The following is a 144,179-nucleotide window of genomic DNA, read 5'->3' on the forward strand; positions in this document are numbered from 1 at the left end:
GATTCAGCAATTCTACATCTCGATGTTCTAATACACCAGAGAGAAATACAGGTCTATGTTTATGATAATCATTTATAATACTGAAAAATTTGAGGGGCCATCTCAAATGTCCAAAACCGGTGAGGGATTAGATAAATTACATGACAGGTACTACTACAAAGTCACACAGTTGCTTGTGTATGTCATATCATCAAAATCTTTTTAGTAATATTTAGGAGCTCATGTTTAATGAAAAATGAAAGATAGCATATGATACTCTACTGACAAAATGGTTTGAATCTTAAAAATATAAACACAAGAAAAAAATAGTAAATGGTGTATAAGAATGTTAATGAGGTTGTCGAACTATAAATTTACAATGCACTCATTGTACCGTTTTGGTGCTTTCTTTACTTTCTATAATGTTTATTTTCTATAACTATTGCTTTCAGAAATCATATAAAATGTTATTAAATATTTAGGGGGCATTGAGATACTTTTTTTCTGTAGTCCAAGCTGTCCTGGAAGTTTTAATCCTCCTACTTAAACCTCTCAAGTTCAAGGGTTACAGACATAAACTACCATGCCCCATATTACTAAACATTATTATTATTGAAAATGTGAATGAGCCTAAGAGAAAAATGTGGCTTATAAATAGCCTTTTAACAAGGATGTTGCTAGCAAGATAAATAGAAAGCCCACAGAATGAGAGAAGATCTTTACTAGTTATGAATCAATGACCTCATATCTAAAATGTACTTAAAGCTCAAAAAATTAACCCTCCCAAAACAAATCCTCAAAGAACAACCCAATTAATAAGTGGGCTAAAGACTTGAAGAGAGGGACTGGGAAGGTGGCTCAGTGGTAGAGTGCTTGCCTTGCATGCATGAGGCCCTGGGTTCGATTCCTCAGCATCACATAAGCAGAAAAAGTTGGAAGTGGTACTGTGGCTCTAGTGGTAGAGCGCTAGCCTTGAGCTAAAGAGCCGAGGGATAGCACCCAGGCCCAGAGTTCAGGCCCCACGATAGAAACAAACAAACAAAAAAAAAACCTTAGAGTTCTCTGAAGAAGAAATAAGATTGTCCCATAGACACATGAAGAGATGTTCAACGTCTCTGACCATAAAAGAAATGGAAATCAAGACAACATTGAGATTCTACCTCACACCAGTTAGAATGTTCATTATCAAGAAAACTAACAAAAACACATGCTGTCAGGAATGTGGCCAAAAGGGAAGGCAGCTACACTATTGGTGGGAATATAAACATGTTCAACCACTCCTGAAAGCAGTATGGTGGTATCCAAACGATCCCAAACCAGACTACACTGCCAGCACAACAATATCCACTGCAGTATTGTTTACCATAGCTAATAATGGAATTAATCTAGATGCCCCTCAGTGGCTAAATGGATCAAGAAAATGTGGAATATATACACAATGGAATTCTGTGCTTCCATCAGAAAGAATGACATTGCCTCATTCATAAGGAAATGGAAAGACCTGGAAAAATTATATTAAGCCAAGTAAGCCAGACCCAAAGAAACGTAAGTTGCATGTTTTCCCCCATTTGTAATAATTAGAATTTAGAATGTGCCTATAAATCTACATGTATACCCAATGGATAGTAAAAAACAAAAAATTACACTTAGACATGATAAGTTAAATAAGACTCTATACATTCACACAGTGAGGCCAAAGGAGGATATTCTTAGGAGAGCATCAAAATGGCTTAGTCGCTACGTGCATATGATCCTATAAAATGAGGCTTATTGAAATGAACTACAAGAAATTGAAACAAGAGGGTTTATTTTTTGGTTTTGTTTTTTTGTTTTTTTTGGGGTCCAGTCGTGGGGCCTGAACTCTGGGCCTGGGCGCTGTCCCTCAGCTCTTCAGCTCAAGGCTAGCACTCTATCACTTGAGCCACAGCGCCACTTCCAGCTTTTTTTTTCTGCTTATGTGGTGCTGAGGAATCGAACCCAGGGCCTCATGCATGCAAGGCAAGCGCTCTACCACTGAGCCACCTTCCCAACCCCAACATGAGTTTTTTTTATTGTACTGTTTTCCATTCTTTTTTTTGCTTTTCTGTTTTTTCTCTTTTGTTGCTGCTTTTGATTTCTGAACCCTTTGTCTCATATATAAGTTTATTTAACTTGGGGAGGGGAAAGGGAAGCACAGAAATGGTGACAAGGGTGAATGAATTCCATAGTAATACTCACTAGACAGTATGTTAAAAATGAACTATACAAATTGGGTGGAGGAGGGAGGTTGGAGGGAAAAATTGGGAGCAAATGAGGGAGGGGTTGATACTGTTCAAAAAGAAATGTACTTGATGGGAAGGAATGGGAAGGGGAAACAAAGGAGGAGGCAACAATGCTTGATAAGAAATGTACTCATTATCTTGCCCATGTAATTGTAACCTCTCTATATGGTATTTTCACACACACAAAAAAAAAAACAGGAAAAAAAAGAAATGTACTTGAGGCTGGGAATGTGGCTTAGTGGTAGTGTGCTTGCCTAGCATGAATAAAATCCTGGGTTCAATTCCTCAGTACCACATAAACAGAAAAAGCTGGAAATGGCTTTGTGGCTCAAGTGGTAAAGTGTTAGCTATCCTTGAACACAGAACAGAGCCCAGGCCCTGAGTTCAAGCCCCAGAACCAGCCAAAAAAAAAAAAAAAAGAAATATACTCATTACAGAATTTAGACACCCTTACATAGGGCCTAATTTTCACCGAGACACAGCAGATAGCCAAAGGGGAGGAACAGACTTATAAGCTGATCTAGATCACTTGTAGTTAAATCTTTGCCCTGCAGCAATAAAATCAGATTTGTTAAACTTTTGCATAAATGCTATAGGCTTACAAGACATTGAGATTAGCCAAAGATTTTGAAACTACTTAAATAGCTGGTGTGAATTAGAAAGGATTTTTTTTTAATTTGTGGGTTCACCATCGAAGACTTTTCTATAAATGTCTTCTCATAAGAAAGGTTATCCTTGGGGTCTAATATAGAAGTAAGATATTATTAAATGAGACTTTGCTTCTCTTTTAAGTAGAATTATGTGACAGTGGAGATGAACAATAGGGTTACATTTATTTATCCATATTCATATTCCCCCCCAGAAAGGTGGATATTCTGGATTTTTGTCTAATTTTCCACTATTTGAAACAATATTATCTACCTCATAGGCTTACTGTGAGGGTTATATATACTAATACATATAATGTGTTTAGTGAAGTACTCAATAAATTGTGGCTTTTATTACTCAAACATATTGGTAAATATTTTTTCTTTGAGTAACAATAATCTGGCTTATAGTAGGTGTTATAAGGTCCAACTGAAGCAGTTTTATTGTTGTATTTGAATTTGAAGAAAGATTACCTTGAACACATTTCTAATGCCGTAACAGAGTTGAATATTTAGATATAATTATGAGGTTTGTCCATTGTATAGAAGGTATAAGCAACGTGAATATTTAGAAGATGGAAGGAAATAGGGACTAACTTGGAGTTCAGACAGTGATTTAGTGAATGAAGTGGTTATAGATACCTCCACCCCCACCCCAACAAGGACTTAAGTCCTTAGCTTTAACAAAAGTCACTCACAAGTAGGAGAACATGATTGGAGCTTCCTTTTTTCTTATGTGGAAAATGAGGAGGTTGAAGCTGATAATTGTGGAGGCAGAATTTCATAATTGTGCCAGATTTTTTCATTGTTGTGACAAAATACCCAACATCACCAACTAAAGGAGAAAGGACTTTGGTTTGTGGTTTCAGGAAATTTAGTCTACAGTTCATACTCCATGTTTTCTGGACTATGGTGAAGCAGAACACCATGCCAGAGAACACGTGGTGTCACAAAGCAGCTCATCATATTGGGGATAGGAAGGAGAAATAGAGCAAGGGACTGGAGGGCCCCAGGTGTAACTTTCAAAGAGACACTCTCAGTCATCTACTTCACTTAGGCTCTACTTCCAAAAGATTCCAGAACCTTCTAAAGTACCCCCCCCCCATACCTATACTAAGCATTCAAACACGTAAGACTTTGGGAGCTGTTTTATGTTAAAATAATTAAAGTAATTAATTACTAGCTTCTACACACTTGTCATAAATCAGGCATTTTATAAGTAGAATTTCATTTTGTCCTCTCTCAAATGAATATGAGTATGTTATCATTATCACCAATTTCCAGATGAAGAGGCTGAGTCTCAGAAAGAAGTTATATAACCCGGTCCAGGATAGCTAGCTAAAGTTCAAAACCCAGATGGTTTCCCTCCTAAGATTGTGCCTCTCAGTGGCCTCCGTTTAGAAGAGTCAATGATTCTGAGTAAGAAAGATTTAGCAACTTTGTGTTATTTTATTGGTCTTTTAAGAACTGGGATGTGTTGGGAACCTTCTTGTATGAGAAAGGAGGAGGATAAGAAAGAGGATGTGCGTGAATTATAAAGTTGATGACCTGCTATTTTGTAACATACCCTTGTTAGAACCACTAAGAGATCAGGCAAACATGTACCAAAGGGATTTGTTGAAAATCACAGCACATTTCACTCTTTGCTGGCCTTATGGAAAATAGGATTTTGTTTCTTTTTGGGGAATGTTGCTAAAGCAATTTTCAAGGATAACTGCCAAGGACTTTATTTAGAGGGAATAGGAGTTAGCTTTAAAAAGGACAACAAATAAGTTTCATGAGAGAAACTGAAATCATGTTCTGCTAAAACCGTGTTGGAATTTTTATTGAGACTGCACTGATTTTTTTTTAATTTAATTTAATTTTATTTGTGACTGCACTGATTTTATAGGTTAATTTTGGAAGATCTGACCTGTTGTAACACTGAATTTTCCCTTTTAGGAACATTAGATACCTTTTCACTTTTTACGGGATTTCAATTAATTGGAAAAATGAATAAAATGTATGGGAATGAAAATAAGTGCTACTTATAAAGATGAATCTATTAAAAATAACCCCTAGGTCTTTCTTTTTATCATTTTCATATTATTCTTATTTGGTGCAGGGGAGTGAACACAGTCCACACATGCTAGGCACAATGCTCTACCACTGAGCTATACCTCCAGCCCTGGTTTGACCTTTCTTTGTTTTAAGGAGTGACTTAGGTTATTATTTAGTTCACAGTGAGATATTCTACCTAGGTTTCTAATTTCATTAGTTGTTTTAGACACACCACTAAGGAAAATATTTGCCTTGCTTATTAGGTCTGCAAAAAATAGTTTCCTAATGGTGAAATCTAACATAGCTTGTCCATGTAAATATTATTGTAAAGTCCTGCTGTTGTAGTTGGACCACAGTAGGAAATTATTATTCTACTAACCCATGGAGTAAGTTTAAAATGCAAAGGCTTGTTCCACAGTCAATGAAGAACAGTTGTTCTCTGTCTTTCCATAAATAACTCATGCCAGGAGCAGCCTGGCTATCTGTTACAGCTTCTGGTTACACACCAACAAAACAGGCAAGGTTTAAATAGCCTTGCCTGCTAACAGAGTGGTCTTGTTAAACTTTATTTAGCTTTGAAAAGCTTAATGTTCATGCTTTCAGTGTTTTCATGTGGTATTTCGAATCTGCAAATTGCATTTTATGTTTTCCATTTCTCCATATGTGTTGTGTTTCTAACTGGATTGGTAGTTCTGGGCAGTACTACTGAGTGAACCTGACATAGTAGCCAGCACACTGGTGTAGTAGGAAATTCAGGTTTTGTTCCTAGTTGATTGTGTAGTTGGACAAATCTTGACACTTGCATGTCTTTGTTCATATTTCAAACAGGTATAGCAATCTCCCATCTTGCTAAGTCGTAAGAAATGGTGCATGTGTTCTTTCTAAAATGTCAAACAGCTGCTTGAGGAATGTTTTGCTCCTGGGTAGTAATTCTTAGAGGGTTTCAGATGGCAGGAAATCAAAGAAGGCTTGTTTTGACCTCCAAAAAAGTAAAAAAAAAAAAAGTCCTGAGGAGCTAGAAACAGTATTAGATACATTTAGTCCCTTTTTTTGGAGATGTGACTTTTGTTTCTTCCTCATATTGAGTGTGGCTAAATGTTGAGGAAAAAATGAGGTATTCTAGATGATAATGATGGCCAGAACTGTGGCCATTGATAGTTTTAATGATAAAGATCCCAAAAATACCTTTGAAAAATATACTTATATCAAGGGTATATGCACATGCAAATAAGAACTATATGTGTGTGTGTATACATGTAAACAAAACCTGATAGCTTCAGCCTCTAGTGACTTGTTTCTTTTATGCTTTGCACAATTGGTGGAACTTCAGCAAGGTGAGGACTCCTAGGTTCTTAAGAATTTCCTAATTAGAAATGTGTAGGCAGAGATCTATGATAAAGGAAACTGGCATAAGTACTCTTTAATTATGTTCCTTTTTCATTTCAGTCTGACTGATTTGTGTGTTACCATGGGTCTGTATTGTTGCTTTGTTCTTGTTAGGGTGGTACTGGGGCTTGGACTCAGCGTCTCAAACTTGCAGGACTTGCTTGCTCTCAGCTATTGCTTTACATTTTGAGTCACACCTGTAGCCCAGCTTTTTGACAGTTATTTTGTACCCAGAGTTTCATGGACTTCAATGTCTGTGCTGGCTTAGTCCTCCAGATCTCAGCCTCCTGAATAGGAATTTGTATTATATGACGTATGGGCACCTTGCATCCCTTTAATTCCTCAAGCGGGCACTAAGTTCAGTTTCTTTGGTGTTAATCCTATTATAGATGGCAGTTCTCTGTACAAGGTAGTTGCCTAGTCGATTATATAGCTGACACGTGGTTACCTATTTCTGATGTTACAACAAGATCTCATAAAAAAGAAGATGAGAAGCTTGTCTTTGAAGTTCTAAACTTTCTAGGTCAATCTTCAGAAAGGAAACTTTCATGAATGCCTTAGCAATATTTATAGGCACATTATACATGAGTGGGGCTGTTAGAAATTAAATGAGTGGTATGGCTTCAGAGTAGTAACATGATTAAGTTGCAGCTTTGTGCTCTAGCAATCAAGTATAGTTACCTAAGATGATTATTAAAAATGCAGACTTCTTAGTGTTACTCAGTCCTGGATCCAAGAATATGGTAACATGGCATTGGAGGCTTCCACCTGCAATCCTAGTTATTCAGGAGGTTGAGATGCAAGGGGTAATGGTTGAAAGAGAGGTTGGACAGAAACTTTGCGAACCTTTATTTGCAAAAATTTCCTAAATATGCCAAAAAGAGTTGGCCTAGAGGTGATAGATTACCAGTGATTAAGCAAGCACAGGAAGTGGGGCTTACTTGGGTTCAAACTCTAGTAGCTTCAATAAAATTTTGGAGGTTATAGATCTAGGTAGCTGTATTTGAACAAGTACTCCAGATGAGTCTGATGTACATTAAAGTAAGAACTGCTGTAGGTTGTAATTTGAGGTAGTGCGGAATATATACATATATCTGGTAATTTCGTGAGAAAAAGAAAAACAGCAAGTGATGACAAATGCCGGTTACCAGCAGGAAGTGGAAGCCAGCCCACCATAATGCATCTGGTAACTGGCAGAATACCTGACATTTATTTTTTGGGTGATACATTCTTGGCAGTTTGTCACTATGGATTTGCAATTACAGTCTGTCCCTTTTGAAGTCCCGAGACCGTTCAGTGGAATTTTATTTTCAGCAGTAATTTTTCAAAGCTCTTGGGAGAACCATTTGGAGGAGTGGCTTTTCAGTAGCCATCAGAACAGTAATGTGCTTCAGTACTAAGTTGACTTGTCTGCTTATCACTTCTTGTCTGATTTTGCCAATACCCCTAGTGGAAACCGTACGTCTTTGAGGTATTTGAGGAGCTAGTGGGAGCAAGAATCAAGGAGGTGAGCAAACAAGATAAAGGGATGGGGAGGTATTAGTCAAGCTACTAGGAGCTGGTCAAAGAGTGTTAAGATCTGTCTCTAAAGGAAGAGCAATTAATTCTAAAGATGAGTATCTTTAAAGGCAGCTGGAAGATGACCTCAGGGGAACTTTCATTCCGGGTGGAGTCCAGAAAAGCAGGTGCGGGCGTGACTCTGTGTACCTCAACGCAGTTAGACATCAGGCTCTCCCGAGGCACACTCCTCTGCCTTGCCAGCCAGCCAGGCGGCAGTGGAAACCAGGAGGGAGCCGTTAGACGCCTCCGCGCGCCGGCTGGGCCCTTTCCCTCTCCCACTACCCTCCTTGCCGCAGCTGGAAGCCTGTTGGGCTCCGCCTTTCAGCTGACGTCCTGGGCGAGCGGAGGGCGGGCGCGTGGGTGGGCCGAGTCGTCCGCTGCCTGCGATTCGGCCGGCTCAGCCACACCACTGCGCGCCCCCGCTCCGCCCGCCCCTCCGGGCGCGTCTTTTCCGGGCTCGCGCCACACCCCGCCTCCGCTGGCTGTCCGGGTGCGCGCGCACTGCTTGGGCTGCGGCTTTTTCTCTGGCCTCCGCGGCGCGCCCCTCCTCGCCCCAGCACTAGCGGGCAAGCGGTTCTTCTCCGTGAGGTTTACGAGAGCCAGGTGCCGGCCGGCTGCGAAAACGCGGTAAGTAACCCCAGGGAAGGATGTTGTGGCCCCGTTACCCCAGTTCTCTGGGCATCCGAGACCCCAGTTGCTACGGGGTTAGTATCCCTCACCTGATCTGGGGGGAGGTAAGGTGAACATTTCCACTAATCGGAATCGGCTGCTTTCTTCTTGCGCCTGGCATGTGGCCTTGCGTGCCGCCCCACGATCAGAAAAATTCCCGCCGTCACGATCGATATCTACGTTGGCGGGGGGGGGGGGGGGAAATCCCCTCGAACGTGGCTAGATTTTTCCTACCGACCACTGCACTCCGAGGGCCAGAAGGTATCATCGGGAGTGCTCCTCCTTTGCAAAGCACATGTAGGGCTGGTAGACCTCCAAACGACCTTTAGGGCGCCCCTAGACCTCAGCTCCATTTTGTGCCCTCCCACTCGTCCTATAACTGAGAGTTATCAAGGGGTCTCTATGGGTGTACAAATATCTGCCCCCTCGAATTTGAGGGATGCTCTAGCTTCCAGTATCCTCTTAGTATCTGTGCCTCTAGGAATGTTCGAAAACAGCTGGGTTCAAACGGAAACATACACTCCGTGTTCTGTCTGCATCCCTGCTGTCGGTGGTTGCTGTATATTTAGTATTGGCTTATTCACTTCCTCTTCCTCTCATTTCAGTGTCTGAAACAACTGTGGCTAAATGTCTATAGATGCACAAAACCTTAGGAGAATATGATTCATTGACTAATCCCATCAAGGGGTTACATATTTGAAATAAGACGTCATTTCTCCTTTTTTTTACTCCAGCATCCCCTCCCTCGAAGGCATTTCTTCACCCACTTGAAATTACTTTGCTCCATCCACTCTTTTCACCTTAAAAAACAAAGGAGTCAATCCTGTTTTGAGAAACAAAGGTGAGTTGCAAAATCGGTAAAAGCCCATTGAACCGAATCTCATTAAAAAAAAAGAGCACTTGGTTTTATTAGTAAATGTTTTAATCAACTGCTCTGTTTCTTCTGCAAAAATAATTTCACCTGTTAATACACTTGGACTTCAGCATACATAATTAAGGTCCCTTCTATGTTCTGATTTTTTAGACTTCTAAATTCGTGCTACTGCATAACACACACTAACATTTATACCTGTTAGAAACTTGTAAAGGAATGAATACGCCATACCTAATATATAACTGTAAATGGTTAGGAACGTTTAAAAAATTGAACGTATTTCATTCATTCTGTTTGAATTATTCAGTTCTCCCCTTCCTTTGTCACTTATTTTTGTGCCAGACTGTCAGGATGTGATGGTTAACATGACACCTTCCACTCTGTGAATTTATATCGTACAAAGGTTGTGAGGTTGAGAAAACACAGATGTAATTGTGTTCAAAACAGCAACAGTCAAATAGGGGGGTCTAAACATAAGCCTAAAGAAATTAAGATTCCATAAGAGATGACTTTATTATGGCCTCTACACTTTAAAAAATTTACTTTTGGGTTGGGAATGTGGCTTAATGGTAGAGTGCTTGCCTAACATGCATGAGGCCCTGGGTTCGATTCTTTAGTACCACATAATCAGAAAAAGCTGGAGGTGGGATTGTAGCTCAAATGGTAGAGAACTAGCCTTGAGAAAAGCTCAGGGACAGTACCCAGGCCCTGAGTTCAAGCGTCAAACTGGCAAAAAAAAAATTAAAATTTACTTTTGTTTTCCACCTTGACTTTCAATTATTGAGCCCTGAGAAGAAGTTAATTTTTTTCTACTCCTGCCCCGACTGATCTTATACGCTTTATTTTCTCCTGTTTTTGACTTTGAATTTTGAGATAGTTATAGATTGTTAAACAACCCTAAGAAATGATACTGATTATCTGATTTCACCTAGTGGTGACATCATGCATGATTACTGTGTAACATCACAACCAAGAAATTGAAATAGATAAATCTACTCACTGTATTTGGATTTTGTGTTTTTAAAATGCATTTACTTGTAGGCAATGTTGATGTATGTATAGATTTGTATGATCACCACAGACAAATCATAAAACAGTTCTCTCATTACAAGCATCCCTTATGTTACCCTTTATTATTAATCTTTCTCCCTTTTTCCCTGACCCTACAGCATCACTGATTTGTTTTCCATGTTATCTCATCATTTCAATAATGTTATATAAATATTATCATGCAGTAGTCACTTTTCAAGATTAGCTTTATTTTTCACTTGGCGTAATTCCTTGGGGATTGGTGCCAGGGTTGTATCTTTTATCAGTAATCTGTTCTTTTTCATTGCTGAGTAGTGTTTCATGGTGTGGGTATATTTTAAACCATTCACTTCTCAAATGACATCTGCTATTTCCAGGCTTTTATTATTTCTGGCTTATTATAAAGAAAGCCCCTGTAAGCAATTATGTACATGATTTGTATGCACATAAATTTACATTTTAAATATAATTACTGGGTTATATGGTACTTGCATGTATATTTCTTCTTTATTTTTTGTTGGTCGTGGGGCTTGAATTCTGGCACTGAAGAACCTGAATTTTTCAGCTCAAGGTGAACACTCTAACACTTGAGCCACAGTGCCACTTCCCATTTTCTGGTGGTTTATTGGAGATAAGAGTCTCACAGACTTTCCTGTCTTGGCTGGCTTTGAATTGGGATCCTCAGATCTCAGCCTCTTGAGTAGCTAGGATTACAGGTGTGAGCCACCATTGCCGGGCTGTGTGTGTGTGTGTGTGTGTGTGTGTGTGTGTGTGTGTGTGTGTGTGTGTGTGTGTGTGTGTGTGTGTGTGTGTGTGTGTGTGTGTGTGTGTGTGTGTGTGTGTGTGTGTGTCTGTGTGTGTGTGTCTGTGTGTGTGTGTGTGTGTGTGTGTCTGTCTGTCTGTCGTAGGGCTTGAACTTTGGGCCTGGGCGCTGTCCCTCAGCTCTTCAGTTCAAGGCTAGTGCTTTACCACTTGAGTCACAGTGCCACTTCCAGTTTTTTCTGCTTATGTGGTGCTGAGGAATGGAACTCAGGGCCTCATGCATGCGAGGCAAGCACTCTTACCACTGAGCCACCTTCCCAGCCCCATGCATGTATATTTCTGTGAGGCTCTCCCATATAATTTTCTGCAGTAGCTGAACCATTTTATATTCGTATCCATAGTGTGCAAATGTTCCTCATCCTCATTAATGTATATGTATATATATATATATAAATTTTATATAGTAGTATATAGATATAGATAGAACAGTACTTGAATGTAGGGTCTCATGCTCTTAACAACATAGCTTGCTTACTTATGGCTTATGCCCTACTACTTCATCCACATATCCAATCCCATTTTTTCTGGTTAATTGGAGATAGCTCTTAGAATATTCTGCTTGACCTGGCTTTGAACCATGAGCCTCCAATATCAGCCTCATAAGTACCTAGGATTACAGACATGAGCCACCAATACCTGGCAGTATTTTCTGTAGTAGCTATTTTGATAGGTGAGAACTGATATCTACTTGTATATTCATTTGCAAATTTCCGAGTGGCTAAAGGTATTGCCATATCTATATGCTTTTTGAAGAAATACCTTTTCATACCAGATGCCAGTGGCTCACACATGTAATCCTAGCTACTCAGGAGGCTGAGAATGAGGATTATAGTTCAAAGCCATCCTGGGCAGAAAAGTCTGTGAGACTCTTATCTCCAATAAACCATCAGAAAACTGGAAGTGGCACTGTGGCTCAAGTTGTAGAGGGCTCGCCTTGAACTTATAGAGCTCAGGGACATTGCCCAGGCCCAGAGTTCAAGCCCTACGACTGACCAAAAAAAAATACCTTTTCCTATCTTTTATCTGTTTTCTAGTTAAGTTTTTAAAAACTGGTTAGTTTTGAGAGTTCTTCATGTATCTTAAATACTAACACTTTGTCAGATATATGGTTTGAAAATACATTCTTTCACTTCTTTTTTTTTTTTTTTTTTTTTTTTTTGTCGGTCGTGGGGCTTGAACTCTGGGCCTGAGCGCTGTCCCTCAGCTCTTCAGCTCAAGGCAAGCGCTCTACCACTTGAGCTACAGCGCCACTTCCGGTTTTCTGGTGGTTTATTGGAGATAGGAGTCTCACGGTCTCTCCTGCCCGGGCTGGTTTTGAACCGTGATCCTCAGATCTCAGCCTCCTTGAGTAGCTAGGATTACAGGCGTGAGCCACCAGCGCCCGGCTTTTCTTTCACTTCTTTAGTTTTCCTTTCTAACTTGTTCACAGGAAGTTTTACAGAATAGAATGCTTTGGGGCTAGGAATGTGATTTAGTGGTAGAGTGCTTGCCTAGCATGCCAGAAACCCTGGGTTTGATTCCTCAGTACCACATAAACAGAAAAGGCCAAAAGTGGCGCTGTAGCTCAAGTGATAGAATGGTAGCCTTAAGCAAAAAGAAGCTCAGGACCAGTGCCCAGGCCCTGAGTTCAAGCCCAGGGCTGGGAAATAAATCATCTCCAGAATAGAATGTTTTAATTGAATATTTTCCAGGTAATTATGTTTTCCTTTTATGGACCATGCTTTTGGTGCCATAGTTTTGTTATTTCATTTTTTTTTGTCAATCATGAGGCCTGAACTCTGGGCCTGGGCTCTGTCCCTCAGCTCTTCAGTTCAAGGCTAGCACTCTACCACTTGAACCACAGCGCCACTCCCGGCTTTCTCTGTGTATGTGGTGCAGAGGAATTGAACTCAGGGCCTTATGCATGCAAGGCAAGCACTCTACCACTGAGCCACCTTCCCAGCCCTCTTTCATTTCTTTCTGATCTGTAGACTACCCATGGTTTGTCTGCAAGAAATGTGAGCATTTTCTCTTTTTACAGTCCCTGAGTTTAAATATGCTCTTTAACAAGAGGCCTTAAACTTACCATGTAATAAATTCTCATCATATTAAAATGGCTACCAACCATTTTCCTTTACAAATATACTGTCTATATTACCAGGATGTCAACTATAACATAAAATTCTGTATTTTAAAATTAAATAGGCACATGATATGCAGAAGAGGTTGTAGTTTTCGCATTCTAAATTAAACATTTTGGCAGAACTGGACAGTATTCCCTCAAATAACAAATTTGTGTTCCCATTAATCATATTTTGAAAGTCTGCTTCTGTATTTTCAATAGTGGTTATGAATCTTGACCATGAATTTAGTAGACTTTTCCTATGTACTTTATCAAAATACTGAGTAAATTATTTCACTGTCTACACTGTACCTTTTCCTTCTATAGTAGCTACTTTGCATTCATTTTTTTTCTTTTTTTGTCGTTTGTGGGGCCTGAATGTGGCCTGGGCTCTGTCCCTCAGCTCTTCAGCTCAAGGCTAGCGCTCTACTACTTGAGCCACAGTGCCACTTCTGGCTTTTTCTGCTTATGTAGTGCTGAGGAATCAAACCCAGGGCCTCATGCATGCAAGGCAAGCACTCTACCACTGAACCACCTTCCCAGCCCTTTAGCATTCTTTTTTAATTGCTTTTTTCCCCTGTCTTGTGGCTTGAACTCTGGGTCTGGGCGCTATCCCTGAAATCCTTTTGCTCAAGGCTAGCAATCTAACACTTAAGCCACAGCACCACTTCTCACTTTATCTGTTATTAGAGATAAGAGTCTCACGTATTTTCTTGCTCCAGTTGTCTTTGAACCACAATCCTCTGATTTTACTGTTCTGAGTAACAAGGATCACAGGCCTGAACAACTAGTACCTCACTGATTTTAACTGTTCTTAAAATAATATGTTAGCTTGAAGTGATGTTCATAATATTATATTATATTTTATTTTTATTTTTATTTTTATTTTTATTTTTTTGGGTCCAGTCATGGGGCCTGAACTCTGGGCCTGGGTGCTGTCCCTCAGCTCTTCAGCTCAAGACTAGTGCTCTACCACTTGAGCCACAGCGCCACTTCTGGCTTTTTTTCTTTTTGCTTATGTGGTACTGAGGAATCGAACCCAGGGCCTCATGCATGCAAGGCAAGCACTCTACCACTGAGCCACCTTCCCAGCCCCATAATATTATATTTTAAAAAATGTGTGTGCTTATGTTATGAAAAGAAGATAAAAGATAAGTGATTTTGATAATTTGTTTTTTCAGGGTTGTACTGTCATTATCATGTCCATTTGTGTGTATTTGATCAAATAAGTATGCAGCTAGGGAAGTGCATTTTTACTTGATAAAGATCAAACTTGGGGGGCCAGAAAAATACTCCTGTGGTTAAATCCTGTGTACCACCTGTTTTTGTAAATAAACTTCTATTGGAACATAGCCACATCCATTTATTTATGTATTGTCTGGTTATATTCACAATACAATCTTAGTGCCTGCTAAGCCAATTTATGCTCTAGAGGTTTATAGAAATATATGATTATCACAGAGATAAGATTATCTTAGAAATGATCTTTTTTTCTATGTTCTAAAGGAAATTTAACAGACTTTATGTTGACCTTTTCTATCTTGGTTTCATTTCTATGGGTATTGTGGTTCTGAAAATTGCCTTCATTTGCTTGGCTAAGCCTAGCAGCCACATGAAAGCATACTTTGGGAGTTGGGAAGGAAGATTTTTTTTGTTATTTGGAAGTGTAGGCTATTTCATTGTGGATGTAAAATACATTGTGGCAATTAGTAAGATTCAGATAGGGGCCTATGCAGTCAAGATGCATTCTTGGAGTTCTTATTGTGAGCCAGAGTAATAATGAGTAATCCAGGCAAGGAAATCCTTTTGCAACTGAAACTACATGATGATTTTTAAATTCATAGTAGTAATGAGGTTGTTAAATTAAACTTAGACTGATGTTTATTATTTTGTTTATATAGCTTCCTTTTGTAAGTGAAATTGACATTTCAGTTTTTTAGTTTTTTAATTTTTTTTGGTTGGTTGTGGGGCTTGAACATTGCGTGGGCGCTGTCCCTCATCTCTTCAGCTCAAGTCTAGTGTTCTAACACTTCCGGTTTTCTGAGTGGTTTATTGGAGATAAGAGTCTCATGGACTTTCTTGCCTGGGCTGGCTTTGAATGGTGATCCTCAGATCTCAGCCTCCTGAGTAGCTAGGATTACAAGCGTGAGCCACCTATGGCTGGCTATAAACTTTTTTTTTTGGTCGGTTGTGGGGCTTGAACTCTGGGCCAGGGTGCTGTCCTTTAGCTCTTCGGCTCAAGGTGATTGCTCTACCACTTGAGCCACAGGGTCACTTCCTTCAGTTCTTTTAGATAACCTTAGTGTGATGTTGAAAAAGGAAATAGAGTTAGGACAGTTGGCCATACATTTGGAAGGAAATGGATCCTCTTTTCCCAGCCTATACAGAAATAAACTAAGGATATATTTTAAAAGTATGAGTATTTATTTAAAAACCTGGGATGCATAAGACACTATAACAAAGTTAAAAGGATGAGTATTTATTTTAAAACCTGGGATGCATAAGACACTATAACAAAGTTAAAAGGACAAGTGGTAGAATGGAAGAAATAGGGGCTATAAAAGTTGTAAAACTGTAATTAATTTCCATTTGACCCACCATTTTAGATGATGATCTATTTCCTTTCTGAAATACATTGAGCATCAGATATTTGTTCTTAGTAGGCTGGTGTCCAGTATTCCAATCTGCTTTTGTACTCACCAGTACAGCAGTAGTTTTTTACTACTGCATTTGATATTGGTTGATTGTACATGTATTTTGTTTTGGTGTGTGGAAATGAAACCCAGACATTTGTCCATACTGGGCAAGCATTCTACCACTGAGCTACATTCCCAACTCATGATGTTGTTTAATAGTCTGATAAAATATGATTGGGGAGAATTGGAATCCTTATGGAAAACTTTCAGATGAAATGGTAAGATGTCAGGGAATTGATTTACATTATATGAGGGCGTGGAGGTAGGAAATGAGTACATGTTAAAGCATATATGGATAATTTTTTAAAGCTGAGTGAAGTTTAGGTTCATTATAATGAAAGAAATTGTGTTGAAAAGAATTAGATAGGGATAAGACAACTGTAAAAGATTTGTATAAAATAGATATAAAAATCTAAAAATGTTTTGTACTTACATTGCTTTGCAAGTGTTTTCAGTTTTGTGAAGTTTTACACTAAGAATGCAATCAATAGACCTGGAGTTATGGAAATCTTAGCCTCTATGTAGAAAATTTCATAAATGAGTGTACCTTTCAAACTCATAGAATGAAATTTTGTCTTGTACAATTAAATTTTTTTTCACCCAAAATGACTTTTTACATGAGTAGCTAACTGTTTCAAATCATATTAAACTTCTGGTATGTAATAGGGCATTACGTCCTACAGATAGGTAATAGGTGCCCATTAGGAAAAGTAGTGTAGGCATTTTCAAGAAAAGGAAAAAAAATAACTAAAAAAGAGAAGATGCGGGGCTGGGAAGGTGGCTCAGTGGTAGAGCACTTACTTGCCTTGCATGCCTGAGGCCCTGGGTTCGATTCCTCAGTACCACATAAGCAAAAAGAAGAAAGCCAGAAGTGGTACTGTGGCTCAAGTGGTAGAGCGCTAGCTTTGAGCTGAAGAGCTGAGGGACAGTGCCCAGGCCCAGAGTTCAGGCCCCACGACTGGACCCAAAAAAAAAAAAAAAAAGAGAAGATGCTTAAGTTTGCTTGATTAGAGAAATGCAAATGTATGTTTCTTCAAATGCATTGGCAAAAATTAAATATAATACTTTTAGCAAATTTATACTATGTAAGGAGTCCCTCAATCATGCCATTTAAAAATGTACATATATTTAGAGCCAGAATTTTATTAGAAAACCCTTGTAGGGGACAAGCTGCCTGTGCACATAAAACTATGTAAAGTTTCACTGCAGTGAAATAATTTACAACACTGAAAACTTGGCAGCATTCTATATATCCATCCTTAGGGGAATGATCTAAATAATAGGTTGTACTCATAATATCATTGGGCAATTAAAAAGAGAAGACAAAAAAACTCTGGAGGTAGACAGACCTATTTGAAGTACTTAGTATAGGAGTTTCAGAGTTGGTAAGTGGCATATGAAGGGAATTGTAGATGGTGATTCTACTTAACTGAAAGTAAACAAATTTTATCATATATATAGATAATAAAATATTTCTGATTGATAACACACCTGCATATTTACTTCCAGAGGAAAGATAGTGTTATAGGAATACTTTTACTTCTTACCTTACACAATTTTATCATGTTTCCAGAAATTTATAATTGCTATTTAGTTAGTAGTTATGAAGATTCATAACAAACTTTTGCATACTGGAAGATAGGTATAATACACTTAGATTATTATATAATTACATTCATATAATTGTAATGGCTTGTGCTGAGTGAGCACTGGTTTTAACTTTTAATCAGAATGTCAAAATAGTATTTGTATTTTCTAAATTTCAACATTGAGAATTATAAAGAAGAATAAAGATACCATAATCCTATTCCCATACAGATCCATTGTTAATTTTCTGGTACATATACATATGTTTACATTTGCACATTTGTCTGTATGCATGTGGGCACGTTCATGAGCGGGTACAAACATGTTTAGCATCTTTCTACAAAAATGAGTTCTTAAAGCTATGTATATATGACCATATAAGATAATGTTAAGTGAAATGAACCCCAAGATAGGGACACAGGTAACCACCTTTCTTTCTTGCTATTGTTTTTAAAGTATTTATAATGTACAATGTGATTTTTTGTTTCTTTTTTTTTTTAGGCTGCCTTTATTTTATTTTATTTTTTTGATTTTTTTTGTTTCTTTGGTATGTTCTCTACCCCCTCTCCCCCCTCCCCCTGTTTTCACTGTATTTGATTCTGGTGCCCTGCATCTTGTGTATACATTTTTCTGGCTTGGGGAGGGGAAGAGAAATTATAAAATTCTGAAATAAGGATACAGGTTGACCCATTGTAACAATGAGATATACAAGACACTATGTTGAAAACGAACTTTACAACTTCAGAGTGGGAGTGAGGGAGGAGGATTTCCGGAGGTAGGGAAGGAAGGGATGGTAGGGGACAAAGGAGGAGGTAAAAATGCTTGGTAGGAAATATATTCATTGCCTTATTCATGTAACTGTAACCCCTCTGTATAGTATTTTTACAATAAAAAACATAAAAAATGAGTTCTTACTATATGTATTGGTTTGTAACTTGCTTTCTTTACCTTGATATTATACTGCAAGCATTTTTCACAATTGATGGCTCTGAATAAGAGAAAACATCCAGCATTTTTCTAGGGATAACTATCATCTTGGGGAAGAAGCTCTGGTCACCAAAAGTAAATCACCAAGAAAGTTTGTAGTTCCCAGTGTTGAATCAGTTCAGTTCTGTTTGAATTTAACTAAACATGTTACACTTCATAGTTGGGTTATATTCGGAGAAACATGTTCATTTTGTCATTGGGTGAGCATTACAAGTTGTATTTTTGCAAATCTACCTTATAGCCTACAACACATCTAGTAGACATAGTGTATGATGGCATGTTGTATGACTGGCAGCCCTAGGTTTATTAACACCATATTACCACAAACATGAGTAATGGGTTATGCCACAGTGTTATTAGATGATAAGAATTTATGAGCCTCATTGTAATTGTGTGGGACCATTCATACAGGCAGTGAGTTGTTATGGAAATGTCAGCTTTCAGTACTTCACAGTATTTAAGTTGTAGTTACTAGTGATGATGTATAAGTGCAATACGTTGAAATGCCATTGGGAAGCTTTGTTGTGTGATTTTTTTTTATTGGTTGTGGGGCTTGAACTCTGGGCTTGAGCGCTGTTCTTCAGCTCTTCAGCTCTTCAGCTCAAGGCGAGCACTCTACCCCTTGAGCCACAGTGCCACTTCCGGGTCTCTAGTGGTTTATTGGAGATAAGAGTCTCATGGACTTTCCTGCCCGGGCTGGCTTTGAACCATGATCCTCAGATCTCAGCCTCTTGAGTAGCTAGGATTACAGGTGTCAACCACCAACACCTGGCTTGTTGTGTAAATTTTTTTGTGTAATTCTGGGATTTGAATGCAGGACTGTACACTAGACAGGCACTTTATCATTTAAAATGCCCCCAGGCATAATGAAGTTTTAAAAACTAAACTTGAGTGATTATTTATTTTTATCCAAAGGAAAATCAACTTCTGTTTCTAATGTTTGGCTAAAGGTATGTAGTGCGGAACTCTTCATTTTACATCTTAGACATGTAAAGAAAATCTAAGCAACAGTAGCAACATGAATCTTTGTCTATGATATCCTTGTTTATATCATGCAAATTTGAATATTAGGAGAACAATGATGGAACGACAAGATTTGGGAAATAGTTTTGTATGCTGCTTTTATTATTTAGAGGTATTTATTAAATCCACCAAAGGGTCATTATATGGGTTTATATGCAGATTTAGAGGTTGAAAGTATGTTGTTTTGGTTGTCATTGTTGTTTTGGAGAAGGAATCTAAGTATATAGGCCAGAGAGCTTCAAGCTGGCCTTGAATTCACTTTCTTCCTGCTTCAGGCTTCCAAGTACTGTGGTAATAGGCATACAACCCCATGCCTAGCTGAAATACAATGCTTTTTTAATGCAGCCTTAAACAAAATTATTTTCCACAAATCCAATAAGACATTTTTTTTTGGAGGTCATGGGGCTTGAACTCTGGGCCTGGATGCTGTCCCTGAGCTCTTCTGCTCAAAAGTGCTCTACCATTTGAGCCACAGTGCCACTTCCAATTTTCTTGTGGTTAATTGGAGATAAGATTCTCAGGGACTTTCCTGCCCTGGCTGGCTTTGAACAGTGATCCTCAGATCTCAGCCTCCTGAGTAGCTAGGATTACAGGTGTGAGCCACTGGTGCTTGGCCAATAAGACATTTTATAAGATAAGATTCAACTTGAAGATAGTGGTGTTAATGTGAAGACTCTGCACAACTAGTCATTTTTGTTATGGTGACTGTAACAGTTCTTATTTTTCCAGATTGTCTTCATCCTGACCTTTTGGAAATTGGTTTCATAGTGGGAAGATTTTCCTCTAAGAGGCGCTGTCAACTGAACAGACATTACAGGGGAATCAGAATAGAAATTCTCTGTTTCTCAATTAATGAGGAGGGCATGTGAAAGTAGACCATTAGAGAGGTGCTGAAAATGTTAATGATGGATTCTTGTGGTTATTATCAGGCTAATGCAGTGGAGTGGCCTGGTGAAATAATCTGCTTTCTCTTAGTTATTTTGTTTGTTACCTGTACAATGTGTACTTTATCTATTTTAATATAATTTTAATTTTTAAAAATTAGTAGTAAGGATTTGAAGGGCCACTGAGGGTACCTGAGTGATGTGTCATAAAATAAAATCCTAGAGAAATGGACAGAACTTCTAAAAAGATGGTGATGGTTCATTGTGCTCAGAATAGGGTAGTCATGTTTCTTTTTTTTTTTTTTTTTGGGTCCGGTCATGGGACCTGAACTCTGGGCCTGGGCGCTGTCCCTCAGCTCTTCAGCTCAAGGCTAGTGCTCTACCACTTGAGCCACAGCGCCATTTCCAGCTTTTTTCTTTTTGCTTATGTGGTGCTGAGGAATCGAACCCAGGGCCTCATGCATGCAAGGCAAGCGCTCTACCACTGAGCCACCTTCCCAGCCCAATAGTCATGTTTCTTAAATGAACTAAAAAGCTGGGAAGTTCCCTGAGACAGGAAACAGGAACTTCATGAATGAACTTAAAACTTAATCATGGCTTTGAGAAAAGAGAGCTCACACTAATATTGGATGGGTTGAAGCAAAATGAAACATGCCATGATCCACATGATCACAAAGATACTAAGTTGAGAAGCAGCGTGAAAGCATAGTCGAAAAATTCTAACTTTACAGAAGGATAGAACTGGGCAGAAGTAGTTATAACAATTGTCACATGAATAATGTTTCTGACAAGTAGAACAGAAGAGGGAAAAGCAGGCTAAGGATAATAACATCCCATCAACTGGAACCACGGAAACTTTCTATATTTGGTCAAAAGTCAGTTTCAGAGTTAGTCTAAGATGATTTAAAGCCTTTGGAATATTTGAGGTGCAGAAAGCATCAGATACCAAAACAAGACCAAAAAGCATTTAAGAAGGCATTGGGGTTCCCTCTGTGTGCAGACAATTCCTTGACACTGGTAGATTAGAATTTCTGTGAAGTAAATCGTTTCCAAAAGGCAGAAACTAAAAAAGATAGTGCTCAGATGTACTTTTGGTGAATTATTTAACCCTTAATTGAGAAGCAATGTAGTATTTATTTCCCCTAATAGAAATGTCAGTATGAGCATATTCATGCAAATTTTTACATGTGACATATTTATAAGCAGAATAACCTAAGGAGTTTGCTTTTGTGTTATTCGATTCAAAGTTCCCCCAGAATTATTTGTACTGCTTGATTTAGCTTCTGGTTTTAGCGTCAACTCGAAAGGCAAGCATTTTAATGTGAAAACAGGTTTTTTGCTTGTATACATATATTTATGTTAATTTTTAACATCCCCTTGATAACTAGAGATTAAAATATTTGAAGGAAAAGAGCTTTCCTTAGGAAATAGCCCACAAAGAGGCCAGCAGTTCCCTCTTATCTGCTGTAGTTTCACTTTCCACAGTTTCAGTTACCCATAGTCAACCACAATCTGAAAATATTAAATGGAAAATTCCAGAAGTGAACAACTTGTGAATTAAAAATAACCTTTATTACAGTTCATTGTTATATGGTTCTGTTTTGTTATTGTTATTAATCTACTGTGCCTAATTTAAAATTAAACTTATCATTGGTATGTTTGTTTAGAAACAAATAGCTCATAAGGAGTTTAGTATGACCCACAGTTTCAGGCATGTGAGGAACACTTGGAACATAACTGCCAGGGATAAAAGGGTGGATACTGGGCTTAATGACAGGTGTTATCCCTGAAAGTACAGGGCTGTTTTAGAAGAAACAACTGCAAAATAAAAAACCTTCATGGTGATTTCTCCAGCTTCTCTTTGTCTTAGTTTTCCCAACATCAGTTTAATAGCTCAGCTTTGCCTTTGCATTTTTTGTTACTGTTTTTGGTCATGCGGTTTGAACTCTCAGGGCCTGGGCACTGTCCCTGGTCTTTGTGCTCAAGGCTAGTACTCTATCACTTTGAGCCACAGCACAACTTCTGGATTTCTGGTGGTTAATTGGAGATAGGAATCTTATGGACTTTACTGCCTAGGCTGGCTTGGAACTACCGTCCTTAGATCTCTGCCTCCTGATTAGTTGGGGTTACAGGCATGAGTCACTGGTGCCCAGCTATCTTTGCATTTCTTTTGGGACTTGTTTGGCTAGAATTGAACGGAGCACACAATAATCACTATGATTAAAAAGACACTTTTACTAGCCCTTCCAGTTGCCCTAGGTCCTAGCTCATGAAGGGTATAAAGAGATAAGTGCTCCACAAAAGATGGTGGCTCTCACATTTGGAAGGAAAACATTCTGTGGTGGGATAACTCTCCAATCCCTGTCCTATCTCTATGACACTTTGCATTTGTGCTGTTGTTGCTTGGTTACATGAAATATGTCTGTGGAGTGATTAGTCTGTGATAGAAGTAACAGTAAAATAGGAGATTTTTTTCTAAATACAAGCTTCAGATAGCTGGTAATTTTCTAAAAATTTTATACTAGATCTTATCTATTTGTTAGCCACATAGGGATAAAGTATTTGTTTATATCTTATTTCCAGTTGTCATCTACCAGGGAAGACTGGTTGCTGCTTGTGTGTCCCACCTTTGACTTAAGGGTCATCTTGCTCAGGGCACTGCCAGCAGGTAAGAAGTAGATATGCTGTTCCTAAAGATGTGGACAGTGTGAATTTATGATCTGTAGCCAGAGTGTACCTTGAATTTTGAAAAATTTAACAGCCCCTTGAAAACTGAAGATTAAAAACCAAAATGTTTGAAGGAATCTGGAGTGGAGTTTATACTTATGGGATATTTTATTTAAAAAGTAAGTTGAAATTGATGTTCCTTAATCTAAGTGGTGTATTAAGAAGCTCTGCTGTGTTCAGTTTGATGAACAGTGACTCCAGGAAAAGTCTGCAAAATTAACTTAATACTTGGTCCTTCTTTCTAAAGGGTAAGATTAGTTTTTAAACGTGATATTTTTTCATTTTATTTTATTGTAAAGATGCTGTACAGAGGGATTCCAGTTGCATGAGTAATTAGATGGTATTTTATTTATTTATTTATTTTGTTGGTTGTGGGGTTGAACTCTCGGCTTGGGCACTGTCTGTGCTCTTCAGCTCAAGGCAAGCACTCTACCACTTGAGCCACAGTGCCACTTCTGGTTTTCTAGTGGTTTATTGGAGATAAGAGTCTCACGGACTTTCCTGCCTGAGCTGGCTTGGAACTGCGATCCTCAGATCTCAGCCTCCTCAGTAGCTAGGATTACAGACATGAGCCACCAGCTCCCAGCTACATGGTGTTTTAATAAGATAAAATGAGTAGCTAAGTTTGGTTGCAAGAATTGTTTTCAACATAGTCAATTTCTATCATTTTATTTGGTTGGCCTTTTTATGTCATAACATTTATTTCATTATCATGGATATGTGGTATATATACATCTATCCATACATATATGTATATATGTGTGTGTATGCATATGTATATGTATCTATATGTGTGTATATATGGGCATACATATATATATATATACACACACACACACACCTTTATATACATACATACATGGAGAGAGAGAAAGAGAGAGAAAATGCATTGGGAGAAGTGACTTAAGAATTTAAGACTGGGCTGGGAAGGTGGCTCAGTAGTAGAATGCTTGCCTAGCATGCATGAATCCCTGGATTTGATTCCTCAGTACCATATAAACAGAAAAAGCCAGAAGTGGTGCTGTGGCTCAAGTGGTAGCGTGCTAGCCTTGAGCAAAAGAATCTCAGGGACAGTGCCTAGGCCCTGAGTTCAAGCCCCAGGACTGGCCCCCTCCCAAAAAAAAATTTAAGACAAAATTGTTCTTAGACTTGTGGGCCTTGATAAAATCCCCCACTTCCACCCCCTCCCCATTTTGGGGTCAGCCTTCTGAGTAATGGGATTATCCTCTTTAAAGAAAATCAGTGATTCAAATTATAACTCAGTGATAGTTAACCTGATTGGGTTGCATTGAGCTAACTTGTGGAATGATCCTCTAAATTTTCGGAGTTTGGTCCTTTCCCAGGTCTACACTCATGTCTTGCTATTGTTAGAACACTTTTTTCGGTCCCCCCGACCTTACCAGTACCGCTCCCACTGATCCTGAAGGACCAGGATTTTTCCACCAAGATGTAAGCCTCAGTGTGGTTCTTTCTCTACCTTCAGGCACAATGGCCCTCGAAACTATGCAATGAGGGTGTTGAACCCATACATTGATAATATCTTCCCTTATTCTTAAAAAAGAATGTGGCCTGCAAGATGCTCTACTATAACCGGTAGAACTTAAAGGTGGAGGTATGATCAGAGAGAACATTGCACAACTATCTCCTGTGTTGACCTTAACTTTGGTTTAGAAGAAGAGTAAGCAGCTCATTATTCCATACACTTCAAAAACAGTCTTTTTGTTTTTTTGGTCAGTTGTGGGGCTTGAGCTCTGTGCCTAGGCACTGGCCCTCAGCTCTTCATCTCAAGGCAGGGGCTCTACCACTTGAGCCACAGTGCCACTTCTAGTTTTCTGGTGGTTTATTGGAGATAAGAGTCTCACGGACTTTCCTGTCCTGGCTGGCTTTCTCCTGAGATCCTCAGATCTCAGCCTCTTGAGTATCTAGGATTACAGGCATGAGCCACTGGTGCCCAGCTCAAACTATCTTTTTATCTGTCACTAGAATTGACATTGGTTTCCAATGTGGTAAGAAGGATTGAATTACTGTCTAGTTTATCAAGATGTTATATTTTTGAAATTAAATAATCACAGCAGTATCTGCAAAGGAATGTCTTAAAGGCAATTTGCATTGCAGATGTAGCACAAGCTAAATTCATTAGGGATTTATTGTCAGTATCTAGTAAGAGGAAATATCAATACTTGAAATTGCAGCAGGGTTCTTGGCTGACCTTTGTATAGTGATTCATAATTCCCCTTCTTCAAACAGTATTTCATTGACAAGGGAAAAAGACTTCGGCTGTGTTTGAGAATTTTTAGTACTCTTAACAGTTCTTATTTATTAAAAAAAAAACCCTGTTCTTATTTTATTTTATTCTGCTGTGTTGGAGACTAAGCAGAGAGGCTTGAGCTTGCTAGGTAAATGCTTTACCACTGAGCTATATCCCAGAGCTATGTTCTTCCTGCTGCATATAAAGGCCTCTGCAGAAGTGCTTATTTTAAATACTTAAGTAATGAAACCTCCATTAGGTGTGTTCCACAGTGGAATTAACTTATTCCAAATTTTACATTTACTGCAATAATTTAACCAGACAGCTGGCTAGTCAAATTGATCAAGACCTTTTAGGTTTATGTATTTTTGTGCCTGTACTAGGGCATGAACTCAGGGCCTGAGTACTGTCCCTTGGCATTTTTACTCAAGGCTGGTATTCTACCACTTGAGACACAAACTCCACTTTTGGCTTTTCGGTGGTTAATCGGAGACAAGAGTCTCATGGACAATTCCTGCCCAGCCAGGCTGGCTTAAAAATTGCAATCCTGAGATCTCAGCCTCTTAAATTGCAAGGATTATGGGTGTGAGCCACTGGTGCCCAGCAAGACCTCCAGTTTTGTTTGTGCTTTCTGACACTTTATCTTAATCTTTTCCTCTGTATGCTTTTTTGTGACCAAATATTTGAAGGAAAAATAATATTTGAAGGAAAAATGAATTTAAGTTTAAAATAACAATCTAGATTATTCAGTTTTGTTACCTAAGCAGTAACAGGTATAACTGCATAATTGCAGAGGGTTTCTAGTGTTCACTTGTAAAAGGTCTATAATCAGCTAGTATTATTAATGTGTGAAAATTCTATAATCGTTATTTGGTTGCACTATTATTATATGGTTGTGAATTTCCTCATAGATGACCTTCCTTTTCTATTCTGCTTATGTATCTAGCTCTCTGTTCTAGGCTACTTTCCACTTAAAATACTATCTTTTAAACAGTAGTCTCCATAAGAGTAGAACAGAGTCCATGCTAGTTGAATCGTGAAAAAAGTATGCATGTATACCTGTAACTACTTGGTATGAGAAACTAGATTAAAAATAAACATTATGAAGGAAAAGGGTCATCATTGGCTATCTTTAGCTTCCGGTTTCTTCTCTCTTGAGTAATGTTGTTATGGTAATCTTCTGTATTGATGTTTATAAAACCAAGTAAGTAGAGCTTTAACAATTTGTTGTCTGCTTCAGTGAGTAGACTGATATCTCTTTCATATTTAGGAGAGGCCAGATGATATAATTGTCTTTACAACGTTGTGTTGTAATGCTAGAAGTTATAATGGCTTACTGCCAAAGATTTTATGTGACCATACTCTTGTTTATATGTAGGGATGATGTAACTGAATTCATTAGTTTTTCTAGAGTAGAAAAACAAATCCTAGCTACTCAGGAGGCTGAGATTTGTGGATTGTAGTTCAAAGCCAGCCTAAGCAGGAATTATTCAGGATCAGAGTTTGAAACCAGTTTGGGTTTTTAAAAAAAGTCCACAAGCTTCTTTTTCTTTTTGCCAGTCCTGGGACTTGAATTTGGGGTCTTAAGCTTCATTTGCTCAAGGCTAGTGCTCTATCATTTGACCCATAGAAGCACTTCTAGCTTTTTCTGTTTATGTGGTACTGAGGAATCGAACTCAGAGCTTCATGCAAGCACTTTCCCACTAAGCCACATTCCCAGCCCTACAGGAGCTTATCTCCAATTAACCAGGAAAAAAAACCCCACAAGTGGAGCTGTAACTAAAGTGCTAAAAAAGCAAATGGGCAGTGCCTTAGCTCTGAGCTCAAGCCCCATTACTGGCACAAAAAAAGTTTGTGTTCATTCTGTTTAAAAAGTGCCATTAGTACTTGCATTATTGTATTAAAATATTTTTATTTGTAATTATTTTAGATTTACAGAAAATGTATTAAGGAAAGTTCAAAGGAACTGTGTATTATTTGTGTGTCCAGCTTCCCTTAATCTTAGCATTTTATTTAGCCTAACACTAGTGCAATGCTGTTAAATATACTTTCAGTTTTACTGTATTTCCCTTTTCCTATCAAACTCTTTTATCTTTCAAAATCTAAATGTGTTGTACGTATTCATTTTAGAACATGTATGTAGATAAAAATAAAACAAAGCCTGGCTAATCCTTCTACTCAGAGACAACAGGTATTTTTAGCATACATCTGTTTATACATTTTTCTATGGGGAATATAAATCCATTCCACAAAAAAGGTCTGGATTTCTCCAAAAGATAAGTTACAGCTGGGCACCGGTACCTCCTACTTGCCATCCTTGCTATTTAAGAGGTTGAGATCTGAGGATCACAGTTTGAAGCCAGCTTGGGCAGGAAAGGCCATGAGACTCCTTTTTCCAATTACAGAAAAAGTCAGAAGTGACACTGGTGTAGCTCAAGTGCTAGAGTGCTAGCGCTGAGCAAAAGTTGCTCATGGATAGCACCCAGGCCCAGAATTCAAGCCCCAGGACTGGCAAAAAGAAAAGGCGTGTTTCAGAACATACTTTTAAGTTTTAAACTTACTGATTTACACTTAAATATAGCATTTTTTTGTGTACCTCTTCTCATGTCTACTTTTTAATGTAGCTTATTCCTTATTCTTAGATCTTTTTTTGTTTTATCCATTTCTTTGCTCACTTATTTACTACTTTTAAAGAAGCCAGTTGTGTGTGTTCTCAAACTCTTCCTCAAACTAGAGAAATGTGATATTTCTCATAAGTCCCAATTGATTAATCTATGGATATTAGGTCAATCTCCTTGAAATTGCTGAGTTTTTACATGTAATGGATTTTGACTGTTGATATTTTTTTGTGGTTCAAACTAAAGTTTGAAAGTACTTCCTGAGTTGCTGCTGTGCTGCAGATGGGTAGGGTAGCCTCTGGCTCTGTTTACCCTACGTTCTTCCCCCATGGTATAACCCCTGTTTTCACTGTACTTGATTCTGGTGCCCTGCAACTTGTTGATACATTTTCTAGTTTGGGTAGGGGAAGGGAAATAACAAAATGCTGAAATAAGGATACGGGTTGACCATTGTAACAACAGCAAGAAAGATAAAAACTCTTGTGTCCCATTCTTGGAGTTCATTTCACTTAGCAACATCCTATCTGCTCAAAAATGCTGAAATAAGGATACAGGTTGACCCATTTCAACAATGAGATAGATGTACAAGACACTATGTTGAAAACGAACTTTACAACTTGGGATGGGGTAGCTGAGGAGGTGGAGAGGGAAGGGATGGTAGGGGAAAAACAAAGGAGGAGGTAACAATGCTCCATAGAAAATGTACTCATTATCTTACTCATGTAACTGTAACCCCCCTGTACAGTATCTTTTCAATAAAAAATATATACTAAAAAAATAAAACTTACCTTTTTCACTTTACTGAGAATATCAGCATTTATTGACTAGCCCAAACTATCCAGATTCCCTTTGAATTAATCTCTGATAACGTAATATCCTTAAACCCTATCCCCATGTTTTTTTTTTTTTGCCAGTTGTGGGGCTTGAACTCTGGGCCTGGGCACTTCAGCTCAAGGCTAGCACTCTTACCACCTGAGCCACAGTGCCACTTCCAGCTTTTTTTCTGTTTATATGGTGCTGAGGAATCAAACACAGGACCTCATGGATTAGAGCCAAGCATTCTACCACTGAACCACCTTCCCAGCCCAAACCCTATACCCATGTTAATGGCAGACTTAGAGAAGTTGTATTTCAGTGAATAGCTTCTGCTCAACTATACACAAGAGACACTAGAGATAACTTTGAGCTTTCAATCTAAGCTCTACTAAGAAATTGCTGGCCATCCTGGTTATAGTTCTGTAGTGGGCAACTAGAGGCACTGCTGCCACCCAGTGGCAACTTTTGGACAAGCTGCTGCTTTTCACAGTACCATACATTTTTTTCCCCCACATGTGTGTTCTTCCATGCTATGCATTCATGATTTACCTCCCGTTTCTTGTCTCCACTTATGCCAGTAGCTCTTGTGGGTTTCACTTAGTTCAGCTAATATTCAAGAAGATGGAGTAGCCATGTAATTCTGCTGTGATACTCTTTATTTTCAGAATAGGGAACATGAACTAGTAAGTATAAACACACTGACTACACTGTTGTACACTCAGTTTATGAAATCATGTACTCACAATATGCCTCATCTTTACACTTGGTCAGAATATATTTTTAGGTTTAGTGGAAGGCCTCTAAGTGTCTGTGAAAAGCACTCGGGTGCCTCTAAAATGGGAACAGTCATGTATTCTTACCTAGTGTGAAAGATTTAGTATAGAGCTCCTTCTTTGGCTTCTTTTCTCTATCATATAGCCTACTAATCCATCTCATGATCATTTAAAGAATATTTAGTAGGCCCCTACGCTGAACCTATACTGTACTGTCTCAGGATTATGGTACTAACCATGACATGCATAATCTCTTTTAAGGAGTAAAGCCTAGCAAGCAAACAGAACCCTAGACAAATTTTAAGTGTAGAGCTATAATAAGGTGCTTTGAAGGCACATAAGAGATACACTTGACACAAATAGGAGGTCAAGAGAAGCTTTCTGTAAGTTTCATCGAAACTGTGATGCGAGGAAGCCAGGAAAAGGGAGAAAAGAATGTTCTTGGCAGCAGGAAAAGTATGTGTCAGAAGAGGAGGTGAGAGCCTAAGGTTGGTGCTTTTGAGAAACTATATGAAGTTCACAAGAGGTAAAGCTGTGAGTTCAACTCTTGTGAGCCTCACTACAGTCTCAGTATGTGGGTATTTTTTTTCCTTCCATGTTATAGTTGTGGTAGTTGAGGCTAAGAAGTTAATGTGCCTAATTTTCCCATCTCTAGTAAGAGGCAGAGGCAGAGGCAAAGGCAGAGGCAGAGGCAGAGGCAGAGGCAGAGGCAGAGGCAGAAAATGGAGCTAGGTTCTTTTGGTTGTGGTGTATGTGCTCCTAACTTCTGGAGCATAGTGTTATATGGATTCTTAATGGCCACCTCCTTGATCTTCCATGAAGCATAGAACCTGTTAATCTGTGGTCTTTCTCTCTAATGGGCGGGCCATTTAAAATAAAATAATGTATTAGTAAACGGAATGTGTGTGTGTGTGTGTGTGTGTGTGTGTGTGTGTGTATGTATGTACGTGTATGTACATATGTACTTACATTCAAGACAGATTATTCCAGAAGCTGGACCATATAGGATCTGGAATAATTTAGAAATGTTCAGATTTGCTTTAGTCTTTTATAATTGACTGGGAATCAAGTACTTCATTTGATATGTAATTCTTAAGGTTGCTCCTCCAGTATTTTACACAAAAAAGTCATAGATGGATGCCCATTCAGGGACATCAAATGTATTCTCTGAAGAATAAAAGAATTTTAAAAATTATAAATTGAATTTAGCATTATCTTTTCCCCTAATTTGTGAATTTAATTAAATGATGGCCACAACTTCTTAAATAGGATTGTAGTCTTTAAAATACATTTGTAATAGCCAATTTATAATCTATGAAACTAGAAATTTGAGAAGAAGGGTGGAGGAAAGGTGAGTGAGGGTAGAGGGAAAATGATGAAAGTGGTAATATTGATCAAGATGCTTTGTAATTATAAACTAACATGTTGCATGGCAACCCCTTTGTACAACTAATAATAAAAATTAATTAAATGCTATAAATGAGTCAGGTGCAATGGTATATGCTTGTAATCCTAGTTATTCTGAGGTCATAACAGAAAAACTGGGGTATGGTTGCACATACCTTGTCATCCCAGTAACATGGGAGATATAAATAGGAGGAATGAGGTCCAAGCCAGTCTGGACAAAAAGCAAGATCCTATCACAAATGTATCCAAAACCAAAAGGGCTGGAGATGTGACTCAAGGCTCTGAGGTCAAACCTCAGTACCACAGAAGAAAACTATTAATAGAAATATTCTGTTATAGTTTATCTGATTTATTCAGTCCTTCAGATGTGTGTGTTTTGTTGTTATTGTTGCCTGGCTTGGTTGATGTAAGACAAGGTTTCACTTTGTACCTCAGGCTGGTCTTATAATCTTGTAGTACAGGCTGGTTTTGAACTCACAATCTTCTTGTTCAGTTTAAAGTCAAAAGTTAAGGTATTGACCTAGATTAAGGTTGGATTGAAATGTTTCATTGTACATGAGCTATTAAAATTTTCATTAGTTTGATATCAATGAAATACTTGGGGCAAGTGTGTGTGTGTGTGTGTGTGTGTGTGTGTGTGTGTGTGTGTGTGTGTGTGTGTGTGTGTGATAGCTGGAACCATAATTTACTTGCCCATTGTAACTGGATTTAAACAGGAGTTTTTACTTGGAAGTGTTTTTCTAGTAGTGAAGGTAAATGCAGCGACACATTCTTGCCTTTTCCTCTGGGGAAAAGAATTAGGGTATATCATTAGGTCATTAGGATAGATTTTCAGAAGAGATACTCTGGGACAGCAAATGTAAACTATGGGGGACAGTCTTTGGCAAGCTGGAACATGTGATTACCATCCTTTTAACTAATTCCTTTTACACATCAAGTTTGTGAGTTAAGCTTCCGAAGATCTCACTAAACACAGTTCATCGGCAGTCACAGGGCAACTTCCCTTTACTTCAGAGAAAATACCATTAATTTTTTTTAAAATGTACTAATGTGTATTGTAGTGCCATTGTATGTGTGGCACCTGTGTTCTTTTTCTGTGTTTTAGAATTACAGACTGAGCTAAACCCTGTTGAGGTTATTGCAGGACACTTTTATAGATGGGTGGGCCTTTCAGGAAGTGAGGTTACTTAATGATACTTTACTGTTGCCCAAAACATTTTGAAATGGGAACTTTGAAAGAAATGATTCATCATTTTCTGCATCTTTTTTTTTAAGACAGCTAGTACACATTTTGTAATGTGATATCAAAGTTGATTGGAATGTCTGAAGCAAGACCATCTTAGGTAAGACTATATCCTTTGAAGTTTGAATGTTTGCTCCCAGAAGCCAGGTTGTAAACATGATAGGGCTAACAGAGTTCATTTCTAAAATCCCCTCTCCTTACAAGCCCTCTGGGTGCCACTGTGAAAAACATCATTCTGATAGAACATCACAGATATTAGAGGGATGATGGCCATTTGGTCTTTTTTATCTTATTTTTGCATGAGATCCATTCCTGGGGTACCTTTCATATCCTATAGGGGACTGATTATAGAAACTCAATTCATTTTCATGGGCTGGGAGTGTAGCATATGTAGTAATGTACCTCTCTATCAAAACGCAGATGGCCATTTCAGGGTTTGAGTTCAAACCTCAATACCACATTCCCCAATGTAAAATAAAACCATGTTCCTTATGGGGTGAAAAGTAAGTATTATGATACCTTATATAGATAGCATCTGGCATTGAGATCGTAGTTGTTTTACAGTCAGTAATCTAATAGAATATAAGAGTAATATAGTAGAATAAGTAATATAATTTATATAGAAATATTTTCATCTGTATGTGGAATCCCTTGTGATTCATCATTGTTGGGCTTTTTGCTACTGTTCAGTTCCTTATAGTAGTGGATATTTTTGTCTACTATGATGAGACCTGAACAGTATTGAATTTTTGTTAGTCATGTCCTATATGTATGTCCGTCTGTCTGTGTGTCTGTGTGTCTGTGTGTCTGTGTGTTTGTCTGTCTGTCTGTCTGTCTGTCTGTCTGTCTGTCTGTCTGTCTGTCTGTCTGTCTGTCTGTCTGTCTGTCTCTCTCTCTCTATCTATCTATCTATCTATCTATCTATCTATCTATCTATCTATCTATCTATCTATCTATTTATCTATCTATCTATCTACATACCCATCCATCTATTCTCAGTGCTGGAAATTGAACCCAGGGCCTCCTACATGCTAGGCAAGCAGTATGCCACCAAGCTATACCCCTTCTCCTTTGTTAGTTACCTTTTCACAAAGGTGACCATGTGATGCTTAGGAAACAGGTAACACTGTAGTTAGAAAATAAAAAATGAAAGAAATGCCATTTTATTCAGCTTCACTGATCATTTCACATGAACAAAAAATGATGATTAAATATAAGTATAGAAACTAAAAATCACCTATAATTCTACATGTAGAAATTAACAGTTTGAATTTTAGCCAGCATAATTTTCAGAAAGTTGACATTTTACTTTGTTTTTTTCTTAAAGCAGTTTCATGTGTTGGGGTTTCTCATATCCTTAATGACAGTGGGGCATATGGTAGCTGTGTAGTTTTGGTCCAACAAATACATGATTATTTTACCAATCTACTTTTGGCCATTTGAAACTGCTGTTTACTTTTTTGTTATCTATACCATAGTTCAGTCAATCTTTGTGTGTGTGTGTGTGTGTGTGTGTGTGTGTGTGTGTGTGTGTGTGTGTGTGTGTGTGTGTGTGTGTGTATGTGTGCGCATGCGTGTGTGATTTCCGAGGACTCATCCTAGAAGTAGAAATGAAGTAGCAGGTAATGAAGTATGGCTTAAAGCTTGTGGACACATTGCCAAATTACTTTCTAAGGAATATGTCCCAATTTCTACCCCTTTCAACACTCTCTTAAGCTTTTGTGTCTACCTTTTTCTGGGTTCTTGTCAATCATGGGGCTTGAACTCTGGGCTTGGGTGTTATCCTTGAGTTTTTCAGCTCAAGGCTGTTGCTCTACCACTTGAGCCACAGCGCCACTTCTGGTTTTCCTGTGGTTAATTGGAGATGAGAGTCTCACAGACTTTCCTGCCCCGGGCTTGGTTTGAAGTGTGATCCTCAGATCTCAACCTCCTGAGTAGTTAGGATTACAGGTCTGAGCCACCAGCACCTAGCCTTTGTGTCTACCTTTGACAGCACTAATTTATTTTTCACTGGCCCTCATTTTGATGGAATCCTAGTGGATTACTGTGTGTTTAAGGAAATAAAAAGTATTCACAGAGCCGAGTGACAGTGTCTCACACCTGTAATCCTAGCTATTCAAGAGGTTGAGATCTGAGAATCCTGGTTCAAAGCCAACCTGGGCAGACAAATCCATGAGCCTCTTTTTTTTTTGGGGGGGGGGAGGGCGTCTGATCATGAGGCTTGAACTCTGGGCCTGGGCGCTGTCTCTCAGCTCTTCAACTCAAGGCTAGCACTCTACAACTTGAGCCACAGCACCATTTCCGGTTTTTTTCTTTTTGCTTATGTGGTGCTGAGGAATCGAACCCAGGGCCTCAGGCATGCAAGGCAAGCACTCTACCACTGAGCCACCTTCCCAGCCCCCATGAGTCTCTTATCTCCAACTAACCACCCAAAAGCAAGAAGTAGAGGGTGGTTGACATGATAGAGTGGTAGCCTTGAACACAAAAGCTCAGAGATAGCACCAAATCCCTGAATTCAAGCCCCAGAAATGGTACGAAAGCATATTCACAGCAGAAGTAAAAGTAGAGGTACTGTAATATAAACAGTAGTCCTGTAAGTATCTGGTAACCCCAAATGCTACATTGAAAAAACATTAAAACAGACCTGTTTTAGTTGGAAGAGTCTGTTTCTAAAATATATTTTTTCTGTTCTCAAATAGTTTATAAAGAATGTAGAATTTTTTCCTAAAATTATTACTGCATAAATGGTTATTACTCATTAACTTAGCCTTTTCTGTGTGGAGAGTTATTAAGACTCATATTACGGTTTTTGAAAAGCATAACTTTTGGCTGAAAATGCACAAAATTTGTGGAAAGTCATGATTGTTATACAGCAATATTTTCTCATCAAGATCACTTGGGTAAAAATCATGTCTTTGAATTATTATTCAGGTCTTTAGTTTTTGGAAATTCAGACTTATCCATGTAGGAGCAAACTTCTTGAATAAACTTGGAAGGGGGAGACTTGGTAAGATTAGGCTATTATGCAATCTGTTTGTCTAGAGTATTTAAAAGTCAGTGTCATCAGATTCTTAAACCCATGAGTCAGTATTACTTACCACTGGCATAACAATTTTCACTTATTGGAAGTTTCCCCCCTAATGATTGTTTCATAGTAGTCCACCTTTATTTTAAGTGAACCTCAAAACTATGGTTTGTTGGTGCTTGTATCAGTATTTATTTATTTATTTTTGGAGTTAGAAATTCCTATTTAAATGCAATTGATAGCCAGGCATGGTGATATATTCCTGTAATCCCAGCTACTAGAGAGATGGAAGCAGGAGGGTTGTGAGTTTGGACAAGTTCAGGCAAAGGTAACAGTGAATCTCTGTCTCAAAAACAAAAGAAAATAAAAAAGGACTGGGGACATAGCTCAAATGGTAAAGCACTTGCCTACCATATGTTGTAAGTAAATAAATGAATAAATACAGTTGATATATTGATAGGTTGCAAAGAGCATTTGAAAATGAACTTTCCTTTTTTCTTTCTCTTTTGATCTTTTCTTTTATTCTTTTTTGAATATTTTTATTATCTTTAAGTGGTTGTACAAACAAGTAGCCATTCAGCAAAGCAGTTTATGAATACAGTGCATCTTTGGTCAATGTCATCCCTTTGAACATTCTAACCCACCCTTCCCAACCTGCCCCTTCCTTTGCTTTTCTTAATTTTTTAGGATATGTTTTTATTTTTTGCCATTTAACAAAGCAGTTTGTGTATACAATGCATCTTCATCTGTGTCATCCTTTCAATATCTTCATCCCCGTTCAACCCACTCCTTCACCTATTTTCTCAAATCTGTGGTATATACAAGGAATCTTACCTGCATTCTCCCTCCTCCATTCTGATACCCCTCTCCCCTTGGCCCCACTCTTGCAAGTATCCATTTTCTGGTACTTTCTTTTGTTTTTCTTTTTTTCCTTTTAATAATCAAGCTTAGGTGATTACATACATTTCACATATTTCACAGTATTGTGGAGTAGTGATAATTAAAGTCACAAACAGTTTTAACCTTCACAAAGCAAATTATCATCATCATGGTCTATAAAGTTTGTGAATTCTTTGAGTTGTTTTTTTTTTTTGGGGGTCTGGTCGTGGGGCCTGAACTCTGGGCCTGGGCGCTGACCTTCAGCTCTTCAGCTCAAGGCTAGTGCTCTACCACTTGAGCCACAGTACCACTTCCGGCTTTTTTCTTTTTGCTTATGTGGTGCTGAGGAATAGAACCCAGGGCCTCATGCATGCAAGACAAGCGCTCTACCACTGAGCCACCTTCCCAGCCCCAATTCTATGAGTTTTGACTTAGTCTTTCTAAAGAAGTATACTATTTGAGCTCTCCACAGTCTATTATACTTCAGTTAATTGATTTGTAACTACTTGCATACTACTCAGTGTGTTTACTTGTAGATTTATGTGCACATTCTAGCTCCCACAAGTGAGTGGAACCAAGCAACCTGTGTTTCTCTGGTCAATAACTAACTCTTTTCTATTCTTTTTTTTTTCTTTTTTGCGGTAGAGTACTGAGATTTGGCCATTTTATTTAGTTCCTATAAAAAGTCTTGCAAGATAAGTAAAGATTAGGGCAATTCGTTTTAATGTCAACTAGGTCTTTCACTCTGTAATTTGTTTTTTACCAGCTTATTTTAACCCATTCAAAACTGCTTGCTGGTGGCTCATGCTTGTAATCCTAGCTATTCAAGAGTCTGATATCTGGAAGGTCCAAAGATTGCATCTCCAAAATAATAAGCAAAAAGCAAGAAGGCTGGAGGCTACACTTCATGCCCACAAAAAAGGAAAAAAATAGAAGCACATGAGATTTCTTCATTTTGTTTCATTCCTTCGACCAGATGTTGAAAATCTTTCCATTGTTAATAGATTCAGTTTAACACAATATGAAGGAGTTGTGGGTTAGTGGCTACCAAAATTGAATAGCAACCATTCTCCACAGGTGCTTTTGAAACTGAGTTTGAGAGCTGGCATCAAGGAATGGACCTCAGAAACGGGAGGTTATAACAAAGCATCAGTAAATAAAAGTGTTTTTTCTGCACTAGGTGAAGTTTTTGTGTGAACATCTTCCATTTTTCATGTTAGTGTGCATCATTTTGCTTAGTTCCCTGTGTCCTTTACCATGATTTCTGTCACTAGTAGCAAAACATGTAAAGCATCCTCAAGTGACAGAGACTGAAAGAAAAATGGATCAATTCCTTAGTCCTCAATACTGCATGCCTTAATTTATAGTCATATTTTTTTTGGTTGGTCGTGGGGGTTGAACTCTGGGCCTGGGTGCTATCCCTGCGCTCTTCAGATCAAAGCAAGTGCTTTACCGCTTGAGCCAAAGCTTCACTTCCGGTTTTCTAGTGGTTTATTGGAGATAAGAGTCTTACGGACTTTCCTGCCTGGGCTGGCTTTGAACTGTGATCCTCAGATCTGGGCCTCCTGAGTAGCTAGGCTTATAGGTGTGAGCTACTGGCACCTGGCTATAGTCATTTTTAAGTGTTAGATGATTACAGTGGCATAAAAACTGAATTTGAAAACTAGTGTTTGACAAATAGTAAATATTACTCTGTTCTTTATTTTTAAAACTTTATTGAGGTATGATGGATGTACAAAAAGGCTGTACAGATTTAATACGTGCAAGTTGATGAATTAAATATATATCATGAAAACATCACTATAATCTATGGAATAAATGCATCCATCACTTCCAAGAGTTTATTTCCTTTTTATTTTTTGTGCTAGTTCTGGGACTTGAACTCAGTGCATGGGCATTCTTCCTAAGTTTTTTTTTTTTTTAATACTCAAGGCTAGCACTGTACCACTTGAGCCACTGCTCCACTTCCAGCTAGTGTGTGTGTATTTGTGTGTGTGTATGTGTGTGTGTGTTTCATTGGAGATAAGAGTTTCAAGGACTTTTCGCCTGGGCTGGCTTTAAACCTTATCCTCAGATCTCGCCTTTCTGAGTAGCTAGGATTATAGGCATGAGCCACTGGTACCCAGCCATTTTCTAACTTAACATTATCATTTAATACATATATAAAGTGGGTGATAAGAACAGTTTAAATGTAAGACCTAACTATTTAAAAATTATTTAAGCATATAATACAGTATTGCTAACTATAGTCACTATGTTGTGTAGTACAAATCTAGGATTTATTCATCTTGTAAAACTGAAACCATTACCCTTTGACTAATACCACCTTATTTCTGTCTCTACACAGGTCCTTGTAAATCTGTCTTTTTTCTGTTTTCATGAATTTGACTGTTTTAACTTCCTCATGTAAATGTTATCATGTGGTATTTGTCCTATTGCACTTATGATTCATCCATGAGAAAAGCTTCTCATTAAAACTAGTTCACAGTTTTTAAGTTTTTTTTATACATCAAGAAAATAGACAAGCCACGTTATGAGAGGTCAAATGTGGAGTCTTCATTAGGCCAATGACTGCAGGTGGATGCTTGTTGCAAAGCCCTGCAACCCTGCAAATACAAATACACTCCACGCTGTCAGAAAAATGAGCCATGAGAGCAGGAGAAGAAAGAAGAGCAGAAAAACAATACCAACAAACCATATCAGGAGAGCTGATGTGGGACACCATGTTAACCGGAGGAGAGCCAGGACAGGACACATGCAAACAGGAGAAACCTGGCATGGCGTCCCTGCCCCTGAGGTGGTCTCAGCCTAAATAGGGTCAAGTCAGGGGGTAGGGTCACAGGAGCTTGAGAGTTCAAGGCCCAAAACTGGCAGGTTCAGTATCTTATTGTCCAAGTCCCCTCCCCCCCACCTCAAGGAATTCAGGCACAGCTATCACCTGGCAGGTGGGACTATCCTGCCTCTACCATGAAGATGGTGCAAGTTAAACTGAATTTCCATATCATCCACCATGTGGCCATGATTATATTCAGCATCCCTACTTCAGTTTTTATTTTCATGCATATTTAGTCTAAAAGTCTGTCCCTTTCTTGGTGAGAAGTAGAATTTGTATGATTGTGGATGAGGCAGTTGATAACGTTATATGGGAATTCGATCATGAGATACAGAGAAGCCACACTGAGAGGTGGAATCAGGAGTCTTTATTAGACAGCCAGTGACTGCCAGTGGACACTTCTACCCACAGAACTTGCAGCTTCGAATACATTTAAAACTGTTAGGAATCTTAGCCATGAAAATAGTAAAGGTCGGGGGGCAGGGTCACAGGGAGCCAACATGTTACCAGTTAGACCCACTATCTGTATTCGAATAGATCCATTTCCTTTTCCATGCACATTATGAGTACTTTCCCAAAATATCTGTTGCAGATGACATCCTAAAAAGAAATGTTGGCAGTGAGAGTTTTTTTTAGTGTTCTGTTTGTAGTTATGTCCTTTTTCTTTTTTTCCTTTGGTTTATTCTGTGTTGTCACTGTTTTTGATTTCTAAACCTTTTGTCTTGAATATAAGTTTATCTGATTTCAGGAGGGGAAGGGGAAGCATAGAAATGGTGTAACACAGAGCTGGTAATGTACTTTACAACTTGGGGAGAAGGGGAGTTGTGGGGGAGCAGGAGAAAAAGAAGGAGCGTGTGACTGTTCAAAGAGAAATGTACTCATTACTTACATAACTATAACCCCTCTGTGCATTGTTGTAAGGTGAATTATCCCAGAAGACACATTTTGGAAGGTGGAATATTGGAGTCTTTATTACACAGTTAGCAGTCTGCAGACAACCAGTTGTTACAAAGGCCTACCGCCCCCAAGTACACATAACACAGTTAGGAAACATGCTAAAGAGGAAAGAAAAAACAAAAACAATACCAACAAGCCCATTCAGCTCCAATGGAGAGCTGAATTGGGATGCCATGACGATCACAGAGACACAAGTGGCATGGCCTCCTGGCAGCTAGGCTGGTCTAGTACTTAATATATCGGTGCAGGGGGAAGATCCTTAGGAAATTCCCAGTCCCAGACACTGGACTGACAGATTCAGTAACCTATCAGTCTAGTGCCTGCCCCTGCCTCCTCCCATCACCTGAGAGGCAGGTGGGCAGTGGCGTTTTCTTCCCCTAGCATGAAGACAAGATGCCAGACCCTACCACCCACCATGTGGCCACTATGGCACCAACCAGACCTAACCTCCTTACTTCACATCACCTTTACAATACAACTAAAAAAAGAGAAAGAAATATTGGCTTAAAATAGTTACAAAGAAATGAAGTAAAAGATGATGTTAACTGTGAGGGGAAGAAATAATGGCTCAAACTAGCTATATTCTCTGTGTTACTTTCTTTGCTCCATGAAATGTTTGATGGTATTTACCAGCAAAAGTTGAATGCCGCTGGCGCTGGTGGCTCATGCCTGTAATCCCAGCTACTCAGGAGACTGAGATCTGAGGATCATAGTTCAAAGTGAGTCTGGGCAAGTAACTCCATGAGACTCATATCTCCAATAAACCACTCAGAAAACCAGAAGTGGCATTATGGCTCAAGTGGTAGAGTTCTCCCCTTGAGCTGAAGAGCTGAGGGACAACACCCAGGCCCAGAGTTCAAGCCCCATGACCGACAAAAAAAAAAAGTTGAATGCAGACATACTAGGACATGGTTCTTGCCTTGATTGAACATAAAATTTTATGTATGTTCAATAAAATAAATGATTAAGAGACTTTTGTCATTCACAGAAGGTAATAAAATATATTTTAAGAACTGTGAGAACAGAACTGTGTGTTGAAGAAAACTGGATAAAGTTTTGGAAATGAGAACATTGGAAACTAAGGACATTTTTTTTTGTGTGTGTGACTGTGCTGATCATGGGACTTGAACTTAGGGCCTGGGCATTTTCCCTGAGCTGTTTTCTCAAGACCAGCACTGTGCCACTTGAGCCACAGTTCCACTTCCAGCGTTTTCATGGTTGTTTGGAGATAAGACTCTCACAGGCTTCCCTGTCCAGGCTGGCTTTGAACTGTGACCCTCAGATCTCAACCTCCTGTAGCTAGGATTACAAGGAATGAGTCATAAGTATCCAGCCATATGGATTTTTTTTTTTGTTTTTGTCGGTCGTGGGGCTTGAACTCTGGGCCTGGGCGCTGTCCCTCAGCTCGTCAGCTCAAGGCGAGCGCTCTACCACTTGAGCTACAGTGCCACTTCCGGTTTTCTGGTGGTTATTGGAGATAGGAGTCTCACAGTCTTTCCTGCCCGGGCTGGCTTTGAACTGTGATCCTCAGATCTCAGCCTCCTGTGTAGCTAGGATTACAGGCGTGAGCCACCAGCGCCCGGCTGTCCAGCCATATGGATTTTTAAGATAACAATTGGTTTCTTTGTGGATAAAGTATAGGCAGAGTAGATGTTTTTGCGTATTGGATAATAAAATTATTTTATAATAAAATATTCAGTGCTGCTAACAGAGGATGTAAGTGGGTACAGCATTTCAAAATGCGAAGTAATTTTGTAGTATGTATTAAAAAATCCCCCTACCACTTCATCTTTCTACCCACACCTCAAAAAAGATCTGTCTTTGGTCTGGTAATCACACTTTAAGAAATATGAGGGAGGGGCTGGGAAGGTGGCTCAGTGGTAGAGCACTTGCCTTGCATGCATGAAGCCCTGGGTTCGATTCCTCAGCACCACAGAAGCAAAAAGAAAAAAGCCAGAAGTGGCGCTGTGACTCAAGTGGTAGAGCGCTAGCCTTGAGCTGAAGAGCTGAGGGACAGTGCCCAGGCCCAGAGTTTAGGCCCCACGACCGGACCTCCCCCCCAAAAAAAAAGAAATTTGAGGGAATAATACACACACACACACACATACATACATATATATATATGTATATATATATGTATGTATGTGTGTGTGTGTGTGTATATATATATATATATTGGTTGGTCGTGGGGCTTCAACTCGGCCTGGGATCTGTCTCTCATCTCTTCAGCTGAAAGCTAGAGCTCTACCACTTGAGCTACAGTGTTACGTCCAGTTTTCTAGTAGTTTATTGGAGATAAGAGTGTCATGGACTTTTCTGTCTGGGCTGGCTTTGAACCATGATTCTCAGATCTCAGATTCCTGAGTAGCTAGGATTACAGGTGTGAGCCACTGGGACCCAGCCTATTTTTGTAATCTTGAAGTGGTATTATAACCCAAAAGCTACAAAGGACATTAGTTTACTAGCTAAAACTTAAGTTGTAACGTTTGTCCAAAAGGAGTGCCTTAAATGAAAAAGAAAACAGTACTGGGAATATATTTATAGTATTTCAAAGACCTTATTTCCTTAATATATAATAAGTGCTCAATAAGTCAATGAAATAGTGAATGATAAGTGATAAAATGGGCAAATGTCTTGAACAAGACAATAAGGGAGATTCAGATATGGTGGATTATTCTCATATGTTCTTTGTTTTAATATGAAAATGTAAAATGACAACTCTGGCATCTATCAAACCGTTTTGTCAGTGTTGGAGGAGTTGTGGGTAAATGGCATTCATAAAAGTGCTAGGGAGAACATGAAATGATGTATTCTTTTCAGAGGTCCTGCTTAATTTTGTAAAAATCAACTTTAGACTTTTATAAAGGAGTTGTAAAAATAGTTTACCATTTCCTTTTCACCAAGCTTTTCTTAATGTTGGTGCCTTACATAGTATAGTTGTCTGCACAATTACTATTGGTACAATAGTGTTAATTACACCACAGATTTAGTTCAAGTTCTACCAGAATTTCTGCTAATTTCCTTTTTGTGCTCCAGTATTGAGTTCAGAATCCAATGTTGCACCTGAGTTCTGCCTCTTTCCTTTCTTCTCCTCTGACCTACATCAGTTCTTCAGTCTCTTGTTTCAACACTGATAATTTTGTGGAGATTTTTTTTTTTTAGTTTGTTTGTTTTTGTAGTACTGGTCATCCAACTCAGGACCTTCTGAATATTTGACAAGCTCTCTGCTACACAGTTACATTCCCATCTCCAGCCATCAACAGTTTTGAAGAGTACCAGTTACTTTTCTTTGTAGAATGTACCATTTGGACGTAATCCCATGTCTTTCATAATTAGATTAAGGTCATACCATTTGGGCAAAATTATTCCAGAAATGGTGTATCCTTCTGGGTGTAGCATAACAGGAGATGTTGTGTCCTACTACTGTGATGGTAAACTCAGTCACTTGATGGTCAGCTTTTACCACTGCAAATGACTGTTTTCCCATTCTAAGAATTCTATGGAAATAATAATGTTGGACTCTTCTCAGTGCATCATGTTCCAGTTTACATGATGCGGATATCCTTCTAACTGCTGATGGTAGCATTCATTACCTAGGCTATCATTATAAAGTAGTAAGCAATGTATTCGCTTTGTAATAAAGAAATATTGAGACCTTTAACTTTTGTGTATTAGTACATATTTATGGAGATACTTGGAAACATTAGTTTTCAGCTTTGAACTGTTGCCCACTAGTGTTAGAATTCACTTTTTTTCCTGTGAAATTCTAATAGAAATTTTCTATTTCCTTTCTTTCTACATTAGAATTTTTCTATTAGGACAATTTATCCTCTCTGCCTCATTTGTTTATCCCGTCTTACTCTGGGCCTGGGCACTGTCCCTCAGCTCTTCAGCTCAAGGCTTGCGCTCTACCACTTGAGCCGCAGCGTCACTTCTGGCTTTTTTCTTTTTTGCTTATGTGGTGCTGAGGAATTGAACCCAGGGCCTCATGCATGCAAGGCAAGCGCTCTACCACTGAGCCACCTTCCCAGCCCTCATTAGTTATTTTTTTGTTGCCCAAACTATAACAGCTTTGATCATTAGGACTTCTTCCTCCCCCTCCCCCCATGACTTTTTGATATGTGCTTTCTTTTAAAGCACTTCCTTTACTCTTTGGTTCAAGACAACACCAGGCTCACTACTTTTTCTACTTGGTTGTGTAGTTAACTGCTCCATACAGTTGTGGTTCCTTTAATTGGTACCCAAGATCTGGGTGCCTGGTTTGCTCATTGCCATTGGGTGTCACTAGCTGATCATAAATCTGAAGGACAATTTTTTTTGTGCTGGTTCTGGAGTTTGAACTCGGCCTGGATTCTGTTCCTAAGCTATTTTATTTCTCAAGGCTAGTATTATACCACTTTGGCCACTTATGGCTTTTTGTTGGTTAAATTGGAAATGAGCATCTCATGGACTTTTATGTCTGGGCTGGCTTCGAATTAAAATCCTCAGATCTCAACATTCTGTGTGGGAGCTAGGATTATAGGCATCAGGTACCATCACTCAGCCTGAATGTTAATTTTTAAAGCATTTTAAGGTGATGTACAGAAGAGCTAGTTAAATAAATTGGGTGATGAATACATTTCTTTTTGGACAATGTCAACCCTTCCCTCTTGCTCTACCAGTTTTCTCTTCAGTTCCCGCCCACAAGTTGTACAGTTCACTTTCAACATAGTATCTAGTGAGTACCACTGCTGCATTAGTTTACCTTAGTCCCTCCATTTCTGTGTTCACCTTCCCATCCCAAAGACAAATGAACAAACAAGACAAATAGGAAAAACAAAACAACAAAGTAAACAAACCTCATATTCCCATTTCCTTGGATGAAGGGCAATTTTAACAGACTAAAAATCTAAAATGTTCGTACCTTTGAAACTCTGCATGTATGCTACAAATATATATTCTGCAAGTACTGGCATAAATATGACAATAGGGATGTTTATTACTATATTTCTAATAATAGGACTAGTTCAAAACATCCACCAATAAAAACATTGCTTAGACTTAATTGTGATTTTGTTATACAGCACACTATGCCATGTAAAAGAATCAGATTTTAAGAGCAAGTTACAAACCTGCATACATAGTATGATTCCATATTTTGCTTAAAAATTGTTTGTGTGTGAGTATATATTAGAATATTTGTAGTCCTCAAGGTTATCTGCCAAAATTAAAAACTGTCTTTTAAAATGACCAAATGAAGACAATTTTACCTTTATTTAATGTATTTTGTAATATTTGGATATTTTGAAAAAAACATTTAAAAAATTTTCTATTTGGCTGAGTGCTGGTGGCTCATGTCTATAATCCTAACTACAGGAGGCTAAGGTCTGAGAATTACAATTCAAAGCCAGCCTTGCAGAAAAATCCATGAGACTGTGAACTCCCAGTTAGTTACCAAAAAAGCCAGAAAGAAGTGGAGCTGTGATAGACACTTAGCCTTGAGCAAAGGAATTCAGGATCAGCACCTAGGCCTTGAGTTGAGCTTAAACCCTAGGGGATACACATATGTGCACAAGACACACACACACACACACACACACACACACACACACACACACACACACACACACACACACACACACACACACACACGAGGTAGTACCCTAGTCTGTGCTAATCTTGGGATTTATCTTCATCTTCTGTACAATCTACACATGCATATTGCATAATTGTCTGTCCTGCCTTCCTTCACTATGTTTTAATATATAAAAACGAAGTGTCCCATTAAGTTCTAACCATTTTCATACATGTATGTTCTTCAAAAATTCTCTCATAGCTTAAAATCTGAAAGGTATCCTCCAGTGGTTTGACTGGCTTGTCATTTTCATCTTCCTTCATGTTTTTTTAAAAAATTAGTTTTAAATATTTTTATTTATGGTAAATTTGAAAGATACTAAATCAGCACAAAAATAGAAAAGTGTATGAAATTATTAAAACATAAAATTCACTTATATCTATCACCCAGCAATAACTAGATTTGTAGACTATTCTACTATAATAGTTTTCATTTAATGGGCAATTAATATATACTTCTAAGACAAGACTTAATATGTTTATATATATATAGTTTTTTGTGTGTGTTGGTACTGGGCTTTGAACTCAGGCCTAGGGTACTGTCCCTTAGCTTTTTTTTGCTCAAGTATAAGCCCTTTTCAACTAGAGCCACAGCTCCACTTCCACCTTCTGGGTGGTTAATTGGAGAGAGTCACAAGGACTTTTGTACTTTTCTTACAGGGCTGGCTTTGAATTGTAATTCCCAGATTTCAGCCCCTTGATAGCTAGGGTTGTATGAGACACTGGCATTCAGCTAGGAACTATTAGTTACTTAGGAAAATTTTTCAAAAGGTCTTGGTAGAATTTACTTTTAGATTTGAACATTATGTGCTAATGAGTTTCTTAATATTTTCCACTCTTCTGAACATCCTTTTTCAAATATATTAAGATTCGTTTTGAGCCATAAATTTCAGGAGCATGATTGATTAATCATGCTTAAAACATTTCCAACAGATACTATCACAAGTTTAGTATTGACCTTACTTCTGGGAGAATGTTTTCAAAGTATTGGTTAATAGACCAAGTTATTTACAGTGAAGGTCCAAAGCAAACATGTTAATGGTTTGTTTTTCAGAATGTCTCCAAATATGATGATTATTTGAAGTTAAGCAACGCTCTGGTATTTGCATCATGTTTTGCTTTTTCGAAAGTCATTTTTTACTCTCCTGTTCACTGTGGACTTTGGTCCAAGCTTAAAAATGGGCTATGTTAAGACATTTCAACTTCCTTATTTTATAAAATATTTGTGTATCCATAAAAGTGAAAAATTTACAGTATAATTTTAGCCAAATTATTCCTATCCCTGATTATTTGTAAATAGAACCTGTATGGTGGCAATCTGCTTAGGTCTTTTATATTAAATTATGCATTCAATGTATTTTAATAGAATGACTTTATAGAGGACGTTACTGATTGGAAGTTGGGTGGGTAGAGAGAATGGAGTGCATGGTCAGTTGGACTTTCATTGTTGTTTTATAGAAAAACTCCAGCCTGGCTTCCATGGCTCAAGCCTGTTTGTAATCCTACCTACTTACGAGGCTGAAATCTGGAGGATAATAGTTTAATGTCAGCCATATGACTCTGTCTTTAATTAATCTGCAAAATACTATATTAGAGGTGTGGCTCAAGTGGTAGAGTGCTAGCTGTGAATGAAAAAGCCTAGTGTAAGTGAGAGTCTCTGAATTTAAGTTCCGGTACTAGCATATAAACAAAAATATTCCACTGGGCTAGGTTAGATATGTGATTTGATTTCCTCTCATGAGTAGCATTTCTTTCATTTCTTAGTCTTTCTTTTTCCTTGCTAGGGATCAAATCAAACCTAGGGTGGAATATGCTAAGCATGTGTACTGCCTGTGAGTAATACTCCGAACTCCTTTTTCCTATGATCAGTTGGCCTTTAAGGTTGTAGGCATTGGAGAAACATTTTGTCTTTCTTTTGTCTTAATCTCTAGGAGTTAACTTCTTCGCAACTGATTTGGGGTGTGAGACTCGCGAGAAGTAAAAGGTTGAGGCTGATATATTTGTCAGACTGAGGCAGTTCTCTGACCCTTCATCTTCCTCACCAGTTTCTTCATCTCATATACCAGGGTGAAATATTGATTATTCTTTGCAAATGTTTGTTTATGGAACTATTTTCCAAATTAAGGAAACTAGTAGATGGTTTAACATTCCTTTCCCATCCTCTTGTCACCTATAGATCTGGAAATGATTCTATAGAAGGAAGTTTTACCATTGATTTTTTTTTTTAGTTGTCAGAATTATCTACAGCAAATACAAAATTTTAATATAGAATAGTGAAGTTTTTCACATTTTTCATTGTTTACCTTGTGAACTGTGTAGACTTTATTTTAATGTTATGCAGGGGTTCTCTCCTTTGTGTGAAAAAAAGCAAATGGGAGAAAAAGAAAAATTTTAACTCATATTACTTTTTATAAATAGTCTTAATCATTTGTATTTAGTCTCATACAGATACAATCTCCAACACTCTCTTCTCCAAAATAGATTCAGGATATTAATTTAAAGGTGAAAATAGTCTGAAATAGAATAAAAGGCACCATGGCTTAGTGATTGATCTGGGTACAAGTTATTCTTTGCTTCATTATTATAAAGGTACCAAAGGAGAAAATAAATGACTCCAGTTAGTATCAGCACCAGCTAGGTAGTATGGGGATTACAGTCATGTGAAGGTTGAATTGTAGGTATGCAATATAAAATATGTATCTTGAGTGTTTTGAATTAGTGTTTTAAATATTCAGATGCTAAGTACTTTTCTCCTTCATTGTCAGCCATAAATTGATGTTTAAACCATGATCTATCTATTCATGACTTGAGGAAAGTTCTTATGTTTTTATTTAGACCAGTGCTGTAACAAACTTTGCACTGTTTTTTTTTTACTTAATAAGTTTTTTTATTGTGAAAATACCGTACAGAGGGGTTACAATTACATGAGCAAGGTAATAAATACATTTCTTATCAAGCACTGTTGCCTCCTCCTTTGTTTTTCCCCTACCATCTCTACCCTCCCATCTCCATGACTACACCCCCTCTCCCCACCAAAGTTGTAAAGTTCATTTTTCAACATAGCATTTTGTACATCTCATTGTTGCAATGGGTCAACCTATATCCCTATTTAAACAATTTGTTTTTTTCCCTTCCCCTCCCCAAAGTATATCAACATCAAATACTGTGAAAACAGGGGTTATACCGTGGGGGAGGGACATACAAAGCAACAAAACAATCACTTTATAAATATGTTAGGAACAATAGCAAGGAAGAAAAAAACCACTTGTGTCCTTATCTTAGGGTTCATTTCACCTTACTCAACTTATCTGACCTTTTCTGCTTGTCTCAGACATAAACTAGTTATCGCAAATAAGGGAAACCATGGGACCTATGTTTCTTTGGGCCTGGCTTACTTCACTTAATATAATTTTTTTCCAAGTCTTTCCATTTCCTCACAAATGGGGCAATGTCATTCTTTCTGATGGAGGCATAGAATTCCATTGTGTATATAGACCACATTTTCTTGATCCAATCATCTACTGAGAGGAAAGAAGGATGGCCAATAGACATGTGAAGAAATGCTCAACCTCTCTAGCCATAAAAGAAATGCAAATCAAAACAACACTGAGATACTACCTCACCCCAGTTAGAATGGCTATAATCAAGCAATCTAATAACAACAGATGCTAGAGGGGATGTGGACAGAAGGGAACCCTACTGCATTGTTGGTGGGGGCGTAAACTTGTTCAACCACTTTGTAGTGTGAAGTTTCCTCCAAAGAGCTTTTCTATGACCCAGCAATCCAACTTTTGGGCATTTACCCAAATGATCACAAACAAGGCCACACTAAAGGTACCAGCATGAGTCTGTTTATTGCAGTATTATTTACCATAGCTAAGATATGGAACCAACCCAGATGTCCCTCAGTAGATGAAACAGCACTGTTTAAAGGGAAATTTTTGTTTTGTGATGGTCCTGAGGCTTGAAATGGGTACCATCCCTAAGCTTTTATGTTAAAGGCTGGTGTTTTACCACTTTGAGCTATGATGCAATTTGTGGCTTTTGGTAGTTAATTGGAGGTAAGAATCTCATGGACTTTTCTGCCAAGGCTGGCTTTGAATCATGATTCTCAGATCTCAGTCTCCTGAGTAGCTAGGAAAACCATTGTGAGCCAGTGATGCCTAGTTAAAGGGAGATATTTTGTTTGGGGGTTTTGATGGGAAAATTAGCAAGATGTCTGCAAACATTTGAGAGTGGTGATGCCGTTCTTGGTAGATAAACTAGTTTGTTGTGTTCAGCTGTTTAGAGTGTCTCTAAACTTTCTATAGGCCTGACTATGGTAAAATCAGAGGACTAAATAAAAACACATGACTTCTGTGTGTTGCTGCTTTCGTACAATTGGACTATACTGTCTCTTGTGTGGATCAGTTTACTTATTGAGATCCTTATAGCACTGCTACTCTTAAGCACTAATCTTAAGTAGCCCCTTCTTTTGCCCTTGGTGCCCGGTCAAACTTGAGCTAGAGACATAGGAACATGAAATAACTTGACCTTTTTCTTCAGAGATTAATTTCTCATGGCACAGTACTCATATGTGTTTTCTCTTACTACAGATTGATTTAACAGAAGATATATATTGTTCTTCTAAAAGGAAAAGAGGATATCTGTAAGTATGTACCCTTTAGAAATTCTAAATTCTTAATTATATTGACTTCCTGAGAAAGCTTAGGAACTATACTAACTGGCATCTGGACTCTTTTTATACTGAAAAACACTACCAATATTTAGGATGATGTTAAAAAGGTAAAATTTGGAAAAGTAAAATGGGAAAACATTTTACCTTATGTAATTTCTAAAATTTAAATAGTTGGGGGTTGGTGGCTCATGCCTAATCCTAGCTACTCCAGAGGATGAGAGATGTAAATCGAGGTTCAAGGCCATCCTGGGCAGGAAAGTCCTTGAGACTCTTATCTCCAATAAACCACTCAGAAAACTGGAAGTGACGCTGTGGCTCAAGTGGTAGAGCACTCGCCTTGAGCTGAATTGCTGAGGGACAGCGTCCAGACCCAGAGTTCAAGCCCCACAACTGACAGAAAAATAAATAAAATAAAATTTAAATAATTGCCACTCATTATAAAAAGGGAAATGGTAATCAAAATCCAAACAAATTCTCTTTGAGTCATAATCAAAAAATGGTGGCCTAGATAGAAATTCCAGTTCTCACTACCTTGGCACATCAGCTGTATGTATTTGATAAACTACTTAGTATCCCATTGCCTCAGTTTCCTCATCTGTAAAGTGGGCTTGATAGCAACCATTCATTATTGAATAGTCATATCTCTAGCAGTTTATGTTTGCCTCAGTAATTTGAAGGTTATTCTATTTCAGTGACTATATCTCAAACTCATTTAAGTATCAGTTTATATTCGCACTGTCTTTCACTGACACATCTACTCAGGAGTATGTAAACATTTTCCTGCTAAGGGCCTTTTGGATATTTTTAATTATTTGCCAGCCATGCAAATTTATCAATATAGGCACATAGGCTTCCCACTGGCAGTAAGTAGGATAAATTTCCGATTCATCATGTGCCAAATAATCTTGAGAGCCTTTAACATCCCATAGCCTTATGTTCCTCAACCTTATTTACATTAAAAAGAAACACCAAAGAGCATTAAAACTAAAAATCATACTATTTGAACCTTGAAAAGATGTAGTCTAGTGGTTCCCAAAGGTTGACTTTCCAACCATGACTGCCTAGTGAAATGCGGAAAAGCAGAATACTAGGTCGTGAAGTTTCTCTTTTTAATACTAAATATTTTCAACTGTATCCTAATTTTGAGGAGATAAATCTACTGTTTATTTTATAAAATGATGGTGAGGGTAAATAGGGCTTTTTAAAAGTTGATACCTGGCTAAAAAAGTGGCAGCTCTGAAATTTGCCCTTCCAGTATTGTAAAAATTTTAATTAGCCTAGGCATCTTAAAATTTGCATCCAGATTTATTTTACAGACAAGAAATCAGACATTGAGGAGCTATTTAATTTGTTCCAGATCTGACAGCCCAGCAGCTTAGGTGCTGTATCTCTTGTATTTCTGGTCTTCTGAGAATTGCTTTTAGTATATACTAGATTATCAGATCAGAAGTTCCAGTAGTTCTTTTGTGCTAATAAGTAATTTTGATTTCCAATTATACATAAATTCAAAGAGGCCAGGGAAAGTGTCTCATGCCTATAATCCTAGCTACTTGGGACGCGAAAATTGGGAGGATTGTAGTTGGAGATCAGCCCAAGTAAAAGATTTGAGAGATTCTATCTTAGTCATTAAGCTCAGCATGGTGATCCTTCTGACTGCATCCTAAAATTTTGCTTATATTCTGCTCACACCTGTCCACTGCTGCTGCAGCCTCCACTCCTGTTTGGAGCAGCCCCAAAGGTCTGTCCCCCCAGTAAAACCTTGAGCCTGTCAGTCACTCATCTCTCATTTCTTACAGTTCTTACCTGTTACCCTGAGCCAACCAGGCAAAGTTGTGAGAGTTTAAAAAAAAAACTAAAGCAAAAAATACCAGGGGCATGGTTTAAGTGGTAGAGCATCTGCCTAGCAAGCAGGAGGCCCTGGATTCAAGCTCCAATACTGCAAAGACAAAATATATGAAGTCAAAAGACTTAACTAGCCAAGTGGCAAAGTCCACTGATTAATCTATATTAGAAGAATTTTAAATATGGCCACAGACTTTGATCAGCAAATTTGATCAGAATTAGTTTTCTCTGAATTAAGCTATATCAATAAGGTTAGCATTTTCTTTGGGAAAAATACAGACTGGAGCCATTGTAAGAGCCTCTGCACTTACTTTCCCACAGAGAATACTACTCTCTCTCTAATACTCACATAGCTACACATACAAATGGATATTTATAATGGCCTTTAGTGATTAGTGTTGGCCAGTCCAGATTGTTGGTCAATCTAGACTGACTAGAAGGTGTGAAAAACTTGAAAGATGAAGAGCAAAAGCCTTGGCAGTACACCTGACCAGTTATGTGAAGGAGTTTGCAGATATTACTTTGTGGTACTTTGGATGTCCTCCATTAGTTGTCATAGCTTTGCTGCTTCAGCTACTCCAAAATGCATCTCAAAATGGAAATACACTCTCCCTTTAAGACCAGTTTTGCCTCACTCACTATAGTGAAGCTTGGGGCCTGTAAACATAAATGAGAAGACAGAGAACCACAGGGAATTTATTTCTGTTCCTAACATGGAAATGTTAACTTTAGTGTGTTTGATTATGTGTAGATTCCTTTTTCTGCAAATATTTTATTAATTTCTGAAACATCAGACATACCAATAATGAAATGTTAAGGATAAAACTGACCTTTTAGAATCATTTCCTATCTTTGGGATATGCCCTTCTCTTAATATATGAAAATTGAGTGTAAATGCTCAGTCTTCAACAGATTTATCAGTCTTTGAGTTCTTTTTATTAGGTTTATTTATAAGATATACTTTATACTTGACCAGATTGAGCTATAAAAGTACAGTTTTACATTAGGGTGCTTAGGCAGCTGAATTATAAGTCTTAGAAGAAATGGCTTAGTCAGGTGCCAATGGCTCCCACCTATAATCCTAGCTACTTGGGAGGCTGAGTCCTGAGGATCAAGTTTCAAAGATAGCCTGCGCAGAAGAGTCCATGAGACTTATCTCCAGTTAACCACCAAAAAGGCAAAAGTGGAATTGTGACTTCAGAATTCATTTGGATTAAATTGTATGCAGTCAATTCCCAGTGTGAGATATCTATGTTTTAACATCCAGTTTCTCTATTAGACACACTTAAAATGAGAACTAGATATATAATCATACACCGTGTATGTAAAGTGTGTAGGCAGGAGCATTTTCTCTTACACCTCAGAATTTCAACATAAAGAGATAGGATCCCAATTGTACCAAGCTATGACCTAGAAAAAACACCTGATGCATGCTGGGGATGTTCTTAAGGCATTGCAAGAGGGAAGGAACTTACACTAGAGCATGAAATAGCACCTTTATCATGGCTGCTGGGGTGTTTTCTTTACTTGGAAAAGCTGGGAAGAGACTGGCAGGATGGCGACTTCAACAGTTAATAGCTCTCCAGGTGATAAACTAAACAGTGTTGATTAACTTTGTGAGAGATACATGCAAGGATCGGTCAGAGTAGTGAGATTATTGAGTGAAAATAACTATGAAAAAGTAGAACATGGTGGTGTAGGACATCTAGAATATATTTATCCTAGGGTTGGTTTTCGTATTTTATTTACAGTACAATTACAGTCAGGTAAGACAGTGAGTGTTTGATATGTGTTTCATGGTAGAATGATCTGACAGCAAGAGATCTTGCTAGCTATTCTTAATGCCTCTAATTTATTAAAATGTTAACATTTGGTAAGTTTAGTACTAAAGTATGAAATTAATTATGTTGTAATGTGTCTCTGTAGTTTGATTTCATTTGCTAAGTGTAACTTATACTTTTTTCCTGTAAAAGAACAGTGTTTGAGCTTGCTCTTGTGTGCTTTGTGTCATTTTAGAAGCTTTTAGTAGTGTGTGAAAGAAAATAGTTTTGATAAAAGCACTCCACCCTGTGTAAGAGTCTCAGTGATGCAACATCTATTTAGAAATATAATCTATTAAACCATAACAGGTACTTATAGCTGTTTAATCCTTTGCAACTTTTATAATCAATTTCTGATTTGATATTTGATAGCTACAACTAATCCTTTTCATAAGGCAGATTATTTGGCACATAAGTTACACTTAATGATGTATGATATGAAAATATTTCAAAAAATAACACTAATGCAGGGAATAAAAGATTTTTCAAAGACATTTAATATTTTCATAAGATCTTAATGAAAATAAAAGCTAGATAAAATTACTCACTACTATGTGTTTCAACTTGGCACATGCAGTCCTTGCTTGGTTCAGTTTATTTGTTCAAACTTGAATAAAAAAACCTTGCTATTAATCTACTTGAATTTTCATTAGTTTTTTCCTTCTCTCTCTTAAATTGGTGGTGTGTCACATGCTTCTGGTGGAGATGCTTTCTTCTTTAAATTCAGACGTTAATCAGTATATAGTGTGTTTTTATTTTTGGCACTAGAGCTTCATGTATCACTAATGCTTTTTGTGTTTAACTATCTCAGGGTGTTTGAAGTAACTGGAATGAAACACTTATCATTAAATTTGATTTCCAAGGAAAATACACCACTGAGCCACCTTCCCAGCCCTCCAAGGAAAATACAGTACAATCTAGTACAATTGTATATGATTCTTTACTAAAACATCCAAGGTCTTTTAGACATGTGACAGAGATCTGTCCTTAGGATGAAGACGTATGAGTCAAAATTCTTGCCAGGATTTCTTCATACATAGTTTGCCACTTTTACCTATTTAGATTATTCCAGGATAACAGACAATAGAAGAAGAATGGGCTTGAAAATTAGGCCTGGGTCCAAATCCCTACTAGCTGTGCTAACCTTGCCAAGTTACTTCAGTCCCTTGTATCTGTAAAATGCGGGCAATACCTTAATGGGGTTTCTGGAAAGGTTAAGCAGAATAATATATGTGAGACTTAGCAAATGCTTAATAGGAAGTTTTTTTTTTTTTTTTTGTTTCAAATTCTTTATTGTGATTAAGTGATTACATAATTTCCCAAATTTCACAGTATTGTGGGATAGTGATGCTTAAAGTCACAAACATATTCTAGCTTTCATGGGGCAAATTGTCTATCGTGGTCTATAACATTTATGAGTTCTATGAGCTTTGACAATACAGTTATTTCTTCCACATTGGGTGATAGATACATTTTCTTTTTTTTCCATAGCGTCAGCTGTTCCCTCTTTCCCACTCATTCCCTCCCTCTCATCGCTGCCATTGAGTTGCTTAGTTCATGTTGATCAATGTCCAATGCAGCTGATGGGTCCCGCTATTGTATGCTTTCCCTTGATTCCCTCTAGTTCTGTGTCCTCCTCATGGTTTCCCTCCAGTGTGCACATATATACCATATATGTGATCAGTAGCATGGAGTCATTTAGTAATGATTCAACCAGATGAGTGGAAGTCCTTTGTTTCTTAAGCCTTGTTAATTTTGTCATATCACCTTACGTTTTGGATTTAACATCCACTTATCAGGGAGACCATGTGCCATTTGTCTCTTTGTTCTTGGCTTGCCTTGCTCAACATGAGTTCTTCTAGCTCCATCCATTTCCCTGCAAGTGCCATTATTTTGTCCTTTCTAATGGCTGCATAATATTCCATTGTGTATAGATACCAAAATTTTTGGTTCCATTTATCTATGGTGGAACATCTGGGTTGTTTCTATATCCTGGCTATTGTGAACAGTACATGTGTCCTTGTATACTGGTCCTGTTGTTCAGGATAGATGCCGAGAGGAGGTATGGCTGGGTCATAAGGGAGGTCAATATTTAGCTTTCTGAGGACCCTACAGACTGCTTTCCAGTGTATTAGGGTTCCTCTTTCTCTGCATCCCCTCCAGCATTTGTTGTTGGCCGACTTTAGGATGTGGGCCATTCTGACTGGGGTAAGGTGGTATCTCAGGGTTGTTTTATTTGCATTTCCTTTACGACCAGAGATGGTGAACATTTCCTCATGCGTGTTTTTTTTTTTTGCCATTTTTATCTCTTCTTCTGAGAAGTCTCTCTTTAGTTCCCTTGCCCATTTAGTAATTGGTTTGTTAGGTTTGGGAGGGATTAGTTTTTTGAGTTCCCTGTATATACTGGATATTTGCCCCTTGTCTGATAATATTGCTGCTAAATATTTTTTCCCAGTTAGTTGATTGTCTTTCTAGCTTGGTTGCTATGACTTTAGCTGTGCAGTCCCATTTTGTCGAGTCTCTCCAATTTGTTGTGACCCCAGGATTCTGTTCAGGAAATTCCTACCTGTGCCTATAAATTCAAGTGTCTTTCCTACTCTGTCCTGCAGTAGTTTCAGAGATTCAGGTTTGATGCTAAGGTCTTTAATCCATTTTGAGATGTAGGAAGGTTTTTTTTTAAATAGTATGTGTAGATTTTATTTAATTCTTTTTTTTTGTTTTTTGGAAGGTTTTTTTTTTTTTTAAATAGTATGTGTAGATTTTATTTAATTCTCTTTTTTTTTTGTTTTTTGGGGGTTTTTTGGTCAGTTGTGGGGCTTGAACCCTGGGCTTGGGCGCTATCCCTGCACTCTTCAGCTCAAGGCCAGTGTTCTACTGCTTGAGCCACAGCACCACTTCCGGTTTTTTTGAGTGGTTTATTGGAGATAAGAGTCTCATGGACTTTCCTGCCCTGGCTGGCTTTGAACCATGATCCTCAGATCTCAGCCTCCTGAGTAGCTAGGATTACAGGTGTGAGCCACCAGTGCCGGCTATTTAATTCTTTTTTAATTATTGTTGTAATGGTGATATATAGAGAGGTTACAGTTATGTCAGATAATGAGTTCATTTCTTTTTTTTTTTAGCAGACAGATCAGATTTATTTGAAAATGAGCAGCAAAGGAAAATAGCAAGATTCTCCATTTATTGAGGGGCTTCAAAGAGGAGTCCATTGGAGTCATCTTGGAGGGTGTTGTTTATAGCACAAGGCTCCTCCCATATCTCCTTGCTTGGACTTGGTGCTGATTGCTTGATGGCTCATGCATGCTCCACTCTGGCTCTTTCTATTGGCTTGTCTTTCTTGTAGAGGAGACTCTTCAGCATTGAGGCACTTGGCCTTCCATTTCACTGGGTGAAACAGTCCATTGGGTGGTATTTGTTGTCATCTATGTTAGGTTTTTAAAAAGAGGTAACCGAGTAAGAACAGCACCACTCACGTGGTATTCAGGTTTATTCATCGTTCCGGCTGGCACCAGGCCATCTTGGTCCTCCACGCGGTGGGGAAAGGCCTGGGAAAGAGATCTGGGAGATCTGGGAAAGAGAAAGAGCTGGGAAAGAAAGAGAGAGCTGGGAAAGAGAGAGAAAAGAGCAGCTAGAGAAGAGAGAAAAGAGATAGAAAAGAAAGCATCTGGGAAAGAGGTGGGAAAGAGCAAGCTAGGAAAGAGAAGAGAAGGAAAGAGCTGAGAAAGAGCTAGAAAAGAGCAGAGAGCGAGTTCATTTCTTTTTGAATAGTGTTTACCTCTTCCCTCGTTTCTCCCAGTTTTTCCCTCCCATCCCACTCTCTGAGATGTATAGTTCATTTTAAACATAGTGCCTAAATGATTATCACGGCAGCATTTATTCACCCTTTGTCCCAACATTTCTGTGCTCTCCTTTATAACTCTCCAGATACACTTACAAACAAGACAAAAGGTAGAGAAAACAAAAACAGCACCAAGAGGAACAAAACCCCTGTTCTTTGCATTTGGGGGAGTTAATTTAGATAAATACCATTTTATATGATCATATGTATATAGCTTTTGAGTCTTTGTGATCCTCTCCTAAGAATATCCTCCTTTGGTCTCACTCTGAATATCTAGAGACCAGTATAATTTATTATGACCAAGTGTATTTTTTGTCTTTTATCATCCAGTGTGTTTACTTTTAGATTTTTTTTTTGCCAATCCTGTGGCTTAAACTCAGGGCCTACACACTATCCCAGAGCTGCTTTTTGCTCAAGGCTAGCACTCTACCACTTGAGCCACAGTGCCTCAATGCCCATGTATAAACAAAGGTATAATAGGCAGAAGGCTTAGCTTGGAACACGGTCAGTCCATTCTCTCAGAGGACTTCTTTTAAACACATGGCCACAAAGTACAAGTAAGTAGGTAGATATAGTGGACTTCTGTGGAGATTCTCTTTGGATTGTGCCTGTTTTCTCTACAAAAAGAGTAAGCCAAGTCATCATTTGAGAATAAGGATGCAGGAGAAGCATTGGTGGTCTGATAAGAGAGAATATGGTAGGAAACTCAGAAGAGAAGGCTAAATAGACTAATTCAGGGAGCTTTCTGGGCAATATGGAAACAAGACACTCAGCATTTCCATGCAGCTTTCCATATATACTTGCATGGGAACAGGTGTAAATTCGGTGGAGAATGAGATTCGATCCAAAATGTAATTTATCTAAGTAAGCAAAGAAAGTAAGATAGTGTCAAGAGAGTTGTAAGTGTATGCCAGGGATGATCACAATGACCTGTGGAATTTAAATGGAGGAAGACTAATGATTCCCCCTATAACACTATGAATTAGATAGTAAAAACAGTATTCATGTTTTATAAAATGACTGACGTAGAGCTCCGAAAGGGGCAAGTCACATCATTTGCTCAATGTCCCACTTGACAGCAGACACTAAAGTTAGAAGTGAGATCCCCTAATTTAGTGTAGCTCACTTTACAACCAGGCATTGGAGATAGATGTTGTCCTCTGTAGACAACACATTGTCCCCTGACTCCCTCATCATTGCCAAAAAGGACTTAAAAACTTTGGGACTGAATGATCCCTCTGGTCTCTCATCATCTGAAGGCTCTTCAAACATTGCCTAGTATTTGTGTGTGTTTATATTTATATTTATACTAACCAATGACACAATAGCAGTCTTTATTCTCCAGGTGCCAAATTATCACACGCATTATCTTTTTATGGTCTAGCATCATTTTAGTAAAATTGCCTGGGTAATCATTCCATATCCTCTTAGAATTATAAAAGTGGAACCGCAGTCACTGCAGAAAGCATTAAGCATTGTACAAGATTTGCTTTTTCTCAGACATATCCTGCACATTTTTGATTCACCCATTTTCTTATACATCTCTTTACCCTGGTGGAACTGTCCTCATTTTCTAGTCTTGTCCTTTCCTTTGTAAAACACACCTGTCCTTTACACCATCACAAATACTGTGATGTTTTATTTTTGTGTAACCATTCTTGACGATTTAATTTACTACACTATCTCTTCCCTCCCCACACCAAACTGCAACAATTTTCTGTTCTTTTGAATACCTTTAGCGTTTTATAGGATATTCCTTATATGCTGCATTATTTATGGCCTAGTCTTTCTGGTTCTACCCTGCATATGAATACATATATGCATGTAAAATAGGACTGAGGATGTATTGTACTCGTTTGTATTTAGTGCTCAGCAGTGTAATCCTCTACAAACTCTTTTTTGTTTGCTTTTTAACTTTTTTTTTGGCAGTCCTGGGGCTTGAACTCAGGGCCTGGCAATGTCCCTGAGCTTCTTTGCTCAAGGGCTAGCACTCTACCAGTGGAGCCACAGCGCCATTTCCTGCTTTTTTTCTGTTTCTGTGGTACTGAGGAATCAAATCCAGGGCTTCGTGCATGCTAGGCAAGCACTGTACCACTAAGCCACATTCCCAGCCCCCAACTTTTTTTTTGGTCGGTCATGGGCCCTGAACTCTGGGCTTGGGTGCTGTCCCTGAGCTCTTCGGCTCAAGGCTATCTCTAGCACTTGAGCCACAGGCCGTTTCCAGCTTTTTCTGCTTATGTGGTGCTAGGTAATTGAACCCAGGGCCTCATTCATGCAAGCCAAGCACTCTACCACTGAGCCACCTTCCCAGCTCCCCCCCCCCCCACACACACAACATTTTTTAAATAAAGGTTTCATTATATAGCCTTGACCTTATGATTCTCCAGCATCAGCCTCTGGCTTACTATGATTACAGGCATGTATTGCCTCACACCACATGTAAACTTTTTCCCACAAATTTTGAAGTTAATTGCTAACATAATGAAATCTTTTTCTGAAATGTATTCATCAGTAAACTGAATGTAACCCCAAACAGCTTTGGGCAAAAAAGATTTCAAGATGATAGGCGAAACTGGGCAGAGATGAAACTGGTTTGTCTAAAAGAGCTATTGATCCTCAATGTATGATCTGTAACTCTTTGCTTCTCTGTATGATAAAGGATCAGACAGTATAGTATTTCAAATATTTATTTGAACTGGAGGCTCTAAGGAGTCCCTTCAGGAGCTGTATCAACCTTCCCTCTACTAGAAGAACTTTGCTTTTTATTTTTATCTATATTTGTATTGTCACCTCCATATACAATTTTATTTAGCTGGGTGACCCATGATTCCCTCATCACTGCCAAAAGGATTTGAAAACTTTGGAACTAAATGATCCCCCTGGTCTCCTATCATCTGAAGGCTTTTCAAGCATTGCCTAGCATTTCTGTGTGTTTATGTTTATATTTATACTAAATAATGATGATTATGTACAAGGTATTTATTTTTCTTACTCAAAGACTTAAAGCAAATACACATAAAAGATTAAATATATACAACATGAATGACTAAAAATACAATGCAGTTTAAATTCAATTAAATTATATATAGCCTTTAAGGGGCTGTTTTCTATCTGTATGTATTTCTTACTCCCAAGCTTGACAATTTCTACTTTGATGGCGTGACTCCATAGGGCCATTTTATAAATTAGAATACATGCTTTTTATATTCTAATATTATTCCTGAATATTTATATGTTTAAGTAAAAAATGTAATGAAATTATTTTAAATTATGTATGTAGCTTATCTGTTACTGTCTGTTAGGGCTTATTAAATGCCATTACGAAATCTCTGTCATAAGAAAAAGTTCTCAACCCTGAGCATACTTGTCTGTGCTCTACAGTTAAGTGCCCAGACACTTAGAAATGACAGTTATATAATAAAGTATCCTAATAGATGGTAGATATTAATGTAGGAAATTAGGGAAAGGGCTGGGCGCTGGTGGCTCACGCCTGTAATCCTAGCTACTCAGGAGGCTGAGATCTGAGGATCGCGGTTCAAAGCCAGCCCGGGCAGGAGAAACCGTGAGACTCCTATCTCCAATAAACCACCAGAAAACTGGAAGTGGCGCTGTAGCTCAAGTGGTAGAGCGCTCGCCTTGAGCTGAAGAGCTGAGGGACAGCGCCCAGGCCCAGAGTTCAAGCCCCAGGACCGACAAAAAAAAAAAAAAAAAAAAAAAAAAAAAAAAAAAAAAAAGAAATTAGGGAAAGGAAAGATTATTGTGGACCTAGATTATCATAAAAATGCTGATGGGAAACAAGACTGTTAGAGAGGAAGATCTTGTGTTATTGAAGCCTGGACACCAAGACACTTGTCATACCTTATCTTGAAGAAATAATGACCAGGCTTATGAGAGAGACTGAGAAAGCAGTTTTTAAGTGTAGTGAAAGGAATGAGAATCTTGTGGAGGGGATGAATTTGTTTAAAGTATACTGTGTGTATGTTTGGAAATATTGGGGTGAAATACTCCTTCATACTCTAAATGTGTGTTAATTGAAAAACATATTTAAAGATATTTAAAAGTAAACAAAAAGAAGGAAGGCCCAGCATATAATAAAGGGCCCAAGGAATTCATGTGGGGCAGAAATTCTTAGTTCATTGTTGGTGTCACCTATTAGCGTTCATAAATATGTTTCTAGAAACTCATGAATCCCCTGGAATTGAGTTTATCATTTTGATTGTTACTACAGGGAATTAGGTTAATGATTCTCATTGCATTCTGAAAAGGATCAATTTCTCTAATAAGAGGGTAGAGCTAATAATACAGTCTGATCTGGACTCATACAGATGATTTCAGAGGCAGTGAATGGCAGGATGGCACTAAAGCTCAGTGGCTGTCTGGTTATTTGCTTGTTTTTCCACACCCAGCTGAAAGACATTGAATGGAGACTGAGGCAGGAGTATGTTACCCTTTTGTAGTAATTAGGGTAAAAATAAACAGCAAGCTTGGTTCAGTTAATTGTTTCTGAGAGTCAAAAAAGGATAGAGTTCAGTTTAATCTTGTCAAGGTGAACTGATATATTAATTTTATAGCTGGAATATGCTGCCATTCCCACACACAAAAATCTTTCTCAATGGAAGGCAGATTCCCAGAGAGAAAGAGTTCTGAGACTATTTCTGCAACTCCTTTCCAGTGGCACTGTTTTTCTGACCTTAAGTGGCCCCCATTTTTCTGCCTAATCAAATAAAAATTACTTTGCATGACTTGTCAGTTTCTGCACTCCCATAGACTCTAGCCAACATACACCCAAAGCCCATTCATTTTGTCCTCTGTATCTTCTTGTGATTTCCCAGCCTGGACCATTCTCCATTTTTCCTTTAGTCCAGATGCTTGACATAAGGTCCAGCTTCAATCTAATGTCCACAAAGCTCTTTCTAGTTACTCTTGGTCATTTTGCATCCATTGCTTGTGCTGCACACCACAGCCTTCAATTAGGCTTTTCATTGGAAGTGACTCATTCAGGGCTCACCTTGGGCATGGATTTCCAGGGAAGCTTCTGGATGGGACATACCTGACCCTTGCTTCAATGAGAGCAAGTCCACTTGATATGCACTCAGTCTGTGAGAATTTTTATTAGAGAAGATGTTTTATTGGGCACCTCCCATCCTGCCCAAGTTTGAATAGCAACTGAGCCAATCTTAGGTGCTAATTGCTTTTGATATGCTACTTGTAGCAGGGAGAGACCAGGACTTCATAGAATTTAAGCTGTTTGCCACTCTTTCCATGCAACTGGTACAATTTTGAGCCCAACATTGACCCTAGCAAAATTTCTTTTTTTTAATTGTTTTTTATTGTGAAAATACTGTACAGAGGAGTTACAGTTACATGAACAAGGTAATAAGTAAATTTCTTATCCAGCATTGTTGCCTCCTCCTTTGTTTTGCCCTCACCATCCCTTCCCTCCCACCTCCTCAGCTACTCCCTCCCACCCCCTACCCTCGCCTAAATTGTAAAGTTTGTTTTTCAACATAGCGTCTTGTCATTGTCCCTTGCAAAATTTCTGTGCAATCAGATCACTGCTACTTAGAGACTACAATGTAGTAGTCAACATTACCTAACAACCTTTAAATAACACAGAATAAGGTTTCTCATTGCTCTTTGAGAATTAAACCTAATCTGATAGTGTTCCCCTTCCCTTCAATAGTTTGGATACAAAAACCAATCCAATTTGAAGCTATCTTGTTTACATATACGAATTTGAGTGAAACTTCATTATTGTCATATTTTACATTCCCAGAGTTTGGCTCTGCTTAGATATCCTATTTATTCATTTATCTAGGCATTAACGAGAGTACTAGCTGCTTGACTTACAGAATGATGAACAGGCTACGAATAAACTTCAAAACCCAGAAATAAAATCAAATTCAGAGTTAGTACACTAAAAATTATTATGAGGGCTTCAAATGATAATGTTTGAGTCTTTCATACCAGTTATTTCAGCTTTCTGTATCAATTATATAAACTAATAAAGACCTGAGTATTTAAATGAATTGTGCTATCAACTTGTTAATACTCTTGTTTTGTTTTTTTTTTCCTGCTCTCTCTGCCTGGTTCATTGTGTTCATCTACAGGTGTTATTTTATTGTCAGCTTCCAAAGATTACTAACTTTCACTTTATCACTAAAATTCAACTGCCTTGGCTCTACTGCTCCTCTCATTGCTGCTTCCATTATTGCCTTCTTCAGCAAAATAAGGCTCTCAGAAGCCAAAGAGTAACAAAAAATAAGCGCCATTGTAGACACCACCCACCATGAAACTTAAACTAAATGTGCTCACCATTATTTTGCTTCCTGTCCACTTGTTAATAACAATATACAGTGCCCTTATATTTATTCCATGGTATTTTCTTACCAATGCCAAGAAGAAAAACGCTATGGCAAAGAGAATAAAAGCTAAGCCCACTTCAGACAAACCCGGAAGTCCATATCGCTCTGTTACACACTTCGACTCACTAGCTGTCATAGACATCCCTGGAGCAGACACCCTGGATAAATTATTTGACCATGCTGTATCCAAGTTTGGGAAGAAGGACAGCCTTGGCACCAGGGAAATCCTGAGTGAAGAAAACGAAATGCAGCCAAATGGAAAGGTTTTTAAGAAGGTAAAAATATTGTGCATTATTACTTTTTTAAAAGGATGAAAGTACATATTACTTTGTTATAAATGAACTGCATTTAGCAGTTGTATGTGTAGCGGATTGAGTGCTTGATTCCCTGCACCTCAAAAAAAAAAATTCAGTACAATTTAGGAATGCTGGCATTCTATTATAGTGCTATGTAATGAATTCTCAGACAGTGTTCATAGCATTTAGGTACTCCAGGGGCCTTTTTAGACTTGTGTATTAATTACCTATTTGGATAAATATACTAATATTAGGGAATGTCTCACTTTTACAGTTAATCCTTGGGAACTATAAATGGATAAATTATCTCGAAGTAAATCGCAGAGTGAGTAACTTTGGTAGTGGACTCACTGCATTGGGACTGAAACCAAAGAACACCATTGCCATTTTCTGTGAGACCAGGGCTGAATGGATGATCGCAGCTCAGACCTGTTTCAAGTTCAACTTTCCACGTAAGTGCCTTGTGGTTTCAAACAACTTTGATTACACATGGAATTTTGGTTTAAGATGCTTCCATTTTCAAAGCAGATGTTCCAGGCTGTATATAACTCAGCAGTAAAATACTCCCCTAGCATGTATCAGGTTGTAACTTCGATCTTCAGCACTGTAAAAATAAAAGAAATGAAAACAAACAAAAAAACTTTGCAGAAATCTAGGTGTAATTTAGACAATATTCTGCATGAATTCCATCTCTAAAATAGAATGCAACAGTGTGACTAATAGACATCCAGTAACTCCTATTAGAGTTAGTAACTTTGGGCTGGGAAGGTGGCTCAGTGGTAGAGCGCTTGCCTTGCATGCCTGAGGCCCTGGGTTTGATTCCTCAGCACCACAGGAGCAAAAAGAAGAAAGCCAGAAGTGGTGCTGTGGCTCAAGTGGTAGAGCTCTAGCCTTGAGCTAAAGAGCTGAGGGACAGTGCCCAGGCCCAGAGTTCAGGCCCCACGACCGGACCCCCCCCCCAAAAAAAAAATTCAATACATATGTTTTCTAGTAAGCATTTATAATTTACTTGTTTATTTTCTACTACATAGTTGTGACTTTATATGCCACACTTGGCAAAGAAGCAGTGGTCCATGGGCTAAATGAATCTGAAGCTTCTTATCTGATTACTAGTGTTGAACTTTTGGAAAGTAAACTTAAGGTAAGTATGAAGTTTTATTTTAAACTTAAAGTTATTTTTGACTAATATATAAAACCTAATATGCATATGAGTGGGGAACCATGTCATATTTCTACATACATACATACACACACATTGCACAATATTTAAATCATGATAAATATACCTGTTCTCTTCATTTATCACTTGTTTTTTTCATATTTTTTTATCATGAAAATACTGTACAGAGGGGTTACAATTACATGGGCAAGATAATGAGTACATTTCTTATCAAGCATTGTAGCCTCCTCCGTTGTTTCCCCTTCCCATCCCTTCCCATCTCACCCCCCCCTCACGTAGTCCTCCCCCCCCCCCCACCACCAAAGTTGTAAAGTTCGTTTTGGAGATAACCACTTGTATGTCTCATTGTTGCAATTGGTCCACCTGTATCCCTACTTAAACAGTTTGTTCTTTCCCTCCCCCTCCACAAATATACTGACATCAAATACAGTGAAAACAGGGGTTATACCATGGGGGAGGGACATACAAAGCAACAAAGAAATAATATTATAAATGTGTTAGAAACAATCGCCTGAAAGAAAAAAAAACATTTGAATACATATCTTAGGGTTCATTTCCCTAACATCAACTTATCTGACCTTTTCTGCTTGACTCAGACATATACTAGTTATTTCAAATAAGGGAAACCATGGGACCTATGTTTCTTTATCATTAACCCCTAAAGAAATTTAAAGCTATCAATATTTTTTTTCTTCTTCATTTTTGTGCTTGTATTGGAAATGGACCTCAAAGCCTCTCACTCTGCTTTGGCTTTTCACTCACAGCTGGTGCTCTACCATTTGAACCACACTTCTAGTTCCAGCCTTTTCTAGTTAATTGGAGATAGCAGTCTCTTGAATTTGTCTGCCTGGGCTGGCTTCAAACTGTGATTATCATATCTCAGTCATCTGAATAGCTAGATTACAGGTATGAGCCACTGGTGCCCATCTCTTCTAGGTTTTTGAAATATACAGTCCATTATTATTATCTATAGTCAGTCTTCTAGTAGGACATTTGAATTTCTTGCTCCTCCTCTATCTAACTGTAACTTAGTTCCTTCTGATCAACCTGGCCCATTCCTCCTCCCCTGTTCTCTCCCTGGCCTCTGGTCACTGTCAACTTGTTTTTTAAATTTTATTTTATTGTAAAGATGCTGTACAGAGGAGTTATAGTTACAGGAGTAAGGCAATGAGTACATTTCTCGTCGAGCATTGTTTCGCCCTCCCTTGTTGTTCTCCCCCTATCCCCTGCCTCTCTCACTCTTCCCCACTTCCAAGTTGTAAAGTTCATTTCCAATATATTGTCTTGTGGGTATCACGCTGTCAACTTCTGTAAGATCAACTTTTTAGATTCCTTTGAGGTCTTGTGTCTTCTTATTACCTTCTTATTCCTGGCTTGTTTTCCCATGATCATCTTTAGTTCCAATTATATTATTACAATTGACAGATTTCATTCTTATTAAATCACTGTGTACCACACTTCTTTTATTCAATACTGAGTTGATAGATACTCCAGTTCTTGGCTATTGTGAATAACATTGTAACAAATATGAGAGTGTTAAGGTCTCTTCTGCATACTGACAATTTATTTTATGTATATACCCAGCAGTGGGATTTCTGAATTATGTGGTACTTCTGTTTTTAAGTTTTTGCAGAAGATCTATAGTTGCTATACTCATTTAGTTTACAGGAACTCATTTGTCACACTTGTATTTTTAGCCTTCTTAATATTCTCCTGGAGTGAGATGTTCTCAACGTGATTTTGATTTGCATTGCTCTGATGATTAATAATGTTGACATTTTATTATGCTTGTTAGTCATTTGTTTTCTTTGAGAAATATGTATTTAGATACATTGCTCAATTTTAATTGAGTTATTTGTTTATTGCTACTGGCCTGGACTGTGCTCTCCCTGCTTATGATTCCCATGTAGCTGACATGACAGACTAGTGCCACAGAACCCAGTTTTTGTTGGTTGTTAATGGGGGCTTTGTGAACTTTCTGCCAGGGCTAACCTTGAATTGTAATCCTTGTCATCATAGCTTCGTGAATAACTATGATTACAGCTGTGAGCTGTTGTGCATAAATAATACCATACTGTTTGGATTACTGCAATTTGTAGAGTATTTTGATGTCATATGGTTTGTTTTCTGCTTTATTCATTTTGTGCAAAATTACTTTTGAGTATCCAATATTTATTTTTTTTAACTATAATATTGTGACAGAAATTGCGCTGAATCTGTAGATTGCTTTCAGTAGAACAGACATTCTTCTAACCATTGTACAGGAGTGTCTTTACATTTGTTTTGTCCTCTTCAGTTTCTTTCATCAATGTTTTATAATCTCCATTGTAGAGATCTTTTACCTTTCCAGTTAAATTTGTTCCTAGACACTTAAATTTTTGGTAATCACTGTCCTTTTTTTTTCTTTTTGAGATAATTTATTCTTGGTATATCCAAATGCTGCTGGTTTTTTTTAAAATGTTGATGTATATATCTACACTGTTGTGGAATTATTAGCTTGCTGGCTAATTAGAGACATGTGTCCCCCAGACTTTGTTGGCGGGGCTGACTTTGAACTGTGATCCTTAGAATCTCAGCCTACTGAGTAGCTAGGATTACAGGTGTGAGCCATTGGCTCTCAGCCCTGGGCTTTTCTTTATGGGAGACTTTTGGTTATTGATTCAATATTACTACTTGTTCATTTTTCTATTTCTTTATGATTCAGTCTTGTTAAGGCATATGCATCCAGGAATTTGCCCTTCTAGTCTACCAAACTTGTTGGTTTACAGTTGTTCATAATAACCTCTAACGATCTTTTGTATTTCTGTGGTATCAGTTGTAATACCAGCCTTTATATCTCTGATTTTGCTTATTCAATTCTTTTGCTTAATCCATATAAGTTTATATATTTTGTTTATCTTTTTGAATAGTGAGTTCATTTCTTGTTGGTCTTTTGAATTTTTTTGTCTCTTATTACATTTATTTCTGCTCTAGCTTTTATTGTTTCTTTGTAGTAATTTTGGGGTTTGATTTTGTTTTTCTATTTCTTTGGGATGAATTAGTTATTTTATTTTTCTTTGAGCTCTTTCTGCCTCATGAACTGAAAGGAAACTTGCACATGAGAGATAAGTGTTACCTGCCACTGTGATAGACCTCAAACCCTTCCTTTTTTTTCTTGTGCTAGTACTAGGGCTTTAACACAGGACCTCATGATCTTGCTTAGCTTTTTTCTACTACTTGAGCTACACCTCCACCTCTTGCTTTTTGCCTGGGCTGGCTTCAAACCTCGATTCCCAGATCTGAGACGCTTGAATAGCTAGGATTATAGGTGTGAGCCACTAGTACCTGGCTTTCTTTTTTGATATAGACATTGATTGCTATAAACCTCTCTCTTAGTTCTGCTTTACAGCATCCCAAAGGTCTTAGTATCATGTTTACATTTTCATTTGTTTCAAGAATTAAAAAAATTGCTTTCTTCCTGTCTTGATCCATTGTTTAAGAGTAAGCTGTTCAATTTTCATGTATTTATGTAGTTTACAAAACTTTACTTGCTATTCTAGTTTAATTGTCTTATGGCAAGAAAAGATAATTATATTTCAATGTAAAAATGTCTTTGGTTATAATTGGAGTTTGAACTCATGCTTAAACTAGGCAAGTGTTGTATCACTTGAAGCCATGTTCTAGGGTCTTCTGATCTTGCAGCAGGACTAGCCTCCTACCTTTTGTATAGCTAGGATTATAGGAAGGGGCTACCCTGTCTTGCTTGTTCTTTGTGATAATGCCCTGGTACTATATTGCCATGGATGGTCTCCACTTTCCTAGTACCTCTCATGTAGCTGGGATTGCAGGAATGAGCAATGGTTCCTAGCCTGAATTTCTAAAATTTTTATGAGACTTGCTTTTTGGAGAATGTTTCATGTGCTAATGAGAAAATAAGTGTATTTGCCAGCGATTGAATTCAAAGTTCTGTGCCCATTAGGCTAATTGTTGTAGGGCATAATTTAACTCTGCTCTGTTTTTTGGGTTTTTATCTGGAGATATGTCCACTGCTACAATGTGAGCTATTAAGGTTCTCAACGCTTATTGAATCTATTTCTCTTGATCTATTAACTCTTGCTTTATATATTTAGATGTGCCAGTATTGCATACATATATACTTACAATTGTTTCCTCTTGCTGAATCAAATCCTTTCTCGTAACTGCCCTACTTTTCTCTTCATTGATTTTGATTAATTTTTTTTCTCTGAGATATTTATGGCTACCTCTGCTGTGTTTTGGATTCCATCTTCATTGGATCCATCTTATTCTATCCCTTCATGTTCAGTCAATTAGTGTCATTTGAGATGAAGTGAGATTTTGTAAGCAACATATAGTTAGGTGTTGTCTTTTAAACCCATTCAGTCGTTCTATATCTTTTAATTGGAAGATTCATTCCATTTACATTTGATTATAAGTCTTGCTGCCGTTTTGAGACTTGTTTTCTGATCTTGGTGCAATGCCTTCCTTTTTTTCTATGTCTCATAGTCCTCCTTCTGGTTAAGTGATTTACTCTAGTGACATGTTTTGATTCCTTGGTTGTTGTTTTTGTTTTATTATTATAGATTGTTCAGTGGTTATAACAAGCTATTTGAAACGATAGTAACTTCACATAATCATGCAAATAATAAATAAATATAAAAATATGCTAGTAAAAAATAATCCTGTATTACTATCACCTAAGATTTAATTTTAGTTTAGTTTTAGTTTCTAAATTTTGTGATTGGTTCTTTCTTTGGGGCTCAGGATGATCTGCAGCTTACTATTATTTATTGTTATTTTAATTGTTTTGTTATTTAGTCTTCATCTTTTATGAATGGTTTATATACATGTTGACAGTATTAGAGTTCAGTGGATTTGTCTGCACAGTTGCTCTTAACAGTGAAATTTTATTATAATAGTGTCAACTGGTAGGATTGGAAGATGTTCAATAAGTAAATTTATGTGGTACCTCAGTTTTAATAGCTGAGCTTTCTTTCTGCTCAACAGACTGCATTGTTAGAAATCAGTTGTGTTAAACACATCATTTATGTGGATAATAAGACTGTCAATAAAGCAGAATATCCTGAAGGATTTGAGATTCACAGCATGCAGTCAGTAGAAGAGTTGGGATCCAAGCCAGAAAACTGTAAGTAGTTAAAATGAATTTATTCATCTATTCAATATCTGATATTTCAGTAGGTTAGGAAAAATAGAAACAAAGTTCTTTGATGTCAAAAAAGTTTAAAAATATTTAAAAGCTATCAAACCTACATATGGTTTAACATTTTCTTTCCTTCTCAAGAGGTAGCCATTGTTTAAAATTTGCTTAATAGTGAAGTTGTAATAAATGATTCAGACTTTTATGCAGTTTGTGCCAATACATCTTTTTTTTTGTCCTGGGGCTGAACTCTGGGCCTGGATGCTATCCCTCAGCTCGTCAGCTCAAGGCTAGTGCTCTACCACTTAAGCCATAGCGCCACTTCTGACCTTTTCTGCTTATGTGGTGCTGAGGAACCCAGGGCTTCATGCATGCAAGGCAAGCACTCTACCACTGAGCCACCTTCCCAGCCCTGTGCTAACATATCTTTTAAAAAATAAACCATGATGACCTTCAAATTTGGATTGATAGAAGGAAAACATCTCAGGCCTTACATTTAATAAATGTTTCCTTTCATGCTTAGAGCTAGTGATTTTATTGATGTCTCACAGAATGCAAAGCTGCTTACTAAGATTGATGCTTGGGATTTTTCTACCATTGAGTTAGTGGCTGGTATTTCATTTCAAATAGGTAAATTCAGCTTGCAACAAAATATCAGTGAGTCACTGGGAAAGGGAGTGGTGGAAATTAATACTCCATTTATGTTTTATTTTATCATTGAAAGTGAAGGTCACAATACTGTACAGATGAGTAAAGAATTGATTGGGACAAGAGAAATGTTGGATAAACCTCTACTTAGCCTCTTGAGTATTTTACCACTAGAGAAGAAATATATGTTACAGTAGCAAATATAGGTCATAATGTACCTTTCTATCATGGTTGAAATGATAAAGCTGTCATTTTAACCTACTTGCAAGTGAACCTAACCAGATATTTTGGAGACAGCAGACTTTTAGGTCAGAGATGAAGGAGGTTTTTATTTTTTATTTTTTTAAACAGTAGTTTGAATTAGCATTTTGATGATAGACGAACTCTGAGCTTAGAAAAACCAAATCTCTTATTATCTTTATTATTCTGGATAGTAATCATGCATACTGTGAGAGAGAGGGAGGAAGGAAGGCAGAGAGAGAGAGAGAGAGAGAGAGAGGGAGAGAAAGAGAGAGAGAGAGAATTTCTGTGTAAAAATTGCACTAAGCTTCTATTTGTAAGGTTTGCAGAAAAGCAAGAAACCTATGGAGAATTATTTCTCAGTACCAGGGTGGCTTTGAAAGACCAGGATATACTTGGCTGGAAAATTCTGACTGGTGAGAATCTGTTGCCAATTCTGCTGATTCACCACCAAAGGACATTGGTGGAAAAGAGGATTTCTTTCATTCCTCATTATTTTGTTTCATCAATAAATGTTATAGCCCACATATCTCATTTTAGTCATCTCTAGAATACATAGGGTCTGTGTACTTTTGTGATTCTTATCTAAGTAGACAGTATTATGATGACAAATTTTGCTTGTTTATTCAAAGTGGACATGTATGAAGTTTTATTGTGTGGTTAGAATAAGAACTTTATTTCTTCTATTTTAGCTAATTTTTCAGGAGAATTGCAGTCTATTTGCTTGGTTTATAACAATAACAGTAAATACCTTTAGAAGCATTTGATTCAGTTAGTTTATATGTATAACTTGGTATTTTGTTACAGAGATAAATCTTGCTTTCTAGATTTTTAATTTTAACTGGTTTATTTTTCAAAAGTAAGTCATTGTCACAAATAGATTGTTATTCTAATAATCTTGTTAAGTTGCCTTTTAATTCTGATGATATTTCGTGCTTGATCGTTTTGATTATTCTGGGAAGGACAGGAAGTTACTAGGTTAGTGTGATCGTGAAAGTGGAAGTTCCAATGTGCCATTAAAAATTTAAAGACCAATTTCTCATGCTTTTCAATCAGGAGTACATCTGAGAGTCCCTGTAGAGCTTATCTTCTATTCCAGACATACAGAAATTGAACTTTGAAAACTAGTATTTTGTTTAAGCTCTGCCTGTGCTTTTAAGGCTCACCTGTGGTGAAAGCCCATAATCCAGTTCAGGCAAGTCTTTTTAAAGATGAGAACATTGAGGCCTGAGGAGCTTATATACAAAACTCTAGTGTTTCTTCAAAGCCCTCAAAAAACTTCCCATAACACTAAAGACGGATGAGTAGAGGGATTTTAGTTAAACATGGGCCAAATTGAACTTCTCATTGTAGTTAATCAGAGTTCAATTGTGATTGTTAACTCAGATTACTTTCTTTAAATTGTTTCTCATTACATCAAAACAAAATACCTTATTGACAAGCAGTTTAACCTTTTAAATGAAGAAAATATGGTGTGTTTCTTTTTTCATTCATTTAGCAAGCATTCCTCCAAATCGACCATCTCCTTCTGACATGGCCATTGTCATGTATACCAGTGGTTCTACTGGCCGCCCTAAAGGAGTGATGATGCATCATAGCAACTTGATAGCTGGAATGACAGGTCAATGTGAAAGAATCCCTGGACTCGGGTAAGAGAGAATCATTAACCTGTATTCTTAGAAATATAGAGTTCTACGCTTGTAATCCTAGCTACTCAGGAGGGTGAGATCTGAGGACTGAGTTTCAAAGCCAGCCCAGGCAGGAAAGTCTGTGAAACTCTTATCTCTAATAAACCACCAGAAAACCAGAAGTGGTGCTGTGGCTCAAGTGGTAGAGCACTCGCCTTGAGCTGAAGAGCAGAGGGACAGCACCCAGGCTGTTCAAGCCCCATGAAAAGAAAAAAGAAATACAGAGTTCATATTCAGCATTCTCTAAACTCAGTGTACATTGAAGTGATAAAGTTACCAATGTTTCCAATTTAAAATGTCCTTCTTTTGTTTTCTTTTTCTTTTTTCTCCTCCATTCCCTTCCTTCAGAGTCTCATGATGTGACCCAGGCTGGCATCAAACTTCTAATTTATCTGCTTCCTCCTGATGCTATGATTACAGGTGTATACCACCATGCCTGGCTTTAATAATATGTCCTTTTCCAGATTAGTTAAAACCTTTGTCTTACTGTGTTTCAGACCAAAGGACACATACATTGGCTACTTACCTTTGGCTCATGTGCTAGAATTGACAGCCGAGATATCTTGCTTTACCTATGGCTGCAGGATTGGATATTCTTCTCCACTAACACTATCTGACCAGGTGATAAACCTTGCAATGTTTATTGTTATATTAAGTTATGTTGTTTGGCTTATTACTAAAACTTCAGGTATTTTTAGTTCACTCAGAACTTTCTCTGAGGCTTCATCAGGAGTTTTAATGAGCAATAGGTAGCTATAGTAAATAACCTTGTGGATTTGTTAGCATTGGTTTAGTGACAATTTTAAATTTTGAAATAACTACTTTGTTCTTCTCTATCTGTAATAGACTTTTACTCTAGAGAGTTAAGACAGAGCAAAATGGCATGGAATCTTTTGGGGTTGTTAGTCAGGGGCACTGATAGGTTCTTTAGGAGGAGATACAGGATTTTAGGCCAGTTTTCTGTTGGATTTTTCCTTAGGCCTGTGTTATCTAATGCAGTATCTACTTGCCATATTTAAAAATAAGAATCAATTAAATTATATTTTAATAATGTAGATTCTCATTTTTAGCCATATTTCAAATTCTCAATGACTATATATTATCAACAGCTGCCATTTTGAACAGTGTAGTTAGAGTATTTCTATTGGTACAGCCAGTTCCTTAGAATAGCATGGCAGCATCTCTGAGGACAACCCTCAGCTTACTGTACTGACACAGGGTGGTCCTCACTTCTCTGTTTTCATAGCAGCAGGTCCAACAAGGAGTATGGCTCACTCCTAGTTTAAGCACACTTGAAATTCAAATTACACACTCACTGTCCATAGTGTGTTACATTTCTATAAGCCTCAGCCAAGTGTAGGGGGGGAGAAGAACTACTAGGATTGCTGTGGGGTTCAGGGGACTGAAGGATAAAATGAGTATAGATAGCAATGATTTGCCCCTGTAGGGTTCTGCCACTCCCATTCTCGTAGGCCCAGCAGTTATTTTTCAACACCCCTGCTAGATATTTTGGGATAGAATATACAATTCATAAGGAAGTGGATCATTGAGGCTCATACTTAGTAGTACTAATTTATTTTTTTAAATAGAAATACACTTTAGGCGGAGAGGTTTGTAGTTTGTATATTAGTAAAACTAAAACTGCTAAATACTTCTGGATTTGAGATTTTCTTTTCTTTTGGTGGTGGTACTGGGGTTAGAATTCAGTGGCTTGAGCTTAAGAGGCTGGTGGAATACAACAGTTATGTCTCTAGCCCCTTTTTTTCACTGGTTATTTTGGGATAAGGTCTTACTTTCCACCTAGGTATATGTCTAAACCATGATCTACTTAATGTAGGCTTCTTCTTGTGCCTTGGATGACAAGTATGCACCACCACTCCCAGATTCCATTCATGGAGACACAAAGTATTATGGACTTTTCTTCTGGGACTGGGCTAGCACCACAACTCTAAATGTTGCTTCTCACATAACTTGGGTTGACAAGTGTATACCATGATGCCCAGCTATATGTTAAAAAGTAGTCTCACAATCTCTGGGGATTGAACTCAGGACCCTCAAGCATGCTAGACAAATGCTCTACCACTAATACATAGCTCCTGCCCCTAGCTTTCTTTTTTTAATACTAATAAATAAACTATCCTCAAGAAAAAAGAAAAGAAAAGAAGTCTCACAAACTTTTCTGTAATGGATGATGTCAAATCATGATTCTGTTTTTAGCCTCCTAAGTAGCTAGGGTTATAGGTATGACCTAAGGTCACCTAGCTTTTCTTCTTATTCTTGCTTTTGTTCTTGTTTTTGATATGTAATTTAATGTGTATGAATCATAAGTGTACTACTTAAGTTTAATGTGCACATGTAGACCTCTCATCTCCATCTAGACCAAGAAAGAAGTGATGCTGTTGACCTCCCAAGATATCCCTGTGTTCCTTGCCAGTCATTGCCAAAATACACCCCACAAAAATAATGTAGTTATCCTCCTTCTTCTGTTTTTGTGTTTTTTATGTAGGATCTCACTATATATAGCCTAGGGTTCATTCATGCTTAAGATCCTTCTGCCTACCTCTCCTAAGTGCTGGGATTATAAGCATGCAGCACCACACATGGCTGCTGACCAGCCTCTTTTTAAAATGACTTTTTCTGTGAGGAAGTGTTCTTTTTCAAACAGCTACTAACATTGTATTTTATGGAACACAACTTATTTATGAGTGATGGTGTTATATTTTCATTAAACTCTATCACTTAGCCCACTTGAAAATTTCACTTTTAAAATCTGCTAGGTTCATAAATAGGATAAGTAAACTGTCAAATTAATAGAAGCTCATCTAGAAAAGACAAAGCTTGAATTACAAAAAAAATTTAGAAAAATCTGTTCTGCTTATGTATTTAGCAATATGATGGTTTTACTTTATATTCAGAGATGTTATTTAGATGTAAACATTTTTCCGTAAGCTTTTGCATGTACTTTTCCCCTTTAAGGAAGTTTAGAAGGTAGAGAGACTATCACTCATGGAATCTATCATTAGTCTGATTTAATTCTTGTTGTCTGTTAGGCCAAGGTCTAGTGCATTAGAAACCTGTTTACTTTCACGCCCACTCTTTAAGTGTCATGACTAATGTTAATGTGGTCATAATGAAACAAAGGAACTGATAAGTACAGGTGGAATACCCCTAACCTGAACATCTGGACTCCAAAATGCTGCAAAATTCAAATTTTTTAAGCACTGACATAATTCCACAAGTGGAAATATTTAGATCTCATGTGACAAGTCACAAAGCACAGGAACAATGAAATGTAAAAAATTACCTTACAGCTATGGGTATAAAGTGCTTAAATCAATTTTATATTTAGACTTTAGTCCCATTCCAGGATAACTTTTTGTAGATGCTAATGTTCTACAACCCAAATAATCTCAAATGTGAAACCTGTTTGGTCCCAAGCATTTTGAATATGAATCACCCAACCTGTATTCCTAAGAATAAATAATTAGCCAGGCACTGGAGGCTCACACCTATAATCCTAGCTACTCACTCAGGAGGCTGAAATCTGAGGGTTGTAGTTTGAAGCTAGCTGAGGCAGAAAACCAGAAGTGGAGTTGTAGCTCATAGTGTAGAGAACTAGCCTTGAGCAAAAAGCTCAGTGACAGCACCTAGGCCCTGAGTTCAATCGCCATGACTGACCCAAAAAAAAAAAGGAATACATAATAAAGAAAGGAGAGCTCTTTGTCTCTCCTGTTAATGCTTTGAACTGGCTCTGTATAAAAACTGGTTGATAACATATAGAAGACTATATGAAGGACTTAAAAAAACTTGTTTTCTATATTAGTCTTCCTATATACTCAGAAATATATACACACTTGCACATATATCAACACAAGAAGTTATTTTGTCTCATTTATCCATAATAATCAAATTAGGAGAAAAACAATTCAGGTCTACCAGCAGAAGAACACTACATGACAAAGTTGGTAGTTCTTGGGGATTACACTGCTTCTTAAAGGCTAGTCATCTTCCCTCCATTAGCAGTGGCTAAAACATACCTTAATTTACAGACTAATGAACTGCATTTCAGGAGATTCTGTTTATCTACCTTTTCAGCAGGTGACTTTAGCAATTTCACTACTTACTGATCTGATATTTAAAATCCCAGATAATAGTTAAGGAATGAAGAAGGGAAGGAGGGGAAGACACAGGATTTGTTGTCAAACTGAATCAGAGTTTCTCTTATAACAAAGGCTGCAGTGTGCTAAAAGCCATAATCTACAGGATAAACCAGTAATACAATTACACTTCAAACTTTTATGTATAGTAGTTACAACAGATAGAGCCATACAATTCATAGAGAAATAGATCAAATTCCACGTGTAACATCTTTGTTATCAATACATTAATGACACCATTTTCTGCTAAGATTGTTTTTCCTGATCATGCATTTTCTTTAATATAGTCCAGCAAAATTAAAAAGGGAAGCAAAGGCGACTGTACTGTCTTGAAGCCCACTCTTATGGCTGCTGTTCCGGTGAGTGCAGAATATGAATATAAACCAGAAGATGGTTGCTTATAGAATTTCTTAAATGAATTTTTACTTTGTTGAAAGATTAACTCATATATATACATATGTATGTACATTGTATTTTTTATAAACATATTTTTATTGTGAAAATACTGTACAGAGGGGTTACAATTACATGGGCAAGATAATGAGTACATTTCTTATCAAGTATTGTAGCCTCCTCCTTTGTTTCCCCTTCCCATCCCTTCCCATCCTCCCCCTGTCTCCCCCACCAAAGTTGTAAAGTTCGTTTTTTGACAGTAACGACTTGTACATCTCATTGTTGCAATGGGTCCTCCTGTATCCCTGTTTTAACGATTTGTTTTTTCCCTTCCCTGCCACATATGCCAACATAATATATAGTGAAAGCAGGGGTTATACCATGGGGGAGGGACATACAAAGCAACAAAGACATAATCTTATAAATATGTTAGAACCAATCGCATGAAAGATCTCTCTCTTTTTTTTTTTTTTGTCAGTCTTGGGGCTTGAGCTCTAGGCCTGAGAGCTGTCCCCGAGCAATTCAGCTCAAGGCTCATGCTCTACCACTTGAACCATAGCGCCACTTCTAGTTTTCTGGTGGTATTTTTTTTATTATTGTGATTAAGTGATTACATAATTTCCCAAATTTCACAGTATTGTGGGATAGTGATGCTCATTTAAAGTCACAAGCTCATTCTAACTTTCCTGGAGGAAATTGTCTATCACGGTCTATAACATATAATGGCATACACATATACACCATACATGTGATCAGTAGCATGGGGTTATTTAGTAGTGGTTTGACCAGACAAGTGGAAGTTCTTTGTTTCTTAAGTCCTGTTAATTTTGTCATATCACCTAACATTTTGGATTTAACATACACTTATCAGGGAGACCATGTACCGTTTGTCCCTTTGCTCTTGGCTTACCTCGCTCAACATGATTTCTTCTAGCTCCATCCATTTCCCTGCAAATGCCATTATTTTGTCATTTCTAATGGCTTCATAATATTCCATTGTGTATAGATACCACAATTTTTGGATCCATTCATCTGTGGTGGGGCATCTGGGTTGTTTCCATATCCTAGCTATTGTGAACAGTGCTGCAATAAACATGGAGATGCACGTGTCCTTGTATATTGGTTCCTGTTGTTCAGGGTAGATGCCTAGAAGTGGTATGACTGGGTCATAAGGGAGGTCAATCTTTAGCTTTCTGAGGATCCTCCAGACTGCTTTCCAAAGTGGTTGTATAAGTGTACATTCCCACCAGCAGTATAATAGGGTTCCTCTTTCTCCACATCCCCTCCAGCATTTGTTGTTGGCTGACTTGTGGATGTGGGCCATTCTGTTTGGGTAAGGTGGTATCTCAGGGTTGTTTTTATTTGCATTTCCTTCACAACCAGGGATGGTGAACATTTCCTCATGTGTTTCTTTGCCATTTTTATTTCTTTATCTGAGAAGTCTCTCTTTAGTTCCCTTGCCCATTTAGTAATTGGTTTGTTAGGTTTGGGAGGGATTAGTTTCTTGAGTTACCTATATATACTGGATGAACATTGCATTTTATTGAAATAGTGGCAGATATATTCCTTAAAAGCTTAAGATATGATTCTACCACCAAATCTATATTGCTTTAGCAAATTTCTTTCTTTGTAAGATAGGATAACATTTTAGGAGAATATATCTGTTTGTTTGAAAGAATTTATTTTTTTCTTTAAAAAGTCTCCCTCTGTGAACAGTAAATTAATTCTGAAGATTTAACATTTCTTTAAAATTTAGATGAACTTAGTACATGGAACTGAAGCAATTCTAATAATTGTCTTTACTTGGTTTTAAATAATAGTAGTATTTTAGATTGAGATATAATTATATATATTTATGCAATACAGTGCATTATTTCAATTTACATATTATCTTTACTCTTTCTAAGAAAATAAATATATTTATTATTCTGAAGCCTAAGCTGTTATAATAATGTATAGTCCACAATAGAATGTCTCATTGCTTAGTATGAGTCCTTTTAGATTATTGAATATCTGTCTTACCTTTTAGGAAATCATGGATAGAATTTATAAGAATGTTATGAGCAAAGTTCAAGAGATGAATTATATCCAGAAAACATTGTTCAAGATAGGGTATGATTACAAATTGGAACAGATCAAAAAAGGATATGATGCACCCCTTTGCAATCTGTAAGTACATTTCATAGCCCTTACAGTTTAGTTTTTATATGTACGTATGTATGCATTCATTCATTTTTTTAAATTTTTTATTATCTTGAAATAATTGTACAAAGGGTTCCAATTTATGTTGGCTTATGAGTACAATTGATACTGATCAGTATCACCACTGCCTTTATTCTCCGTCCATCTATCCTGACCCTACCCATCCCCTCAAGTTTTGTAGTTCCATTTTCACATACATACATTGAATATGACTGTATTTTCTCACTCTTCCTCTCTTCCATTTGCCCGCCTTCTTCCACTTCAGACATGTTTCAATTTCCTAGGATTTTATTTAGAATAAAAGAGAAATGCTTTAAATATATCTTGAATGTGGCATTTTATCAAATTTAATAATGAAATGAATACTTTTAAAATAAAGTTGGGTCTCATAAAAAACACTAGAATAGACCTTTGAATAAATGCTTGTAAGTTTAAAAGATAACCATTTAAGGTAAAAATAAGTGATCCATAAGGTTTTTCTGCATGAAAGATTCAGATTTATTGTATTCATAAAATAGTATGTGATTATTTCATTTATTTTAAATGTGGTGCTCTGGTGAGAAGTTAGAGATGTGGAAGAATTATAGGGATAAAGTAGGTAGCTAAATGTTCCAAAGATAATTTTTGTTTGTTTTATTTGGCATCATTTTCTTCCATTTACATTCCCAAAGCTTCCCCAAACTACACACATACTATTGGGGGGTGTTCTTTAGGTGGGGGAGGGGAAAAGTATTTTTCTGGCAGATTTGAACAATTGCTTTGTTAATCTCTTGTGTGTTCAACCAAAGTTGAACAATATATGCCAGAATTTGTGTTAGCGATGTGCCAAGGATAATATGTATATGAGAGTCACTTATTTCCTCTTTCTTAAGGTTGTTGTTTAAAAAGGTGAAAGCTCTTTTGGGAGGGAACGTGCGGATGATGCTGTCTGGAGGGGCCCCGCTGTCTCCTCAGACACACCGATTCATGAATGTCTGCTTCTGCTGCCCAATTGGCCAGGGCTATGGCCTCACAGAATCATGTGGAGCTGGGACAGTGACGGAAGGTAAGCCTTGTTGAGGTGATCAAATAATTCTATATTACTCACTATTTGGATTACCTTTGGAAATGATGGTTATTATTGTCTAATATCTTTGTAACATCTGATTCAGTATAAACTTATTAGTTTTAGTTTTATGAATGCTTAGAGAAAAACTATTTATAGGGTTTCATGTGAATTTTTCATTTGAAACCTTACAAATATTTGTGCTACATTGTCCTCAAAATTCTGTAACCCTAATCATTTCATCCTTCTCTCGGTAATGACTGTAGAGAATGCATTCTTAAAATATCACTTTATTTCCCCTCTATGATATGCTGATGTCTTAACTTTGTTTTCTGGACCATCGGTTTTAACAACATAAGGCAGAGTCTCTCAACTTTGACACTGTTCACCTTTGGAACTACATAATTCTTTCCATGATTCTTTCCTGTTGTGCTCTCTTTTGTGCATTGAAGCATATTCAGCAGGCAGATACAAGTAGTAACTGGCTCCTGCAGGTGTGACAATGAAACATATTTATGCACATTACCACATATGCTCTGGGGGACAAAAATACTCTTGGTTAAGAAACACTAGGGTGAAGGATGTTTTGAGTATATCACTATCACATTAAACTCATTGTGTACAAAATCAGTACCGCATTTCATACTGTCTTCTCATTGCCAAGTTTTGTGTTCATCAATGTTATCACCATTTTCATCATCATTCAAGGTGTCACTTTTGAGGTAGTGTGAATATTTACTTTTAACTTTCATCTAGTCATTCCATTGCTTCATTAGGTTTTTCCTTCCTTCCTTGCCAAGTTTGCCATCCCATCCTTTATTACTTCAGCTGCTTTGAGGTTCAGCCTTTTAGAGGCTGTGTCCTACATCATACCAAGTCTATCCATATCCTTCTGTTACACACTTATGCCACTGTTTGTTACATGGTATTTCAAATATAACACATCTTTACCTAGCTTTGAAGTCATCTTTAGTTTGGCACAATTGAATCTACTCATCTTTACTTTCCACATACTTACACAGCTTCCTTTTCTCTGTAAGAAAGCCAGTTATCTGTCTCTTTCTCATACAGGGCTTTTTTTATCTTACTTTTCTGTAGTTTCTATTCTCTTCTCTTGGAATGCTGTTTTTGTTAACTGGTCATAGCCATTTTTAGTGCTTAACCCTTCCATAAAGTCTTGCCAATTATGTCATTTCGCATTGATCTTTCTAGTCTCTACAGTACTATTATGCAAACAACTGATAGCACTCAGATGAATATTTAAATGTTCTTGAAATTATTTCACATACATTTTCCCCCAGGTCATTGGTAAGATCATTGAGTGTATAGTCCTCTTATCCTCTCTGTTTTTCTTCACAATATCTAATTATAGTGCTAGGTATACAATAAACAGCCTGTGAATGTGGTTATTGCTAACAGAAATCCCAATTTACAAAGAGAAAATATCATCACCATCGTATCTGAGCAACTATCATTTATGAACACTTAGTGTGTGCCAAAGAATCTTAGGCACTGTCTACATATAACTTCATTTAATTCTCACAGCATATTCCCAGGTGAAGGACGTCTGTAATATCTCCATTAAATACTGGGAGAAAATAGAAGCTAAGACAGATTAAGTAACATGTGCAGGTTACACAGCCAGTAAGTAATAGAGCAGGATTTCTCATCAAAATCTGTCTCATCAGAATCCTAGTTAGATAGCTCTAGAACTAGCTCTCATCCTCTAGAGAGAATAGAGAGTTTTGTACATAGGCTTTGAAAATATAGTCCCGAAAAACAAAAGTACGCTGGGGAATTGAAGTTGAAATGTTGAAATTCATACTTTGTACTCTTTCATTCCTCTTTGGTCATTCTAAATCCACTATTTTTTGTATCGCTTTGTACACATCTGAAATTTGGTAAACTAATACTTGTGTCACTTTTTTCTCTCCTAGTTACTGACTACACTACTGGCAGAGTTGGTGCTCCACTTATTTGCTGTGAAATTAAGCTTAAAGACTGGCAGGAAGGTGAGAATTTTATGGCAAGCTTTAGTGATTATATTTAAGAGTGAAAACCGTTATGAGCTTCAAGAATTCCATTTTTGGAGCTGGGAAGGTGGCTCAGTGGTAGAGCGCTTGCCTTGCATGCCTGAGGCCATGAGTTCGATTCCTCAGCACCACATAAGCAAAAAGAAAAAAGCCGGAAGTGGTGATATGGCTCAAGTGGTAGAGTGCTAGCCTTGAGCTAAAGAGCTGAGAGACAGCGCCCAGGCCCACAGTTCAGGCCTCATGACCGGATCCAAAAAAAAAAAAAAAGAATTCCATTTTTGTAGGTGTTTGTTTTTGTGAGGCATCCGGTGATTCTTTATAATTGCCTTTTCCCTGTGCTTTTTCCCCCTCAGTAATACATGTAAGTTGTCAAGAGAAAAAGAGAATGTCTAGATTCTAGACATGCTGAGGAATACTTTACCTTTAAGGCTAAAAAAAAAAAAAATCTTAGGAGGTGCTTTCCCTGGGTTTGGAGAAGGTGAGGAGCATTTGAACCCCAACTTTGCTAGTATAATATATTAAGGCCGACAAGGAAATCCCACACTTTCATGTGACAGAGTGACTGATTACACACCTAGGGGAATCAGTGTTGTGTATTTGTTGCCTCTAAAAAAGGTTTGCACTAGTCGAGACTCACCTCTCCAGCAGTTTGTGTAGTTGATTTATTTTAATTTATTATTATTATTATCACTTGGAGTAATTTTTTTGCATTTTTATCATTATTGTAAAGGTGATTTACAGCTATATAAGTCAGATAAAGAGTACATTTCTTTTATTAAACAATGTCACCCTTTCCCTGTGTGGACAAATGAAGAGTTATTGAAAACCTCAGGATTTAAAAATGTGTTTACCTTGTCATGGGACAAATGACTATACTTTAAAGGTGTCCAAGTTCTCTTGTGGAACATTTCCATTAAATTGCCCAAACTCCATGAAAGTAAGTGGGTCTTACCTAATATAAACATTTAAGTTTTTTAAAGTGTTTCTTTGTAATTTTTTTTTATCATATACATTAAAGTCAACTCTCTATGATATCTTTCAAAAGTCACTTTTCTTGATTTACTCATTTTGGGATTGGTTCTCAGTAGGCTATCTAGGTTACTCAAACTAAAAATTATATTTATAATTCAAGTACATTCCAAGAGTTTTACACCTTCAGACTAAGTCCTCCCTTTTTTTCACAGAAAATCTGAAGAAAATAGAGGTAGTGCATATATTTGTATTTGATCATAAATCAAAGTTATTATATAGATGAGTAGTTAGGCACTGGCATTAGGGGAAAGTGTATAGGAAATCTTAGTGGAAATATTTTTTTACTTTAATTTTTGTTTTCTCATTTCTGAGTGTTGCATATTAACATCAGTTTGAACAGATCATTTTTGGACATATGTTTGGGATTTTTTCCTTTCTATGAAAGATTTTTGCATTGTTAAATAGGAATGATCCTAATGTTTAAATGCAGTGGGCTTCGTTAAATAGAAATGAGTCATTTTAAATTTATAAGAACAGCTTATAGCTGGAAGCAATTTTGTATTAAAACCATTAATGACATAAACCCAAATATATCAGTTTAGAAATTAGACTTTTGCATATTTTTCTTAAAGTGAGCTTTATTCAACAATTGAGCTTGACTAATGAAATAGTCTTGAATTATTTCAGTAATCAACTTTTTCAGTGTCAGAATTTTTTTTTTTTGGTCGGCCGTGGGGCTTGACCTCTGGGCCTGGGCGCTGTCCCTCAGCTCTTCAGCTCAAGGCGAGTGCTCTACCACTTGAGCTACAGCGCCACTTCCAGTTTTTCTGGTGGTTATTGGAGATAGGAGTCTTACGGTCTCTCCTGCCCGGGCTGGCTTTGAACCGTGATCCTCAGATCTCAGCCTCCTGAGTAGCTAGGATTACAGGCGTGAGCCACCAGCGCCTGGCTTCAGTGTTAGAATTTAAGTCATGACTGGCCACATAGAAAATTCATACAATTTCCCATAATTTCCCATAGCTTTCTCTACTCTCTTAATGGGCAAAGTATTTTATTATTTTGTGGGCAAAGTATTTTATTATTCAAGAGAGGAAAGCATAAAACATTCACCAATATCTACTTTTATGAATAACACCAAATTATTGGAATGGCAGGAGCTTTGTGTCTGTCACATTTGTTCATTCTATTTGTCTGACCATGCAGATAAGCTTGGTCTTCAATGTGGGTAAGTAATATTAAATAAACATAACAAATGTTAGAATAAACAAATGAGATATTAAGGTTGTGGAAGTAGCATATGAAGTAAATACTAAGGTAATGAGGAGACCAGGAGAAGCTAGAGTTAAAATTCAGGAGAGGCTACAGATCAAGTTGAAGAATGCTAGAGTTTAAATTCAGGAGAGGCTAGAGTTCAAGGTGTTCAGGACAGAGTTCAAGGAATGAGGGAAGTCATATAGAGAAAAGTCAAGGATAACTAGCTTCTGCACTAACCCTTACCACACCAGTTGACATGCTGTTCTTCAGTACTTCCCTGTTATTTCGCAGTAATTGTATTGCCTTTCTTGAGCGCTCCCTATCTCTTCTTGATTAAAATCTCCTTAGCAAAAGATCTATAATGTCCTAATACCAATTTACTTATAACATCCTATGCATCACTTTCCTTGGGCATGATTTAACAGAGGCAAATTTTATTTTAAGATAACAACTGATTTGCTTTTGTGATTTCTAGGTGGTTATACAGTTCATGACAAGCCAAACCCCAGAGGTGAAATTGTAATTGGTGGGCAGAATATCTCCATGGGATATTTTAAAAATGAAGAGAAAACAGCTGAGGATTATTCTGTGGATGAAAATGGACAAAGGTGGTTTTGTACTGGTGATATTGGCGAATTCCATCCTGATGGATGTTTACAGATTATAGGTCAGTGTATTTGGTTTTCTGTGAATTTACTTTCTGTATTATGAAATATGAAATAAATATTGATTAGGTTCTCAGTAGGGTTGATGCTTCTGTTGATTCAAACTTTGAACAATTTATTTAACTTAGGCTTAAGCTTCTCTGTGTGTGAAATATACAATAATTAATCAGCAAAAAATACAAATAATGTAATAGATGGACAAGAACATTGAACAAGGCAGTTCTCAGAAGAAATACAAGTGGCTAATAGATATATGAAATAGTATTCAACACCCTTAGCCCTAAAGGAAATATAAGGCAAAAGTAGATTAAGATTTCATCTCACCACAATCAGAATTGCAATCTTCAAGAAAATAAACAGAAATAAATGTTGGTGAGCATGCAGAGGAAAAAGGGCCCCTCATATATTGTTGGTGGGAATATAAAATAGTGCAACCACTATAGAAATCAGTAGAGATTCCTCAAAACACCAAAAATAGACCTTCCATATGATCCTGCCTATACCACTATTGGACATATCTGAGGGAGCATAAACCTACAAGAAAGATTACCTGCATACCCGTGTTTATTTTGTAGCATTGTCACAATGGTAAAATGAACCAAGGTTCCAAACAACAGATGGATGGAGAAGATCTAGTACATGTATGCCATTAAATCATTTCCCAAGTATAAATGAAAATGAAAACATGACATTTGAAAATGTTTGGTGAGGGGCTGGGAAGGTGGCTCAGTGGTAGAGTGCTTGCCTTGCATGCCTGAGGCCCTGGGTTCAATTCCTCAGCACCACATAAGCAAAAAGAAAAAAGGCGGAAGTGGCGCTGTGGCTCAAGTGGTAGAGCTCTAGCCTTGAGCTGAAGAGCTGAGGGACAGCGCCCAGGCCCAGAGTTCAGGCCCCATCACCGGACCCAAAAAAAAAAGAAAATGTTTGGTGAAGAACATCAAGTTGATAAGCCAGGCTCAAAAAGCCAAATATCATATGTTTTCATTTAAATGTGGAAGCTAGACCTAAAAAATATACATACATCTATACATGCAAATATATATATATAAACATGATTCTAACTGGGATTATGTAGGAGGGTGGGAGGTAAAGGGAGAGGGATAAAAAGATGAAAGGTAGATAATTTTAGAATACACTGCAACTATGTGTGAACACCAAAAGGAATTGAGTGAAAGCTGTTGATGAGTAGAGGATTGGGGGTGGGGAAAGAGAAAGTAATACAGGAGGTTATTCTGAGAAAAGTATAATATATACATATCTGAAATACCTTAGTGAAATCCCTTGGTGCAGTTAATGCATATAAGAATTGAATGACAGGAAAGGAAAACAGGCACTAATAGAGAAGTGGGCACCAGTAGGTAGGAGAGGGAGGGCAAATGAAGAGAGTGAATGAAGATGGATATAGTTTATATGATTTATTTGCATGTATGGAAATAGAACAGTGAAACCTGTTGAAATTATTTAAAGAAGGGCAAGTGAGGGGTGAGAAGATTGATCCGGCTTGATCATTGTTTACATGTGTAAAAATGTTACAGTGACAGTCTACCACCCTGTGCAACTAATGTATGATAATAAAAAGAAACAATGATGTACTTCTTCAAAACTAGCCTGTTCTTCTGTGATCTGTCACTTTGGCATTGCTTTTTAAAATGAGACTTCAGAAGTAGACCTCTGCTCAAAAAGCAACTCAAAGTGACTACAAAGGAAACACTGTTCACTTTTAAACAGGTGAACAAATTTATTGTTAAAAGAAAAATTTGACTATCTAATGTGGATCACTATGCTGGTCCTCTTGAGGCATTCAGTCATAGTTCTAGTGATCCATATAATCTGTTCCTGGACTTTATAATGCCACAGAATGTAGTTAGAGAGTTTCTGGGGAAACTGGTTCTTTACAACTTTTGATCTGTTGGAGAAATTCTCTTCCCTCCTCCAAAAAATATGCGTCAGTGGAGAACAAATGGACCTTTTCTTCTCTTTACCGAGGGCCTTGTTCATGCTAGATGAATATATGAGTACCCGATGGAGTAGATGAATGCATTACTAATCTCAGCCTCCAGCCCTCCTTGACGCGTGTGTGTGTGTGTGTGTGTGTGTGTGTGTGTGTGTGTGTGTGTGTGTGTGTGTGTGTGTGTGTGTGTGTGTGTGTGTGTGTGTGTGTGTGTGTGTGTGTGTGTGTGTGTGTGTGTGTGTGTGTGTGTGTGTGTGTGTGTGTGTGTGTGTGTGTGATTGTAGATTGACCCCAGGGCCCTTACATGGGCTGAGTAAGCTTTCTGAAACTGATCTATACCCCAAGCTCTCTTTTTGATTCTTTGCTTTCACTTACTATCTTTAGTTGTACAGAAGGGTTTCAGTTTCACATGTCAGTTTTTGAGTATAATGTATATTGCTCATCACCCCATCATTCTCTCCATCTCTCCTAATCCCACCCACTCCCTTGTTACCAGCTTCCCCTTTCATGTATATACATTGAATAGTATGATTGTATTTGCACCCTTTCCTCTACATTTGTCTTTCCCCATTCCTCTTGACCTCCTCCCACTCTGTCAAAAGGGTCAAAGGTAGTGTCTGTAGATGGAATCCAAGCTATAGGTAGGATGATCCATGCTAGCAGAAAGGGTAGCTATCAAGCCAGCTAAAGAGTATTCAAACTGAGCCATCATCCTATAACATGCTTTTCCTCCCATTTTCCTTAGTGTATATTAATTGCCCAAAGCAGTTTTATTGTATTATTTTCATACATGCATGCAATATACTTTATTAAATTTAGTCCCTTTATTCTTTCTTATCCTTTTTGCCTTTAAGACACATTTTAATAGATTTGACCATTCTAATTTCATACATGCATGTTGAGCACTTCATTCATGTTCATTCCCTTTATGCTCTCCTTTTGCCTATCTTTCCTTCTAGTTTTAACTCCTCACCAGTCCCTGCTTTATACTCCTGTTACTCATTTTTCAAGATCTAGATTCTGTATATGACAGAGTACATGTAATAATAGTTTTTCTGAAAGTGACTTATTTGCTTTGCATAATCTCCAGTTTCATCCATTTCCCTGAAAGTGGCATACATTTATTCTTATGTTTGAATAATACTCTATTATGTATGAAGGCCACATTTTGTTGATCCATTCATTAGTTGTAGGGCAGCTGGGCTATTTCCATAGCTTGGCTACTATGATAGTGCTGCAGTGAACATGGGTGAAAAGTGCCTCTATTGTGTCTCGACTGGCATTCTTTCAGATATATGCTCAAGTGTTAATGCTTAATGGTAATTGCCTATGGTTTTCAGATTTCTATAATGACTGTACTAATTCACATTGCCATCAACAGTATATAACACTTCCCGTTTTCCTGAATCCTCAGCAATATATATTTTTTTGCTTTTATAATATCCATTCTGACTGGAGTGACATGGCTACAAATGTTAAGCATTTCTTCGTGTATTAATTAACCATGTGTGCTTCTTTTAAGAACTGCCTCAATTCATTTGTTTATTAATGGAATTATTTGTATTTTTTTCAGTGTTTCAGTTCCTTACACATTCTTGGTATTAATCCTTTCTTTAATGGGTACTGTGCAAATTTTGTCTCCCATTTTGTAGATTTTATTTTGATTCTGGCACATTTCTAAGCTTTGTAGAAGCTTTTAAATTTGATGCAGTGCATTTGTCAGTTCTTATTCTTATTTCCTGAGTTCTAGTCAGAAGGGTATTACTATGTCTACATCTTTAGGGATTTTCCCTATATTTTCTTGTAGTAGTTTTAAAATTTCAGACCCCCAACCTTTTGCCTTTTCTTTTCTTTTTTTGCCTGCCTGCCTGCCTGCCTGCCTTCCCTCCTCCTCTTCCTCCTTTTCTTCTTTTGTCCCAAATACTCTCACTTGCTCAGCTTTCTTGCTTGGCTGGCACATTATCATTTGGGATATGCCTCCACCAAGCTTTTTGCTGGTTATTGTAGAATGGAGTTTCAAGAACTTTTCTCCCTGGGCTCGTTTTAAACTGTCCTTTAGAGTTCAGCATACTGATTACTAGGATTACAGGCATGGGCCACTCGTGACTGATAAATCTTTGGTGCCCTCTGAGTTCATAGATAGATAGATAGATAGATAGATAGATAGATAGATAGATAGATAGATAGATAGATAGATGATAAATAGATAGAGGGGGGTTCGCTTTTCTACATGTGGCAGTTTTCCCAACACTATTTTTAAAAGAGGCTCTTTTCTTCAGCCTCTTTTTCTGGTTTTGGCTCCTTTGTGGAAAGTCAGATAGCTGTAGCAATGTGTAATTTCTGGGTCTTCTATTCCATTTGTATGTGTTCATTTTTGTGCCAGTACTATGCTGTTTTGGTTACTATGGCTCTAGTTTAATTTGAAGTCAGGTATCATGATACCTCCAACATTGCTGTTTTTTTGTTCAGGATTACTTTGGCTATTCAGTGTCTTTTATGCTTCCATGAAGATTGTAGGATTTATTTTTCTATTTCAATGAAGAATGACATTGGAATTATTTTCAAAAATGTAGTCATCTTCACAGTATTAATATGGCCATTTCATGAACATGGGAGGATTTCCATCTTTTAATGTCTTCATGAGTTCCTTTCTACAAGGTTTCATAGTTTGGATTGTAGAAATTTTTCACCCCTGGGGTTTTTCCTAGGTATTTAAATTTTTATGCTATTGTAAATAGAATCATTTTCCTCATTTCTTCCTCAGACTGATTATTGGTATATAGAAAAGTTACTTACATTTATATGCTGATTTTATACTAATTTGCTAAAAGTAATAATCAGCTTTAAGGATTTACTTTATGGGACAATCTTTGAGGTTTTTTTAAGCATACCATTATATAATCTGCAGAGTTACTTTGAGCTCTTCTCTTCCTATTTCTACCTTCTCCATATCTTTTTGCAAGAACAGATTTTTGAATTCAGGACTTCATGCTTTCTCCACTTACCTGTTCAGCTAATGTTCTACCTCTTGAGCCACACTTCCAGCCTAGCATATTTTTTGTTTGTTTTGGAGATGGAGTTTCAAGGACTCTTCTGCCTAGATGGCGCAGAACTGTGATCATCTGGAACTTAGCCTCATGACTACCTGGGATTGTAGGCATGAACCCCTGGGACCCTGCTTTGTGTCTCTTTTGTTTCTTTCTCTTGCCTTATTGTTCTGGCTAGGAATTCTAATACTATATTGGATAAGAGTGGGAAGACTGGACATTCTTGTCTCTTTCCTGATTTAAAGGAAATAATTTCAGATTTTCCCCATGTAGTATAATGTTGGCTATATGTTTATGATTTATAGCATTCTATTTTAATTTCTTCAGCTGTGATAGACATTTCTTTTTTTGGGGAGAGGGGTCCATTTGTGGGGCCTGTCCCTTAGCTCTTCAGCTCAAGGCTAGCGCTCTACCACTTGAGCCACAGTGCCACTTCCGGCTTTTTTCTTTTTGCTTATGTGGTGCTGAGGAACCCAGGGCCTCATGCATGCAAGGTAAGCGCTCTACCACTGAGCCACCTTCCCAGCCCCATGTGCTAGACATTTCTTAGGTCATTATCCTTGTAAAAAGGAAATGTCATATGGAAAGATGGGAATTAACATTTGTTAAATGTTCTCTATATGGCAGGCATGGTGTGACATCCCTATAAAGAGATAAGCATCATTATTTCTATTGATAAAAGCAAGGTCAGAGAGGTTAACTGACATGTATGGAATTGTATAGCTAGTACTGGGCAGAGCCCCCATTCAAATCCAACACACCGAAATCCAGTTCCTTACATTAATTTTATTATGATAACTTAAAATAATACAGTATTTACTGGTATTGTAGCCCATGCCTATAATCCCACTGACACAGGATTCTGAGACAAGAAAATCTTGAGTTTGAGGCTAGTATGGACAAAGTTAGGGAGACCTTATCACATAAAGAATATCTAGTAAAATTATGGCATAGTATGCTCAAGGCTCAGGGATCAGATCCAATGCCACAGAAAGAATAAAGATGTTAAAGCTTTGGTTGTGAGTGTGACTTAGGCAAGCATTATATGTAACAAGATTTTAAGAAATGTATCTTTGTAAATAAAAGGTTAATGCAGTGAGATTCAAAGAAAATCAGAGCTGTACATACCTTCATGAAACAGACTGTATAGCTTAAATTTCTTCATGACTTACAGATCGTAAGAAAGACCTGGTGAAACTACAAGCTGGAGAATATGTTTCTCTTGGGAAAGTAGAGGCAGCACTGAAGAACTGCCCACTTATTGACAACATTTGTGCTTTTGCCAAAAGGTAACTTGCAGACATTGTGTTTCATATACTTACAGTGAAAGGAAAATTAGAAATGAATTTTGCTACATAGAAGCATAAGGGTAGTATCAAACCCTTTGTTAGAACTTTCATCCAAATTAGGAAATTGTACATTTATGAAATTTCTTGAATTCAACAATTTGAAGATTACTTGTACTAACTCAATCATTATAATGTTCATTGGATACCTACTGTCTTGCTAAGTTATCAATTTCACAGTTGTTTTGTTGAACATGCATAACAACTCTATACTTACCCAAAGTGATTTTCCAAAAAAGTCACATAGCTAGTACATATTGAGGAAGTTTTATTTCTAAATCACAACCTTAAGAGATTGAACCATTTTCTGTGTTACTATGGTTTTCTTAGTGTATTCTTTTTTAAAAAATTATAATTGTGAGCTGTTGTCTCACACCTGTAATCCTAGCTATTCAGGAGGTTGAGATCTGAGGATTGTGATTCAAAGTCAGTCCAGGCAGGAAAATCCAATAAATGACCAAAAAGTCAGAAGTGAAGCTGTGGTTCAAGTGGTAGAGCAGTAGATTTAAGGGGGAAAAAAAGCCCAAGGACAGTGTCCAGGCCCTGATTTCAAGCCCCAGGACAAGCATATACACACAGTCACAATTTTGGTTAAAATAAAAATCATACTATCTTCAACATTTCAGTTGTGCCAAGTATATTTACATTGTTGAACAATCTACAGAATGTTTTCATCCTAGCAGACCTGAAACTTTGTCTATTAAACAGCTCTTCCTTTCCCCCTCCCATTGGCCCTTAGCTACCAACATTATACTCTTTCTTTTAAATTTTTTTTTTGGGTCCAGTCGTGGGGCCTGAACTCTGCGGCGTGGGCACTGTCCCTCAGTTCTTCAGCTCAAGGCTAGCACTCTACCACTTGAGCCACAGCGCCACTTCCGGCTTTTTTTTTTCTTTTTGCTTATGTGGTGCTGAGGAATCGAACCCAGGGCCTCTGGCATACAAGGCAAGCGCTTTACCACTGAGCCGCCTTCCCAGCCCTCTTTTAAATTTTTAACAATTTATTTTCTTTTAAATTTTGCCTACTCTAAATAGATTAGAAAAATCACATAGTGTTTATCTTCTTATAATTGGCTAATTTCAATTATGCTGTCAAGGCTTATCTGTGTTGTAACATTTGTCAGAATTCCTTTCTTAGGGTCAATAATATACCATTGTAATGTGCACTCTATTGTTTTTATTCATAGGCTAAGGGGCATTCATGTTACTTCTGCCTCTTGGCTTTTTTAATAATGCTGCTGTGAACATGAGTGCACAAATAATTATTTAAGTCTACTTTCAATTATTTTGGGTAGTACTGTGATACAGAATTGCTAGATCATATAGTAATGTTATAGTTAATTTGTATTATTTTGGAAAATACTGGGTTTTTGACTCAGGGCCTTGTGCTTACTGGACATGCACTCTTACCACTGAGCTACTCTATCCCTTTTTGCTTTTACGTTTTTTTAAAAAAAATATGATCTCATGTTTATTCCCAGATAAACCTGGACTATAATCCTCCTATTTATGCTTTTGACCATAGGTGCTGGGATGACAGACACATGCCCCCACTGCCCAGCTTTTACAGGTTGTGATAAGTGTCTCATAAACTTTTTTCCTGGGCTGGCATCAAATTTTGGTGTAGTTTCACTACATTAATCTCTGCTTTTGTTGCCTGTCCTTTGATGGCACATATGAGACTAGTTGTCACATCCATTGTCATTAAGCATTTCCCCTCTGTTTTCTTCTGGAAGTTGTATACTTTTAGCTCTTAAGTGTTTAGGTATTTGATGTAGTTTGAATTAATTCTTACATGTATTGTAAGGTATTGTTGAAGAAACTATCATTTTGCCATTAAGTATTGTTAACACTGCTGTTGAAGATCATTGGAGTATAGATGCAAGGGTTCATTTCTGAGCTTTCTCCTAGTCCATTAGGTTTTTTCTCTTTAAGTCAGTGCTTTGAGTTTTAGTCCTCAGTGAAATTTTAACAAATAAGAGAAATGCATATCTGTAGTTGTCTCTGCACTATGTCATTGGATAATATATGAATAAAAATTCTCAGTGTTTTAATTCCTATTTCATTTGCTAATTTTTTAGTGATCAGTCCTATGTGATCAGTTTTGTGGTTCCTAATCAGAAAAAGCTGACTCTTTTGGCACAACAGAAGGGTGTGGAGGGAACTTGGGTTGATATCTGCAATAATCCTGCTATGGAAGCTGAAATACTGAAAGAAATTCGAGAAGCTGCAAATGCCAGTGAGTATGTTTTTGTAAGGCTGCTGAGGTCCATAAAAGGCATCCAGTAATGATGTGTACATTAGACTCTACAAGATTTGTGCTAATAGTAAAATATAGGATTCAGGAAATCTACAATATAAGTATATTTAATGAGTTTCTATGTTGGAAAGATCCTTACATGCTTATAGTAGATATAGATCCTTACATCCTTATAGTACAACAAACTTTTTTTTTATTGCTTGTGACAGTATTTTTCCCAAGTGGGTAGCTAGTCTGTGGAGAGATTTGAAATGTAAGTGTGCCAAGTAGAAACTAATAACTCTTTACTAATGTCGTAGCGATGAAACATACAGCTAATGAATGTGTGCCAGGCAGTATATAAGACACCAGGAATAGAATAGGAAATGAGACATATTTTTACTATCAAGGAATTTATCCAGTGAGAAGGACATAAAGATAGACCACAGTCTTGATAAAATTACGGATATGAACCAATAATCCTGGGACTACAAGTAAGATACTATAGACCCTATCTGGGAGATCGTGGAAAATTTCCTTGTAGAGATGTCACTTAAGGTAATTCTTAAGTATAAGTTAGAATTAACTAGAGAGGCTATTCTGAACTAAGGCATTAGTAGATATGAGGTATACAAAAAGGAATAAGGAGTATAGTGTTAATAGTAAATACAAAATAAGGCCATTTCCTAACATGGGTTTAGTCTTATAGGAAATGTGAAGCCATTGTCAGATTTGATGAGGTTAGTGATATAATCACATTTGCATTTCTGGTTAGATTCTTCACTCTGGAATCCATTTCAAAGATGCATGGGAGGAAGTAGCACTGTGGCTCAAGTGGTAGAGCTCTTGCCTTGAGCTGAAGAGCTGAGGGATAGCGCCCAGACTTAGAGTTCAAGCCCCACAACCAACCAAAAAAAAAAAGGTGCATGTGAGAGGGGCAGACTGAAGCAGGAGAGATGTAGTACATAGTTAACAAAGGTGGGAGTGCTGAGAACCCGAACCAGGGAATCAGGAAACATTTAGGAAGCAAAATTGGTTAATTTAGATAAGTACTTGAATAATATAAATAAGGAGTCCTAGATGGACAATCCTAGATCTATACTCAGATGATGGGGGAGATGCTACTACTGATTGAACTAGAAAAATATAGGAGGAAAAAGTTGTTATGAGAAAATGCAGAAATCACTTTGGGACATACATAGTGCCTGTTAGATAATCTAAGCTAAAATATCCAGCAGATGATTGTGTGTGTGTGTGTGTGTGTGTGTGTGTGTGTGTGTGTGTGTGTGTGTGTGTGTGTGTGTGTAAATCCAAATTTTATGAGAGAGGCTTGAGTTGTACTATACACTTGGGGATAGTTGAAACCATGCAATTAGATAGATGGACTGACCTTGGTAGAGAGTATAAAGTGAGAGCCAGAGGATGAGGGAAGGGTCCCTAGACAAAACTAATATTTAGGTCAAAGAGTAGCTTTCCATATTGTATCCCACTTGATCCCCAAGACTTGAATTCCCACTCAGCATAGATTGATTTTTACTTTTATTTATTTATTTATTTAAATTTTACTATCTTGAAGTATGTGTTGTACAAAGGAGTTTACTGCTTTTAATCTATGACACTTGTCTCCATTTTTCTAAAGGAAATGCATGCTTATTATTCTTTCTTGCCTTTTTCATCTGAGATAATATCAGTGGACTTCAGCTCACAGAAGATGTAGCTTTCTTATATCTATACCACCTTTCATAATCTATAGTAAGATTTCATGTTTCATATCCATTTTTACATCATTGTGACTGAAAATATTTATGGCTGAGCCATACATTTTATGATTAGAGTTCCTTTCTTAAGAAAAGATTTTTTTTAAGTTTTCTTGACTTTTTTTTTCTTGGTACCTATTGTTAACTCTTCTTCCAGACTTTATTTTTTCCATTTGGGGGGCTTGAATTCAGGGGCTGGGTCCCTGAGCTTTTTTGCTCAAGGCTAGCGCTCTACCACATTGAGTAACAGCCCCACTTCCGTTTTTCTGGCAGTTAATTGGAGTTAAGAATCTTACGTATTTTCTTGCCTGGGCTGGCTTTGAACCGGGATCATCTAATCTCAGCCTCCTGAAATAGCTAGGATTACAGGTATGAGCCACTAGTGCCCAGGGTCTCTCCAGATTCTGAAAAAGATACAAAAAATATGAAATACAGCTAAGTGTACTTTGTCTTTATGTTTATTTTCTTGGGTACATCCTTCTTTAGAGTCCTCCAACCTGCTGTTGAAATTGGGGCTAGCTATACCTCCAGGCTTCCCTTCAGGTCATCCAGGGGATTTCCTTTGCCTCTCTCCTGTTTTGGATATCATTTCCTGGATCTCACTGTCCTGTTTTTTACTTCTTTGCTCACTCATCTAAGTAGATCACATCCTTTCTACTAGTTTCCTGAGATGTAATTTTTTAAATTTGATTTTATTGTCAAGGTACTGTACAGAGAGATACATTCCTTGTCCAACATTGTTACCCCCCCTCGTTTTTCTTCTACTTTCCTTTCCTCCGAATCAGCCCCTTCCCCAATTATAAAGTTCATTTCCAGCATACTGTCTTGTGAGTATCACTGTTGCTTTGGTTCACCTTTTGACCTTTTTCTCCCCCTCAGATGTGCTTATGTGTCTGAATACACCTTGAATACACCTTGATTGTATTTTCAGCATAGAGACATGACTTGGCATATTTTACAAGTCAAGATAGTAACTCATGTCTCCTTTACATTTTGCAATCTTACTTTTCTTGGATTTTAATTTTAATGCTGCTGGCTGAACAGTCTACTTGTATCCACAAATTCATTTCTTTCTGCGTGAATCATTGTCTCTTTCTAAGCTTTCAGAGTTATGTTAATGTCAGATGTTCTGATAGTTCTACTGATATGTGTTGGAGTAGGTAGGTCTTTTATCACTTACTGTTAGGGAGACTTGATGTGGATCCTTTCAATATGCAGATGTCTGTTATTCAGTTCTAGGAAATACTTATCTTCTCTATTCTTTTGCTTTTTTCCCCCATAGTCATCCTACATTCTAGATTCATCCATATACTCTTTTTCTCTCTGTGTATGTGTGTTTAGAACAATTTTATATTTATTTTGAATCATCTGTTTTTATTGTCTAGGTTTATCTATTTTCTTTTGCTTTTCTTCTTGTCCTTTTTTATATTCTGGAAGAGCTCCTCAACTTTATCTTGTCTTATATCTACTGAATGTCCCATTTCACCTTTCAGAATGTTAAAGAGTTCATTCATTTGGCTCAAACATAATTTCAGAGATTTAACCCCAAACTGTGTAAAAGTAGATCATATTTCATAATGTTCAGGTTAATTCAGATAAAATGCTACACGTGTCATTGATTTGTTTTTCCTTTCTTTAAGTGTTCATCTTTCTCATTTGTTAACAATTACTTTATTCTCTTTGTAGGGAACTGTGATGATCAATTGCTCTCTATAGCTTGTGGTACTAAATAACATATAGGAGTTTGCAAAATGAAATCCTAGAAGAAGCATCCCCCCCTTCATGTTAAGTAGCAATTAAGTTAATGGAGGTTAAAATATGGGGACAGTTAAACATATTCCAATTGAAATAATATGTTTGCCTTTCCCAATTCTTAGTGCTTCTGGAATAGGATATATATATGGAAATTGAAATGAAGTGAACATTTTGGAGCCAGATCTGTAGTTGAGAATTAAACTCATGCTGAGCTCCAGATGCAACTGGGAATAGTTACTTCAGACATCCTTGCAATGTATTAAGAGAAGCCTGATTAATTCAAGCAAGTTTCATCTTCTTGTGTTACTTAGGCATTATTTTTAGAAGCTAGTCCTAAGTAATATTTGAAAGATAAACTTCATATGCAGGGTTTTATTTTATTCTTACCTCATTTTAATGAAAAAAATCACCAATTGATCCAAGCTTTCATAAAATTCAGAGAACTACAAGACTAAGAACTTCCCTGAATTTGAATTCCTTGTCCTTTCCACTGACACCAAATTGTTTCTAAAGTAACCAAGGCTATTTAGTACTAGGTTTTAAACATGCAGATGTTTTGCTTCTGCACAATTATTATTTTAGAAAACTACACCTAAAACAAAGGTCATATGCACATTAGCATTCCCATTAATGGGCCTTCAGAATTTTAAGTATAAACTTACATTAATGATAGATAACTGCAAGAATATAATTTATGGATTAAGTTGTAAGAATTAAGCTAGAATGATTGCATACCTTGTAGATTTCCTATGTCCTTATTTGTTTATACTTCTCCAACATGCACTGAACTGCCTAATTCAAGTACAACATATGCCAATACAATGTATTGGTCCTTAGAAGGGACTGAAATTCACAATACCCTCTTTGGGCCATATATGAACATAATAATAGCTCATAAGAACAATAATTGTGTAAGTACTTTATTTTCTTTAGAATGAATTAATAAACTTCTATGTGTGTATTCAAGGCTCTCTTGGTAACCCTGTGGAAGGCAATGAAAAGAAACCAAGACCCTACTTTTATGGAGCTTGCTTTTCAGTGGGTGACACAAATACATAATATGCTGTGAAGATGGTAAATGCTTTAAGCAATGCATAGTGTAAGAGGGTATAAAGGAAATAGGCAACTTCACTTTTACTACAAGTGATCCTCTTCTCTGAGGAGGTGCTATTTGAGTAGACATTCGGATGAGGTGAAAAAACCATGCAGCTAAGATTGGAGATAATCCCAAGCAAAGGAAACAACACTATCAAGCCTCTTGAGAGAAAAGTGTGGAGTGTGTGTGTGTGAGTGTATGTGTGTGTATGTATGTGTGTGTGTCTAAAATGATCCAACTAAAACAACTTGTACACAGTCTGAGAAATTTAAAACCAAATTCTAAGATAGTGGAATCATTAGTAGTGATTTACATACTATTAAATAAGTTTGCTGCATCATCTAGATAAATTCTACAAAATTCATGTTTTATTGATTACTCTTTTCTCTCCCCCTCCCTCTCCCTCCATGACCTTTCTCCCTTTTGCCCCTTTTTCCCTTTCTCCTATCCCTTCTTTTCTCCTTTCAGTGAATTTGGAGCGATTTGAAATTCCAATTAAGGTTCGCTTAAGCCCAGAGCCATGGACCCCTGAAACTGGTTTGGTTACTGATGCTTTCAAACTGAAAAGGAAGGAACTGAGGAACCATTACCTCAAGGACATTGAGCGAATGTATGGGGGCAAATAAAATGTTGCTCTCTTATTTCCAGTTGCTCAGAAGGTGGCCCAGTGAATTTTTTTTGGTTCTAGAGTTTAAGCCTTTGTTGAACTGTCTCTTAGAATGTTAAGGTGTATCATTCTAAAGACATGGTAATTTTAAAAATAAACCAAAAGTGATTAAATTAGTTATAGAATCTACTTTTACTTAGTTTTGCATAGTTCTAGTGAAACAGAAATTGGAAAGTTCTTTCCCTTTAGCTGTTATTAATTTTAGATCAGACACTTTTTAAAAATTAACCTAAGATACAATTTTTTCATAAAGAAAAAGCATTTAATGTTGAACAAAATAAACTGAAGTTGGAGTAGAATGTAGTTTGAGAAAATTTGCAGCCTTCAGTGTCTATTGTCTTCCTCATATAGAAGTTAAAATAGTGAGCATGACAAATGTGTGTTATCACTACTCAAAGTGCTACAGGTCTTTAAATTCTCTTCCATCCATTTATCTTGAAGGAAAAATTCAGTCATAATATAATCTACACAGTCAAATAATACCTTAGAGGGTATTTTGAGTTCATACTATTACATAGATTAGACATAGAATCATTGTAAAAATTATTGTGAATATTTACAGTGCCTAAAGTAAGAACAAAACAACATATACATACCAAAAAATATCTAGTAATATTTTCAAAGTAAAATTGAACTGTTCTTTTGAAACATTGAGATCCAAAATCAGTCATTGTAATTTCCTTGAAGAGGAAAGTACATTTTTTGAAAAATGCTTTCTGTATTTGTTTGAAGTGAAAGGTTAAGACCAGGAGGAAAACGCTAGAAAGGCAATGCAAATGTAACAAGAAGCATTTTCTGTTAGAGAAGCTGGTAAAATCATGCCATTTGGAATGATGACCCTTGTACAGCACTGAACCTGAGACAGCATTAGACTTTGACTTTACCCTTGTTGACAGATTGGTTTTCAAATCTATGTGTATGAAACTACATTTGTAATTCATGGTCTATTTGCTGTTGCCGATTTGATTCTTGATCAGTCATTTGCATTTCAGAAAGCCTTTTTTTTTTGCTTTAATTTTAACAAAGCGGGTTATGATGAATGACTTCCCAAAGTCTTGTTCAAACCTACGGGTGACTAATTTTCTTGGGTGAGTTTTGAGGAAGTTAAAGGGAAGAAAACACTGTTAATCACTTATCTTTTTCCTGTTTGTGAAGAGTTCAGAAATGGGAAATGCTGGATTTGGGATAAGGGCAGAGTTACTTGATAAAGGACTGAAGTGTGTGTAGTAACTTAGAGTATGGGTTTCTTTTTAAATCTTATAATTAAAATCTGGGATTATAGTTCCCTGATAGTCACACTTGAACTCTAGTTACTATAAAAAGAAACAGAAGCATAAATTCTTAATACTGTTATTCTTTGCACTTTTTCGTAATCATTTTATATATACATATATATGTGTGTGTTGCTTACATTGCTTTGTACAAATGTGGGCCACCACTGCAGGAAAAATTCTTGTTGCTCTAAAATATTTATAAAGAAAATATTTAAATGTTATGTATATGGTGGTAATAATGAAAAATCATCTGGTATCTTTAGCAAGATTGAAGGTTTCTGTAATGATTTCTGTGCAGTGGTTTGCAAAGTACAATTTTAGGGGAGTTTTCCCTGAAGTTATGTATTAGTATTCTCATTCTTCCTAACTTGCCTTTGAAAAGTGAAAAACCATTATTATCAAGTTGACTACTATTCATTTTCTCCTATTCCTGGCCCGCTGTTTATCCTTTAAAGATAATTTTCTTAGACTTTTCCAGTATGTGATTCTCCCATCTCCATTTGGAATGGTGATTTTAAACATATGAGTGCATACATACAATCTTATCTCAGACATCACCCTCATCTCCCGAAAGCTGGAACACTGCCAATGAATCTGTTGAACAGGTCCTTTTGAAACGCATAATTAAACATGTAAGGTTGGGTGCTGCTAATACTTTGCGAAATCCAAATATTGTTAAGGGACCAGGGAGATGCCACTACCCCCTGATTTTTTTTTCATCTAAAAAATCCATGTTTATGTAAGTGGAAATCTTTCCATTTTCATAGTGACTTTTTAAGTATTTGAGCCTAAAGATTTTGATCTCACATTTTTATACCTGTTTAGATCATTCACAGTTATTATATGTCAGTCATCAAAGTTGTACTTATTAAATTTACTACGAGTATGTATATTTCTAAGTCAAACACTTGTGACTTTTGCTTTAATGAAAGTATCCTGCCTCTTTGATGTTTGTATTCATTTTTTTGCCTAAAATGGAGGTAGAATTATGTAACTTTTCAGAAATGAAATGCAAGCGATCAATTAAAAATACTCAAGAAGTGAAAGAGAATATACTGTTTTCTTTGATCTCAGATTGATTAGTAATTGTTGTTTATATTTTCCTGAGAGCCTATGACAAATGTTTCTAAGGTAGCAAGATGGGAACAGGTTAACAAAGGTAGTGAGGTGTTTTCAATTTGGAAAGAAATACTTTAATTTTTTAATGTAGTTACAAATTATATATTCATATTTGTATCTTTTGTCCAAATACACGATTGCAGGATTGTTATGTAGATTTCATGTTTACTTTTGATGAAAAGCTTTGTTCTTGTTTTTAAGTTTGCACTCAAAAATCTTGTTAAATAAATCCAACCCATGTTATCAAGCCTATTTATATCATTTTTGACAGGTTTTGTTTTGTTTTGTTTATTGGGGGTGTTTTGCAGAACTGAGGACTGAACTCCACTGAGCTAAATCCCCAACTGTGCAGTACCATTCTTTTTTGGTTTTAAAACATTTCACTTAAAGAAGTCCGAGGGCCTCTCTTGTTTAATCCGTTGAGATGCCATGGGGAGACAAAAGGCCAAGTGATCTCAGCACATTACAGACCATGGAGGTGAATTAGAAGCTGAAGATTCTGTCTGCAAGAACATGGAAGAGACAGAGACCCTTTTATGTCTCAGCTTTTGGGAAGGCTTCCTTGAATATCTCTAGTCTGAACCCAATGCTGAAGAAGAAAAAGTGATTCTCATTAGATTCTGACTAGTAACAATGAGTATGCATTCATCCCCCACACAGACTTCACTAAGTGGAGTGACAACAGCAGGAACCTCATGGACTGTATGCTTGAGGTTACAGACCAGGGATCTCTAAGAGCTAGATACTGATGCCCCTGCCCTTGGTGTGGCCAAAGCACCTCTCTTATCCCAGGGGAACTTCTGTGTTACCCATGTAGGCTAAGCAGTAAGAACTGTTGGAAAGCACTATTTTATTTTTATTAATTAATTAATTAATTAATTTTTGCCAGTCCTGGGCTTGAACTCTGGACCTAGGCACTATCCCTGAGCTTCTTTTGCTCAAGGCTAGCACTCTACCACTTGAGTCACAGTGCTACTTACAGCTTTTTTCTATAAAAGTGGTACTGAGAGGTCAAACCCAGGGTTACATGCATGCAAGGCAAGCACTCTACCACTAAGCCACATTCCCAGCCCTTTATTTTAATTTTATTGTAAAGGTGAAGTACAGAGGGGTTACAATTACATAAGTTGGGCATTGAGTAATTTCTTTTTGAACAGTTTCACCCCTCATTTGCTCCCAGTTTTTTCCGTACTGGCCCCACTCCCCCCTAAGATGGATAGTTCAACACAGTGTCTAGTGAGTATCACTGTTGTATTCGTTCACCTCACCTTTTCTCACACCATTTCTGTGCTTTCCCTATTCCTTCTCAAATCAGATAAACTTACATAAGGTACAGAAATCAAAACCAGCAACAAAAGAGGGAAAACGGGAAAAACAAAAAGTAAAATAAAAAACCTCGTTTCCATTTCTTGGAGGTCATTTTGATAACATCATTTTATATGATCTTATGCCCATAGGTATTGTGTCCTTGTGGTCCTCTCCTAAGAATATCCTCCTTTGTTCTCATTGTGAATGTTTAGAGTCCTGTGTTAATTTATCATTTCCAAGTGTGACTTTTTTTTTTTTTACTATCCATTGGGTTTACTTATAGATTTATAGGCACATTGTAATTATTACAACTGGGGGGAGACATTCAACCTGTTTCTTTGAGTCTGGCTTACTTCACTTAATATGATTTTTCCAAGTCCTTTCCATTTCCTTATGAATGGAGCAGCATCATTCTTTCTGATGAAAGTATAAAATTCCATTGTGTATATATACCACATTTTCTTGATCTATTCATCCACTGAGGGGCATGATAAACTACACCTCCAATGCTTGCCAGTGTGCTGGCACATAATGGAGAAATGGAAGCCTTGAAGAATAAGTATACTTTGGATAACATGAAAGCATTAGGGTATACAGAGGAAATGAGCAATATGAACAGACTCAGCTCTGGTCCATGGTGTGTTATAGGCAATTCAGAGGGTAGCTAGGGTGCCCAGAATTTGCTCATGTTTTGAGGCAGTAGAAAATGATCAGGTCCCATCTTGCCAACTTAGCATAATGCTGTATGAATAATACGCCACTGAAGCATTACTGCTCATGAACAAAGTCAAAATTAAACCATACAGATGGTAGTTGACACAACTGATCTTAATTTTCTTTTAGCATTGAATTTCAAGTCAGACCCTATACTCACCATGTGAACAATTTCACTCATGACCTGGTGCCTGATTCCAATAGTTCCTAAATGTTCCCATATGATTTCCAGCTCGGAAAACCTCACGGGAACCCCTGACACACCTGAGGCAAAGGACTCTACCATCCTTGCTGATAGAAGCATGACAGGAGGTGAACTGTTGTTTTCCACATGGAAAAAGTGCCTATTCCCTGCTCATAACTCATCCTAGGGTGTCATCTCCTCAAGGAGATGTGCCCTGATTCTCAGAGATTGACTCAAATGCATCTTCTCTGGTTCCAGGATGCCATATGCTTGTTAATAATGAAGTAACAGCCATAGCCTACACTACGGAGTAATATGTTCTGGTGCTATGCTAAGTACTTTCAAAGTTTCACCTCATTCAGTCTTTGCCACAACACCCTATGGGAAGCACTGTTATGTCCATTTTGCAGATGATGAAACTGCTGTGCAGAAAAATTGCATGTCATATCTTGATAGCTGATAGTGGCCAGTGCAGAATCCTGATAAGGGTTTGTCTGAGGTGGAAGCTGATATTTTTAAGTACTATGCTCTGCTTTTGACCACCTAACAGCACCTTCACCATACTTTCTTGCAATGGTCTGGCTAGCATCTGCCTTTCTCTTGTTCCCATGAGAATGTTATCACCACTACAGCAGGAAGCTCTTGATTCCCAGCATCTAACATAACACAGCTCAAAAACAGGTAATACAGAAAGGGCTGCAAAACATTCTGAATAAAGAGAAACAATAAACCCAAGTATCCACCAGATGGGGCTATAGGAATCCAAGATAAAAGTGCCTCCACTCTTCCCACATTTCCTACTCTGTTCCTACAGAACATTCTAAGTAAATACATCGGTTTTTTTTTTTTTTTCCATTTTCTTATCTTGTGAAGACTGAATGGGAGAGACATTTTCAAGATAATATTTGGGCAGTAATTAACACAAGGTTGACAATGCTATTTATGACTGTCTGTATATGTCTTAGTCCCAAAGAAACAGTTGAGCTTACTTAACCCTAATCTAAAACGATTTCTGCACTTCTTTCTAAGATCAAGTACTTTCCCAATCTTTAGCACCATTAAAAGTCTACAAATAAGATCCGAACTGCCTGAAACATGGAAGGAGGTCGTGCAGTGGAATGGAAAGGTTTCCTACCAAGGAGGCAGGCAGGAGCCTTGCATTTTGATGGCTTTGACACTTAAGGGGGGTTTCTGGAAAGGCTTTTCCCTTACAGACCTCAGTGTTCCTAATCTATAAAAGGGCTGAGGGAGATTTCTGACTTGGAAGTCTGCTACTTTCTATACAAATGACATTAGACAGCAATGCTATGACAGCAATGCTATCACACCATGGTAATACAGATCACAGACTCCTTGGAATCTCAACTTGGCCACCTACATGACTTTGGGCAAGTTACTTAACAATCAAACCTCAGTTTTCTCATCTCTATAATGTACTTTCCATACAGCCTCGTCATTTAGGACTGAGACAATGCATGCAAAGGGCATAACCCATTACATGGCACACATAAAATTTCAGTAAATGTGATTATACCACAGAGCTGGTTCTCATATTTTAGCAATTTTCTAGCATTTGGATGTACATTTATTACTCATCAGAAATGGGTTGTTTAAGAAGACAGGCTTTTCTCTTATAAGTACAAGGGCAATTGCATTTCACAGACACATGACAAGATTAAGTACACAATGGAAGCAGAAAGCTTCAGAAGTAATCGTGTGATTGGCATTTTCATACACTACTTATGGGAACTACTTTGGCAAAAGGTTTAGCAATTTCTTATAAAATTAAATCTAGCCAGGAGCTGGTGGCTCACTCCTGTAATCCTAGCTACTCAGGATGCTGAGATCTGAGGATCACGGTTCAAAGCCAACCTGGGCAAGAACATCCATGAGACTTATCTCCACTTAACCACCAGAAAACAGGAAATTGGAGCTGTGGTTCAAAATTGTAGAGTGCAAGCCTTGAGCAAAATAGCTCAGGGACCAGCCCCCAAGCCCTGAGTTCAAACCCCACAACCAACAAAAAAATTAAAAACATTAAATTAAATATGTACCTTTCACCCCCAAATTGCTACCCTGGGTATTACCCAAGAAAAAGGCAAACATTTTACAAAAGGATTTTATGACAATTCATAGCAACCTTATTATTACTAATATTCAGAAACTACAAATAACTAGTGTGCATCAAAGCACTATTCACTATAGTAGCTATGCTATGGAATTAGCCTACGTGGCCAATAATCAATGGATGTATAAAGAAAATGTGGTATGTATATAGAATATTAGCTATATGAACAAGAGACTGTTCCTTCAGCAAAATGGAGTGAACTAGAGAACCGCATGTTAAGCAAAATAAGGCACACTCAGAAACGGAAGTAGCATGTCATATGTCTTTTATGTGAAAATGAAGGAAAAGAAGAGGAGGCAGGAAGAAGGAAGGAAGGAAGGAAGGAAGGAAGGAAGGAAGGAAGGAAGGAAGGAAGGAAGGAAAAGTAAACATGAAAGCCGAATAATTATTAGGGACTGGGAGGGTACTGGTAGGAGATGAGGGTAGAAGTGTAGAGCAACGTTCTCTATCATGCTGGATGCATGTGTGGAAATTTCACAGCAAGTCTTATGAATATGTACAAGTAATGTATTTTTTTGGTCGGTTGTGGGGCTTGAACTCTGGGCTTGGGCGCTGTCCCTGCGCTCCTCAGCTCAAGGTGAGTGCTCTACTGCTTGAGCCACAGTGCCATTTCTGGTTTTCTAGTGGTTTATTGAAGATAAAAGTCTCACGGACTTTCCTGCCTGGGCTGGCTTTGAACTGCAATCCTCAGATCTCGGCCTCCTGAGTAGCTAGGATTATAGGCATGAGCCACTGGAGCCCGGCTACAAATAATGTATTAATAAAATAAGACTTCATACTATGTGATTCCATTTATTATAAATTTCTACAGCAAGCAAAATAGTCATTGATGGCCTCAGGGTGAAGGGAGGGGTTTTTAGAAAGGGAAAAGGAGAAAGTTTCTTAACTAATGTCTAAATCATAGTGTCATGTTTGTCAAATTCAGAAAATGTATAATGTTTCTGTATGTATTTCAGTGTACGCACATATTACTTCAAATGGAAGCCAAAAAAAAAAAAAAAAAAAACAGGTACTTGTAGATCACACTTGCAATCTTAGCTATTCCAGAATCTGAGATCCAAAGAACTGAGGTTTTAAGACAGCCTGAGTAGAAAAGCCCATGAAGCTCCATCTCCACAAATTACCAGCAAAAACTCACATGGGAGGCATCTCACAAGAGTGTCAGCCATGAGCAATAAAAACCACCAAGTGTGAGGCTCCCAAGTAAAACCTCCAGTACTGGTAGAAAAAACATAAAAAGAAAGCAAAGGATAACAGTGGAAGTGCTGAGGAGTGTATTATACAGATGGCAGGTAATGGATAGACATGTGGGCAGATGGCAGGCTAAGAAAAGATGAAGCTAGTATAGGCAATTATGGATGGTAGAAGCTTTATGCTGTGTTTGAATTTTGTATACTTAATTTTCTTTAAAAAATGTTACCTAAAAGTTCCTCATCCTACAGAGGAAGTCTTTTTCACATTTGGAAAGCTTCATTGGAAGAAGGCAGACCCAGAGGCAAATTGTGTGCCATACTCTGTGTTAGGTGAGGGATCCAGGTGAGAGGGCAAACAGCATACTTGTCCTTTGGAATACTACAGTGGCCAGCAAGGAGCATGTCTATCATTGTTCTCCTATGCTGAAAGTGAGGCTTCATTCAGCCGAGAAAGTGGTTGTTGAAGACATTTTCAGTAATTATACCCACAGGAACGTTGCGTATCTTCTAGCTAAGGAACAGTCTTGATAGCCACACTAGGAATCATTTGGCAGTCCATGTGTTCACCTGACAGTAATCCAATCTACTAAGACTAAGTTAGAAGGATTTCTTCAGCCTAGGAATTCAACAAACCCTAGGAAACATAATGAGAACCTAGCCCTAAAAAAATTAGATAGCCTAGATGTGGTGATGCACACCTGTAAGCTAAACACTAGGAGGAGGCAGGAAGATCATAAGTTCCAGGTTAGCCTGGGGTAGTGAGTTCCAGGCCAGCCTGAGCTACATAGGAAATCTATATCTGAACACTGTCACCACAGAATAGATAGATAATGAAGAAATAAATGATAAACTTAAATAAAATGTTCTCTCAGTTTTCAGAAGTGGCTGGGAGAAGCCAGCAGATACAATAGATAGCAATGCTTAAGGATGTGGGCAAGTAAAATGGTGCTTGCAAGTCCCTGCAATAAGTACTAGCAGCAGGTTATAGCATCCATAGGGGAAAAGGAGGTCCTGTGTAATCCAGGGCTTCCCTGAAGCTCAAAGAGTTGGAGTTGATTTCATCCTGTGAGAAATGGGAACTATTGAGTCTGTAGTTTCTCCTACTTCTTTGTGTGTAATTCTGCTAAACGATTCAGGTTTTTTACAGCCAGCAGCTATTCGGATTGTTCTGATTGGTCATATTAAGCCACTATTAAATACTTTTCACACCACACTGCCTGCCTTATACGGTTGGCAAACATTCAGTTAATACGATATGTGTAATATGCTTGCTACATACTAACAACGATAAATGAAATCAGGAACTAGATTTGATGCTGCACTATGTGGCTCAGATATAGGGCATATCTCAGCACAAGTCCACCAACCACCAACCAGCCCCGAAGGTGGATCCCTACCCACAAATACCATGATCAGTGCAGCAATGGTACACACTAGGCACTATGCTGAAAATGAACTATACAACTTGTGGGTGGGTTGGGAGGGAAAAATGGGACTGAGCAAGGGAAAGGTGACATTGTTCAAAAAGAAATGGGGTCATTAACTGACTTATGTAACTGTAACATCTCCATGTATCACCTTTATAATAGCAATTACGATTTTAAAAAAATACCATGATCTTTACAGGACACTATGTTGAAAACAAACTTTACAAAGTCGGAGGTGGGGGAAGGAGGGAGAGAGGGGGTAAGGAGGTGGGGAAGGAAGGGACCATAGGGGAAAAATAAAGGAGGAGGTAACAATGCTTGATAGGAAATGTACTCATTACCCTACTCATGTAACTGTAACCCCTCTGTACAGTATTTTTACTATATATATATATATATATATATATATATATATATAATTAAAGAATACCATGATCTTTATCATAGCCCAACGACTGTTTTCCAATTCTGCACATATTCCCATGGAGGAACTGAGAAGCCCCAGCTGTACCTACAAACAGTCCTATATATTCATTCATCATTTGAGAATGGGCCTGCTGGGTGGCTTATGGCAGCAGTCCCTCAAAATGGTGCTGCTAGAAGCTAGTAGGTTGAGTTGCAAACAGCAGACAGTGAAATCAAACTATGGGAGTAGGGGGACTATTTTTTCAGACAAGGCTTTAGACACTATTCCTTACAACTTGGGTCCAGAGTCACCTCTCTCTTCAAACCAGAATTCTGGCTGGATTCTCTACCCACAGCTCAATAGGCTCTATGTCCTGGCATTCTCTACTTGTTCTTAATTCACAAAGAAGTGGCTGAGAGGGCTACAAAGGCATAGACTGTTCACTAATGTGACATGCTCACTGATGTGTGTCTAGGACCAGCACAGGGCCTGGTGCAAAGCAACTGGCAATCACTAATTGTTGAATCAATTAATGAATGATTTTTTGGGTGGTCTGGTCGTGGGGCCTGAACTCTGGGCCTGGGCACTGTCCCTCAGCTCTTCAGCTCAAGGCTAGTGCTCTACCACCTGGGCCACAGCGCCACTTCTGGCTTTTTTTTGCTTATAGGGTGCTAAGGAATCGAACCCAGGGCCTCAGGCATGCAAGGCAAGTGCTCTACCACTGAGCCACCTTCCCAGCCCCAATTAATGAATGATTTTCTCTTAATCTGAAGTCAGACTCCTAGACACCAACAGTGCTTACCATCTGTACCCGTCCTTTGGCAACTAGCCAAACCCCTCTCAGTCCAATTCAACCAACTTCCAGGGAGCTGCACTGTTGGCAGGAAGCACTCAGAGACTCAAGGAACACTCAAAGCATTTCCTAGACAATGGCGCTTGAATTGTCCTTTTAAGAAAAGCTTGGCGTGAATCAGAAGTTTCCCTAAAGGTGAGCTGTCGAAAGTCTAAATATATGATTAGAAATTGCTTCCATTTGTCAACACACTTGATTGCCATTCAGGATATAAGTGATCCTAGATGATGTATAAACAAACAATTCTTTGACAGGTACAGAGCAGGTGTGGAAGAGATGGAAGAGTGGGGAGAAATAAGAAGAAATCCCTGCCCAAAGGATTCAGTTTCATTAACTGTAATAGGAAAAAGGGTTGGCCTGGGACTGGGATTTGAAGGGATGCTCAGCAGTCCATGTGGTCAAAGAAGAAAAAAATGACAGAATCCCCTCAGACACCTGTTGTTGTTAGGTTTTCTGAGGTTGAAACTATGTAAATTTTATGACTGTGCTCCAGTTTTGTTTCTATCCTCTTTTGAGCATATAACTGCTGCCCATGCCACTATAAATTTTTTTTTGTTGGTCGTGGGACTTGAACTCTGGGCCTGGGCGCTGTCCCTCAACTGTTCAGCTCAAGGCTAGCACTCTACCACTTGAGCTACTGTGCCACTTCCGGTTTTCTAGTGGTTTATTGGATATAAGAGTTTCACGGACTTTCCTGCCCAGGCTGGCTTTGAACCATGATCCTCAGATCTCAGCCTCCTGAGTAGCTAGGATTACAGGCATGAGCCACCCGGTGCCACTATAAATTATTAACTTGCCTTCTCTCTGCTCATGATTTATTTAATAGAATTAGAACAGCCTTGTATAACCAGGAACTGTTGGTTCACACCTGCAATCCTAGCTACTCAGGAGGCTGAGACTTGAGGATTGTAGTTCAAAGCCAGCCCAGACAGGGAAGTCCATGAAACTACTGTCTCCAATTAACCACCAGAACACCACAAGAGCATTTTGTCTCAAAGCAGTAGAGTGCTAGCCTTGACCAAGAGTTCAAGGACATTGCCCAAGCCTTGAGTTCAAGCCCCATGACAGACAAAAGAAAGGAGAAGGAAGGAAGGAAGGAAGGAAGGAAGGAAGGAAGGAAGGAAGGAAGGAAGGAAGGAAGGAAGGAAGGAAGGAAGGAAGGAAAGAAGGAAGGAAGGAAGGAAGGAAAAAGGGAGGGAGGGAGGGAGAAAAAAGAAAGTGCTTTGTGGAGTTGGCGCTGTGGCTCAAGCAGTAGAGCGCTAGCCTTGAGCTGAAGAGTGCAGGGACAGCACCCAAGCCCAGAGTTCAAGCCCCATCACCGACAAAAAAAGTGCTTTGTATGTGTTTATCAAAACATAAATTGTAATAGCAAAAATCTGGGAGTAACATAAATCTGACAATAGTAGCTAATTTAAAAAGCTGATAAGCAGGGTGCTAGTGGCTCATTATTATAAACCTATATACTCAGGAGACTGATATCTGAGGTTCATGGTATGGAATCACCATAAAAAGACAAATCTGTGAGATTTAACTAGCAAAAAGCCAGAACTGGAGGTATAGCTTTAAAAAGGTAAGCAAATAACGAACTGATGAAGATCCGTAGTCTAGTATTATACTGTGTATATAATAAATGATACTATAAAATAGTAATATGGAAAAATACATACTATCTTAAATGAGAAAGATAGGTATGAAGCAATGTGTGTTTTTATGTGTACACACATCTGTGTGAGCATGTGGGCAGAATGCTTGTGCAGTATTGGTAAATTTTTTTAGTGCTTTTCTGTATTTAACAAGGTTTTTGCATTGGAGACTGCACTCTGAGTTGTGGTGGTAATGTGGGGGCAGGGGAGGGGATTCCTTGTGAAGAATCTGAGATCACAAACTAGAGCCTAGAGCAAGGCTTCCTTCAGGCAGTGAATTTTGAGGAAAGTAAAAGAAACACCAGGAATGTGCTGTTTTTCTAGCTCAAAAGAAGAGGAGATGCTATCTATTTATGATAAGTATTTAAGGCCCTCCAAAGAAGACTGAGTTCCATTAAAGGAACAATAAGGTGCACCTCTGGGTTTGGGAACATAGGGATGAATTGATAGAAGTGGTGTTGGAGGAGAATTATTTTAACCAAAGCATGGTGGACTGAGTATTAGTCAGGGAGATCTGTCAGGAGACTCTCAATTTACATATTTGACCTGCTGAAATCAGTGTGGATTAAGTTTGAGGCAATAAAACCAGCCAAGAAGAAGTGGGTGTATCTGAATGATGCTACCAAGAAAAAGAATCAGAGCTTGAGACTCAAATTTGACTCCATATATGCCAGGTCATAGGTGACACCATGTAAGGGGATACCTTGCAAGGAAATACATGTTAAGAGAGACTGGCTGGCTGAGTGCTTAGTCTTTGGGGATTCCAACAGCTAATGGGAAGAGGAAAGAAGAGGAGCTAGTAAAGAAGACAGAGAATGATGGGCCAGAGAGATAAGAAGAGAAACTGGAGAATGCAGTGCCATGAGAGCCAAAGTTAGACCATTACAGGAAGGAGTAGGTGCTTGAAAGTATCAAATTTATCCTCAACTCAAAGACCCAAGCTGAGCAAAAAGCCTGGAATTTAGCCAGGAGGTCACTGGTGAACTTATACAGGGAAGTTTAGCTGAAAAAAAACTAAACTGTAGAAAGTTCCAGAGGAGGAACATGTGGGAAAATTGAAGAAGCTCATTTAAACTATCCATGTAGTAATGTTGTAGGACTGAGAAGAACAGGTTAAACTTTATAATTGTAGTACTTTGATTCTGAATCTCAGTTCCGTCTTCTGAAGATGAATGGAATTCTACTATTTCACAAGGCTGTGGAAAAGTACTGTATAAATTGAAATGATTATTCTTTATGTTACAGTGAAGGAGCTTCTACCTCTGCAACCTATTTTCCTTGCAAAAGTTTAGATGTGTGTGTGTGTGTGTGTGTGTGTGTGTGTGTGCCAGTACTAGGGCTTGAACTCAGGGCCTGGGTGCTCTCCTTTAACTTTTTCATTCAAGGCTGGTGCTCTGCCACTAGAGCCATAGTTCCACTTCCAGCTTTGAAAGTTTCATTAAGTTTCCTGCCCAGACTGGCTTTGAACCTTGATCCTCATATTTCAGTCTCCTAAGTAGCTAGGATTACAGGCATGTGCTACCAGCACCTAGCTCAAGAGGAATCCTTTAGCTCAACAGTCATATCCCTAGAGAGTTATGGTTATGAAATTCTTAGCTATGTCTTCCGGTATTCATCATGCTCAGTTAGTTTTGAAGTGTTCTTGAGCCCACGTGAGGTTAGAGAGTTGAGGTAGTGTTCAGGATTATATGGAAGGTCTTTGAGTCTTGGGTAAAGGGCTGAAGGATGGATGGGACAGAGATGCTAGAAATCTTCCTGCTTAAATCCATGGCACCTCAGTTTAATCCCAATAATGAATGGTATTAAATTGGTAACTTGGTTTTGGAAGGTGTCAATCTGCATTGCTTTCTTTTTATTTTCACTTGGTGAATGTATGCAACTAGACCTGACCAGTAGTGTTACTTCCTTCCTCACTATCTATAAATGAAGTTTTCCTTAAAGCCTAGTCTTTAAAAAAAATTAACATAGGAATAAATGGATCTTTGTCTTAGTTCCTTGATTTCTCTTTAAAAAAAAAGTCCCTGATGGGAAAAATTGGTGCCCAAGCACCCATCGGGGCTTAGACCCGTTATCAAGCCCTGGAAAAGCACATAGCTATGTGTCAACTGAGATTATGGTGAGTATAATATCTAGCACCGTCACATTTCAAATCTTGAGATATGTACTGAGTGTAAAGAGGAGCCTCTGCTCTGAACCAACCCAGATGCCCCTCAGTAGATGAATGGATCAAGAAAATGTGGTATATATACACAATGGAATACTATGCCTCCATCAGAAAGAATGACATTGCCCCATTTGTTAGGAAATGGAAAGGCTTGGAAAAAATTATATTAAGTGAAGTAAGCCAGGCCCAAAGAAACATAGGTCCCATGGTTTCCCTTATTTGCAATATCTAGTATAGGTATGAGTCAAGCGGAAAAGGTCAGATAATGTGATGTTAGGAAAACGAATCCTTAAATATGTATTTTAATGTTTTCGTTTCTTTCATGCATGTGTTTCTAACGCATTTATAAGATTATTTCTTTGTTGCTTTGTATGTCCCTCCCCCACAGTGTAACCCCCGCTTTCACTATATTTGATGTCAGTATAACATGTGGAGGAGATGGGGACAAACAAGTCGTTTAAGGATTCAGGTGGACCTGTTGCAACAAGGAGAATTACAAAATGTCATGTCAAAGCAAGCTTTACAATGTCGGTGTGGGGGGGGGAGGGGGGTATGATTGGGTGGGGGGGAGGGGGGAGGCTGGGAAGGGAGGTGAAGGGTAAACAAAGGAGGAGGCTGCAATGCTTGGTAAGAAATGTATGCATTATCCTGCCAATGTAATTGTAACCCCTCTGTACAGTATGTTCTCAAATAAAATAAAATTAAATTAAAAAAAAATAATAAGGGAAAAAAAAAAAAGGAGTCAGTTTCGGGGCTGGGAAGGTGGCTCAGTGGTAAAGCGCTTGCCTTGCATGCCTGAGGCCCTGGGTTCGATTCCTCAGCACCATATAAGTAGAAAAAAAGCCGGAAGTGGAGCTGTGGTTCAAGTGGTAGAGTGCTAGCCTTGAGCTGAAGAGCTGAGGGACAGCACCGAGGTCCAGAGTTCAGGCCCCACAAGCGGACCAAAAAAAAAAAAAAAGAAGAAGTCAGTTTCACTTCTGAGAAGGTGATTTACCAACAGGAAATGGCGTAATTGGGAGCCAGTAGCTCATGCCTGTAATCTTAGCTACTTCGGAGGCTCAAATCTGAGGATCATAGTTTAAAACCAGCCATGGCAGGAAACTGTGAGATAATCTCCAATTAACCATCAAAGAGCTAGAAGTGGAGCTGTGGCTCAAGGAGTAGAGCACTAGCCTTAAGTGAAAAAGTACAGGGACAGTGCCCAGGCTGTAGGTTCAAGCCCCAGTACCTGCACAAGAAAAAAGAAAAAGGGAAAAAAGTGAAGAAACAGGATTACATCACAGTTAATATACTCAAGTGCTGAACATGTGTGGACGTTCCAGAAAGCCGTAGTAGTTCATGAGAACAGGAGTCTTCCTCAGCAGTGACTTACAGCTGCTGGGGTCATGTAGGAATTCTCTGTACTGGCCCTCGAAGCAATCGCTTACCAAATTTGTTCTGAGCATCTCTTGAATAAGATGCTTTCCTTGCATCAGGGAAGGGATGAAGATGAGCAGTAAAGATAGGAGGACTGAGGAACACAGGTAACCACCATAGATGTTGACAAAGGAATCTCCGCTAAAAAAAAAAAAAAAAACAAAAACAAAAAACATGTTACTAGAGTGCTGCCCCAAGGCGCCTAATGTCTCACTTGTGCACTGTCACAGAAGGCCTGCCTTGGGGGGCCAGCTCCTGTACCTGGGCCAAAGCCGGGCTCGCAGGGCAGATGGCCAGAACTTGGAAGGAATTCTCTTCCGCAGCCCAAGATCCAGGCTTGGCCCCAGCATGCTGTCCTGCCAATTTCTGCTGCCTGGGGCCTCGCACATTCCAAGCCCCCTCCCCCTCAGCCCCTCCTCTGGGCTCACCCCCTCCCTGGCTGCTTTCTCCTCCCTCTCCCAACCAGCTGTCCCCTTTCTCCCAAGCTACTAGACAGCCTGAGCCTGGAAGGAGGCCGCCCAGGGCCGGAGGGGGCGTGGTGGGGAAGGGGAGGAGGCGTGGGGCTGAGGGGATAAGGAGCCCCAGCAGCCGGTGCCCCCCAGCCACTGCACTCCTGACCCAGAGCTGGGTGCCACGTCTGTGGCCCTCTTGGGTCTCTGCTTGTCCTGCCCGATTGCTCCATCATTCACTTCCCTTCGCCTAGGGGGAAAGGTCAGCAACGTCCTGGAGCCTCCGTGTAACTCCCCAACAGCCATGAATTGCAGCAAGAGTCAACGGCTGCAAACCCTTTTGAGCCGCCTGCTGCTTCAGCTGCACCATCGGGGTAATGCCAGCGGTTTGGGCACCAGCCCCGGCCCAAGCATGGGTATGGGTGTCGTGCCTGACCCTTTCGTGGGCCGCGAGGTGACCAGCGCCAAAGGTGACGACGCCTATCTCTACATCCTGCTCATCATGATCTTCTATGCCTGCCTGGCCGGAGTCCTCATCCTGGCCTACACCCGCTCCCGCAAGCTCATAGAGGCCAAGAACGAGCCATCTCAGGCTTACCCTGGCGAGCAGGAATGGGCCACAGGCGGTTACCCAGCCACCGACGCCGAGACAGCCTCTGGGTCTCCACCCCAGGTCTTCAGCCAGTCTGCCCTGGGGGCTCTGCCTGCTCTCCCTCTAGGTGCCAAACAGGTCTAGATCCACCTATCTGCACCTCACCCCACCTCCCAGCAACTGCATCCTCTTAATCTACTTATACCTGAACGCTGCCCATCTCTGCCCTCCCTTTCCAGGGCTCCCCGCAGACAATGATGAGAGGTCAGAAGACCTTGTCTGGAAGGCCCTGCAAGGAAAAGCACCATCTTACTCCCTCATAGCCACTTTCTCTCTCCTCTTCCCTCATGCTTTCACCCTCACCCCGCACATCCAACAGCACTAAACTGCTTCTGCTCTCTTGTCTTCAGACAGCCCTGACACCATGCTCCAGTCCTCTGGGAACTGAATCTAACACGTCCAACACTTGGCATTGAATTGCAGCAATGAAGTCTAGCAGAACTCTGGGCCGTCTAACTGGCAGCTGCTCCAGGAGCTCCCTAGGACTGCTCACTCGGCACAGCCAACAAAGCTTGCTGTCACTGCCAGGCTGAAGCAGCTCTCTCCTGTTGCCTTAGGGACAAAGACAAAGAAAATGAAGAGGCCTCAGACATCTTTTTCCCTTCCTCTCTTTCACCAGGGGAATGCTAGGACCAGTCTGTGGATTAGAATGGACTTAAGTGGAGACTGAAGGGGGAGAAGGAGGGCACAATGGGAAGGGAAGATCTATGATCCCGATTGTATGGTTGTCTTGCCTCTCCTGTTGCCATCCCAAAAGTAACCTGTCAGAGTTTTCCTAACTTGGTCATCTAACTAGGTAACTCCAAGACTTCAAAATGCCTCCCCTATGTTGATTCAGTTTTAGCTGTGTGCTCCCTCCATTGAAGATGACGATCAGATGCCCCCTGTTCTATAACCCTGGGGAATGTGAGAAGCAGGTAATAAAATTTATCTAAATTAACATTAAGACTCTTCTCTCAAAAATTCCAGCCCTGAGAACCACCACTATATAGAGAAATATACAGATGATTTTTCTTTTTTTGCTTTTGAAAATGACATTTGAATTTGGGAGTTCAGTTGGGATACCTTTAATTACAATAAGTGCAATATGGTAGCTGTGATGGTAGGTGAAAAAAAAGTTTAAGCTAAGTGCAATGGTACTTACCTATAGTCTGAACTATTCAGGGGTTGGAAGCAGGAGAGTCATTTGAGCCCAGCAGTTGAAAACCAGCCTGGCTAAATGTATCGTGTTTTTCCTTGTGTCTGAATCAAGTTCAAATATGAGATTCTAAATATGAATTTCCACTTCACTTCTGTAGTGTATTTTTGATGCATCTAATAAAAACTGGCAGGCCCAATGCTATTAGCTATTATCAAAGCTAAATTTTAGAAGTCAACTTAAAATTCTTCCCCATTAAAGAGCTTATTAAAAGATAAGTCACAGTGAAGAGGATTGAGCTAAGTAATGATGGGTAAAGTTAGAAGTGTATGGTTTTTGTTGTTGCTTTTGAGAGAGTCTCACTCTTTAGTACAGGCTGGTGTGCAAATCCTTGTGTATTTCAGGCTTCCCTTGAACTTGAGATCATTTTGCCTCAGAATCCTGAGGACTGTGATGACACACCTGCACCAACACATCTGGCTCTAAATATTTATGCTTATTGTTTATCCTCTTTGTTTTAAGAAGTTTGTAAACAACTTGCCTACTTAGGTCTATAATGCTCAAACCTAATAATGGTGCATCAGGCTTTATCAAAGACATGAATCACCTTTTAGCTAAAGCCAAATTGCTTAATTACAATGGATTTCTCTTTTTCAACAAACATAGTATGGGTCACTTAAATGCATTGATAATATACAAACGTCCCTCAAGGTACTGCTTTTGACCTTCCAACCTATCTGGCATTTTACTGGAGCTATTAATAAGTTAAATGGACTTACTTTCATTCCTAGGATTCATTCCTTGAAGCTATATTGGCATTGTTCCAATGGCTTTTCTCTAGTACTAGTTCCAGCCTCTAAGGTCACCCCCTCTCCTTGAAGGTAGGGGCCAGGGATTGGGCAAGAGTTCAAGACAGGGATGGAAAGAGAGGGGGTATTTCAAGAACCATATGCAGGGAGATTTGAGAAGATGTGTAGGGAGAGCATATTACACAGCAGTGGTGGAGTCCCTGGCATGGTGGAATAGTCTCCAGCAGTCTGTTTTAAGTACAGCAGTGTAGCTCATTTATGTGGCATCAGTGGGGACACAGACTTATTTTGGTAATGAAACATGACCATTTTTGTATGTGTTGAAAGTTTATAAATATACTTGTACCCTTCTCTCATAGACACTTAAAACAATATATTGCCCAAAATAAAACAAATTAACAGTAGTTGAGACAATGCCTATAAATAAGCATTAATGAGCCATCAGAAAGAAACAAATCCCATGCCAAATAATTTCTGGCTTTCTTTTTATAATGACTTGGACTACCCATTAAGAATGTCACTAAAAGGGCTGGGAAGGTGGCTCAGTGGTAGAGTGCTTGCCTTGCATGTGTGAGGCCCTGGGTTTGATTCCTCCGCACCACATAAGCAGAAAAAAATAAGCCGGAAGTGGCCCTGTGGCTCAAGTGGTAGAGCGCTAGCCATGAGCTGAAGAGCTGAGGGACAGCGCCCAGGCCCAGAGTTCAGGCCTCACGACCAACCAAAAAAAAAAAGAATGTCACTAGAGTAGATAAAGAAGGCTCCCTGGTAATATGAAAAATCTCAATTACTTTTTCTCAAATACTTTCATAGTTGTGACTATGCCCCAGAGAATGAAGTTTCCTAGAAGTCTGAATACTCAGCTACCTGCTGCCAGTGGGGTATTAACAGCACTGAAATGATAAATATTGTGTCAGCAACCCTCCATCATTTTTGATAATGTATCAGCTGACTGGACAAATTCAGAGGCTAGCCTTGTCTTTAATGTGGTTTCACGAATGGCAAACATTTGAATAGATCAGTGATTCTTTATTTAACCTCACCTACCAGTTTATTTTCCCCTCCGTTTGCATTCAGATTCAGATCTTCATATCATAATACTCTTCCTTACTTGTAACTTGAGGTTTTTCACAAAGAAGGATGAGATGTTTGCAGCTGCAGTGCCTAGAAGTACTCATCAGTAGTAAATAAATAAATAAATAAATAAATAAACAAACAGAAACTTTATGCCTGTTAATTTTACTTTTCTATAGGGATAAAAATAAAATCATTTGTTTTTAATCATCTTTTCAATGTGCCATTGCTTTTATGAACCTAAGATCTGCCCATAATTTGTATCAACAAAGAGAAAGGACCCTGGGGTGATTTCCAATCTTCTCTCATGGCTAAAGCAAATGTCCTGTGATGCTTCTGATAGCACAAGACCAGGAACTGGAAGACCTAGGGTCCAGCTCTGGCATCACTAATTGATCAGCTTTGTTTTAGAGGGAGTGGTTTAACCTCTTCTGGCCCCAATCTCCATAGCTGTGGAGATTTGAGGATCAAGTGTGGTTACGTATGGGAAAGGACTAGAAGAAATAGCACAATTATAAATGCATAAGGTGTTCAGGTTTTTATTTACGTTTCCTTCCTTGGGGGAGTACCCTTTGGGAGTTAGGTGGGGGAAGTGGAAAAAAGAGAAAATTCTCTACTCTGTAAATTTTCTGCTCTTATTGCTCAAAGTAAATTTCCAACAATCTACTTAAGCAGTAGCTCACAGATTTCTGATCCTGTCTCCCCTATTTATAGAACCCTGGCTAGGAAACCATGCATAACTGTCTCACCATCTTACTCTACTCCCCTTTACATGTAAGCTCATAATTCCCATTTAAAATATAATGATAATACTTTATAAAATTATAAAGTATTTATAATAATTACAATTATTTATTGACAGTGCTCCAATAGGATGAGTGTCTGGACTTTTGAAAACATAGGTCCTAAAGGATTGGTAGAAAGCATTAGAGAAGATATATAGCATAGTGACATATACTTGTAATACTAGACCTTGAGCGGTGGAAGCAGGAAGAGGCCAGCCTGGGCTACATAGCAAGACCCAGTCTCAACAAAACAACAGAAACAAAGAAGAAAAGGAGGAAAGCCTAACAGAAGAGAACGAAAGGAAAAAATCAGAATGTAAAGATTTTATGAAGGAAGTAGGAGGAAGAACATACTACAATGCCTCATAAAGGCAAGAGAATATAATTGAGGATGATCAAGAATAAATAAATTGGGGGGGGTGTCAATAGCTAACATAGGTTAACTTGACCCACTACCCAAAATTGGCTTGGAGAAAAAGTTGGATGGGAAGTCCCTTTTCAGGCCTTCTATACTTAGCCTCCAGAATGCTCCATGAAGACCATGGGATTGAGGCAATTCTTCTTGTGCTAGGTCCAAAAGCAAGGGACCAGTGCCCACCACTGCCCCATTAGCAGTGTGTTGAGAGAAGCACAAAGTTGTGCCCTGTATCTGTTCCTCTGAAGAGAGTAAACTCAGCATAGACAGGTAAATGCCTCAGATACATTCTCTACAATTGTGGTAAAATGTGCAGAATGTAAAATTTAGCATTTTAGTAATTTTAAGTGTCTAGTTAAGAGCACTCATATTATGCTTCAATGCCCTTTCTTCCTTTCTCTCTCATTTTCCTTCCCTTCCTTCTTTCCTTCCTTCCTTCCTTCCTTCCTTCCTTCCTTCCTTCCTTCCTTCCTTCCTTCCTTCCTTCCTTCTTTCCTTCCTTTCTTCCTTCCTTCCTTCCCTATTTTTTCCCTTTGCAGTGTTGGGGGATTGAACCCAGGGACTGTGCACTCTACTGCTGAGCTTTAAATCATCAGCCCCACAGTACCCTTTTAAAAGAAAAAAAGGTAAACTACTATATTATATAGAAATGATCAAGCTTAATTATTGCCTGAGAGAGTCACCCAAGGGTATTCATATATTTTAAATGAATTGTTGTTACTCGGACTTCAGCATGACTTCACACTTGTTAATCAGGTGCTCTACCACTTGAGACATACCTTACCCCTTTTTTCTTTAGGTTATTTTTCAGATAGGATCTCATATTTTTCCCAGGTCAGCCTCGGACCATGATTCTCCTAATTATACACCCCACATAGCTGGGATGATAGGCATTCACCGTCATAACCAATATGTTGTTATTGAGATGGTATCTCATTAACTTTTTCTGCCTAAGCTGTCCTCAAACTGCAATCATCCTAATCTCTGCCTCCTTAGTATTTGAAATTATAGTCATGAGCAACCATGTTTGGCCCAGTATTCACATTTTTATATAGATCATTTAGAACAATGTAAAGGGGAAAAATGTTCTAGTTGTGGATTTGAGAGGAATCAGAGCAGAGAGATACCTTGAACTGTTTGTTAATGTGAGTTGGAGAAGTATGTGGGGTCATCTGCTAAACTGCCAATACTTTGCTAGAATATTCTATTCTCACTGTCAAATGCTCTTACAACCTTAGGGAAGATGAAGCTGGCTATGAATGACTGAGTTGCAGTCATTTGAATATATCAAATTCCCAAATATCTACTTTCACAAGAAGGCCATTCATAAAAGTACCTCAGGTTTCTAGAAGCCTAAGGGGCTTTCCCTTGTCTCTTTTTATGATGTACATGTGATCTTGTAGAGGCTATAGCTGCAGAGAAAGAATGGAGACAGGTGAACTGTTAAATTTTCACTACCTCTTATAGGGCCATTTCTCTAGGGGATTAGATTTAGCATATTTCCTCTTCCTTTCCCAAGCTTCACCTGGCACTCTCAGTCCCAATACTCCAAAAGTATTCCTTCTTTACTGCCAGAATATAAGAATCTCATTCATCCAATCCTATCTTCTATTTATCCGTGCAATTATACAAGAGATGGTGACTTTGAGACACCAGGATAAGGAGAAACAGATGAGACAGAGGGATTTGTCCAAGAATACTTAAATCCAATATGTGTAAGGCTGGCTACAGAAATCACATTGCTGTGGTAAGCTTCTCCAGGGCAGAACTTTGACTTTTCCATTATCCCTACTTCTGGGGAGTTTGGAAAGGTGCAACCTTGGGCTATCCAGGAAGGCACCTATATTTCCATGTGAGTTTCATAGGGTAGGTGATGAGAGAGGGGTGGAAATGGAAGAATTGGCAGCACTGAGGTGTTTGGGGAAAAAAATCTTTGGCCTGTTCTCCACTGAACCCTCTATCTACTGGCCAGTATACAACTCTAGGTCCTGGGAAGACACAATTGAAATCAGTGGATATCTCTCTGCAGACTCAGAGAACTTGGAAAGGAGGCCTGTGTCAGCCAAAGTCAGTTCACAAATTGGCCAAGAGGAATGGCTAGGAGAGTGGAGAAATACGAGGATAATCCCCAGTTTTGTGAGGATGAGATTCTCACCATTTTCCTTCCTGCCATCTGTTTCTAAGCCTGTAACAAGCCAAATCTATAGCCAATTGGCAAGCCCTACTGGAGGTAGTTGTTCTAGAATCAGCTCAGTATCTTATGGTTCTAGGAACTAGTATATCCCTTAGAAGTTTGATTTTTTTTCTCTAGCAAATCCAGGAGGTTGAGGATGGCCAATTCAAGAGCGCTCTTTTTTTAAAAACTATAAAATCTTTGCATTTTTATTGTAAAGATGCTGTACAGAGGGGTTATATTTACACGAGTAAGGCAATGAGTACATTTCTTGTCGAGCATTGTTACCCCCTCCCTTGTTGTTCTCCCAGTATCCCTTCCCTCACCCACCTCCCTCAATCCTCCCCGCGTCCCAGAGGTTGTAAAGTTCATTTCCAATATACTGTTTTGTGGGTATTATTGTTGCAATGGGTCATCCTGTGTCCTCCTTTTTTTGTCAGTCATGGAGCTTGAACTCTGGGCCTGGCCTCTGTCCTTCAGCAATGCAGCTCAAGGCAAGCTCTCTACTACTTGAGCCACAGCGCCACTTCTGGTTTTCTGGTGGTTAATTGGAGACAAGAGTCTCCCTGACTTTCCTGCCCTGACTGGATTTGAACCACAACCCTCAGATCTCAGCCTCCTGAGTAGCTAGGATTACAGGCATGAGTGACCTGCGTCTGGCCATCCCATGTCCTTGTTTCAATGTTTTGTTATTTCCCTTCCCCTCCTCAAATTAGACAAATGTATATACAAGATGCAGAGTACCAAATCAAGTACAGTGACAACAGAGCATATACCATAGGGGGAAAAACATACAAAGGAAACAAAAAAAAATCATATAGTACATTAACAACAACAACAACAACAACAAAGAAAGACCTCTTGTGTCCATATCTTGGGGTTCATTTCGTTTAGCATCATCTTATATGGTCATATGTACATAGATTTTGACCTTTTCTGCTCATCTGATAAAATTATCCTAGATGTATACTAATTATTGCAAATGAGGGAAACCATGGGACCTATTTATCTTTGGGTCTGGTTTACTTCACTTAATATGATTTTTTCCAAGTCTTTCCATTTCCTAACAAATGGGTCGGTGTCATTCTGTCTGATGGAAGAATAGAATTCCTCTGTGTGTGTGTGTGTGTGTGTGTGTGTGTGTGTGTGTGTGTGTGTGTGTGTGTGTGTGTGTGTGTGTGTGTGTGTGTGTGTGTGTGTGTATCACATTTTCTTGGTCCATTCATCTACTGAGGGGCATCTGGGTTGGTACCGTATCTTAGCTATAGTGAATAATGCTGTGATAAACATAGTTGTGCTGGTAGCTTTAGTATGGCCTTGCTTGTTCTTGTTTGGGTAAATGCCCAAAAGTGAGCCCTCTTTTTTTTAAAACCTTTCTCCTCATCCATAAAAGCAGAAAAGCATAGTGTATAGGGTTTACATATGAATACCAAGTCTGTGTTCAAGTCTATGGTCTGTCACTAGCTGGGTAATATCAGAAAAGTTACTTAAACTTCTACATGCCCATTTCACATATTAAAATGGGTCCCATAAATAGTACCCATCTCTTCAAGGTCTTTGTGAAGGTTGAATAGTTAACAGTACCGAGTCCTTGGTAATGGTAGTTACCATTCTGCACTGTCCTCTTACCTTGATTTGCAGTTCATATAACACCACATCTATGCTCGAATCATCAGTCATTTTTAGACTCTATTTTCTTCATTTCTGTCAGTATACAAAATATTTCAGTCTTTCCTTCCTTCAAGGTAACTCCCTTGCCCTTCTCCCTTCTCTACCTATTATTTCATCACTCTTCCTCTTTTGAGTAAAACTCCAATAAATGATAAAACTCCATACATCCTGGCACCATCTTCTCCCTGAATAATCATGACTCAATCCATTGCAGTAGAATTTTCATCTCCAAAATACAAATGAAACTGCTTTGTCAAGATCACCAATGACCCGCTTGTTGCCAAATTTAATATTTAATTATTAGCATTCATTTTTATGGCTACTTAACAGCATTTAATGGAATTAATCACTACTTTCTTTATACTTATCTCTTGATTTCTGTAACACTTCAGTCTCCTGACTTGTTTAATTCATTGGCCTTTTTTTTCTTCTCAGTTCTATTATCTGGTTCCTCCTTATTGCTTCAACCATCTCCTCAATGTTGAAATGTCATAGCTTCATCCTAGAACTTCTATTCTCCATTTTACTTTTTTATTCTTGGTGATGTTAACTTATCCCAAGACAATATCATCCTCACCTACAAATACCATCTTTACCATGATGACTCCCAAATTAATATTGTTGTCTTTGAAACTCCTACTCTGAAGTGCAGGTGACTATAGTTACCTCCTTGACATCTATACGTTGGTATTTAAACATGTCTCAAAGTTATTATATCCAAATCAGATTGTATGTTCCTCATCCAAAATTGACTCTCCTAGTTGAGAAAAAAAGACCACACAAGACACCTGAGAATTGCTCTGATGTTCATATCTAGGCCTCACTCTTATTAGAAGCTGGCTTGATGTTCACAGGAGGCTATGGTTTTCTCCTAAAGACATTGACATTCTAATAGCAAAACATATCTGCAGAAGTTTACTACAGAACTCACAAAATACAAAACATCCTCCTTTTCTAGCTTATTTGAATGAAAGACACTTCTCTAAACATTTCAGCTTGCTCTAGCTTTTCCTCCTTCTAGATAAGATAACCAATAATAGACTTAGTTTCACATCCTGATAGCTGACAGTTTTGTAAATGGCACAACTGCCAACCATCCAGTTGCTTATGCCAAAACTGGGATCATATTGAATCTATTAATTCTCTCACCCTCCACACACAATTTCACAGTCACATCTTTTCCATTTTACCTCCAGAAAGAATTCTGTCCAAACCATTTCTCAAGATCTTTATTTCTAGTACCCTTGTCCACAGCCACAGCTTTTCTTTCCTGAACTAACACAATACTACATAACTGGACTTCCTGATTTTTCCACCTTCACTCCACACAATAGACAGAGTAATATTAAAACATAATGTAGAACCATGGCTTACCCCTGCAATCCTAGCTACTGAGGAGGCTGAAATCTGAGGATCATGATTGGAAGCTAGCCTGGGTTGGCTTTTTAAAGAAATCTGGAAGTGGAGCTCTGATCTAATGCATTACTCAAACTATTAGACTATAACCCAAAGCTTTAGGATGCTAGATGAGCAAGCCTCCATATGATCTAACCTTTGCTAACTTTTCTAAATATCATCTCTTGATATAGTAGTCTTCTCCCTTCCTTATTCTGCATCTTATAATGCAGATTCAGTTACTCATAGTAAACTGTGATATGAAAATATTAAATGGAAAATTCCAGAAACAAACATTTCCTAACTCCTCAATTGTCTGACATTCTGAGTACCACAATGAAATTTTGTGCCCTCCTGCTCTTTTCTGACCAGAACATGAACCATCCCTTAGTGTAGCATATCTACACTACACATATTATTGTTATTTAGTAACTACTTTGGTTATTAGACAGATATGAGACTGAATGTGGAAGTATCACAGTGCTTATGATCGAGTAACCCTTATTCAACTTATTAGCGGCCCCCAAAGCAAGAATCCTGATGCTGACAATTTCGATATGCCAAAGAAAATTTATAAGGTTCTTTCTTGAAGTGACAGGTCTTAATAAGGAAAGATAAGAAAAACCATATGCTGAAGTCACTAGAATATATGGTTAAGAATAAATCTAGCTGGGTGTCGGTGGCTCATGCCTGTAGTCCTAGCTACTCAAGAGGCTGAGATCTGAGGATCATGTTAAAGCCAGCCTCAGCAAGAAAGTCCATGAGACTCTTATCTCCAATTAACCACCAGAAAACCAGAAGTGGAGCTATGGCTTCAGTGGTAGAGTGCCGGCCTTGAGCTGAAGAGCTAAGGGAAAGCACCGGGGCCCAGACAGAGTTCAAGCAGTACAACTGAATCAATCAATCAATCAATCAATCAATCAATCTACCCATTCTATTGGACTTTCTAAATCCACACTAATTTTGTGGTTACATCTCAGACTGCAAAAGTTAGAGCTACAATACTTGGTAAGTATTAAAAGGGAAAAAGAAGTCAGGTTTGACTGCATGTACCTGTAGTCCAAGCTACTCTGGAGGCTGAGGCAGAGTCATAGTTTGATCCTAAGAGAGTGTGAGCCCAGGAAATATCAGTATATATGGGTCTTTGTATTATCTTTGCTTCAGGCAGCCCCTGGGGGGATATTAGAATATATAAGCATTGTCATCTTCTTCCCTCCCATTTGCTTACTAAACTCATTACACTTGTCTTCTTGCTGTTTCTTGAACATCCTCTTTCCTGCCTCAAAGCCTTTTCATGTTCTGTTTTTACTGTCTGGAATATTTTTCACCAACATCTTCTCATGGCTGTTCCTTTCATTGTTCAGACCTCAGCTCCTATGCCCCTTCCTCAGCAGGTTGCCTTGACTGTCCTATCAGTACTTATTCTCTTCTCCTACCCCCATTAAATTATTTACCAATTCTTCAAACAGGAATGACTTTAAAATTATTTTGTTGACTTGTTTACTAACTTCTTACTATCTCCTAGGTATGCTGCAATTAAAATATGTATTTCATTAAGTTTTTTAAGTACATGATTTGATGGATTTTGTGTACACACACACACACACACACACACACACACACACACACACACACATATATAAAACCATCACCAAAATCTAAACAATAAAACATCCATCACCCTCAAAAATTTCTTTGCAAAGGGATGGTTGAAAAGGGACTAGTGAGAAGGAGGGGAAGAAAGAAAAGGATAAAAGAAGGGAAAATATGAGTGAAATATGTTATATGTATTTATGAAAACACAACATTAAAATTGGCCAAATGGAGGAGAGGAATGAAGAGTACCAGACGGGATGAATTTGATCAAAGTACCTTACATGCATATAGAGATACCACAATCAAACCTTCCAGTACAATTAATTTGAAATAAAAATTTTAAATCATTTCTTGTGATTTTGTGTGCATCCCTTCTACTGGCCAAACATGATCCACGTTTTGCTGCTAGTTACATTTCTTACAATTGTATACAAATATAATCATGCAGTAATATTTCTGTCCCTCAGTGTGCTGGTTTTAAGATTTATTTACATGTTTGTTTTACCAGTTCACGTGACTTGTTGGGTAAGTACAGTAATATATCAAAGTTTGTTTATCCACTCACCTATTAAGAATAGCTATTTACAGTTTTCCTTAATCATGAAGAAAGTTCCAAATACTTGTGTGCAATCTTTAGTATAGACATAGCTGAATTCAGACATTTTGTGTGTGTGGTTCTTTGCATCCTCCCTTGTGCCCAGACCATTGAATAATACTGATAAAATATAGAGTAGTTGATGATTATCAGATGAGATTTTGCTTAAAATGAAGTTACATTGAATACTGTGTACTTATGTAACTGTTAAACTCTTGTTCAAAATATTATTCCACTTTTAGAACTAACTTACCAGCCACTCAATAAGTAACAGTAAGTACCCATGAATATTCCTCTGTTAATTTTTTGGGGGGGGAGGAGGGTCGGTCGTGGGGCTTGAACTCTAGGCCTGGGCATTGTCCCTCAGCTCTACCACTTGAGCCACAGTACCACTTCCAGCTTTTTCTGCTTATGTGGTACTGAGGAATTGAACCCAGGGTCTCATGCTTGCAAGGCAAGCACTTTAACACTGAGCCATTTTCCCAGCCCTCCTTTGTTAATTCTTAAGAATAAAATTGAAAAAAAAAAAAAAAAAAAAAAAAAAAAAAAAAAAAAAGAATAAAATTGAACTTAACTTAAAAAAAATTATGGAGTAGCTAAATATCTGTTAAATAAATAAATGAACTTTGTTAGCCCTGGTCCAGAGATGGTTCCTTTGCTCATTCTAGAATATTACTAGCTATTGTACCTTTGGTCCCATTCCTGTCTTTCTAAACTGCAGCCCTGAGTGACCCCTTGAAGGTGGCTGTTTCCTACTCTTGGCTCATTGGAGAAACCCTGCTCATCGGGTTTCCTGCCAATGCTGCTTTCTCCTCTAAGCCAGCTCCTCTGGCTGTTCAACAGTCCGTTCATTCCTTGTTTGCTGACTCCCTATCACATTCCCGACAGCAGCTGCTCTGAACTTCCTGCCCTCTCCTCAAGCCCCCAGCCCTAGCCTTCTTCTCATTCTCAGGAGATGACTTCACCTCCTTCATTACTGAGAAGACTGAAGCCAACTGACAGGAGACTTGGTAGCTTCCTTCTGAGCCATCTCAAATGCTTCCGCCTCTCAGGAAGATGTGCTCCTTGGCCTGCTGAAGATAAACTCTCTGTTGATGTGTTTATCAGAGCCCTAACTATCATAACATTAATAACAATAGCATCCAAAAAAAGAAAATATACTTCACTCTTGTTATTGGCTAGACAACGGGCTAAGTCCTGGGCAGGGGTTGATAAAGCTGTATCACTTAATATTTCTTTTTCTGAGCTTAAAAACCCATTTTTTGCCAAAAATTATTGCCATATATATATATATATTGATATATATGTATATATACATATATATGTATATATATATATATATATATATATATATATATATATATATGGTCCATATATGTGAGTTCTACATCTGAAGACTCAATAAGTCATGGATCAAAAATATTTAAAAAAAACAATTGCATCTTTACTGAACATCAATAGAAGTTTTTTGTCCTTATTCCTTAAACAATTTAGCATAACAACTATATACTTAGCATTTGCATTGCATTAGGTAAAATAAGCAATTTAAAGACAACTGAAAGTATTTTGGAGAATGTGCAAAATGATATGAAAATAGCATGCCTTTTTGTGTGTCTATGAGACTGTCTTTCTGTGTTACCTCGGCTGGTCTCCAATACCTGAACTCAAGAAATTTTATTGCCTTAGTCTGTGTAGTAGCTGGAACTACAGATGTGTCTCTGCACTTAGCTCATGCTATTCTATATAAGAAATGAGCATTCACAGATTTTTTTGTATTCTCAGGGGTCCTAGAACCAATTTTTAAGTATGCAGGAAGGGAGGCTCTAGTTGCATGACTTATCCTTACTTTGTCCAGATGTCATCACAGAGGGGTTCAGCTTCCCTTATCTCACAATTACTCCTTCCTTTCTCGTTGCTTGCAGACCTTGGGAAGATCTTAGTCAATCCTGACCAACATCATTCTCAGATGAATTCTCAAACATTGGAGCAGGCACCTTTGAATTCTCAAAGGAAACCAAAGGTCTGATTGATTTATAGATGGAGATAGAATGGCAGCTATAACGACGTGGCGATTCTTGGAGACCTTCAGGAAAACATAGGAAGCAAACCAATTAGAGTGAACTAGGAGTGGTGAAACATAGGACTTGAAGCCCAGATTATATAATAGAAAACACTTTTACGAACCTCACTATTTCATTTTTTGTATTTTTTTTATTGTGAAAAGGCTATACAGAGGGGTTATAGTTACATAACCAAGGTAATGAGTACATTTCTTATCAAGCGTTTTTGCCTCCTCCTTTGTTTTTCCCCTACCATCCCTTCCCTCCCATCTCCACAACTACTTTCCCCCTCCACCCTCACCTCCGCCTAAATTGTAAAGTTCGTTTTTCAACGTAGTGTCTTGTACATCTCATTGTTACAATGGGTCAACATGTATCCCTATTTAAACATTTTGATTTTTCCATTGCCCTCCCCAAATTATAACGAAATCAAATACAGTGAAAACAGCGGTTATACCATGGGGGAGGAACATACAAAGCAACAAAATAATCACATGGTATCATATAAATATGAATTATACAAAGTGAAGTAAGCCAGGCCCAAAGAAACATAGGTCCCATGGTTTCCCTTATTTGCAATATCTAGTATATGTATAAGTCAAGCAGAAAAGGTCAGATAAGGTGATGTTAGGAAAATGAACCCTTAGATATGTATTTAAATATTTTTTTCTTTCATGCATTTGTTTCTAACGCATTTATAAGATTATTTCTCTGTTGCTTTGTATGTCCCTCCCCCACAGTATAACCCCTGCTTTTACTGTATTTGATGTCAGTATAATTTGTGGAGGGGAAGGGGAAAAACAAGTCGTTTAAATAAGGATACAGGTGGACCCGTTGCAACAATGAGAAGTACAAGTTGTCATGTCGAAAACGAGCTTTACAACTTTGGTGCGGGGGAGGGGGGGAGGATAGGGTGGGGGGACAGGGGGAGGCTGGGAAGGGATGTGAAAGGTAAACAAAGGAGGAGGCTACAATGCTTGATAAGAAATGTACTCATTATCTTGCCCATGTAATTGTAAACCCTCTGTACAGTATGTTCACAATAAAAAAAATGCTTGATTAAAAAAAAAGAAATGTATTCATTATAACAATACTACTTGGGAAGATGCTCTAACATCATTAAGGGGCCATGAAAAAGTAGAAAATTTCATTTTCTTGGAATAAAGATGTTCACCATGTGATAGTCTCATTTGAGTTGGCACATTAGTGTTAGGGTATACTGTGACTGACTAGAATGATAGCTAGCATCTGGGACATCACATTTTCGCATGTTCCTATGGGTAATTCTTGTAGTTAATCGTCAACAAAAAGAGAGGACAAGGGCTAAATATAACTAAGTACATGGAATTCTCAAAAGGATTCAGAAAGCGTGATTTCAAATTATTTTCTGATGATCTAGCTTAGCCTAGGACAGAAATTAACGAGAATAGTCGATATTGCCAATGAACATTCTCAAATGCAAGCTGTCTTCAGTTTGCTTTGAATGTAGTTGCTTGTTATTATGTTTTCAATCTGCCAAATTTGTCTGCCTGCACACAATAGGATCTGATTTGTCAAAAGTGAGTGACAGCATACCTAATACTTGAGCATGTTTTTCTGCTCCTAACTTGAAAAACTCAAGCTTCTACAGAGAAAGAAGAGATACAAGACTTACATAAATATTTTAAAATTGTTTTTTAGTGCTGGGGATTGAACCCAGGACCTCCCAATTGCTATGAAAACACTCTACTATAAGAGGAATGTCCTTAGTTGTTAAGTGTTTTTGTCAGATAGGATCTCCTGATAATTTCCCCTGGATTGGTTTCAATTATACTGCTTTTGCCTCCTGAGTAGTTGGATTTATAGGCATAAGCCACCATGTCTACCTAGACTTGCACAAATCTTAAGTGAATGCTTCAAGTGCTTTTGACAATTAGATATGTCTATAACTGAAACTCTATAAAGCCAAACATTAATCTTTACCTTCATGCCCATCCAGGCTATTTTTACTGCAGTTTTTGCCTTAACTTAAAAAATATTCAAATTAGTTTCTACTTTTAAAACTTTTCAATTTGAGAAAATGTATAGCTGGAACATACATTCCAAATCTAGTTTACCCTCTTGCTTATTGAACTTGGTGGTCCATGCTGCCCAGACGCAGGAACATTTTGCAGTGGGAGCAATCTGCCTAGGAAGTCACTAGTATGGAGGATGGGTTTTTTTGGGGGGGGGGATGGAGAAGATTCCATTAAGAGGACTGAAATCTTTCCATAACAAATGTCTCCTAAATCAAGAAGCTTTTCTAATCTTGAAGGATTGACTATTCAGCACCACATCAAGTGAGAATTCCTCACCACTTTCTGCGCAGATAGTGACTTGAAGCTGGACAGTGAACGAGTTCTGGGAATGCCCACGCATGAGCTCAGGCTCAGCACTGGGTCTATTCTGGGAACATTTGCACATATTCTGCAGCATCATATTTATACTTTGGCAAAACAAGCACAGGTTCAAAGAAATTATGCTTCTCTTTTTCCTACACTCTAAATTTGTGGGTATAGAATTGTATCTTCCAGCAGAGATAGGAGGAACTGATTAACCATTATGACACTTGGCCATCTGTGGGGGTCAACCTGGATTTGAAAATGCAAGTGCTTGTTATGTGGGGTTAATGGGGGCAGAGAGGGATCAAGTTAGTGAAATGTGAGAGAATCAATATGTGGAATGCTTGACCATAGCACATTCACAGATTTCACAGAGGAAGGTGGCTAAGGTTACACCCAGCAACTGCAGATGCTTCATGAAAGAAAAAAAAGCCAGCCATAAATATTTGCTCTTTGCTGACGGCCTTGAGCACTCATAGGGCCTCCCAAGCAGGAACCAGTCTGTTTTCTCTTGCTGATGGTGGCTTAGGGCTGCTCCACCTCCAGTTTCCCACCTCAGGTTCTACAAGAACCTGGGTTCTCTTGGGCTTGGGCAGGGGGCGGGGCTTTGCTCTCCAAGTAAATCCAAGTAAAGATGTGCTTCATAGGAGAGAGAGAGAGAGAGAGAGAGAGAGAGAGAGAGAGAGAGAGAGAGAGAGAGAGAGAGAGAGAGAGAGAGAGAGAGAGAGAGAGAGAGAGAGAGAGAGAGAGAGAGAGAGAGAGAGAGAGAGAGAGAGAGAGAGAGAGAGAGAGAGAGAGTGTTGAGGGGGCAGGTGACTAATGGAAAATGAGCAAATGGATGGAGACACTCCAAGAAAAGATAGAATTTTAGATCCAGCTCTGTTGGGGACAGGAAGACAAGTTGGGAAATACCAGAGTGACTTGGTAGAAAATGTGGAATTCAGAAGCCTCTAGGATTATTAAAACTAAGTACCTGGTATAGGGCTGTACACAAAAATGTCCCATCAATTAGTGCTCTAATAATAACTAAGATTTGTTGAGCACTTAAATTTTCCCAGGTATTAAACTTTGTTGGCAGGCACTACCCCCATCTTTAATCCATCAATGCTTTGTGTGAATATCATTGTTTTCATTTGACATAAGATACTGAATCCGAGACAGTATAGGCAACTTTTCCTGGGTGACAATTAGCAAGCAACAGAGTTGGGACTTTGAATTCAGACTCTGTGACCCCATCTCCCTTGAACCAACATAGTGCTTCAGTGCTGGCAGAGTGAAAGGGTTAATTTCTGAGGTCATGTCTTCAGTTCTATATCCTTCTTTTTTGGGGGAGGGGGGTCCGGTCATGGGGCCTGAACTCTGGGTCTGGGCGCTGTCCCTCAGCTCTTCAGCTCAAAGCTAGCGCTCTACCACTTGAGCCACAGCGCCACTTCTGGCTTTTTTCTTTTTGCTTATGTGGTGCTGAGGAATCGAACCCAGGGCCTTGAGCATGCAAGGCAAGCGCTCTACCACTGAGCCACCTTCCCAGCCCCTCTATTATCCTTCTTGCCAGTCCTGCTCTTGCCAGTCATCTTCCTCCTCATCCCCAGGCCAAGGAGAACAGAAACTTAAACCCCTAGTGTCAAAGGCAAAACACACTGGAAGAAGAAATGGAGTTGACTGACCTGTCTCTGTCCCACTCCCATCCTATCTAAGCTTCCTCACTATCTAAGATTCCTCACTCCCTCCTGATTTTCACCCTCTTATGACAAGAGGTACTTGCTCCATCCAAGCTTAATGGCTCAAGTGGTGGGTGGTGCAGTAAGAGATTCCACAGGGGCCTAAATATCCAGCTGGCCACAGACTCCTGCAGCCAGGCTTGCTGGCCTTAGTCATCTTTCTTTCTTGCTCTCCTTTCCTATCACAGCTTCTCTCCACCAAGCTGAGGTGGTCAAAATAAAGAGATTTCCCTTAGATATGGGCTAAAAAATGACTCCTAAGCACCCCCCCTTTCTCTGGAGTGGCCACAAAATGAGGCCACTGAAGGCAGTTGGCTGCAGATGCATCTGAATCAGCAACTCCCCGGCTGTGGCTGACCTCTAGCACTTAACTCCCTTCTATGTACTGAGTGCTACCCTCCTCAGCCACTCCTTAAGCCTCTAATTTCACCTTTCCAACAACATGATTAATCTGCTTTTTACTGCCTTTTTTTTTGCTTTTTAGTAGCAAATTCTTGCCCATAATATAGCCCCTTTTGCTCTATTTATCAGAATGCTCATTTTATTCCATAAAAAAGATATTGCTGGGCCAGGAAGGTGGTTTAGTGGCAGAGTGCTTGCCTTGCATGCTTGAGGCCCTGGGTTTGATTCCTCAGCACCACATAAGCAGAAAAAGCCGGAAGTGGCACTGTGGCTCAAGTGGTAGAGCGCTAGCCTTGAGCTGAAGAGCTGAGGGACAGTGCCCAGCCCCAGAGTTTAGGCCCCATGACCAACAAAAAAGATATTGCCTAAGCAAGGTGTGTGTGGCTTCAGTCTGTAAACTTAGCCACTTGGGAGGCTGAGAACAGGAGGACTGTAGTTCAAGGCCAGCCCGGGCAGAAAAGTCTGACTCTCTAACTCCACAGAAGGAAACTTGGATGTTGGCCTGAGCCTGAATCCCAGCAACATTGAAAAACCAAAAGTAGGTGGAGTCCAGCTTGGAAAACAGTGGGAGGAAAGCAAGATCCCATCTTGAGTAAACAGTGAAAAACAGGGCCAGAGTTCTGGCTTACCAGTATCTTACCAATCTAGCAAGTGTGAGGCCATGAGCTTAATTAAACTGTAAAAACAAGCAAACAAAAATATCTATCGCCCAATTCTACAATTACAAAAACCAATTAGATCTTCAAAGTAAATTTGGATTTTGTTTTTATTTGGCTCCTGAAAACACTCATACACATACATACACCCATACTTTAGGTTTTGAATTTTTAGATTAAGTTTTTTATTTATGTTGTTCTCAGACGTGAAGACATTACCAAAATTATAGAGCTTTCCTGTTGAATACTTAGCAGTGTGGCATGTAATAATTACATCATGCTATTCACAATATCACAGTTTTATTATTCTCACCACCACCAAATATTATCAATATTTTAGAATGATGCTAATCTGAAGGGTAGAAATGGTCTTCCATCATTAATAATACTTTATATCTTTTGACAGTCTGTAAGGTTGAATTTTTCTTATGCTTTTTGGCAACTTTTTAATATTTTTATTATCTTTAAGTAGCTGTGAAAAGGAGGTACTGTTTAATAAAACAGTTTATGAATATAATGCAGCTTGATCAGTGTCACCCCCTTCATCATTCTCACCCCCCTTTCAACCCACCCCTTCTCATAATTATTACCTTTTCTTAATTTTTGGCTACATACAACTTATACTTCCACTTCTATTACTTGCCTACTTAAAATGTCATAATTTTAAGTTGTTGGCTTTTTCACAGAAAACTTCAAAGGCTCTTTATATTCTGCGGGGAGCCGGGGCGAACGCCATTACAAGGCGGCGCCCACTTCCTTGCAGTTTTGAGGTAAACAACTCCATATTAGGCAGTGCTTGGTGGGACGGTGGGTCCTGGGCTTTGCGCATGCACGAGCCACGTAGAGTCCCCAGCCAATCCCGTGGCACCTGGTGATGGTGAAAGGCAGACGACCAATGATATAGAACGACACGTGTCCCTATTCCCTATATAAGCGGCCATGTTTTTTGTGCACGCTCTCTCGCGCTCAAGCTCTCCTACAAACAAGAAGGCTCTCCAATAAAGTGTGATCTGAGAAGACTCCTGGTGTGGTGGTCGTTCTTCCTCGCTGGCCGAGAAGGCGTTCGCCGCATTATTCTAAGGTTATTAACATGTTTTCTTTCATGGAATTGCAGCTATTTTGTCTCAGTGAAATTATTTGTTTTTTCAAGCTCACAACCTTGAGCTTGAACTCTGGCCCTGGACTCTGTTCCTCAGCTCTTCAGCTCAAGGCATGAGCTCTACCACTTAAGCCACAGTGCTACTACTGGTTTCCTGGTAGCTAATTGGAGATAAGAGTCTCATGTTGTGGGGGAGGGAGGGAGGAGTTGGGGAGGTGGAGAGCCAAGGGACAGTAGGGGAAAAATAAAGGAGGAGGTAACAATGCTTGATAGGAAATGTACTCATTACCTGACTCATGTAACTGTAACCCCTTTGTACACTATTTTTACAATAAAAAAGTATTGAAAAAAAGAGTCTCAGACTTTCCTACCTGGGTTGGCTTTGAACTGCGATCCTCAGATCTCAGCCTCCTGAGTAGCTAGGATTACAGGCATGAGTCACTGGTGCCTGGCTTCACTGAGTTTTTGATGGGGGCCTTTGTCCCATATAAAATTCTAAATTTTTGTGTTATCAAATTGATCAATCTTTTTATGACTCCTAAAGTTTCCAATCTCTACTATCCTAAAATTAACCAAAGCTTGTTTTCTGCTGAGATGTTCAAATGAACATTGGAATCTTCAATCCATCTGGATTATTTTATGTGATATACAAGACAATGGTTTAAAAATTAGGTTCCAGTTGTTTTGTCAAAGCACAGTCCTTCTCAATGAAAAATACTATTTGTTTGGTCATATGTGTGGTTCTGAGTAGGCCTGCAAAGCTGCTCACAGCCAAATCAGGAGTCAGTTCCATTCAACCACCAAGACAGACTCAATACTTTCCATCTGAGTACTGAACTCAGGGCCTCATACCTGCTAAGCAAATGCTGTACAACTTGAGCCACACCTCCATTCTATTTATCTTTTCTTAAATAATATGCTGAAATTTAAGAATTTAATTGATCACTAATAATTATATATCTATGTTTATGGAGTACAGTATAATATTTAGGTATACATAAATACTTTGGAAAGATAAAATTAAATTAATTAACATATTCATTACTTCAGTAACTTAGTTTTTTGGGGTGAGAATATTTCATACCTACACTTCTAGTCATGATAAAAGAGGCACTACATTTATCATTGACTGTAGCTGACTAAGCTATATTACACACAGTACTACTTACTGCTCTCGACAGTTTGGTCCTCTCTGTGTAACTGAAACTTTGTACTGCTTCCTTATACACCATTCTATCCATATCGCCAAGCAGTCTATTCTCTGTTTCTTTGAGTTCACAGTATGTAGATTCTACACGTAAGTGACATTATATGGTATGTGCATTTTTGAACACAGCTCATTTCACTTAGCATAAAGCAGTAGCCCACTCTTATTTGACCATTTGACTATTCTGGAGCAGTTAGGGCAAGACAAAAAATGCTCTTATTTGAAGGTTTCATAGAATTCAGAAATTTCCTATTTCCTCCCCTATGGTTACTAATCTGTTCAGATTTCTTACCACTTCTTGAATTTTGATATTCTCTATCTTAATAAAAGTGTATTCATTTCCTTTAGATTTTTTAAAGAAGCTGACCAAATTGCATATAATTTCCCCATCAAATTATTTCAACTACTTAACTAATTATATGCTATTTCTTATTCATAATAATATAAATGATAACATTTTTACTTTTAAAATTAGGCTTCTGAAAAATCTATTTTATAGATTGGTCGATTGGAGTTTTATTTATTCCTTTTCCTAGGTTTATCTAAGGTGATGATAGAATTAGGGTTGGTGGTAATGATAGTTTTTATTTCTTTAATTTTGACTTCCATATTTATTTTCTGTGCTTTTAAAAGTTCATATTTTTGGCGCTGGGAAGGTGGCTCAATGGTAGAGTGCTTGCCTTGCATGCATGAGGCCCTGGGTTCCATTCTTCAGTACCACATAAGCAGAAAAAGCTGGAAGTGGGACTGTGGCTCAAGTGGTAGAGCCCTGGTCTACAGCTGAAGATCTGGGGGACAGTGCCCAGGCCCAGAGTTCAGGCCCCACAACCAACAAAAACAATAAAAGTTCATATTTTTATCTAATTTTAAATTCTTAGCTCATTTATTTTTTCATATAATTTAAATCTTTTATTGTTATATATTAGTTGTACAAGGAGATTTCATTGCTGTATTTGATGCTACAAATATTTTTCAAAGGTTCATTCAGGTCACACAGCATAGATTTTCTTTTATGAGTGTTTTTCAATTAACTTTTAAATAATTTATAATTTCAGAATTTCAATTTTGATTTTCTGCTTGGCCAAAGTATGTTCAGAATAGTTTCTTCCTTATATTAAAGTTTGGCAGCTATATTCTTTTATTTCCCTCTTAAAATTTACTAGTCTATTTTTTAATTTTTTTATTGTAAAGATACTGTACAGAGGGGTTACAGTTACATGAGTAAGATAATGAGCACATTTCCTACCCAGTACTGTTACCACTTCCTTTGTTTTTCCCCTACTATTCCTTCTCTCCCTACCTTCCCAACTCCTCCTTCCCCCACACTGAAGTTATAAAGTTCATTTTCAACATAGTGTTTTGTATGTCTCATTGTTACAATGGGTCAGCCTGAATCCTTGTTTCAGCAGTTTGCTATTTCCCTTCCCCCAAATTAGAAGATGCAGGGCTCCAGAATTGAATACAGTGACAACAGGGGTTATACCATGGGGGAAGAACATACAAAAGAAATATAAAAATCACATAGTACATTAAAAAACAGCAACAAAGGAAAAAAACCTCTATTTTTTGTAGCTGGTATATGAATTTTAGAAATGCTCTAAGAATATATGAAGAGTGTACTGGCTACATTTTGCACAGGCTTTATATTGTAATTTAAGTTTTGTTTATTTTACTTGCTAAACATTTCAACAGATAACTGCACTTTTCTATTGCAATCTATGGCTTTCTATTACATTTCCTTTGTAGTTTTTAAATTTATTCACTGTTACATTGTTTACTACATAAGGTTTGTTAAATTCTCAGTGTCTTTCATCATTGCAAGAACATATCTTCATTGCAAGAACATACCATCTTGTGTTTAATTCTGGTCTTACCATTTATGTGTATTGTCCTGGCATAGTCTTTCTATACTTTTTCTTGGGGCCATTGCTTTTATTCCCCAGGAACATGCATTATAAATTACATATGGTTAATTTTTTTATAGAATCTTATTTTTGAGGAAAGATAATGTAACCCATTCTCACTGATCTTGTTCTTTCTATTATGCCATGTTATACTTCTTTTTTGTTTCATTATTTATATGGGATTTGTCAAATTTAAAAAAAATTCTTTACTTCCCCTCATTTTGTTCAAATAATTTAGCTCTCTAAATGCATACCTATTTTGTTATTGGTTATATTTCTATTTTAAACAATCATCTAAGCTGTGTATAGCTTCATTAACAACAAATAATGGCGTACTCTTGGCTCACTCTGCTCCACATTTACAAAGATCAATGGCTACTGTAAGATGAATTGACTAGGACTCTGCAGAGGGCATTTAGCAATTAGGCAGTAATTGCTGCGGTTCAAATAAAAATTTTTCCTCAGGCACTAATTAGTAGTTCAAATAAAGTGTTTCCCTTTAGAGTATATCTATCTATAAATCTATGCATATGTCTACTAACAAATATATTATCTTGTGTTTCAAGTACTCTTAACATGTACTATAGTCAGTTGTCACATCATTTTATATTTTTAGACTTAGCTGTAAATATGACTACCATTGTTTATTGTGCCCTTCTTTATCTTGGAATCTTTGTTTTGGTGTAATTTTAATTCAAATAATTCCTTGAGTCATTGCCTCAAAAGGACAAATGGATACTATTTTGGAGTTTCTTAATGTCTGAAAGCATCTTTTGCCTAGATACATGAGTGATATTTTAGATGGGTATAAAACCATAAATCCCAGTTTTCTCTGTGCCTAAAGATGTTGTTCCATTGTTTTCTTACGTTAACAGTATGATAAGGAATCCGATTCTGTTCTGCCTTTTCCCTTGGCAAATAAAAAGACAAAACTGAAAGAAACCTATTCTCTATCAAGGTGTAAAATTTTCTTTTGATCTTCAGAATTTGTAGTCACTTGGATCATCACTTTCATACCTGTTTATGTTTTTTTTTTCTTTTTGGTCAGTCATGGGGCTTGAACTCTGGGCCTGGGAGCCGTCCCTGAGCTCTTCAGCTCAAGGCAAGCACTCTACCACTTGAACCACAGCACCACTTCCAGTTCTGGTGGTTAATCAGGGATATGTGTCTCATGGACTTTCCTGCATGGGCTGCCTTTGAACTGTGAGCCTGAGGGTAGCTAGGATTACAGGTATGAGCCACCAGCGCCTGGCCTGTTTATGTATTTTTATATCTGTTCTTTCTCATTTCTGAAATACTATTATTTGCATGTCAGGTTTTCAGGATTCATCTGATATTATTTTTTGAGTCATAATTTTGATTGTCCTATACTTTTGTTCTAATGTTGCAGACTCTTGTCTAATAGTGAGGAAAAGTAATTATGTTTGCAACAGCGATGATATCTCTGAGATTTAAATTTAGTAATCATATTGCATTTTAATCTCCAGGAACTTGTTTTATGTTCTCTAAACAAATCTTCATATGAATGATATTTGGGGAAAAGTTGTTGTTTGAAGAAAAGAAAGGAATGTTATCTAGACAGAGACAGAATTTTAAAAGGTGTTGATCATTATATGCAGATTATAAGTACAACAGAAAATATTAAAGGAGACATCAATGTGAACAGGGTAAAAGAAATAATGTGCCATAACTCAGAAGGCAGAAAGAGGTAGAATTTGTATCTGTTTTGATTTTGAAATTTTAAGCCACCATTTGTATTTATGCCCCTGCCATCTTAAACACTGAACTGCAATGTCTAACATTATTCCGTGCTTGCCACAGTTCTGCTTAACTTTTAGGTGCCTGTCACAGGGTGGTATGTGGATATGTTTTCAGTGAGGAATGGATGAGTGGAAGAGAGAAAGCCAGAGTGTTCTGGGTCTTAGAAATCAGAATGAGATTATTTAGAAGACTGAGGTAGGAGATATTGAGAAATTATACTTTAGTAGTGGGGGAAAATTACATATCCAGGAGATACTGTGAGGAAGCATTCAATAGTTAGATGGACTAGGTGAGAGGAGAACAGGAACCTTTAAAGATAAAAATTAGCTGGGTGCCTGTGGTTCACATCTGTAATCCTAGCTACTCTGGATGCTGAGATCTGAGGATCTCGTTTTAAAGCCAGCCTGGTCAGGAAAAGTATGTGAGACTCTTATCTCCAATTAACCACCAGATAACTGGAAATGGTATTGTGGCTCAAAGTGATAGAGCACAAGCCTTGAGCTGAAGAGCTCAGGGACAGTGCCCAGGTCCAGAGTTCAAGCCCCACAGCCAAAAAAAAAAAAAGATAAAATGAGTTGCTGTTTTAGTTTGGAGAGGCTGCAGTGGAATGTGAGCTCGACTGGGTAAACTGAGTTTCAGGCAACAACTAGATATTCCCTTAATATATAGATATACAGGATTTCTATTGTGTTCCACATCAAGTTGCATCAATATAGAAATGATGAAATCATGAGAGTAGATGAAAAGGGAAGACTAGGTAGATGGCTGAGCATGAGCAAAACTCCTTTAATTTTTCAAAAAGGAAGAAGAAAAGGAGACAAAGAATGAGAAATTTTAAACAAGAAAAATAGAGAAACTAAATGAATTGAGTTAAGCAAAAGGAAATGGTCAGTGAGTTCAATTATATCATCAACAAGTGAGAATTATAAGTCTCTGGATTGAGCTAGGGTAGGAATTTTCAAATGTGTGTCTACATCAGAATCCTGGAAGGGTTTGTTAAAATTTATTGTGTGGTTGCACCACTACAGTTTCAGATTCTGTAAGGTCAGCCATGGTGGATCAGGGATGGGCCCTGATAACTTTTTCTTTTCTATTTCCCAGGTGGACTACAAGCTGCCAGCCCAGGTTCTACCTTTTGAGAACTATTGTCCTAGAAGAAATACGTTTTTTATTTTGTTGATGATTTTTACTCAAGCACAAAAAAGTATTGTGACATACTTCTACTGTAAGAATGGTCCCCAAGGGAGGGTTTCCCATCTAGAATTGAATCTGGTTTTGGAAAGCATCTCATGCACCCACAGGTAATTCCAACCACCATTTACTTAAGGAAAATTAGTGACCTGATACGTGATATTAATCATTTTGAATAACTAAATTTAAGCAAATCACAGTACCATAACAAAACAAAGGGTTGACTGATTTTTGCCAAAGGCACTTGGGGAGCTGGCTGACCTCAGTGTGAATGTGGGTGTGATCCTGTCTATTTTATGATTCTTAGGTGACTCTAGCTATGTTTGAACAGCAGGCAGAGTAAGGGAAATGAACCTTACTGTGTCTCCAGCTGGTTGGCCATCCACAGGTGGATAATCCTTGTCAGCCTCTTGTCCATAGTTGCTTGCAGGTTGATACTCCTTGCTACCCCATAGTCCACAGTGAAGGGTATGGTTGATGTCTGTGAAAGTAAGGAAGGCAGCTACTCCATCCCTGGCTCCTTGTTTTGCTGTCACACTTTCTTTTTCTAAGTATACCAAGTACCTTGGACCCTGATGGATGCTTAAGTGAATCATAGAGATCAAGTCATTGGTCCAAAGTTTGAGAGTGAAGACAGGTATTATACCATTAGCCTACCTACCATTCTTCTACAAAGGCATACAGACTCAATGCCTTGGTCCTTGGGGCCAGTGCAACTCTAATGGCCTCCAGAGGTTGACCATCTTTCTTTGATAGCTCCCTCATTTTTAAATCCCTTCCTTAAGTCCTCTCCCATTACCCTTTCATTCTCCCAGATCTCTACTTCCCCCTTCCCAGGAACTTGCCCCACCCTCCCAACAGAAATAAAGCCATTCAAAATCTGCCGAACACAAAAAAAAAAAAAAAAAAAGCGATCATGTCTCTGCTGTCTCCGGTGTCAGCCGAATGTCAAGGACTCTCTCTCTCTCTCTCTCTCTCTCTCTCTCTCTCTCTCTCTCTCTCTCTCTCTCTCTCTCTCTCTCTCTCTCTCTCTTTCTTCTGAGCAGAGGGGAGGGGTGAACACCTGTCATTCTCTCAGATTTAATTTTTAAAAATTTGCCACATGTTAATTGTACAAATCAAGCTGAATCCAGGTGCATCAAGAGAAATCCAGATCTCTACTCCATAACCAATTCCACTCCATTGAGAGTCCAATATTCTTTCATGTATATGTATACATGAGTTTCCCCCCCC

The 144,179-nt window shown here is 38.2% G+C and overlaps 2 protein-coding genes across 14 annotated transcripts; both read left to right on the forward strand.

The window, feature by feature from the left end:
- Positions 1-8,376: 8,376 nt before the first annotated feature.
- On the forward strand, positions 8,377-100,116 carry Acsl4 (acyl-CoA synthetase long chain family member 4). Of its 13 annotated transcripts, none has more exons than XM_070039915.1 (18): positions 8,377-8,500; positions 9,277-9,383; positions 23,129-23,213; positions 50,280-50,336; positions 63,973-64,502; positions 64,798-64,975; positions 65,555-65,664; positions 70,708-70,846; positions 73,245-73,395; positions 73,932-74,055; positions 77,879-77,950; positions 80,014-80,153; positions 81,059-81,231; positions 83,169-83,243; positions 85,966-86,157; positions 92,328-92,442; positions 94,578-94,735; positions 99,812-100,116. In XM_070039915.1, the coding sequence occupies exons 5-18, from the start codon at positions 64,152-64,154 to the stop codon at positions 99,967-99,969; spliced, it is 2,136 nt and encodes a 711-aa protein (XP_069896016.1). In that variant the 5' UTR covers positions 8,377-8,500; positions 9,277-9,383; positions 23,129-23,213; positions 50,280-50,336; positions 63,973-64,151; the 3' UTR covers positions 99,970-100,116. The 13 variants fall into 13 exon arrangements, with proteins under 13 accessions (XP_069896016.1, XP_069896024.1, XP_069896014.1 ...); XM_070039923.1 differs by having other exon boundaries at positions 64,263-64,502; XM_070039913.1 differs by having other exon boundaries at positions 50,280-50,332.
- Positions 100,117-116,592: 16,476 nt separating this feature from the next.
- Positions 116,593-117,024, forward strand: Kcne5 (potassium voltage-gated channel subfamily E regulatory subunit 5). Its single transcript, XM_070039329.1, has one exon. The coding sequence runs from the start codon at positions 116,593-116,595 to the stop codon at positions 117,022-117,024; it is 432 nt and encodes a 143-aa protein (XP_069895430.1).
- Positions 117,025-144,179: the final 27,155 nt, after the last annotated feature.

Source organism: Dipodomys merriami, unplaced genomic scaffold (assembly GCF_024711535.1).
Source record: "Dipodomys merriami isolate MVZ:Mamm:240054 unplaced genomic scaffold, mDipMer1.0.p SCAF_3, whole genome shotgun sequence".
NCBI lineage: Eukaryota > Metazoa > Chordata > Mammalia > Rodentia > Heteromyidae > Dipodomys > Dipodomys merriami.

What these genes read in the sequence shown, in the direction of transcription:
- Kcne5 (XM_070039329.1), top strand. Translation starts at nt 116,593, where the DNA reads ATGAATTGCAGCAAGAGTCAACGGCTGCAAACCCTTTTGAGCCGCCTG.
- Acsl4 (XM_070039915.1), top strand. Translation starts at nt 64,152, where the DNA reads ATGAAACTTAAACTAAATGTGCTCACCATTATTTTGCTTCCTGTCCAC. An exon ending in GCTTAAAGACTGGCAGGAAG is followed by an intron (nt 83,244 to 85,965) that starts GTGAGAATTTTA and finishes TGTGATTTCTAG; the next exon opens with GTGGTTATACAGTTCATGAC. An exon ending in TCGAGAAGCTGCAAATGCCA is followed by an intron (nt 94,736 to 99,811) that starts GTGAGTATGTTT and finishes TTCTCCTTTCAG; the next exon opens with TGAATTTGGAGCGATTTGAA.